The 126,226-nt window shown below is 40.5% G+C and overlaps 6 protein-coding genes and 1 long non-coding RNA gene across 17 annotated transcripts in view; 3 read left to right on the forward strand and 4 right to left on the reverse strand.

The window, feature by feature from the left end:
- LOC123762141 (band 7 protein AGAP004871) overlaps positions 1-7,144 on the forward strand; it is a 624,034-nt gene extending 616,890 nt beyond the window's left edge. For all 7 annotated transcript variants that reach the window (XM_045748512.2, XM_045748513.2, XM_069335954.1 and 4 more), the window contains one exon: positions 7,009-7,144. In XM_045748512.2, the coding sequence (XP_045604468.1) occupies positions 7,009-7,104 (96 nt within the window). In that variant the 3' untranslated portion in view covers positions 7,105-7,144. The remainder of the gene's footprint in view (positions 1-7,008) is intronic.
- On the reverse strand, positions 5,945-16,405 carry LOC138371125 (uncharacterized). The gene is made up of 2 exons (XR_011230330.1): positions 10,869-16,405; positions 5,945-7,146 (listed from the first exon to the last, which is right to left on the reverse strand). It is a non-coding gene; the product is annotated as an uncharacterized lncRNA (long non-coding RNA).
- A 9,536-nt stretch (positions 16,406-25,941) lies between these two features.
- Pstk (Phosphoseryl tRNA kinase) lies at positions 25,942-27,269 on the reverse strand. Its single transcript, XM_045748514.2, has one exon. The coding sequence runs from the start codon at positions 27,267-27,269 to the stop codon at positions 26,283-26,285; it is 987 nt and encodes a 328-aa protein (XP_045604470.2). The 3' UTR covers positions 25,942-26,282.
- Positions 25,942-39,706, reverse strand: Tim9b (Translocase of inner membrane 9b). The gene is made up of 3 exons (XM_069335961.1): positions 39,315-39,706; positions 33,244-33,339; positions 25,942-28,200 (listed from the first exon to the last, which is right to left on the reverse strand). The coding sequence occupies exons 1-3, from the start codon at positions 39,345-39,347 to the stop codon at positions 28,015-28,017; spliced, it is 315 nt and encodes a 104-aa protein (XP_069192062.1). The 5' UTR covers positions 39,348-39,706; the 3' UTR covers positions 25,942-28,014.
- On the reverse strand, positions 27,310-27,927 carry LOC123762144 (DNL-type zinc finger protein-like). Its single transcript, XM_045748515.2, has one exon. It carries the CDS (start codon positions 27,925-27,927, stop codon positions 27,310-27,312), a length of 618 nt encoding a protein of 205 aa, XP_045604471.2.
- A 7,161-nt stretch (positions 39,707-46,867) lies between the features above and the next one.
- Positions 46,868-58,562, forward strand: LOC123762193 (defense protein l(2)34Fc). Its single transcript, XM_045748574.2, is given in 6 exon segments — positions 46,868-51,091; positions 52,030-52,298; positions 54,270-54,340; positions 54,342-54,401; positions 55,771-55,862; positions 58,385-58,562. Coding segments are annotated over 5 exon segments (474 nt in total). The 5' UTR covers positions 46,868-51,091; positions 52,030-52,108; the 3' UTR covers positions 58,446-58,562.
- A 6,688-nt stretch (positions 58,563-65,250) lies between these two features.
- Positions 65,251-116,113, forward strand: LOC123762146 (transmembrane protein 45B). Of its 5 annotated transcripts, none has more exons than XM_045748519.2 (6): positions 65,251-65,778; positions 93,770-93,878; positions 96,324-96,557; positions 97,941-98,167; positions 111,407-111,523; positions 112,812-116,113. In XM_045748519.2, the coding sequence occupies exons 3-6, from the start codon at positions 96,326-96,328 to the stop codon at positions 113,121-113,123; spliced, it is 888 nt and encodes a 295-aa protein (XP_045604475.1). In that variant the 5' UTR covers positions 65,251-65,778; positions 93,770-93,878; positions 96,324-96,325; the 3' UTR covers positions 113,124-116,113. The 5 variants fall into 5 exon arrangements, with proteins under 5 accessions (XP_045604475.1, XP_045604477.1, XP_045604476.1 ...); XM_045748521.2 differs by having other exon boundaries at positions 65,251-65,615; XM_045748520.2 differs by lacking the exon at positions 65,251-65,778 and adding an exon at positions 86,567-87,061.
- Positions 116,114-126,226: the final 10,113 nt, after the last annotated feature.

Raw genomic sequence — 126,226 nt, forward strand, 5'->3', positions numbered from 1 at the left:
ACCTACCTACCTACTTACCTGTCCGGGTACCTACCTACTTACCCGTCCAGGTACCTACCTACTTACCCGTCCAGGTACCTACCTACTTACCCGTCCGGGCACCTACCTACTTACCCGTCCGGGAACTTACCTACCTACCTGTCAGGGTACCTACCTACCCATCCGGGTACCTACCTACCTACTTACCCGTCCGGGTACCTACCTACCCATCCGGGTACCTACCTACCTGGCCGGGTACCTACCTACCCATCCGGGTACCTACTTACCCGTCCGGGTACCTACTTACCCGTCCGGGTACCTACCTACCCGTTCGGGTACCTACCTACCTGTCCAGGTACCTACCTACCCATCCGGGTACCTACCTACCTACTTACCTGTCCCGGTACCTACCTACTTACCCGTCCGGGTACCTACCTACTTACCCGTCCGGGTATGTACCTACTTACCCGTCCGGGTACCTTCCTACCTACTTACTCGTCCGGGAACGTACCTACCTGTCCGGGTACCTACCTGCCTACTTACCCGTCCGGGTACCTACCTACCCATCCGGGTACCTACCTACCCATCCGGGTACCTACTTACCCGTCCGGGTACCTATCTACCCGTCCGGGTACCTACCTATCCGTCCGGGTACCTACCTACTTACCCGTCCGGGTACCTACCTACCTACTTACCCGTCCGGTTACCTACCTACCTACTTACCCGTCCGGGTACCTACCTACCTACTTACCCGTCCGGGTACCTACCTACCTGGCCGGGTACCTACCTACCCATCCGGGTACCTACCTACCCATCCGGGTACCTACTTACCCGTCCAGGTACCTACCTACCCGTCCGGGTACCTACCTACCTGTCCGGGTACCTACCTACCCATCCGGGTACCTACCTACCTACTTTCCCATCCGGGTACCTACCTACCTACTTGCCCGTCCGGGTACCTACCTACCCATCCGGGTACCTACCTACCTACTTACCAGTCCTGGTACCTACCTACCTACTTACCCGTCCGGGAACTTACCTACCTACCTGTCAGGGTACCTACCTACCCATCCGGGTACCTACCTACCTACTTACCCGTCCGGGTACCTACCTACCTGGCCGGGTACCTACCTACCCATCCGGGTACCTACTTACCCGTCCGGGTACCTACCTACCCGTCCGGGTACCTACCTACCTGTCCGGGTACCTACCTACCCATCCGGGTACCTACCTACCTACTTACCCATCCGGGTACCTACCTACCTACTTACCCGTCCGGGTACCTACCTACCTACTTACCCGTCCGGGTACCTACCTACTTACCCGTCCGGGTACCTACCTACTTACCCGTCCGGGTACCTACCTACCTACTTACACGTCCGGGTACCTACCTACCCACTTACCTGTCCGGGTACCTACCTACCTACTTACCTGTCCGGGTACCTACCTACTTACCCGTCCGGGTACCTACCTACTTACCCGTCCGGGCACCTACCTACTTACCCGTCCGGGTACCTACCTACCTACTTACCCATCCGGGAACTTACCTACCTACCTGTCAGGGTACCTACCTACCCATCCGGGTACCTACCTACCTACTTACCCGTCCGGGTACCTACCTACCCATCCGGGTACCTACCTACCCATCCGGGTACCAACCTACCTACCTACCTGGCCGGGTACCTACCTACCCATCCGGGTACCTACCTACCTACCCATCCGGGTACCTACTTACCTGTCCGGGTACCTACCTACTCGTCCGGGTACCTACCTACCCGTCTGGGTACCTACCTACCTGTCCGGGTACCTACCTACCTGTCCGGGTACCTACCTACCTATCCAGGTACCTACCTACCCATCCGGGTACCTACCTACCTACTTACCCGTCCGGGTACCTACCTACTTACCCATCCGGGTACCTACCTTCCCATCCGGGTACCTACCTACCTACTTACCCGTCCGGGTAGCTACCTACCCATCCGGGTACCTACCTACCCATCCGGGTACCTACCTACATACTTACCCATCTGGGTACCTACCTACCCATCTGGGTACCTACCTACCCGTCTGGGTACCTACCTACCTACTTACCCGTCCGGGTACCTACCTACTTACCCATCCGGGTACCTACCTTCCTATCCGGGTACCTACCTACCTACTTACCCGTCCAGGTACCTACCTACCCATCCGGGTACCTACCTACCTACTTACGAGTTCGGGTAGCTACCTACCCATCCGGGTACCTACCTACCTACTTATCCATCCGGGTACCTACCTACCCATCTGGGTACCTACCTACCTACTTACCCGTCGGGGTAACTACCTACTTACCCGTTCGGGTACCTACCTACCTACTTATCCATCCGGGTACCTACCTACCCATCCGGGTACCTACCTACCTACTTACCTGTCCGGGTACCTACCTACCTACTTACCTGTCCGGGTACCTACCTACTTACCCGTCCCGGTACCTACCTACTTACCCGTCCAGGTACCTACCTACTTACCCGTCCGGGCACCTACCTACTTACCCGTCCGGATACCTACCTACCTACTTACCTGTCCGGGAACTTACCTACCTATCTGTCATGGTACCTACCTACTTACCCGTTCGGGTACCTACCTACCTACTTACCCATCTGGGTACCTACCTACCCATCTGGGTACCAACCTACCTACTTACCTGTCCGGGTACCTACCTACCTACTTACCTGTCCGGGTACCTACCTACCTACTTACCTGTCCGGATACCTACCTACCTACTTACCTGTCCGGGTACCTACCTACCCATCCGGGTACCTACCTACCCGTCTGGGTACCTACCTACCTGTCCGGGTACCTACCTACCCATCCGGGTACCTACCTACCCATCCGGGTACCTACCTACCTACTTACCCATCTGGGTACCTACCTACCCATCCGGGTACCTACCTACCTACTTACCCGTCCGGGTACCTACCTTCCCATCCGGGTACCTACCTACCTACTTACCCGTCCGGGTACCTACCTACCCATCCGGGTACCTACCTACCTACTTACCAGTCCGGGTAGCTACCTACCCATCCGGGTACCTACCTACCTACTTATCCATCCGGGTACCTACCTACCCATCCAGGTACCTACCTACCTACTTACCCGTCGGGGTACCTACCTACTTACCCGTTCGGGTACCTACCTACTTACCCATCTGGGTACCTACCTACCCATCTGGGTACCTACCTACCTACTTACCTGTCCGGGTACCTACCTACCTACTTACCTGTCCGGGTACCTACCTACCTACTTACCTGTCCGGATACCTACCTACCTACTTACCTGTCCGGGTACCTACCTACTTACCCGTCCGAGAACTTGCCTACCTGTCCGGGTACCTACCTACCCATCCGGGTACCTACCTACCTGCTTACCCGTCCGGGTACCTACCTACCTACTTACCCGTCCGGGTACCTACCTACCTGGCCGGGTACCTACCTACCCATCCGAGTACCTACCTACCCATCCGGGTACCTACTTACCCGTCCGGGTACCTACTTACCCGTCCGGGTACCTACCTACCCGTCTGGGTACCTACCTACCTCTCCGGGTACCTACCTACCCATCCGGGTACCTACCTACCTACTTACCCATCCGGGTACCTACCTACCTACTTACCCGTCCGGGTACCTACCTACTTACCCGTCCGGGTACCTACCTACTTACCCGTCCGGGTACCTACCTACCTACTTACCCGTCCGGGTACCTACCTACCCATCCGGGTACCTACCTACCTACTTACCTGTCCGGGTACCTACCTACCTACTTACCTGTCCGGGTACCTACCTACTTACCCGTCCAGGTACCTACCTACTTACCCGTCCAGGTACCTACCTACTTACCCGTCCGGGCACCTACCTACTTACCCGTCCGGGAACTTACCTACCTACCTGTCAGGGTACCTACCTACCCATCCGGGTACCTACCTACCTACTTACCCGTCCGGGTACCTACCTACCCATCCGGGTACCTACCTACCTGGCCGGGTACCTACCTACCCATCCGGGTACCTACTTACCCGTCCGGGTACCTACTTACCCGTCCGGGTACCTACCTACCCGTTCGGGTACCTACCTACCTGTCCAGGTACCTACCTACCCATCCGGGTACCTACCTACCTACTTACCTGTCCCGGTACCTACCTACTTACCCGTCCGGGTACCTACCTACTTACCCGTCCGGGTATGTACCTACTTACCCGTCCGGGTACCTTCCTACCTACTTACTCGTCCGGGAACGTACCTACCTGTCCGGGTACCTACCTGCCTACTTACCCGTCCGGGTACCTACCTACCCATCCGGGTACCTACCTACCCATCCGGGTACCTACTTACCCGTCCGGGTACCTATCTACCCGTCCGGGTACCTACCTATCCGTCCGGGTACCTACCTACTTACCCGTCCGGGTACCTACCTACCTACTTACCCGTCCGGTTACCTACCTACCTACTTACCCGTCCGGGTACCTATTTACCTACCTACTTACCCATCCGGGTACCTACCTACTTACTCATGCGGGTACCTATTTACCTACCTACCCGTTCAGATGAAAATTAGTTAACCGTCTAGTGTACTTCTACTTGTTCAAATAGGTACATTTTAATCTACAATATTCAAATAGGTACTTTACTACCTGTCCTTATGAAAATTTCTGTCTTCCACTTTTATTGGACTTCGATTATTGTAAATTCGTGCAAACTACCTATCCAAATAGGTATTTTTTTACCTATTCAAATAGGTATTCTTTTTTACCTATTCAAATAGGTATTTTTTTTACTTATTCAAATAGGTTCTTTTTTGGTCCTGAAAATTACTTTTCCACTCCTGTTGGACTCGAATTATTTCAAATTCATACAACTACCTATTCAAATAGGTACTTTTTTGTCATGAAAATTACTCTTCCACATCCGTTGGATTTTCATTATTACAAATTCGTGGACCTATTCAAATAGGTATTTCCTACCTATTTAGATAGGTACTACCTATTCAAATAGGTATTTTCTACCTATTCAAATAGGTACTTTTTTGGGTCCTGAAATTTACTATTCCTCATCTGTTGGACTAATTATTTCAAATTCGTACAACTACCTATTCAAATAGGTATTACCTATTCAAATAGGTTTTACCTATTCAAATAGGTACTACCTATTCAAATAGGTACTACCTATTCAAATAGGTACTACCTATTCAAATAGGTACTACCTATTCAAATAGGTACTTTCTACCTATTCAAATAGGTATTTCTACCTTTTCAAATAGGTACTTTTTTTTTATCCTGAAAATTACCATTTCACATCTGTTGGACTCTTAATTATTTCAAATTCGTACAATTACCTATTCAAATAGGTATTACCTATTCAAATAGGTACTACCTATTCAAATAGGTATTTTCTACCTATTCAAATAGGTACTTTTTTTTTTATCCTGAAAATTACCATTTCACATCTGTTGGACTCTTAATTATTTCAAATTCGTACAATTACCTATTCAAATAGGTACTACCTATTCAAATAGGTAATACCTATTCAAATAGGTATTTTCTACCTATTCAAATAGGTACTTTTTTTTTTTATCCTGAAAATTACTATTTCACATCTGTTGGACTTAATTATTTCAAATTTGTACAATTACCTATTCAAATAGGTACTACCTATTCAAATAGGTACTACCTATTCAAATAGGTATTTTCTACCTATTCAAATAGGTACTTTTTTCGGATCCTGAAAATTACTATTTCACATCTGTTGGACTCTTAATTATTTCAAATTCGTACAACTACCTATTCAAATAGGTACTACCTATTCAAATAGGTACTACCTATTCAAATAGGTACTACCTATTAAAATAGGTACTACCTATTCAAATAGGTACTGTTCTACCCAGCCTTATGAAATCTAGTTACCATCTTTTACATGTGGGAATTTAAAACAAATTTGTTAATGTAGTTATATTTATTATCACCAGGAAAATTTCCATGGGTAACACGGTGAGGGTCAAGGAAAGAGGAAAAATCACACACACACACACCTGAAACTTTACTCAAGTTTACTGTAGTACAAGCCAAGCATTACTTGCTGGTGCCAAATGCTTGTAGTATTTGAGTGTCTTATACTCGTCCTGTGGGGGGAAGTGTACAAATTCAGCACAATATTACGAAAAGCCACATTCTGGAGAGTCCATGGGACCCACCCTTCTACATTCAGCAACTTCGGTTTCATCATTTTGGGCCTGACAGGTTCAAGGCTAGAGGATTGGAGGAGGATGGCGAAACTAATGAGTGAACCGTGTCACAACCGAGCTGTTAGTCTGTTTTGGGGCACCGTGGCCCCATTTTCTATGCTTAGAATCTGCAATGTAAACATGTTTTGGTACTCCCACCTTTCTGTTGGTCTTTTCTTTGTTAGAGTAATGAAGGATCCCTAATCCTTACAACTCTTTAGAGGGGAGACTGGATTTTGACCTCTGGTCTCCAGTAGGATTACATTAACTCTCAAGTGTCTAGTGTCGATTGAAATTGAAAGCTTTCCAAGTAGCAGCACCAAGGCGCCATCATAGCCCCCTCCTAGAAAGATTACTTAGAAGCCCCATAATTTAATTATAATTGCTGGTTACATAACCATTGTTTACACTTCAACTACTATATATAACATTACACATTGTAATCAAGTAACTTTAGTAACACTGCAGAAATTTCAACATTGAACATTACACCGTAAAGTGATTACCAAAATGGTTACCAATCCAGTTAACTATTATTACAGGTTAAAAGAAATACAGGTACAGTACTTTTAATTACATGTACATAAAGTGAAATGGTTGGCTCTGATCTTAAACAATGCATCTTTTAATTTCATTACATGTACCAAGAATTCCCTTTACTAGTAGAGCAAGATGTGGATCCTCATACAAGCTGAACTGCCAGTGATACTTTTAGCCTAAATGTTTATGTATAAATATCATTAAGATTTGGTATCTAACACGCATCATTTCTTTCAGACACTGAACACAATTTCTGCCGAGAAAAATTCGACTATCATCTTCCCCTTGCCGATTGACTTCTTACGTCACTTCATGGGCAACGACAAGGAGTGACCGACTATCAACACTCACCAGCCGTTTCCTCAATGCCTCTTTCTGAAACAAAAAAGTTTTTATACACTTAAAATAAAGCTCATAGACTGTTGCCTATTAGTAGTGAGGTAGGGGATAGTTCATTATATGGAGAATAACTACAACTTTGTTTTTTGTGGGATATTCTGGTGGTTTTATCTATATGGCTAATGTTATGAGGAAATTGACTAGTTTATGCACTGGGATGTTGGCCAAAATTTCTACTGAGCCCCATAGATTGTTTTACTTTTATTCCACATACAAACTTGAATTTCAGACTATTGACTTTCCAGTACTTTCAATAGTGCATATATTAATATTAAAGTTTTGCCATTTCATGTAAATCATCATTTAAGTTCCTATGAACACTTTCTATAAAATTAGAATCCTATGGGATGTTTAGCACACCTAGTTACAAAATGTTGATAGTGAACAAAAAAATTTTGAACCTTGGGAGAAACTTCATTTGAGAGTGAACAGTAATTGTTTTTGTTTACTTCAATATAATTTATGTAACATTTATACAGTATTTCATTCCTTTTAACAATTCTAACATAATAAAACTATGCTGCTTTTAACTCTGACAGGATGTATGTCATCAGTCTAGACCTGTCAATATATATATATTATATTATATATATTATATATTATATATATTATATTATACTATATATATATATATATATATATATATATATATATATATATATATATATATATATGCCAAAGAAACAAGACCTGCACCTTCCTTGCATCTTTATATTCAAATAAGAACAGATTTAAATTACACATTTTCAAAGATAAGTAAAATAAGAAAACCTCATCCAGTCAGTCAAATATACATATCACAACCTTCCTGAACAAATAAATATCCCTATTGTTCTGGGATATAATAGTACAAACAAAATTTCTATATATTTTCTCTCTCAAAAAACAGCCGCTTTATTTGGTAAAAAGTCAATTCAAAGTTTTTGTGCAACTTTCCACTTTGTTATTCATTCAAAGATAATGCATTAAAAACAGTTTAAATAGTAAATTACTTTTTAAATGGCAAAATAACACCTTTGGTCTTTTAAAATTGAAATATGAATATATTCTTTATCTGGGAACCATTATATGCTATATGTTATCCTTCTCAATTTCTCACAAGATAATAGTAAAGATCTAGTCTCTTGAAAAATCAATAAAAATTAATGTGCAACTTTTCCATGTTTCACATTAATCCACAATCTAGCTGCCATACAAATTGTCAATGAAAACCGTTAAGTGTTGAGGTCTGATGTCTGCTGAATGTTCCAATGACATTAAACTGCGACATCCGATTTATAAATTTACAGTTATAACCCAACACATAACTTGGAAAACATAAAATGATTGTAAATACTTTTAGAATTGCTGTGCGGTGTACAAGAAGCCAGGGAGCTCAGAACGTTTATGGTTAGATGCTCACAGGGAGGCTAAACTGCCAATGAGTAAAGACTGATTTAAATACATCTTCAGTGTGAAACACACTTAAAAAAAACTGTGGCAAAAAAATTAACTAGTTACAAAAAATTAACATCGTATCAGCTTTCAACCAACAGAATTACCCGCTGTAAGATAATTCTTATTAAAATGTTTGCCAATTATGGTCTAAATATTATTTCTGCAAACAATGCAGTTTACTACACAACAGTGTGCTGTTGTGGTATTCTTTAGTCATTTCTGGATAAAATAACAGTACAGTATTGTATATGCTTACCATGACTTACAGCCCCTACTCTGGATAACCTATGCTGGGGAACCAATGGCACACATGCCAAAGGTAATACACAACTATTTTGTCATGCATATACGGTTATTGGTCGACTAAACAAAGTTCTTAAAGAATGCTTTCAAGCATATTGTTCGCCATTGGCACTCGAGAACTCTTTAGACAATTATTGCCAATTTACTCTTACGCTCTCAGAGGTTCCTTACTCGTGACCTATGCTAAGCTTAATCAAATCTTTCCATAACATTATCAGCAACAACCACAGTCCCTATTCCTTTAATTGATCATATTTTCACTGAGAAACATGTTACATTTTACGTTACTATGTTATCAAACAAGTCACAGTACTCTTTATGCTCATATATTATCTTACATTTCCTTGAATACAGACATCAAAAGGTAGTTCTATCTTTCGTTTATTATATTCCTCTTTTACACTTGGTTTAACAAATTTCTATTTATTTCATAGTTTACAGGATATTCGTGGTTGAGCAAAAATTTTTGAACCCGTCACACATTATCAGTGTAAATTTTTGAATTATTACCATTTCATTTGTCTTCACAGTTCCACAGTCTACCTTCATATTCACTTATCTGACAGAGGAATACCATGTCTGGTATTGTAATCATAGCCGGATATCCTGAACCATTACCTTTTTTTAAACAACTCCAGATCGTAAGGCTAACAATTTTAAATAAAATATATATACACACCACAATGATTTAAATTTAGATTTTTTGAGCAAATAAAACTGCAAGAAAATGCTGTTCCAATCTGTTCAAACTCTCTTGTGAAGTTCCTCCTTAGGTTCTCCTTTTCTCTCCATAGAATTCTGTCCAATTGTTTCCATCTAAACCAACTTTTGTAAATGTGTACATCAATAAGACTAGACGAATGCCTCATTTATATACAGTAATAAAATTAATGTATAATCCAGGTCTCCAAGTTACAGGGCTCAGCCATGGCACTGCCTAATATGGTCTTTATTCCCAAATGAAACCGGAGTTAAATATACAGAGTATATATTTTGTCGATCCTTATATAGAATAAAATCCGTTAATTTTTAACAATGAGATCACTATGTGAATCTCCTCTCTTATATAGAATAGTAATTTCATTGTACATTTTAGATTATATTAACTTGAGTAAGAATTCAAAGTTGAAGTAGTTTTGTTGTTAAAGATAACGGTGATGACAAGGAAACAGATGACAATGCCAACATGGCCACAAATGTCTTGACAGTTGCAGCTCTGCCACAAATAACTGACAATCGCATCTCAGCCACAAATGACAGACAACTGAATCTCTGCTACAAATGACAATGGCAATTCGGCCACAAATGACAATGACGACCTGGCAACAAATGACGGTGACATATTGGCCACAGAATGCTACAGCAACGTGGGTCACACAATATCTAGTTAGAGGAAAAGTCAAGTAAAGAGCCACAAATGTTTGTAATTTAAAGCAGAGGTCAAAACTATTGCTGGTTTATGCATGAGTGGCCAATCATTGTGAAATACTTTTTTTTGCAAGTGAAACAAGTAATTAAGTCACTTTTGAGAGATGTGATCAATGGTTTCCACAACATTTTCTCCTCACAACTGTAGTTGTATTTCTCATGAATTCATTAAGGAATTAGCTTTTGAGAAAGCTAATAGAGTTAAAGAGTAAAAGCTGCTCTTAACTTGAATTTCAGTGAGTATATTAATTATAAAATCATATTTCAATTTCTTTTTCTTTCAGTTCATGAACAAAAAGATGTTTTTTGCATCTTTTTGGATCTTATGTACTGAAGACATTATATGTACAGGATAGATATATATTAAAAAAAACTGTAAACCCATATATTTTTGTAATATATTCTGGGTAACAGTCGAGGAATTCTATATATACAAAATATAACATTTATTTAATTTTAGGGGGGGTACAAAATAATTTTTAGCACAATATTGTTTTGCAGAAACTTTATAGAAAGAACTTGGCACGTACCTTGGCCCTTGCAGAGTGCTTTCCAATGTCGGCATACAAGCCATGCACGTTGCATACCCAGTTTTCCATTTTCTTTCTTAAATGGGGATTATTGTCTTGTGCCATCAGCAGAAACATAGATAAGTGTACATAGATTTGCTTTGTTTCTTTTATGATGAAACACAGAAATCAGTGGTTGACATAATGATGGACACTTCTATCATTCTCTTCTGGGGACAAAGTAATCATCAAAGCTTTCTATGGTGGTATACAATGAGTTAGAAGCATGCAAAACAAAAATCAATAAAAATAATTTTCAGACACATACTGTATAATGAATATATACCCAAAAAATCCTATTTTCATAACAAAAAATATTGATAAACAGGTATTATATAATCACGGCACTTCATCAATAAACAGTTTAAAGGGCATGTACTTTAAATTATGGACAAGATAACCACTGCACCAAATCAAAATTAAGTACTGTATGTCACTATGTCACGGCAGTTTCCCCAAGATAACGGGTGTTTGTGTGTGTGTGTCTCTCGAGTAGGTCTCGACCACAAAGAACTTACACTGAAACATAGCTCATTAGTTTGTAAACATATTGCTAGCCAATTAGCTTAATTTTAAACTAATTTTTATAGCATCTTCAGAATATGTAATGTTCATTTATATACAAACAGATGAAGTACTGTATATTTGTATGTATGATATCTACACACTGTATGCAGGAATGTATATGTGCATAAGAAATGTATTATACAAGTATATAGATATAATACACACACACAAACTTGAATACGAACGCTTTTAGATTACTGTATACCGCCTATGTGAGGCCATTCTTAGAGTACACTGCGCCATTGTGGAGTCCCCATCGAAAAAAACACACAAGGAAACTATGAAAGGTGCAGAAGTTTGCAACGAGACTCGTCCCAGAGCTGCGAGGGGTAAGGTACGAAGAGAGACCGAAGGAACTACACCTCACAATGTTAGAAAGGAGGGAGAAGGAAGACATGATACAGTAATATAAAATATTCTGAAGGATTGACAGGGTGGAAACAGTAAATGTTTACAATGAATATCAATAGAAAAAGGGGGCATGGATGGATGCTTGAGACTCGGGTGTGTCATAGAGATTTTAGAAAGTTTTCTTTTAGCATAAGGGCAGTGAGTAAATTAAATGATCTAAAGGAGCAGCTTGTAGAGGCAAACTCCATTCATAACTTTAAAAACAGGTATGATAGAGAAACAGGTCAGGAGTCATTGCATTAGACAACCAATGACTAGAAAAGTAGCAGTCCAAGAGCTAGAGCTCAATTGTGCAGGCACAAATGAGTGAGTACATACACACACATACACAGAAGAAAATAGAACACTATTACATTATATGGAAAGTACTTAAAGAACTAACAAAGAGATTTATGGGAGGTTCTGGATAGTAGACTGTCACCAGAGGAACACATGAAGGACATTATGCAAGGAGCATATGCTGTGCTTTCAACTTCAGTCACTTGTAATTGTACATGGATGGTGAAATACTAAACAAACTGTTCATGACATTTGTGAGACCAAAATTTGAATATGCAGCAGTTGTATGGTGTCCAAATCTCAAAAAGCATATAATAAACTGGGAAAAGGTGCAAAGGCATGCTACAAAATGGCTTACACAACTGAAAAACAAGAGTTATGAAGAGAGATTAGAAGCAATAAGTAAGCCAAGACTAGAAGATAGAAGAAAAAAAGGTAATATGTTTACCACTTACAAAATACTAACAGGAATCGACAAAATTGATCAAAGAATTCCTGAAACCGGCAACCTCATGAACAAGAGGTCATAGATTCAAGCTAAGGAAACAAAGGTGCCAAAAAAAATATTAGAAAGTTTTCTTTTGCAAACAGTGGTAGACCATTCGAACAAGTCATGTGAGAAAGTGGTGGAGGCCAAAATTGTCAGTAGCTTCAAAGCAGTATATGACAAGAAAATAAAAATAAAAAAAAGTCCTGGGAAGACGACACCACGAGCATAGCTCTCATCATGTAACTACACTTAGGTAATCACACACACACACATATATGCACTCAAACAAGAGTATGTTTGAATTGATTGTCTTTTTGCCAACTCCCCCTACCCCCTCGCAATGCAGTGCTTCAACTAACACTTCCCACTTGCAACATCCTCCAGAATAATTCCCCTCTCCACTTTGTATCCAAATACGCAAGTAGTCTGTGTTCAGACAGTTCATAATTCAGAAACAAAATATTATACTATCAAAAGAAAAAAATTTCAACTAGGAAATTACACTGGAAGCAGAAACATGAGTAAAACATTTTGTAAATAAAGTGAAAAGTGATTAGAAAGGAAAGGAGAGGGAAATGGGGGAACCAAACAAATACTGGAACCAATACAATGGTGAACAAAACTACTGTATAGTGTAAGGAAGGGAGTCATTGAGCTTGGGAAACCATTGACCAATAGGTTACCTGGTTGATGGGGGTTCTGGGAGTTCTTCTACTCCCCAAGCCCGGCCCGAGGCCAGACTTGACTTGTGAGAGTTTGGTCCACCAGGCTGTTGCTTGGAGTGGCCTGCAGGCCCACACACCCAGCACAGCCCGGTTGGTCCGGCACTCCTTGAAGGAAACAATCTAGTTTCCTCTTGAAGATGGGTGGATAAATGTATCGACATATGGGGATGGGGAAAATTATGTAATTATGTTGAAAGAATGAAAGGGACATACAAGGGTAATTACTGTATAGGAATCTCAAAGGAGAACTGAATTCCAATTTGAAGAGAATCTGAATAGGAGAGAACAAAAGGTAAAAGTAAGTACCTGAAGAAATAAAGAACTTAAAAGTGATGGAGTAAGAGCAGGGTGAGAGAAACTGCTAAGGAGTAAGATGCTGAGAATTGACAGAATTAGTCCATTGGAAAAGAAAGCTTCATTAAAATTTGAATAGCCTCTTCCAATAATGTTAGAAGTTGTACCAACAAGTTAAAAAAGATCAGTCTTGAAAGACTTATGGGGAAAAAGTATTGAAATAATGAAGTGTCTCGATAAAAAAATTAAAAATCCAGCGTTCAATGTAATAATAAACCTTTTTGGTGGGCCTCTTGATAGCTCCCAGGATACCTCTACATGCATCATGTACTACCAGGCCCTTGTGAGTCATAAAAGCCTACTGTAAACCAAAGAAAGATAATCAAGTCCACTCAACAGAAGCACAAGGAGTCTGGAGAACACTAGATCTACCCAGGCAAAGAGGAAATTCCATCAGAAGTAGTCTTTTCTATAAAACTCAACTGCAAGCAAATATTAGCAACCCTCTCGACCAGGACCACAGTAATTAGCTTGTTACGTCTCCCTTGTTACTTGGGCTGGACAGTAGAGCAACTGGTCTCACTTAACGCATGGTCGGCATTTAATCCCCAATCGTCCAAGTGGTTGGGCACCATTCCTAACCTCCATCTCATCCCAAATCCTTATCCTGACCCATTCCAAGTGCTATTGTTGTATGACTTGGCACTTTCTCCTGATAGTTCTCTCCCTGCCCACCACCAGACAGCAGCCCTGATAGCTCAGGTTCAGCTAATAATACCAGTCAGACATGTGCTGCTCAAGAACAAAAACTTAAGCCCCTGAATGGGAAAAGGTTGGGAACAGAGCTGCCGAAGGGACAACAAGAAAATGGTACAGTACTTCATTATAATCAGTGCTGGATTTCTGGGACTCCTTGGTGGCTCCCTAGAATATCAGCACTGAGAAACAACCCCCCCAGTGCCATGCAAGCCCAGTCTTGTTCAGAAACATTCAACAAATTGAGTTCTGTCAGAAACCTGTTTGAATGCCAAAACCCATATGCCCAAATTTCAGACCAAGACGTGTTAGAAAAGAAAATGGATAGGGCTGCCAACTTATGAACACCATGGGTAGATTGCAAGCTGGCTTGATACTGCATATATGACCCGAGACAAACAGAATCCTGGAACATGGACACTGGATCAACAACTGTCATTCAGAATATCCAGAGTGGCATTCAACAGTGAACCACCACAATCAGACAGAGCAAGTCACATAACTCTCGACTGAACCAATAACCAATTCAAAACTCAGAATCAGAACCAAGAATCAATAACCAATTCAGAACTCAGCTGTCTCATCTTTGGCCAGAAAAGAGGGCTGCTGTAGGTGAAGAAACTACCCATCTGGGACACAAAAGGACAACCCTTGCTTCTGAAGAATATTTAGCACCCTAACTATACACCCAGAAGCAAGTAGCAACCCTAATAAAGCCTTAAGAAAAAAAGGGAAGAAATAGATCACAACCCTAAGTGGAACAATGAAGCAACAAGACGAGAGAAAAAAACAGGATACAATCCAGAGACCAGGAAGGCTCACTTTTTTTTTTGCAGACTAGAGGTGAGAGAACGCATGAAAGCTTGCAAAACGAGACCAATCAATTTTTGACACCTCGTCATGCCCAAACAAGAGCTTCATCATCCTATAAGAAGCATCACTATTAGGCGTAAGATGCTGATCAACAATAAGCCAAGACAAAACACAACAATGTTGAAGCAGACTCAAAAGACAAGAGAGGAAATGACAGAAAAGAATGAAATGAATGGCAAGAAGCCTCATATGGCCACCAAGAAGAAAGTTGCAAATGTGATGCCAAAAGACCTGCCAAAAAAGTAGTACATTAAAATAGTAATGTAAGTAAAACTCACTTTACTAATGCAGCCAAAAGGCAACCACCGTGAGACCTCTTGATCCAGGAAATAATTTTTTTTTTTTTTTTTTGGTTGAGTGTGTGTACTCGCCTAGTTGTGCTTGCAGGGGTAGAGCTCTGGCTCTTTGGTCCCGCCTCTCAACTGTCAATCAACTGGTGTACAGATTCCCGAGCCTATGGGCTCTAGCGTACAGTATCTACATTTGTAACTGTGTATAGAGTCTGCCTCCACCACATCACTGCCTAATGCATTCCATCTGTTAACTACTCTGACACTGAAAAAGTTCTTTCTAGTGTCCCTGTGGCTCATTTGGGTACTCAGTTTCTACTTGTGTCCCCTTGTACCCTCCACACATCCCCATATTTACCTAGTTGTTCTTGCGGGGTTGAGCTCTGCTCTTTCAGCCCGCCTATCAATTGTCAATCAATAAACTGTTACTATTTTATTTATATTTTTTTCCCCCACACATACCCCCCCAGGAAGCAGCCCATAGCAGCTGTCTTACTCCCAGGAACCTATTTACTGCTAGGTAACAGGAGCATCAGGGTGAAGGAAACTGCCCATTTGTTTTTCTGGCGGTGCTGAGGGATCGAACCCCGGTTCCTAGGTCCACGAGTCTAGAGCACTGTCTACTTGTGAGTTTTTTTTTTTTTGTGTGTGTGTGTTTGTTTTGGAGGGGTAGGGGGGGAGGGTATTCTACACACATAAATATTAGTATATTTTGATATTTTGGTAGCAGTCTTTCCTGTAGACATATATTATTAAATATGACCGAAAAAGTAAGATTAATAATTCTAACACGAATTTTCTCAATCTTTCGTACATTTCTTTTCACTGTTGGAGGTAATTCAAAAATCAATTCTCCAAAATTCATTTTTATTTCTAGTCTGACGCGACACTTGAGCGCGTTTCGTAAAACTTATTACATTTTCAAAGACTTTACACATACACAACTGAATAGAACTTACATATCTCCGATTTGTTTATATCTACAGTTGAGTGAGGTGGATGGGGTGAGGTGGTATTTAATAGGGTATTAATTTCATCAACACAAGACAGAACACGAAACAATGGGTATTGAAATGGAAGTGATTGTAGAAAGCCTATTGGTCCATATTTCTTGATGCTTCTATATTGGAGCGGAGTCTTGAGGTGGGTAGAATATTGTTGTGCATTAATTGGCTGTTGATTGCTGGTGTTGACTTCTTAATGTGCAGTGCCTCGCAAACGTCAAGCCGTCTGCTATCGCTGTATCTATCGATGATTTCTGTGTTGTTTACTAGGATTTCTCTGGCGATGGTTTGGTTGTGGGAAGAGATTATATGTTCCTTAATGGAGCCCTGTTGCTTATGCATCGTTAAACGCCTAGAAAGAGATGTTGTTGTCTTGCCTATATACTGGGTTTTTTGGAGCTTACAGTCCCCAAGTGGGCATTTGAAGGCATAGACGACGTTGGTCTCTTTTAAAGCGTTCTGCTTTGTGTCTGGAGAGTTTCTCATGAGTAGGCTGGCCGTTTTTCTGGTTTTATAGTAAATCGTCAGTTGTATCCTCTGATTCTTGTCTGTAGGGATAACGTTTCTATTAACAATATCTTTCAGGACCCTTTCCTCCGTTTTATGAGCTGTGGAAAAGAAGTTCCTGTAAAATAGTCTAATAGGGGGTACAGGTGTTGTGTTAGTTGTCTCTTCAGAGGTTGCATCAGAGGTTGCATGGTGTTTCACTTTCCTTCTTATGATGTCTTTGACGAAACCATTGGAGAAGCCGTTGTTGACTAGGACCTGCCTTACCCTACAGAGTTCTTCGTCGACTTGCTTCCATTCTGAGCTGTGGCTGAGAGCACGGTCGACATATGCGTTAACAACACTCCTCTTGTACCTGTCTGGGCAGTCGCTGTTGGCATTTAGGCACATTTCTATGTTCGTTTCCTTAGTGTAGACTGCAGTGTGGAAACCTCCGCTCTTTTCCATGACTGTTACATCTAGAAAGGGCAGCTTCCCATCCTTTTCCATCTCGTAAGTGAAACGCAGCACGGAACTCTGCTCAAATGCCTCCTTCAGCTCCTGCAGATGTCTGACATCAGGTACCTGTGTAAAAATGTCGTCAACATACCTGCAGTATATGGCCGGTTTCAAGTTCATGTCGACTAAGACTTTTTGCTCAATGGTACCCATGTAGAAGTTTGCAAACAGGACACCTAGGGGAGAACCCATGGCGACCCCATCTACTTGCTTATACATGTGCCCATCCGGGCTCAAGAGGTCACTACCAAAGATACCTTACAAGCAGAACTTATTGCAGGAGGAAAGAATCGAGGCAATTACAGAAGCACCATACTGTCCCCCGAGCTCAAAGCGGCAGCTAAAAGCCTTCGTGAGAACAAGGAGATAGTTGTCAGGAGAGGTGACAAGTCACCAATATATGTCATTCTTAAAAAAGACGAATATCTGGCGAAAATGAACCTCATACTCTCTCACCAAACTAAGTTCCAAAGGGTAACGAAGGACACTACAGCCGAATTAAAAGCAAAGGTCAACAAACTGATCGAAACTGTGAACGCCAAGAAATCCGGACTCCACCTGCCAAAGATCATTGGGGAATATAAACCTGGATATGCGTATGGAAATGTCAAGACACACAAGCCTGGAAACCCACTTCGGCCAATCATTAGCCAGATACCCACACCCACGTACAGACTGGCGAAGCGACTCAACGGCCTGCTGACTCCTTATGTTCCTTGCGCCTTCAGCCTGAAGTCTCCAAAGGAATTTGTTGACTTACTGCGAGGCACACGGGCCACAGTTATAAGAGCCTCGTTGGACGTAGAATCGCTGTTTACCAACGTACCTGTGGACGAGACAATCGGGATGATAGCCGACAGAGTGTATTGTGATCCAGCCTGTACTCCTCTTGACATACCAGAAAATATTCTGAGGAAACTACTCCAAGCTTGTACTAAAGAGGCACCCTTCTTGAGCCCGGATGGGCACATGTATAAGCAAGTAGATGGGGTCGCCATGGGTTCTCCCCTAGGTGTCCTGTTTGCAAACTTCTACATGGGTACCATTGAGCAAAAAGTCTTAGTCGACATGAACTTGAAACCGGCCATGTACTGCAGGTATGTTGACGACATTTTTACACAGGTACCTGATGTCAGACATCTGCAGGAGCTGAAGGAGGCATTTGAGCAGAGTTCCGTGCTGCGTTTCACTTACGAGATGGAAAAGGATGGGAAGCTGCCCTTTCTAGATGTAACAGTCATGGAAAAGAGCGGAGGTTTCCACACTGCAGTCTACACTAAGGAAACGAACATAGGCATGTGCCTAAATGCCAACAGCGACTGCCCAGACAGGTACAAGAGGAGTGTTGTTAACGCATATGTCGACCGTGCTCTCAGCCACAGCTCAGAATGGAAGCAAGTCGACGAAGAACTCTGTAGTGTAAGGCAGGTCCTAGTCAACAACGGCTTCTCCAATGGTTTCGTCGAAGACATCATAAGAAGGAAAGTGAAATGCCATGCAACCTCTGAAGAGACAACTAACACAACACCTATACCCCCTATTAGACTATTTTACAGGAACTTCTTTTCCACAGCTCATAAAACGGAGGAAAGGGTCCAGAAAGATATTGTTAATAGAAACGTTATCCCTACAGACAAAAATCAGAGGATACAACTGACGATTTACTATAAAACCAGAAAAACGGCCAGCCTACTCATGAGAAACTCTCCAGACACAAAGCAGAACGCTTTAAAAGAGACCAACGTCGTCTATGCCTTCAAATGCCCACTTGGGGACTGTAAGCTCCAAAAAACCCAGTATATAGGCAAGACAACAACATCTCTTTCTAGGCATTTAACGATGCATAAGCAACAGGGCTCCATTAAGGAACATATAATCTCTTCCCACAACCAAACCATCGCCAGAGAAATCCTAGTAAACAACACAGAAATCATCGATAGATACAGCGATAGCAGACGGCTTGACGTTTGCGAGGCACTGCACATTAAGAAGTCAACACCAGCAATCAACAGCCAATTAATGCACAACTATATTCTACCCACCTCAAGACTCCGCTCCAATATAGAAGCATAGTCAACACCAGCAATCAACAGCCAATTAATGCACAACTATATTCTACCCACCTCAAGACTCCGCTCCAATATAGAAGCATCAAGAAATATGGACCAATAGGCTTTCTACAATCACTTCCATTTCAATACCCATTGTTTTGTGTTCTGTCTTGTGTTGATGAAATTAATACCCTATTAAATACCACCTCACCCCATCCACCTCACTCAAATGTAGATATAAACAAATCGGAGATATGTAAGTTCTATTCAGTTGTGTATGTGTAAAGTCTTTGAAAATGTAATAAGTTTTACGAAACGCGTTCAAGTGTCGCGTCAGACTAGAAATAAAAATGAATTTTGGAGAATTGATTTTTGAATTACCTCCAACAGTGAAAAGAAATGTACGAAAGATTGAGAAAATTCGTGTTAGAATTATTAATCTTACTTTTTCGGTCATATTTAATAATATATGTCTACATTCATGAATGCAAATAAATACTAGATACAAATATAAAACGCACTTTTCACAAACTCAAATACAGTACAATAGATTCATATAGTTGATGCAATTGAAATTTGTTTTTAAATTATTGACTAATTATCTCTCGTCAGCCATTTTACACTGTTCCATATGCTTTTTTTTTTTTTTAACTATTTTGCAACAAAATTTTTATGTATAGATTCACCGTCCTCTTTTTTTTCATAGTTTACTTAAGTGTGTATTTATTGTGAATAAGAACCAATATCAGTAAAATCTTATTTCTTATGCTTTAACTTGGATAGGCAGTTTATTGAGACAAGACAATTATCTTTACATCTATATACACTCTTGTATGGCATCTCGAGGGTTAAGCTTTCTCATTGAATACATCAGGGTTTTTTCTTTCAACTATATTCTTTGGTAGCTTTCATTCACACAACTTTTCCTAGTGTGTGTGTGCATTAACGTCTTTTAAACACAAGTTTTACATCGCCTTTCAAGCGAAAAGCACCAATTATGTTTTTATCTTTTTTTCGTATTTACATTTTCCATTTTTTGACACAGCAACAGCTTTGTTCCTTAGATCCTACTTAATCCTTTTCTTTATCAGTTTAATCCAATTCAACTTTTTTTTTATTTAGTGATCCAGTATATACGTTTGTTTGAACTCATCAATCTATTTATCGGCCATTTCTACAACACACATCAGGCCATGTCCACTTTTCACTCCTCGACCTAATAATGCACATTATTTAATACTGAAACTTTTAACTTTCCCTTTTACTATCTAGTCAAACAACATTCTTATTAACCGGCCCACACTTTTATAAATACATACAGGTATGGCAATAAACCAATGGGTAAATTTAATTCCCAAAAATTTTGTATTTAAGTCAGCAATATAAGCTGATAACATCTTGTGAACTGTCTCACTAATTTAGCATTTGTAATAGTTTATCATGTAAATTTTGTAACATTTTTAAAGTCAGTTTCATCAGATATTTGTTTACAGTCACATTGTATACAATTGTGTTATAGAAAATTTAGCTATACAGGTACGTATATTATTCATCAAAAGGTATTGTCTATGTATACAGTATCAAGAATACATTCAACAAAAAAATATCCCGTAATTCTGTAACTAATAACAGAATAAAAATGATCTGTTCAATTTTTGTACCAAGTCTGATACCCATTATTGAACTAAATACTTTAACATCAAACTGTCAATCGCTACACTACCAGCTGTGCTCCAAACACATTTGAACTTCCATTACCCCATTTCAAAAATGTCAAATTTTGTCTTGTTTATTTAGTTAACAAACTTACAGTCATACCGATATCATTGAAGTTTCAGTTTTTCATTCGTTAGTCAGCTATGTGCTATATTTCTTTGAATTGTAATGTTATTGACATTACCTTTTTTGACTGATGTTGTGTGTAATCTGATGATAACGTGGAGGGTATCAGCTTGGTCTAACATTGGCAGACAGGTGAAATTTATTTTTACCATTTTTCTTTTCAAAACAAAAACATCTGCACACACTTTCTAGTGCTCATATATTACATATCCCTTCTCTTTCCAACTCTTGTGGTAGTTCTTCCCATTTTATATCCTATTATAATGAATCATGCACTTGTCATCCTTTCAACTTCACTTTTTTAATTCTAAAACCAAATTGTGAGAAGATATTATTGGTTGATAATGTTTTGCACCGAGGACACCTGTCTCAAATTTACTTCGAGGAGACCCGTCTCAAATTTACTCGGCGGAGACCCCATCTTAAAATTGCAGCGAGGAAACCCACCTTAAAACTGCACCAAAATCAGCCTTTAAACTGCAGAGAAAATCCCTGTCAAAATTGAGATAGTTCCCTCCTCAGAAAGAAAAATTACGGAACAACAATATTATCTGCTGATCTCGTGTTTAAACAACATCCGTTGCCAGCACTGGGCATTCCCTCTATAATTAGCCCATATACACACTTTCATAATCCACTCTGCCTTGGTTTATCTCTGTTTTCTATCTCTCTCTCCACATCTTTCATCAGGCATACCTATTAATTTTTTCTTAACACAATCTTCCTACCTCTTTTTTGCTCTAAACTCGTTTACCCAATCATCCAACGTACAATACATAACCTATATCTTCCATTATCTAAAACCTGTTTGTTGACAACTGTCTCACTTCTACAAAATGCACAACTTTAGGTACAATATATATTTACTGATAAAAAAAAAATCACAAGTGTCCAGGCTCACAAACACTGCGTATTAACATTACAAACAGAGTCCTGAACTATCTGATTTTACATAATATGAAGTCAACTGGATCAATTCCAAGCTGTGTACACATGTAATGATTATCATATTTACAAACAAATAAGTAATGTTTGTACATTTGAATATACAGTACTATGATGCTTATTCGATCACACAACCTGTGGCGAGACAAATCACGAGTGTATTGTTATGGAAATATAAAGACAGCATGTACATAACTGTGTTATTTCTTTTTCCCGAATTTATACTGCATTTGTATTGAATGCAATCAGTTATAGGTATCAAGGAGACACTGTTATAGTAGGTATCAACGACACATGTGTCTCTTAGAAACATTCTAAGGGAAAATAACATTTAGGATAATGACGAACCTACCAGTATAAAAAAAAAAAGTACCATACACTATTAAGGAAATCAGATTTTTGTGAATTGCTATTTATATAGCAATACTATATATTGCATTGATTCTATCAACACTACTCCTTATATGTGGTCTTGCTGTATATTAATAGGCATGTATAGGGTTTGTGTAGTTACCTAAGTATATTTCCAGGAGTTGAGCTTCAGTTCTTTAGTCCTGCCTTCTCAGCTATGATCAAGGTTTTCTAATAACTGTCCCATAGTAATGAAGCTTCTCCACCATTGTCTGGTGTACCCATACTACTCTTTCCACACGTCATGGATTCAACTCTCAAATAAATGATACATCAAAAGAAAAGCTAGAGAAAATGTACACTTACATACAAACACGTTTGCCATGCTAAGCTTCACAATACCATATATCTGAATACCTTGGAAATAAATTGTCAAACTCATTTGTGCCAGTATATCTTATCTTGAGATGATTTTGGGGCTTAGCGTCCCCGCGGCCCAGTCCTCGACCAGGCCTCCTTTTTGTTACACATCCCCAGGAAGCAGCCCGTAGCAGCTGTCTAACTACCAGGTACCTATTTACTGCTAGGTGAACAGAGGGGCATCAAGGTGAAAGAAACTCCGCCTATTTGTTTCCGCCTCCGCCGGGAATCGAACCGGGAACCTTTGGACTACGAATCCTGAGCGCTGTCCACTCAGCCGTCTGGCCCGTTAGCACCAGTAAACCATTTCTAAAATATAAATGCATTATACTGAATTATTATTATAGTACTGTATTAATATATAAAAAACAAGATTAGCAAAAATAATTAAAAGCATACAACAGAAATTACTATCATAATTAACTGATGATGCAGATTTCAATGCATTCCCCTAACAGATTATTTTTTTTATACATAAGAAATCTGAATTTCAAGAGTGGAAATCCTGTGAATGGATTTGCTCCATTTTTAGAGGGATCCATTATAGATGGATCTATATAGACGAAATTGTCATCAATTTCTGTCAACAAACAAAGTCCTCTCAAATCCTGTGAATGGATTTGCTCCATTTTTAGAGGGATCCATTATAGATGTGTCCAAATTTGGAAAGGTGCACTGCACACAGTGATGTCTTCTATTCTTTCACATTTATAATTGTCATCAATTTCTGTCAACATACATAGCCCTCTCAAACCATCCCACCGGTTTGATTTTCAACTCTACTCCCTGCTACTAATTTGCATCTCACCACCAAAACATCTCACTATAAAATTAACTTCTCAATTCTTCTCTCCTGCCATGCTAACTTGTTTACTGTCACTCGGATACAAAGTTCTCTTTAGTTTGCATTGAATAATTTTGCATTTCTAAATCCATGCTGGTGTGGCATTATAAAAGGCTCTATGATATGAGAATAGATTAAAGAAAATTTAACCTAATCACACTGGAAGAAAGAGAAATACATAAAGTGGATATAAAGTCTTTTTCCGGGTGAGGGAAGTTGGGATGAGAGACCACATGTGATGTAAAGAAATACAGTACCCCACACTGTCTCTCTCGAAACATAGTGCAGTTCACAGACACTATGCCATGTGGAAAGTGGGGGTCACAACTTGTATTGCACACCATAAGGCCTTTATCGGCAAGCGCATGAGCCAGAACACAAGGCATAAAAAATTGGCTGCGAGTGCTGAACAGGGGTAAACAAATATTTAGCAAACTTAGAATCTACTGGATTTGGCAGTATACCTCCACAATACATTATTAACTATGATGAAACAAATTCTCTGAAGATCCAAGAAGCACCCAGATATTATTTAGTAGCATCCTAGAGAAGCCATAAGCACTTCAAAGACTTCTTTCTGTCATGTTTGCTGGCAGTGCCTCTGGAATTTTACTGCACCATATATTGTGTACAGAGGAAGAATATCTTTATGAACTGTTGGGATGGACCAACTAATGACTGCTACCACCAACCAAAATATGGACGGTTTGAAATATTTTGCATTAAAGACTGGTTCAAGACCTTAATACCGTATTTCAGAACCCTAGATAATGATTTTTCCAGTGCAGTGATTGGTGACAACCTAGTATCACACGTATCTGCCACAATTATTGAACCATGTGAGCAATAAAACATTCATTTAATTTTACTTCAACTGAACAGCCTCTAGATCAGTGTTTTCCATTCACTGTGCCAAGGTACATTAGTGTGCCGCAAATGGTCCACAGATGTGCCACGGCAGTTTAAGGGAAAGTAAAAAAATAACACGAGTAATAAGAATTATGAACATTAATTTTAAAACCAATCTTCTGAAATCCATGCTCAACATTACTTAAATACCACAAACACTTAACAACACTGTTCAGTGTGCTGAGAGTTGACAAAGGTTGAATATATCTGCTCTAAATGCATATTTCAATGGACGTGGTCAGGGGATACATTATATCTTGTTACCAAAGCAATGGTTCCCATATCTGCTTGTGGACCAGCTCAAGGCCATGACAAATGTTGACTCTTTACTGTGTAAGCCATTTCCAACCACGTGCATTTGTCTCCTCGATAAAGATCGAATCCTCGACAAACTGCACCATTCCCATACCCAGGCGATTTTCCCCAGCAGTAAACCTGATTAGTCCCAAGGTAATTAATCGTATTAAGAAACAGAGAGGTAGCAAAATACAAAGCCAGCTAGAAGAGTTCAAGCAAAGAGACATTGTATCATCTGGCAAAAGTTTCAGTTATCAAGATTTCAAACAAGCAGGGCCATAGGAATTATCACTAAGGATGAATCTAGGTACCAGTAATAAAAAAATATAAAAGCCAACCATCATCTGAATCAAGCTCCAAGGGTTCTCAGTTTTAGTGACAGAATCTATCGGCATTGATGACTCACAAGTACAGTAGAAGTACCAGAAGTTGGTTGAAACTAGAGAATTCGAGGTAGGCGACTGTCCTCATCAAATTTGCTAGCAAGAAGCACATTTTTCATTACATTGGAAACCTGCAGCAACAGTGATGATGATGGATGATGCTAGGACATGGATGATAGACTATCTGCACAAAAATTATGCAAATGATTCCCAGAATTTTACATTTGTAAAGTCTCGGAATTCTGTCAAGTACAACACTTGGATGATATTGTGGCAAAGGGTGTGGTCAAAGATAAGATTTTTCCAGAGTATTTATTTACTGGTGTGACTGTATGCTAGGTCATGTATCATATTACTTGCCTTAAAAATCTGCATTTAACTATTTAAATCATTTGGGCCCACTTGCCTCAAATTGTGGGGTAAATGGGCCCAGCATTTGGAATGCTGTTCCTTGTTATACATGATTAACTAAAAACTTCTATTGCTATCATAGCCACCTGAAGGATAGATTTACATGATCAAACAATAAGATCAATAAATATCCAACTTGTGTTTAATTACCATGAAAAATTAAAACAATAAATGCAGGCCCACTTACCCCAATCTATGGTACATTACAGTATTATCAACAAAGCAACCTCATTCTCTCAGCCTCTTTCTCAGTTCATATTCAAGAATGCACTGGAATTCTTCCCTGTTGCTATCATTTACAACTTTTGCTAAATTAGGAGGAAAGAGCAAAGTCCCACTCCGTACATCAGCCAAGAGAGACTGACGTCCAGCATTTACAGTACGAGATAAAACTGACAACTCGTCTGATCCCATGTTACCTTTTGAAAGCGATTCCCTTATTACTTGCCCAACAAGTGAACGCAGATATATATCCGCTTGATGAGCAACACTACGTGAACATTCTAATCGCGATTCTGCCACTTCCAGTTCACGGTCCTCTAACTGAAGCACTGGTGATGTAAAGCACTTGTATATCATATTCCATGTACTATACAATTCCTCTAAATTGTCAACTTGGAGAATATATGTGGCAGACTCCCAGCTGTGTTCACTTGGCAGAGGTGGTTGTAATTTGCCTGCCATTGCTTCAATTACTGCAGTTGGTACACGTGTTTCTCGCTGCAAATTTTGTTGAACAGCAATTTCAGTGGTGCATTCAATATACAACTGACAAAATCCAACCGTGTGCTTCCTAGCCAACTGAAAATATTCATATCTCATACTTCTATAATAAAAATTATCATCCAATAAGACTACATATAAAGCCTCTTCCTGTATAATCTTATTTGATAAATTAAAGAAATTAAGAACAAAATCATTCAGATTCTTACTTTTTAGGCACTCAACGAGCTGATCAACTTTAGAATGTACATTACGTCTTGCAGTTTTCCAGTTCTCATTCGCACTGTGACGCATCTCCTCACCACACTGCTTAAGTTGAGCAAACCGCTCTTGGGCTGATAATGGAATCAGTTCGTCATAGCACACATGAATGTAGTGGACCTTCTGCCCTTCGCACTTACCATTTACATAAGATGACAGGTTTTTGCACACTGTTGACTTTCCAACACCTGGCAAACCTACCAGCACAACAAGTGCTACGTGTGTTTCCATCACACTACAATGCTCTCCTGTGCAGAAAAACTTATCAAAATTATGTCTTTTTCACTTCACAATCATTTGGTTCAAGTTCATCATTAGCCATCATTTTCAGCGTACCTTGGGCAGTATTCCATGCACCTTGTGCTCTGGCTTCCTCCTCATTTGTCCAGTTTTTCTCGTTACCAGGAGTGTTATTCTTACCCGAATCATCGGGACTTGTCACCGAGGTCACAAAACCTCTTTTGATCACTTCCCCTCTAGCCGCTAAGATATCCTCAATATTCTTCTTGCCATCCAGGTCAGAAAACCAGCCAAGATTATCTGCCACAAGATGGTGCTTTGAACAGCCCTCGCAGGTAACTATGACGACACCCTTCTTATAAGCTAGCTGGGAAATAGTCTTAGACTGTCTTGTGCTACACACTTTACAAGTATATGTTAACTGAAACTTGGGTTCAATTTTTCCTAGTGACTGACAACTTCCATCATCCTTAATAGAACTTTGGCTACAGAAATTAGCTGCACTAAAGTAAACATTTTGATGTATGTTATTTCTAAATGTTGGCTGAAATTTTTTTACAAACCATGATGGACTTTGCCTAACTGATAAAACTGTCTTGCCTAGGTTAAGTCCAAAAAATCTTGTCGTCAATTTTGCAATATGTGCCATAATTAATAAGCACACAGCAATTTACATAGCATTAGTTAATACACTACACTTTGCTCACTGACAACAATGAAACTTCTCACTTTCAACTTAAACTTGGTTATCAACTTGCTGCTGTTCTTGACTTTCAACAAGGCTTTGTTGTTGAGCTTCAATCTGCTTATTCATCTCATCAATGCGTCGTTGCATGTAGATGGGCTGGACTTCTGCATAAACTGACATAATCTTGTGGTTCACGTTCACGTGCTTCCCAACACAGCGATCCACACACGCAGTCTGAAAATGGTAAACAAGGATTAAAACATATAACTTTCTGTACTTGCCTAATTATACATGATACCTGCTTAATGGGGATCTGGGAGTTGTTCTATTCCCCAAGCCTGGCCCGAGGTCTAGCTTGACTTGTGAGAGCTTAAGCCACCAGGCTGTTGCTTGGAGCAGCCCACAGGACAACATATCCACCACAGCCCGGTTGGTCCGACACTTCTTGAAGAAAACTAGTTTTCTCTTGAAGATGTCCACGGTTGTTCGCGCAATATTTCTTATACTCGCTCGGAGGGTGTCGAGTTTTAATTCTCTGGTCCTACTTCCCACAACCTTCAATCAATAGGTTCTCAATCTCAAGCCTATTGGACTATCATAACTACATTGGAAATTGTGTATGGAATCCATCTTCATCACTTCAAATAAAATATGCTGAAGATTGTTCACTTCTGACACTGAAAAATTCCTCAATGTCAGTGGTTCATTTGGGTCCTTGTCTTTCACCCCTTTTTCACTTGTTCATGTACCACCCATTTAAAACAATCCATCCTTGTCTGCTCTGTCAATTTCCCCTAGAAATTTGAATTTGTTAATCATATTTAGCCTTAACTTGTATCTTTCAGAGACATGTGGTCTAATTATCTTCGTCTTTCTTTGTAACTTACACCTCCCAGAACATGTGAGGACATCCCACCAAACTTGGCTTCAATCAGCTATGAGTTACCAGAGAAGCCAATTGGTTCAATAATCATAGAAAGCTTACAAGAATTTTTTTTTTTTTTAGTACTGTACAAGACACCACAAATTTTGGAACTAAACGGAAAATAAAAATAAACAAATATATTTAGAGAAAGCCATTGCGCATCCCTAAATGGGGACGATTCCTAATTACTGTACAATACAGTACTGTAAATTAAATGGTCACCAGAATCCTTAAAAATACTGTGCAGGAGGATGACAGGGTAACGTCTCTTAAACAGTGTATCGCCTGCTATACCTGTTACAGGCAAAAATTACACCTCTATTGAATGCTAATGAAATACAGTACCTCTTTCTGATGTGTCCTTGGTGCCTTCTTGTTACCAGCTACTGGGATTGCTAGCTCAACCCAATTCAATCCATGACAAGCCCTTGCAAGTCATTGTAAGCCAACTGTGGGCCATGGATCAAAATGTCTTCCCCCTCCCCCCCTTTTTCCTTCCTCCAGAGGTGCAAGAAGCAGAGTATACTATATCACTAAACAAGAAAAAGCCACTAGAAGAGTGAGTGAGGCAGACAATCAGCAAGGCAAACAAAGCATAGAAAACAAGTAATAAGACCCCAAACCAAACAAACCATCTAGTCATGAAGCAGTTCATTTGTTTGTTTCACCACCACGTGATTGAATACTTAGCTTCTCGATCCTCTAGCCTTAACTTTACACTTAGCAGGAAGATGAAAAAATTGAAGCCCCCTTAACGTGGAAGCCCAAGGAGCCACCAGGGATCCGTTAGAAAGAGGTGAAAACCATTCATTGATGATTTTCTGGAATGGCTCCTTTGGTGACACCTTATTAATAGCTATGGTACCATGAAGAACAGAATAAAAGGGGAACTCACCTGGGGCAGAGGAGAGCTGCCGAGAGAAAACCCATTGTGAGGAAATAATTAACAGCAAGTTAACAGCTCCAAAGCCACACAAGCTAAGTGCAAACCAGGCATGTTTACTAAGTACTGAGCTGTTGGACATTCAAAACCCACGAGCCAAAATATCTGCCCATAACATTCTAAAATACCATAGACAGAGCAGACAGAACTGCAAAATTATGAACATTATAATTTGAGGTAGACCACAAGCTAGCTAACCTTGAAGACACTGGAAATAACCTGATATACGAGCTCTGGAACGAAGGACCCACAGTGTCCTCCCCCATCCCCCACACCACTAGTAGCAAAGAGGTAATGGCAGACTGGTCACAACAAATGAAGCACCCTCAGCTGAAGCAACCTAGCATCAATCGCCAAAGGACCCCTCTGGAAACCAGCCATCTCATTGTTAGTTGGAAAGGAAGGAGAGGACTACAGCTCAAGAAAATCCTGCTACCAGAGTGGGAGTGTGAGGCTCCCAAACTCAACAAGAAGTAAGAGCCAATACAAGCTTTAAAGATGTAATCCTGGACCAAAGGGTCAACAGAAAACCAAGGCGAGTTGAGGAAAACACAATCTTGTCAAATCTAAATGCAATGAAGCAACAGTATTCGGCATGAGAAGCAAAAAAAATCACCCACTAACCAAAAATCGAGCTGAGTAAAGAATAGAGACAGACATTAGAAAAAGTAATCAAATCAATATCAAACAAATGAAGACAGCTCGCCCACAAGCCAAGCAAGCCTCAAAGAATCAGGACACAGTTGCTAGCCTCCTAACTGTAGAAATGAAAGGCAAAAACCCCCCGTCATAGTACCTGGCACCAAAAAGAGCAAAAGGCAAGAGCTGAGTAACCCAAGGGAATCAAGAGGCACCAATGATCACCAGAGTAAACAAGGGGGCACCCAAGAACAGTCAGGGAACTGAAGCAGCATGTCAAACTCCCCAAAAAACACAGTGCAGTCTCTAAAGCTGAGTTAGGCACAAGACTCAAAACCCAACAGGGATCTGAACCCCAGAGTTAAAAACCTCAGAAAGGGAATGAATCCATGAAACTTGACAGCACTTAGAAACACACATGGGTAGTAGCAACCGAAGGCAGGAGCCAATTCATAAACGAGACAGATGCCACGACGACAAAAAATTGCAGGTTTCAGGGTGAAAGGAATAATCTACCCATAGGCAATATAGCAGAGATGATAATGGGTGGCCATCAGAATGCAAAAAAGAGACTCATGGCCATCTTACAAACTCGCACTACAGTGGTGTGGATCAGATGGCCAAACTAAGCAGGACCCCTCAGTAAGGGGCTTTCAGGAACCCGAAGGTTGACCAAGCAGGAAGCACATGGGCTGCTCGCCAAATATAAGACATAGAACACAGCCTAGAGGCATATGCAGTAGTAGTTGTGTAAGCAGCTTGCCTTAAAAAAAAAAAAAAAAAAAAAAAACTCGAGCACCCTGTGCCATTCAAAAGAAAATCCCAAATGCTCCCATCCTTAAAGCCTCATAGAGGGTTTAAAGACCCTTGCACTGCTAAGGGTGATGATTCCTTCCTCAAGAAGACAACTAGTTTAGGTGACTGTCTCTTCCTCAGGAAGAGACAGTCAAGAGAAAGAGTCTTTTGTCAATTTGTCAAGAGAAAGCACCAAACCAGTATGACTGTACAGAGCAAAGGAGATCAAGAAGCTAGGTGCACCTAGCAGAGCGCAGGTAGAATTGATGAGTGAACTACAGTACTTCACAACCAATTGGATCATCTGGTTCATTTCTCACCTTCTACAGTGTATTTTCTTTACTTTGTTGATTATCTGCTTTGCTTTACTCTCGGGACCTTACTTTCACCTTTCTAGTGGCTTTTGTTTGGTTAGTGCGCTCCTTGCGTCTTTAGTCACTGGTGGACTTTAAAGTGATTTCCAAGGACATGCCATATATTGAATTGGGTGGAGCTGTCCAACTAGCTACCAACAAAGAGCCACCATCGAAGCCTTCCCAGAAAATTAAAACAGAAATCAATTAAAACCTGTGCAATGTATTTTACAACTAGCACAGTTCCAATACATTAGAAGTGGGAAAAATACATTTCTGAACATGTTAAGCAATTCAAACCCCAACTTGCGATACTGTACTTTGTAATACAGTATACCATATAGTACCTCACAGTACAAACGATAACAAATGAATTATTAAGAATATTACCGTAATTTAAAGTCATGATCAAGTTGCAAATACCAAGATAACAAATGTTAATGGCGGCATTCAAGGTTATGTAGCGCAGAAATCTACCTTTGTCAGCTCACAACCGTGCTGGAACAACCGTGGACATCTTCAAGAGGAAACTAGATTGTTTCCTCCAAGGAGTGATGGACCAACCGGGCTGTGGTGGGTATGTGGGCCTGCGGGCCACTCCAAGCAACAGCCTAGTGGACCAAACACTCACAAGTCAAGCCTGGCCTCGGGCCGGGCTTGGGGAGAAGAAGAACTCCCAGAACCCCATCAACCAGGTATCAACCAGGTATCGCAACCAATTTTGATTTGGGTTCAATCCACAGGCAAGACAAAGATGGCTGGGTACCTTTCCATTCACCCAATGCCTCTGTTCATCTAGCAATAATTAGTAGTTCCCGAGAGTTAGGCAATGGTTGTTCAATACAAAAAAAAAAGTACAGGATCTCAAGTACTGTTATCTATTTATTTTTGTAAAATTGCTTAATAAAGTCATATGTCACCTTGATTCAGTGTTTACCCCCATTAAACCTTTAAATTTTTACTCTAGTAAGTTTTCTAAAATACACCTTTGGATTTCCTTGCTATTATTATTGTTTAAAAAAAGCTACAGAACTTCTGTACTGTTGCTAGAACTACCAATTCCATATTGTAATAGTCTATGCCTGTCATCATTATCACCTTTATTTGTTACATGTCTTGAACATTCTCACAAATGCTAGCTTGCTTCTCTTTTAGTATAGTGTTGATCCCATTAGAACCGGTGGCTGAACGGACAGAACACTGGAAGCGTGATCCTGTTGTACCGGGTTCAATCTTGGGCACCGGCGAGAAACGATGGGCAGTTTCTTTCACCCTGATACCCCTGTTACCTAACAGTAAATAAGTACAGTACCTGGGAGTTCGTTAGCTGTCACGGGCTGCTTCCTGGGGGTAGAGGCCTGGTCGAGGACCAGAGCGCGGGGACACTAAAGCCCCGAAATCATCTCAAGATAACCTCAAGATACCTATAAATAATTGTTCATCTAAATTATTCTAAGTTACAACTCGGAGCATTCGCCGAATTGCTCCGAGTTGTAAAGGCTGCAATTTTTTGTGTGTAACCCCTGTATCTAAAAATTATCCCTTCATCTTATGTTCTTTATACACACACATTCTAATAAAATTATTATTATTATTATTATTATTATTATTACAGTACTCACTTCAGCTTCCGATATGTTACGATCATTAAATCCAGTAACGCACAAGTTGAAACAGCGCTCTGATATCTGATTGTAGAGGACCAGGAAATCCTTAAACTGAAAAAGCAAAAGAGGTACATTAATAAAAGGCACAAACCAAAGGAAATGCATCCTATGACAAGGCAGTAGTACTGTGCTGTAATAATTGTACAAGTTCTTTGTGGCCAACATCAACAACAGTTCATTAAATAGTGCTTTGATGGTACTCATTAGAAGTCTAATTTTAATCATCAATTTGACTTGGTCATTCTATCATATACAGTAAGACTATACAGAACTTCAATAGTATTATTTTTGAAACCTCACGCAGTATTGTTGAAAAGTTTATAGCAATACTGTATAGTTAAAAACTTTCCTGGGGAAGTTTTTTCTCCAATTTGATATGCATAAGGTACAATGTACTGGTAGGCATCATGTCTGGAACCCATGATGTGATGCATTTACAATATGGACTACTCAACTTGTGATTTGACAAAGTGCTTAGCTAAGCAACAAAATTGAACATTCTCGTACTGTATTGCAGGACCTTCCGGACATCCTGCAAGTTCTCCTGTACCTCAACATATAACAATTTATAGATACAGTACCCCTAATGTTGAATTTTAAAACTAACCTTGTTGTCTGTTGCCTACTGTGACCATTATAACAAATACTGAACAGTACCATTATCTCTGAGGTTCAGCTAAGTTCACTAAATGCAATGGTACTGTCAAACACCTGGCCCAAATGAGTCACTGCAACCCACACCCAATACCACATCTATGCCTAACAAAAAATATTTTCTATCTTAGATTAATATACTGTACTGTATGGCACTCCTGAATGAACAAATGAGCTAAGACCGGGCCACAACCAACATTCTGTTGCCGCTATTATTTAGTAAATTTTGCCCATTTTCATCAACAATCAGCGCCAATCTGAACCCCCCCCCCTCCATTTTCTTACTGGAAACGCCACATATACATGTATTTATTAATGCCGTCTTCCTTCCACTGTAAACCAATACATCCTGGAATTGACACATCATTTTAAGGCTTAGAGTCAGGAACTTGGCAGCCCTGAGCTTGCGTGGGCTGGGCAGATAACTGGGAACAAGTCTTTGTTAATCAACTGCAATTACTTCAAAGAAGAGAGAGACCATATGTCTGTTCCAGAGGACTACCTTGCTCACTATCTCGGTGTTGAGAACCAGAGCCCATCGACTGATCCAGCCTATACAGCGACAACTAACTGAATAGCAACACACATGCAACACAACCAAAACATGTGTTCAAACCTCCTTAAATCCAATATCTCTCAACAAAAACGAACTATTGGAACCATAACAAATTCTGTCTTCATACGTATAACAAAAGCCCTTGTGTTCAAATTCCTAACCCATGCTAATATTGACATACTATCCTCTAATGCTAACCCTCCCTGACTGTAAACGTTTCCTAGGGAAATGTTACAGAATTCATGATCACACAAGGACTAGTTATCAGCTAAGCCATTCCTAGAGTTCATCTAAATCAATGCAATGCAATACGTTTCTAATGAAGCAAATTAATGCAAACCATTCACTGTATTTCATTCATGAGTAAAGTATTAGTTTATCACCACATTCTCCTAGTACTACAGTAGGCAAATACTGCATTAAACTACCTGAATTCAAATTGCAGTACTACTACTACTGCCTTCTTGTTAACGAGAATACATCCACTACACTAGTTTTAAGTATTTTGTACAGGATTCACTGTACTTCAGTTAACACCTTAAATAACTGCAAATTCGAATTAGACCGATGTGTATTGATCATTATGTTAGCTTTAAGATGGCGAAAAACTAAGCATATTAGTGACTTTACGAGAATGTACAGTGTACCAATATACTGTACAGTACCAAACAATTTTATTTATATGGCTGAACTGTATATTGTACTAATATGAAAGACCTATTTACACATCAAAACTTTTACAAAATCCATTGTTACATCATGTAAATAAACAATATACTATATATAAAATGTTCATCATATTTGTTCTCATCACTTTCTCCTCCTACCTTCATATTTACCTAAATACACTAACAAGTCTATTCTCGTCTATTTACTCTGTATGATCATGCCATCTATACCTTTTGTACATTATTAAATTTCACATCTCTGCATTTTAGTTTCTTTCAGTTTGAGTTTCCCATTGTTGGGGATTGGAAGCCCATTAGGCTTAAAGAAGTCCTCTTAGGCTAATGACTGATCTTTATTTAACAGGATGCAACCGACAATAGTTGCCCGACTTTCAGGTACTGTACCTATTTACTACTTGCTTGATACCTGCTTGATAGGGTTCTGGGAGTTGTTCTACTACCCAAGCCTGGCCCGAGGCCAGGCTTGACTTGTGAGTGCTTGGTCCAACAGGTTGTTGCTCGGAGCAGCCCGCAGGTACACATATCCACCACAGCCCTGTTGGTCCGGCACTTCTTAGAGAAAACTACTGTATCTCGTTTTCTTTTGAAGATGTTCACGGTTGTTCCCGCAATATTTGTTATACTCGCTGGGAGGATGTTGAACAACCATGGGCCTCTGATATTTACGCAGTGTTCTCCGATTCATTAAGGGTTAACAGACATCAGGTGAAAGGAAACTGCCCAAAGCATCTCTGTCAAAACTTTTTGTGGACATTTTGGCTGTGAAACGACCGAGTTGACAAACATTATAATGCTTGGTTCATGTCCATGCCACACCAGCATCTTTGCATTCGTACAATTATTGCAGCCCGCTAGCCACCTCTCTTTCCCTCCCCCCCCATCTTATTCTTCCTTAACAGGAATTTCATTGCAACACACTTTCCTTCTTGGATTTGCTCCACTTTTAACATTTACTGTATAAAATCCTTTTTTTTTAGGGGGGGGGGGGGGGGTTAATTACAGAGCCTCAGGTTTTAAACACAATGATGACCACACAATTTCACGCAGGCATATCAGGTATCCTTCTCAATCCCGACTATTACCTTCCTTTTCTCCACATTAATTTTAAGCAAACTTCTTGTACATAATCATCATTGTAAGCATCTAATTTTATGAGACCCATTTATGACTTTCCTAATAACTAGGACACCTAACCTTAACTGGTATTTATTTTTATTTTTTCATAGAAGACAATACTGTATAAATTTACAGATTTAAGACATTCATATGCCCAGTTTAGTATACTGTACATACATGTCCCCTCCCATTTTGGAATTTAGGCAATTTTGCAAAATATGCAGGACTTTCCAAGGACTAATTTGAGAATCATCCTTGATTTATGAACTCTAACTTAAGTTGGAAACTGGCCAATGGATCACTGATATTATGATACAGACTATGGAGAAATGCACTATTTGGGTACAGCATAATTAGGATGACATAACCAGAAAAAGAATGTCATTTAATTATGTGTTCAATGAATGTAGCACTCCATGGGAGAGTATCTGAATAGAGCACTGTAACTGAATTGGCAGCACTTAAATATGGCGTACTGGAGTGAACAATATGGAAGAAAATGCAGAAAAGAACCAGTGAAGAGCAGGGGTGCCATAGACCCAGAGAACACCGTATAAACATCAGAGGCTCATTGTAGCTTGTTGAGCTTGAAGTATCATTGCCCCTTGTACTGCAGGTGTTACATTTGCCCTTTTAAAGAAGTGGTCTAGAACAATATCCTCCAAATTGTTCCGTATTTTAAAAGTGTCAATGAAATCACCCCTGACATATCTAATTTGCTGCGTTATTTGTCCTGTAGCCCTCAACCGTTCATGGCACAAGAGTTGAACTTATTCTGGGATGATTTATGTTGCCTGGTGTTGAACTTACTTTAAAGGAAAGATGTCCTTCTGAAGATGATCCTTAAGTCAAAGATTCATTTAACTATTCCTAAGGTTCAGTTGGGTTTTCCCCCTTCACTGCAGCTCCCACCTGTTGTGCAACTTTCAATGATTAATGATTCTGTCTCCAAGGTCCTTTTCATCATCATTCTGCTACAAGATGATAATGTTGATTTCGCCGTTATAATGTGCACTATCATGTCTCACATGCAAGGTCTTGCCTTTTTTATATATAATAAAGCATTTGCAAGTCTTCCAACCATCTGTGAAGTTCATGTAGCTTTTTTTTTTTAAGGCCTCAATATCAACTACTCTACCATAAATCTTGAAGTGTCAATTACAGAGCAAGTTTAATGATGACCCGAGTGTGTACACAAGGTACATATGTGTAAAACTACACAAGACAACAGATTCCACTGTCATAAGAAATGGTTTGTTCACAGTCACCTTTCTTTTCTGGGCTATTGACACGTAATTAATTCAGTCGGGATATGTTTGGTTGTGCCAGTTGTTGCCCATCAACTCGAAATGAACTTTCTGGTAAAACTCACATATTATACTCTTAAAAATATAAATAGGTCTAACAGTATACCATGATTTGGGACAGCAAGCCTGATAAGCCTATTGGGGGTTCATGTAGCCACTGGCAGGATTTTCTGTGCAATAATCCGTCTAGTGATGACCAGATGCAATGTTGCTGCCGCATCTACTGCATTAAGCCAATGCCAAAAAGTATACAAAAAGATATACTGAATATATGAATTTTACAACTAACCTAACCTAATCAATCCAATTATTGCAATTTGTTTTGTCAAGGACAGGAAGCCTATGTATATATAACCTTAGGCTTGTATTAAGGTTCCCATTCCTCCAGGTCAAACTACTGACCCCTCCCAGCATGCCACTGAACAACTGTTGCCCAATTCCCAGGTGAACAGAGGCATTAGGCAAAAAGAAATGTGCCCATCCAATTGTGTCCTGCCCAGAAATTCATCCCACCCAAACCTTTGATGCATGTCACGACTTTGTGATGTTACCCCTGCGATGATGTGCGTGGTACTTTCCTAAACTTCGACCAATATTGCCTGCGAAGCACAAGGGTGCCATCTGCTATACCACAAATGTGTTTATTGCCTATGTTGCTTATTTTGACTACTTTATATTTTTCATACTGTTAATATGTTGTAGTCTGTTAAGACTTTCAGCGACTTCGTTTCTCAACTGAGGTTCTGCAGAACCTCAAGGTAACTCGGCATTCCGTAAGAGATAATGATAAGGTAATTATAATGCAATGCACATGTATTTTTCAGTCATACAACCAGTATCAAGAGCAATGACAGAAATCGTCTCCTTTCGGCTGCCAATGAAATCATGAAATCAGTGTGTTTAAGTATTTTCAAATTACTGTATTAGGATGACACAGCGTTAGGTTACGAAGGTTTGGGTTACACTGGATTAGAAAGGTTTTTAAATACAATGGCAAGCAGTCATGTGTATGCAGTTATCTATAACCATACATACAATACAATCACAAAAGTACAAGGTTACAACTTAATCTATATGGAAACAATATTTTAAAGGGAAGGGAAAGGAACTATCTGCAAAAAGTGCCAAGCCATTACAACTATATAGCACTTATAAGGGGTCAGGATAAGGATTAGGGATGGGACAGGAGGGAAAGGAATGGTGCCCAACCACTTAGATGGTCGGAGATTGAACGCCAACCTGCATGAAGCGAGACCGTTGCTCTACCGTCCACCCCCAAAGTGGTTGGCCAGACAATATTTTAAAACTACTGTATTGTTAATTACACTTTTTTTTTAAACTTGCCTTAGCAGGCTACATAATATGTGATGTCAACGAATTTAGGGTCGCAGTAGTACAGTCGGGTTTGTTCTCGACGCACAAGCGAGAATTTCGGGTTTGAATCCCGGGCGGGACGGAAATGGCTGGGCACATTTCTTTTCACCTAATACCTTCTATTTATCTAGCAGTTAAGAGGTACAATACTCAGGAGTCAGTCAGCTTTTTGTGGGGTGGGGGGGGAGGGGGGGGGTGGCTGCATCCCGGGGAAGGGGGTGGGAACTTGATATAAGCCAAGCCTGCACGAATACACTCTGGCTTCCTGTCCCCTGCCCTCTTAACCCCCACAATGAATTATTATAATGAGAAATCAGCAATCAATCTCACCTGTCTCACATTAGCAGCAACGTCAATGTCCATTATAGTTGAGCGGTGAGGAGTACGAGGCCAGGCAGGCCACCACACGCGCCAGCTACCGCCTTATGTTGGACCACACACCTCCCTTCATGGACCAGACCACGCACTGTGGACCAGGCAGACCAGACCACACACTGTGGACCAGGCAGACCAGACCACACACACTGTGGACCAGCAAAACCAAACCACGCAGTGGACCAGACTATGCACTATGGACCAGACAAACCAGACCACACACTGTGGACCAGGCAAACCAGACCACACACTATGGACCGGACCACGCACTATGGACCCGACAGACCAGACCACGCACTATGGACCAGCTGACCGGCGACTGCGGGTTATGATCGTTTCGTAGCATAACACTGGTTCGCCCACAACATCGTATATTAATTCTTGTTATTTCGCTCACAGTGCATTTCGTACAAACCAAATCAGAAACTTTATTCATATGTGGTTGTACATTTATTTATTTATTTATTTACTTATTTATTTATTTATTTACTTATATACAAGAAAGAACATTGGGGGGGGGGGTTAAGAGAGAACAGAGTTTAACTTGAAATTACAATCTTGTAAAGTACATTTATCGTGTATCATTTATCTCAATCTTGTACATTTACAATTGGGAAAGTTTACATACAAATTACCGTACATTAATTGCACGAGAGAGTCACAATAACAGTATAGGATGTATCACTGCCATTATCAGAATTTTAATCATTCCCATCTCACAGGATAGTTTATTATACATGGAATCAGGAAAGAATATGAGATGCGAGTTTAGTCTACTAGTCTGCACTAGCAAACTCTGGGTAGACCACAAAAATATCTTTCCATAGCCATGAGTGTATGAAGTACTTACAGTGCTCAACATATAACACTTGGTCTGAAGTCAATGGTAACAGGGCACGCTTTTTTTATTTATTTTTTTTACTCACATATATAGTGTTGGAGAGTGTGTCCCCAGGTCTTTTTCACATGGTTAACAAATGGAATGCTTACCTTTGATTCATAGCCTACTGACATCTGCCAAAGTCTCAATATACCTGCCTAATTCTGGAATTTACAATGTCACACTGGCTATAGTGAATATTTAATGCTGTCCCGCACATATAGTTCCCGGTTCTAAACATATCATAACTCTTTATACCAGTGTTTTCTGTCCTTTGAGTGTCAGTGATTTTTCTTGTCTATATAATCATGCTGGACAACATGTATGCGAGTCGATATCCATACAAATGAGCTTTTTGTTTAGTTAATTTATTATGCAGATTCTGGAACTCTTAATCTGCGTATACAAAATATTGCTTACAATGGATGTTTCAACATTATTTCGCATGGTGGGTTTTCAAGTGCTTGAAGAGTTGACTTTGAATTCCATTCTATCTAATACTTGCTCAACAGTTCCACTTCATCATCACCTGAATTTACCTTTACCTGAGGGCCAGCATCTCTAGTGGCCTCGACGGGGACATGAAGCCAGTGGCTTGCCAAAGGTTATCCCCCCTTCCTCATTATTCAAGATGATTTTTAGAGTTGAATTTTAAACTTGGCCCTTATGGCTTCAGTATGTAGGCAATTCCATCGGTTTATTACCCAGTGGGTGAAAAAAATACCTCATGTTTTCTGCCCTAGATTGTGGCTTGTTGAGCTTGAAGCTGTTCCTCCTTGTATGCTGCTGCTGTTGCTTTTAAGATCCAGCTACTCGGAACAAAAGTTCCAAGTAGCACGGGCTATGGCGAGCCCATTGTGGACTTATCCTTGTATGCGTTGCACTGGACCTTTTAAAGAAGCGGTCTGGATTAATATCTCACTCAATTTGTTCAGTATTTTAAAGGTCTTGATGAGATCAGCCTTGTCATGTCTGGTTTGTAGAGTTGTTAGTCCTGTGGTCTTGAACCGTTCCTGATAAGAGAGAGTTGGCTTAGTTGTTGTTATAGATTCAGCTACTCGGAACAAGTTCCAAGTAGCACTGGCTATGGTGAGCCCGTAACTTACCTGGCACAGGAGCGGGGCAAATAGCACAGGCTAGTGCCCGTAGTAGACTTACCTGGCACAGGAGCGGGGCAAGTAGGCTAGTGTGCTATGTTGTTTAAGATTCCGTACTTACCTGGAACAGAAAGGGTCCAAGTAGCACGGGCTATGGTGAGCCCGTAGTAGACTTACCTGGCACAGGAGCGGGGCTGTAACTTGTCACCCGAACGAATAGCCCGTTGGAGTTGGCTTAGTTCTGGGATGATTTAGTCGCTCTACGTTGAACTTTCTCCAAAGTAAATATATTTCCACCTCACTATCTCCACCTCATCCTCGCTTGCCACCTCATCACCTCACAATCGTCACATTCTTTTCTCCTCCTGGCTCCTCTTCCCTTTACCACACACACACAGGCCAGTAACATTATGCAGTAATAGTAATAATTAAGAACACTAAGAAATTTGTATAACATCAGGCATAATAATACTACTATTAATTATAAACATTTATATATAAAATACAAGGAGGGGGGAGGAACACAACGTTTAGGAGGCCTGGTCGACGACCGGGCCGCGAGGACGCTAAGCCCCGGAAGCACCTCAAGGTAACCTCAAGGTAACCAAGGGGGTACCCGGGAGAGAGAGTCTTTTACCCCATTCCACCCCTCTTCCTTTTCCTTTCTCACCACTCTTCCTTTCCCTTCACCGATTCCTTTCGTCCTTCCTCTGGTTCTCCTAGTCTCTTCTCACCCTTTCACTCTCTTCCCCACTCATCACCCAATCTCCCTCTTGACCTCGTCCTCATCCCTTTGGTCCCTCCCTCTCCCCCCTTGTCTCAGAAAAAAATGTGTTATTAAGAAGCACTAAAACCACTGTATGCGTCTCTTGAGAAAATATAGTCTTACCACTAAAACTCTAGGGGAATCACTCCATATTTTTCACATATTACGCCTTTATATTGCATAGGGGGCGTTTATAAATGCTAATATTTCTTAAAGCATTTAACTTTGGCTTACACCGATCAGCCTATTTCCGTTCCCTACCCCAGACCAGTCCCCTCTCTCCCCACCGTACAAGCCTGGATGAGGCTAGCCCACACATCTGGCCTCCAACTCTGGACACTCTCTGTCCTATAGTATATACATATGTTGACAGACATACATATATATCTACAGACATAACAGCAACAGTAATAAACCACAACCCAACCTATCCTTAAAGAAACTTAACCTAACGAAAATAAAATATATATTGTGCATGAGACGTCACTAAGGCGCCATGATGTCCACACACCTACAGGCTTCGGGTCCACGTGGAGTAAACCACAGCAGAAACCTAAAATTACACGAGAAGCACAGTAAAAGGCCGTCAGAGTTGTGGGTCACCGTGTACCGCCTCCTCAGATGTGACGCGTCATGGTTGTTGTCATATAAGGCGCGCAATGTTGTGTCCATCATACACTCTCTAAAAACCAAGGCAGGGAACACCAGTGAAATTCCGTCCATTGTGTACAAGAGAGCCTCCCATGCCCTTGCCCCACCCATAGCACTACTGTTCAACAAATCTATAGAGTATCACACCTTCCCTGGTATCCTCAAAAAAGCAAGAGTAACGCCAGTCCATAAAGGAGGCAATCCGGCGGACATAAACAATTATAGACCAATATCAAATCTACCCATTCTATCAAAAATATTTGAAAAAATTATTTACAAACAGCTCTATTCCTACCTCGTAAAATTCGACATACTCAGCCCCTGCCAGTTTGGCTTCCGGTCCCAAAAGAGTACCAATGATGCAATCATTAGTCTCCTTGACATTATCTACTCAGCCCTTGACAAAAATGAGTTTCCGATTGGACTCTTCATTGACCTAAGAAAAGCCTTTGATACTGTTAATCACAACTACCTCTTATTTAAACTCCAGCATTATGGAATCCGAGGCCTTGCCCTTGACTACATCCGATCCTATCTTAGTGACAGACACCAATATGTAACCATCAATGATACAACTTCTTCCACTCTACCAATTACCGTTGGAGTGCCACAGGGCAGCATCTTAGGACCTCTTCTATTTCTTATATATATAAACGATCTGCCTAATGTCTCTAATATTCTCAAACCTATATTGTTTGCTGACGATACTACCCTTATCTACTCAAACCTCAACCCACATACACTAAATAATGTTGTGAATAATGAATTAAAAAAAGTCCACTTATGGATGTCAACGAACAAACTAACATTAAACATCGAAAAGACTTACTACATCTTATTTGGAAGCAAATCATCAAATGCAATTCAGCTACAGATAGACAACATTAACATCAGTAATAAAAATTATGGCAAGTTTCTTGGCCTATTCCTAGACAAGAGACTCAATTTCAGCACCCACATTCAACACATAACTAAGAAAGTCTCTAAGACAGTTGGTATACTCTCCAAAATCAGATATTATGTTCCTAACTCTGCTCTCCTCTCACTATATTATGCACTAATCTACCCCTATCTTAATTATGGTATCTGTGCATGGGGGTCTACCACTGCAAACCACCTTAAGCCCATCATCACACAGCAAAAATCTGCTATCAGAATAATAACTAACTCTGCTTTCAGACAACACTCAGCTCCCTTGTTTAAATCTCTAAACTTGCTAAATATTAACTCCCTCCACACATTCTCTTGTGTCAACTACATTTACAAAACCCTGTTCTTAAATGCAAACCATGCTCTGAAACTCTCCCTGGACAGATGTAATAGGACCCATTATCACCACACCAGAAATAAATATCTCTTTGATATCCCCAGGGTCAAACTTAATCTGTGTAAACACTCTATGCAAATTAAGGGACCTAGTCTATGGAACTCACTCCCTAGTGAATTGAAAAACTGTAAAACTTTTGCCTTATTTAAAAGCAAAACCAAAAAGTACCTAACTTCATCTATTTAGTTTCCTACACTGAGCTTTAAATTTGCTCTGTACCTAGTGGTACCCAATCTCCTAATTTTTATGTAATATCAAACAACCTTATCATTGTGTTCATTGCTGTCTTCTTTTATGTGCTAGCCATATGCTGTATTGTGACTACCAATTTTTGTCAACTACCATTCAAGCTGTCATTGCAATCAATCTTATATTGTTTCTGCTGTATTGTGCCTACCAATTTGTTGTCAACTACCATTTTAAGCTGTCATTGCAATCAATCATAGCTACCTATGTGCTTTAATATACTGTACCTATAATTTTCTCTCATCTTTTTTTTTTTTTTTTCATTCCATGTAATCTGTTATCATTTTTTTGTCTATAAATTTTGCAAGTATTTACCTCCTTAAAATTTTCTTAGATTAAGGACCTGCCCGAAACGCTGCGCGTGCTAGTGGCTTTACAAGACTGTAATTACCATAATTGTATCCTCACATTCCTTATGTACATTCTTGTATATGCATAAATAAATAAATAAATAAATAAATAAATAAATAAATACCATGGAAGCTCGCTTGGACCACCCTAGCGTTCGTATTTATTTATTTATTTATTTATTTATTTATTTATTTATTTATTTATTTATTTATTTATTTATATACAAGAAGGTACATTGGGTTGTGAGAGTACGTAATATCAGTGTTCTTGTAAAGCTACTTCCTCATATTCATATTCCTTTCGTCTACAGGTGGGGCAATACATCTTTGTTTGCCAAAATGCTTACATTTATTTATAGTAAAAATTGATCCCAAATATACGTGCAGAGAGAGATAGAGAGAGAGAGGTCGATTGTCCGTCAAATGAGTAAATACAATTATTGTATGCATTATTCAAATATATTTAGAGTAAATTTTGAATTCATTGCGAATTTACCCGCATACAAGGGTCGGTTAATATTCCAGATTGGAAAATACATTATCTGGCTTCAGGATATGATATATACTGTAAACAAAATACGAAACCATAGCAATAAAAGGTGTTGTCTGACTGTTTAATTATCTCAACTGGACCATCGGGCATCGAACGCCGACCCTGCAAGAACCTAAACTGGAGGAGGATGATACTAGGGGCGATATGTATTGTATGAACTTACCATAGGGCCACTAACACTACTGGCTTCGACGAGGACAGGAAGCAGGCGGCTTGTCAAGGGGTCCCCTTCCCCCCATTTGCCCAGAGGTATATACATACGGATCAGCAATATCTCCTCTGGAAATACAGTACCGATTCGAATATATTAAATTTGCTTCCCATTAAAATGTATTCATTTTTTTGCTACTTGATTAATTTAGAGAGTTAGTTTAGTTTAGTTAATTTATTATACACCCCATACCCATCTTGTGGGCGGTAGTGGAAGGGGTTACAGAGGCACATAATGGGCTCAGGGACTGAACCCCACAATTCATTAGCTAAGCAAGTTACAATCTTGATGAGCTAGTTACAAAATTCAGTATAAGTCGTTACATCAACAATGGGTTCGAGATCGACCACAAGTACAGTTTCTAAATTAAGCAACTGACATATGTGGAGAGCTAGTGTCACAATTGATATGTTTGTCCTGCACACCGCCCCCCCCCCCCATCCAGTGGGCAGCGGTGGATAGGTTACAATCACTCAAGTTACTACCTACAGTTAGCAAACTGGGGATATTTGGCTAAAAATTCTGGTAGCAGATTATTTTGAATGAAATATTTACACATCGTTGGAACATTGGTTATAGAATTGTCTCTAAATTCACGTATCTTTTCGCACTCCATCACATAGTGACGGAGGGTGTGCGAATAATTTTGTTGACACAGTTTACACTTGGTCAGATCTACATCGGTAGATAATGAGAATTCCCAGAGATACTTGAAACCGAGTCTATGTCGAGCAGCAGTAACATCTAGAAGTCTGCTGATTTTATTGAATGATCCATAGATGTGTGGCTCCTCTTGCATGATAATATGATGATAGATGGAATTACTGGTGTCAATTTCACTTTGCCTCAGATCTACAAGATCTTGTTGAAGTTCTCGGTGTACTGCTGCTCTCAGATTGCTCATTGACAATCCAAGGTTACACTCAACGGCTCCTTTAAAGGCAGAGTCTTTGGCTAACTTATCAGCTCTATCATGCATTCGGAGGCCAACATGAACATAAGAACATAAGAACAAAGGTAACTGCAGAAGGCCAATTGGCCCATACTAGGCAGCTCCTATTTATAACCACCCAATCCCACTCATATACATGTCCAACCCGCGCTTGAAACAATGGAGGGACCCCACCTCCACCACGTTATGCGGCAATTGGTTCCACAAATCAACAACCCTGTTACTGAACCAGTATTTACCCAAGTCTTTCCTAAATCTAAACTTATCCAATTTATACCCATTGTTTCGTGTTCCGTCTTGTGTTGATACTTTTAATGGGATGGAGACCACATGAAATGGACTCTGTTACCATCCTTAATAATTTTGTTGTATTTGTGTCTAGCTTCGGACACGAGCATGTTACAGTTCCTTACTTTCTAAGAAGTAAAGATGAAGAAACAAAACTCATCGCCACAACAAAACATACAAAACAAGAGAAAAAAAAGAAAGTTAGTATCTCCCCGGACAAACCATCAGGTAGGAGGGACACGACCCCATCCCCCAGGAGAGGTTCCCCAACTCGTAGGAAGACAAAAAGCAGAAGCAAAACACCTACAGACAGAGACACATCACACACCCATAAACCCTCCCTCCCCAAAGTGCGATCTCGCCCCCGCAGCACTGGACGCCCTCGAGCCTCAACCCCGGCCAGGCGCGGTTCGGGAAACGGCAGGTCCAGGACGCCGCCCCCCCCCCCCCCGATCAAACAGAGGGGACAAGAAAGAGGGACAGAACCCCCAGAAAGCGTCCTCAAGGGGGAAGAGGAAGAGGGAACGGGTCGAGAAATGGCGACAGGAGCTGGTACACGAGGCGGAGGGAGAAGAAAAGAAAGAAGGAACTGGTGAGACAAACAGTGGTCTCCGAGGTCCGAATTACGGACGAGGAGAGAGAGCTCCTGGGGAAAGGGCTTACCTTTGTCCCGGGACCCCCCCTCCTCCACGGCACAAGAGAATTGAGTATGTCAATGATGCCATGAGATCCTTGGAGGACAAGGTCAACGAGACGTGGTCGAGACTAAGAGTTACAGAACAGAGGTTAGACACTTCCCCCCCTCCCCGAACACACAGGGGTCCCCGTTCACTCTCAGCAGAGTATATGAGCCTCCCTCTCCAGAAATCCCAAACCCCCTTCAAACTCAATGGCCTAAGTGACTGTATGAACCGCTTGACTTCCTCTCTTATAGCACAGGTAGAAGAACGCCGGCCGTATAACCTCCAACCGGAACTCCGTTCAGCCCTGCGACGATTAGAAGCAAGAAGGGACATTGTCATTAAACCAGCGGACAAAGGAGGGGCAGTGGTAATCTTGAAAAAAGAAAATTACTGCAGGGAAATGGATAGACACCCTGATGGACGGGACGACATACCAACAGGTGACAAACGGGGAGACAGCCCTGAGGAACGCCCAGACTAGGAGTAAGTCTCTGGTACTGTCTCTTTCCAGGAATAATGGCAGGGGAGGCATCCTGAAACCAGCAACCAGGGATTTCTTTTTAGCCTTCCGCTCGAAGTTGCCGAACATCTACCTCCTCCCGAAAATTCATAAAGGCATAGATCCAATTACAGGCACATGGCCCGGCCGCCCAGTCCCAAGCGGCTGCAGTGCCCCGACCCGCCCAATCGACAGACTCTGTACAGCACTACTGAACCTTCTACTCAGACTCCTGGACGAACGGTTAGTAGATACAACGGATTTCTTAGTTAAAATAGACGAAGTGAATAAGAAATGGGGCCCTGTCCCAGATGGTGCAACTCTCTTCTCCCTAGATATAGTATCCCTGTATCCAAGTATTCCCCACAGAGAAGCAGCAACGGTGGTTACAGACTACTTCGAAAGGAACGTACACCGGATCCGCAGGGACCTGAAAGAAGCAGGAATCTACACCCCTCCATCGAAGAACCTCCGCATAGAAGCCATTCTACATGTGATGCGGGATACGATCCTGACCTTTGAAGGTAAGACCTACAGACAAATCAAAGGAACAGCGATAGGAGCCTCGAGTAGCGTAGTCATCGCGGAGATCTTTGTTCACGTGGGTTTCGAATCTAGGAGAGAAGACTTACCAACAGGACCAAGGATATATTACAGATATATCGACGACATATTCGGTATAATGCTGGGACCACCAGGGAACCTGGACGTGTTCTATTCATAGGCAAATTCAGTACACCAGAACCTGAGTTTTACGATAGACAGGAGTGAAACAGAGCTAAACTTTCTGGACACGACCGTCTACATAAACCCAGCAACACGACAATTGGAGACGAAGGCTTTCTACAAGCCGACAAATCTCCATACATACTTGCAGTACCACTCCAGCCATCCACAACCACTTAAGAATTCGCTCCCCTACTCCTTGGGCCTGAGACTGAAGAGAATCAACACATGCCCCCACTCCCTGGGGGAACAACTTGAGGACCTGTGGACCTTTTTCAGGAACAGGGATTATCCTGAGGAAGTGCTCAACAAAGCAGCGAGGAAGCTGGAACAAAAGATACGGGAGGAACTATTCCAACACACCGGAAAGAGACACCAAGACAGAGACATCTTGGTGACAACCTACTTTGATGGCTTCGAGAAACCCATGAAGCAAGTGATGAAACGACTCTGGACCTGGCTGGAACAGAAGTTTGGAGATCACCCTTCATGGAGGAAGTTTCCTAAGAGCCCACCCATGCTAGCCTGGAAGCGAAATAAGTCCCTGAAGGATAAATTGGTCTCGGCGGCATTAACAAATACAAGGGAGATCCAAGACACGAGACGGAGCAGCGCGCATTAGAAATCCATTAAAAATCAATTAGGGATGAGTGACAGTATCCATGGACATTAAGAAAACTGCTCTTGGGGATGAAGTGAACTAGGGGGAACACATTGGCCACATGACACAAAGTTGAGTTGAGGCCCATCAATTAAAAACCTATGCTCTCAACTCTTAAAGAGTTGAGAGCATTTAAGGAATGATAAGGAGTCACTTACAATTAATGTATCAAGTTTGGAGACTTGTACAAGTAGCAACAGACTTGCCATTATCCATATTGTTAGTGCAACGACGCTGAGCTGGCCTCAATATAAAGTTAACAAATGTGACTTTCACTCTCGAGGAAGCGAGCTGCGGTGTTGCTGGGCTGTGTTGATGGGTTGTGAGGCTAGGCTGTGTTGATGGGTTGTGAGGCTAGGCTGTGTTGATGGGTTGTGAGGCTAGGCTGTGTTGATGGGTTATGAGGCTAGGCTGTGTTGATGGGTTGTGATGCTAGGCTGTGTTGATGGGTTGTGAGGCTAGGCTGTGTTGATGGGTTGTGAGGCTAGGCTGTGTTGATGGGTTGTGAGGCTAGGCTGTGTTGATGGGTTGTGAGGCTAGGCTGTGTTGATGGGTTGTGAGGATAGGCGCTGTGTTGATGGGTTATGAGGCTAGGCTGTGTTGATGGGTTGTGAGGATAGGCGCTGTGTTGATGGGTTATGAGGCTAGGCTGTGTTGATGGGTTGTGATGCTAGGCTGTGTTGATGGGTTATGAGGCTAGGCTGTGTTGATGGGTTGTGATGCTAGGCTGTGTTGATGGGTTGTGAGGCTAGGCGCTGTGTTGATGGGTTGTGATGCTAGGCTGTGTTGATGGATTGTGAGGCTAGGCGCTGTGTTGATGGGTTGTGATGCTAGGCTGAATTGATGGGTTGTGATGCTAGGCTGTGTTGATGGGTTGTGATGCTAGGCTGTGTTGATGGGTTGTGATGCTAGGCTGAATTGATGGGTTGTGATGCTAGGCTGAATTGATGGGTTGTGATGCTAGGCTGTGTTGATGGGTTGTGAGGCTAGGCGCTGTGTTGATGGGTTATGTGGCTAGGCGCTGTGTTGATGGGTTATGAGGCTAGGCGCTGTGTTGATGGGTTGTGATGCTAGACTGTGTTGATGGGTTGTGATGCTAGGCTTGTTGATGGGTTGTGATGCTAGGCTGTGTTGATAGGTTGTGATGCTAGGCTGTGTTGATAGGTTGTGAGGCTAGGCGCTGTGTTGATGGGTTATGAGGCTAGGTTGTGTTGATGGGTTGTGATGCTAGGCTGTGTTGATAGGTTGTGATGCTAGGCGGTGTTGATAGGTTGTGATGCTAGGCTGTGTTGATGGGTTGTGATGCTAGGCTGTGTTGATGGGTTGTGATGCTAGGCTGTGTTGATAGGTTGTGATGCTAGGCTGTGTTGATAGGTTGTGATGCTAGGCTGTGTTGATGAGCCGTCCTGCTCAGCAGGACAAACAGTACGAGAATAAACAGCAAAGAACAAACAAGACGACAAACCGCAAGAATAAACAAACAAGACTAACAAACAGTAAGAGAGCAAACAGGCAAACAAACATCACACAAACAAACAGTAAGAGGACCAACGGTATAGCCACGATGGCCGGTCCCATCTCTGTTATGTAGTCAACAGATAGACAGGTGAGAAACCTTTCTTCTAAATGCAATTGTAACCCATTCTCGGTGACTCGTGGGAGTCTCGTCTCGGCCTTTCACCACTAGCGCGTCTCCTCGGCCCACCGACCAATCAGAAACGAGCCTCAAGGTAAGCCGAGTAGGGCATTGGGTCGCGTATATAAACATGGAGGACTGTGCGGGAGCGTTTCATTGTAATTTCAACAACAGCGGTGCACTGACGTTTGCCAAAATCTATACAGGTGCTGTATATTAACGGACATACACGCGTTTATTTAAAAGACAAATTTTTGTATTTGTTGAAAAATAAGGTCAAAGTAACGCAAAATCATATCTATATTGTTTATATAATTTTTAATTATATATCGACCATACTGCGTTATTAGGGCTTCAGTAGCTTGTAACTTATAAAATATCCATTAAGCCTTATAAAGTACGTGCCTATAAGGCCTACGAAAAATAAAACGAAGCACTTTCTTCCCTCCCCATTCCTACAGAATATATATTTTTTAAAGGGATACCGAGTTATTGGTTTACAACTTTCTCCCCATTAATATTTTACCTTCCTCAGCTCTTAGTCTGTCTTGTATCCCTTTATATGATCATAGTGGCTTAGCCCTCTCTCCGTATACTTCCCTTTGCTTTTCAAGATCAAAATCTGTCGAATTTTCAGACCAAACCTAATTGCTCGTCTACAGATTTCTGACCATAGTTTCCAGTCATGTGGTGGCTGATGTTAAAACCTTTATGGGGGATGTGGGGGGGGGGACCCTCGACAAGCCGCCGGCTTCCTGTCCTCGTCGAGGCCACTGTAGAGTTAGTAGCTCTCAGGTAAACTCGGGTAAACCTGATGTTTAAAAGCTTCGTGTTCGTGTTGTTGGGTAAAGTATAAGGCCTTACCCAAATCCTCTCCTAAGAGTTAACCACTAACCTTACCCCAAGGATGCTACGCCACAACAGTTACCTAACTCCCTGGTAACTATTTGCTGCTAGATGAAGAGAAGCATTAGATGAAAGGAAACAATGCCCAAACGCTTCCGTACCGCCGTTGGCCTGTGGCGCCGACTGTGCTGACAGCGTAAGGGAACGTTAAGGAACACAATCCAACCTTACGTCATGTTATATTTGCCTTGTTGGTGCTCTTTTGATGAAATTTCTATTCCAGCATTTTATATTCCAGCATTTTTGTTTTCAAGGCAAACTAAACCAAATTGAAAAAGTGTTGAGTTTGGCGGGCGTGTGTGTGTGTTAGAGAGGTCATGATGGTGGTGATGATGGTGATGATGGCGTGTATGGTGACCACTGCGGCAGGGATGAGTGACCACGTGCCCCTGGAGGCCTGCAAGAGCATGATACCAGAAGGGCATGGGGCAGGTGCCCAGACGTCGCGGCCCCCATATACCCTCAGCGCACAAAGCAATGCCCTGGCGACTGGCCCTCAAGTCACCGGTAGGTATATCTCTTATTTTAAGTCAAAGGTGTGTGTTATTTCTAGGCCAATGACCAGGTAGATTTTAATTATTAATTTCACCTACTGGGTGAACAGGTGCAAACAGTTAATTGGTGCGTGTCCATCTGTTTTTCGCTTGCCAGGGTTTCGAACCCGGGTTGATATGTAAGTTTTCAGACCTGGAGTCTCTGCATGGTCTTGCCCACTTGGTCTGCTGTCTTCAGACCACCTCAACATTACGAAAGCGTTGCTAGAAATCCCCGTTAACAAACACTTGGGCTTAATCACCAGAAACACTTGGGTTTAATTACTAGTTTACATTACAGAATTCAAGTAAAATATTTCTTAAATTTCTATCCCTCTCAGATCGAGGCGGAGGTGGTAATCTAGTGAATCCATACTCATCCTTAAAGAATGAGTCTATGTAATTTATTCTCATCCTTAAAGAATGAGTCAAGGGAATCATCTTATTTTCTTGAGATGTCCCGGTCAGCTTTTACCTGCATTTACTGGCGATTACAGCGTTAATAAAGGACTCCCAAACCAGTACAATCATTCCTGAATAGCAGTTGTTCCTCATAGTGAACAAACTCACTATATACTCAATTTTAAGAGTGGTTACCTCGTAATTATGCATTCAAACAACCATCTAAACTACCACCGTTTAGCCTGCCACGATTGTCTGAACACAAGTCCCTGTAACTGTATTGGTTATGCGATAACGAACCTAAACATTACTCCTGTGTCGTTCAGGGTGTTAAATATACTATTTGGTATTTATAGAACCAGTCAGACTGGTTCTATAAATACGAATCTTGTTTTTCTGCGTCCGCGATATCTTGCTTCCAGTGACCAAGTTGTGAAACTCCGACCATTATGGTGTAACTCGGGAGTGAAGGCCACTAGTCCACTTAAACCCTGACCACGCTTGGCTTTCACCATTACCGTCCAAACGCGCTGTGTACCGTCTATCCCGTACTGTTCCACTTGTTTGTGACTCTCGCTCTCTCTCTCTCTCTCTCCTCCACACAATTTGTTTTTCTTCTCCATTCTCCCGTTTTCAGTTTCTAGTAGGGTCTAAGACCTGAGAAAAGTATGTATCCTTTTACGTCATCGATAAAAAAAAAAAACTTACCTAACCCTACCTAGCCTAATCTTACCTAAGTTAACCCAACCTAACCTGACCGAACTTCACCTAACAGAAATAAGAGACAAAATGTCGTGTTTTTTTTTTTTTTTTTGTGTGTGTGTGTGTGTGTGTGTGTGTGTGTGTGTGTGTGTGTGTGTGTGTGTGTGTGTGTGTGTGTGTGTGTGTGTGTGTGTGTGTGTGTGTGTGTGTGTGTGACGTCACTATGACGTTACAATGTTCACATTAGTACAGGTTTTAGATCCCTACCATTTCGTGCTTCTGTCTTCCTTAATTTCACCATGATTTTAGCTTGAGTGTACATCTCTCAATTGTAAACTCACTAAAAAGTATACCTCTCGGCATATACTCACTAAAACAGGTCGACGGTGTATATTATATGTATCATTATACTTCTCGGTGTATATACTCATTAAAAAGCTCACCTTTCATGCATACTCACCAAAAATATACTTCTCGTTATAGACGCCGAGACACTTTCTAGGTATATGTATCTCCTTATACATATACCAAGAAATTCCTCTCCTTATACATACCAAGAAATACACATTATAGAGGCTATATTATTAATATATTAAGATTACAGAGGCCCAAAACGCATTTGGCTAGGCTAGTTAACTGCCTTGATAGGCTATTACACTATTATTATAACTCTCTCTTAGGTAAACAATTCACTTTAAATTTGTGTCATCCTAACTATAAACAAACCAGACATCTATGAATATAAACCATTTCAATTTCTATTACAACAAAAAAGCATCAAGTTGAATAGCGTTTCGCCTTCATCGTGATGTTCGGGATACTGATGATGCTGTTATTACAGTCCAGCTTGAAGGGTTGGGCTCCGGCGCCAAGTTTAAGGGGTTCTTCGTTAGAGCCTTCGACAGCTCCTCTAGGCAGTTCCCTCGGCTCTTTCACTAGAGCTCCCAAGACTATTGACTGTGACGGTCAGGCGGTGAGTACTGTGGTGGTGTGGTGATTGTGGTGATTGATTGATTGATGAAGATTAAGCCACCCAGAAGGTGGCACGGGCATGAATAGCCCGTAAGTGGTGGCCGTTTGGAGCCATTACCAGTATCAAGAGCTGATACTGGAGATCTGTGGAGGTGGAGGTGCGACTACACCCTGCGTGACGGGAGATGTCTCTCGTGGATTGTGGTGGGTGCTGATTGTGATATTGTGATGGCTACTGACTGTGGTGGTTCAAAATATCTTCAAGTAACATTAAATGAATGTTAATTCAATGTTAACACATCCTCGCTTCTCTAGGCTTGCCTTCTAGGGATTACAATCCTTTCAATTGTATGTTTTTTTTTCCTTGGATAAATGCAGCATATCCTATCATGGTGTCATGGTCTTGAATAGCTTATAACTCAACCAACCCTATATTTAGCCAGTTGGTTGTCAACTGGCTAAGTCATTCTTGAATGTCATTAGTCATTAAGAATGTCATTCTAAGTCATTAAGAATGTCACTGACTACAATTTAAGTTGTAGTCAATGACATTCTTATATCTTTAGTTTCAAGGTATGTTGCAAAATATCCAGATGATATTATCACTTATGTCACAAATTGTCTTAACAACGGGCAATGTTATCAAAAACATTGACTTTAGGCTACTATATCAAGGATCATTATGTTGGAACAAAACTTTATTCGCGTAGTTTCCTAAAGTTATTGAAGTTAAGAATACTCTACATGCACATATGTTATTTTGAACTTTAAGATACTTCAACTTTCCAAAGCATTAAGGTTTCCTTTTTCATTGCGGGGAACTAGAAGGGCTTATCGAGGTCATCTTAGGACCTGGGGCAACGACTAACCTTTCACAGGAAGCAATCCACAACAGTTGCCTAATTCCCGGGTACCTATATACTGCTCCGTGCACAGAGGTACAAAGGAAAAGTAGCCAAACGACTACTCGTAACCAACCTGGGAATCGAATCCGGTACAGTTCGGTTTGTGAACCGATTGTGCATATCTTTCAATTCCGAATTATATTAGCTCACAATATAAATACCTGCTTTATGGGGTTCTGGGAGTTTTTCTACTCCACAAGCCCGGCCCGAGGCCAGGCTTGACTTGTAAGAGCTTGGTTCAATAGGCTGTTGCTTGGAGCGGCCCACAGCCTGGTTGGTCCGGCACTTCTTGAAGAAAACTATCTAGTTTTCGCATGAAGATGTCCATGATTGTTTCAGCAATATTTCTTATATATTGTTCCTTTTGTTGAAATGCTCCTTTGTTCATACAAAGGACTCATACAAAATATAAATGTTCCTTTGTTCATACATGAACTTTCTGATTTTGATGAGTTCATTTTTCAGTCGGGAGCTCACCACGCAAATCCGGACCCTAAGCGATCAGTGACACTGACATGGGTTCCTCCTCCAGGATACACCGGCTCTGTTATCTTCTTGTGAGTATCTTATCTACAAATATCCACAGTTTACTAACACAATGGACAGTGTAGAACTTTCTTCATCAAAGAACTTTTCAGAGAGGGGGCGGGAACTCGACAGTTTCTCAAACTTGCTCACACGCTTTCCAATTTTGTGTACATACTTTACTAGGCAAATGCTCCAACTTTGTCTAAATGATCACCAACGTAACTTTAAAATCAAGAAAATAAAAAATAATGATAAAATTGCATATTAAAAATTTCAGATTTTCAAATCAGCTTCAAAAATATAAAATATCACCAATTGTTCATTTGGTGTTATTATTCTCTCAGAATAGAATATGATCTTCATTTTCATTGATTTAGAATATAGGTTTTCAGTATAGTTTACTGTAAAATAAATCGTGAATATGCCATTTGAGTATGCGCCAAATTTATATAAAAAAGTATAACTCCAAACTTTTAGGGTTTATGAGAAATTCAATCTGTAGGATTGTAGAACAGACAGCTGTGCACACTATATGTAAAAATTGTGAGAATCGGTCAGAAACTGGATTTTTGAAGCTGGGTCGAAGTTTAAATTCTAGTTATGGATATAATTGAAGTTGAAGTTATCGACAATGAATAAGGTAGTTTTAACTCATTAATTTACTTGTATGTTTTTATAAACATTGTTTGGCATTTGTACTCGAATATGTGAAAGTTGTAGGTCAATATGTGTTTAAATGAGGTCAAGAAAAAATACCCCCCCCAAACAAACGAAATATAGGATTAAATATAAAGATTTATGGGGGATCTATATGTAGATTTTATATAAGTGATAAAGCCCTAATCTGGTCCGTAATCATCAAAACAACCTAAAGAGACAAAGCAAATAGAGTTTGAAATCTTTGAACAAATCCGGCCAAAAAAAAATTACCCCCCAAAAAATATTTTTAGGACATTGATAAAAGTAACATATATCAACATTGGGCAATGTATTTATATGATATATAACAAAATAGAGCATAATAACATACTCGTTATTAGTTGTGTTATGTATTACTCAGCAATGCCATAAAAGCAGCTACATGTCCACTTTGTGGACACTTCTTACTACTATTCTTCTTTCTGCGTCGGACAGGTGCTTGCATCTTTTTATTACTGCATTATCCCTCAGTTCCAGTTATTAGGAGCTGTTCTCCTTATCAACAAAACGTTCTTTAAAAACAACAACAAAATCGTCTGAAATCCATTTCTGAAAATATTGGAATGAAACTTTCACGACGCTGAAGCCAATAAGTTGGAGATTTGTTTAACATTTATAAGTAATTTTCACATAATTCTAATATTTTTTCGTTTCCCGGCCCCCCTTTTTAATGAAGAAAAAGAGATATAGGATCACAGGCTAAACATCTGGAGGATGTTGTTCTTTTGTTTCAAATTTAAAATTCATCTCAAACTTAAAGGTGTTTAAAAGAGCTTATAATGATGTGCGTTATACATATTTTAGTATTTAACTGCATTCAATATCAGTTTATAATTTGACTTTTTGGTAGGGATAAAACACGTGTTTGCTATTTTAAATTGGCTCACTGATTTTAGCTCCTTAGCTTCTTATGGCTAACAATATCATAGGAAAGTCTATATATAAATATATTTATTTATAAAAATATATTTATTTTTGTCCAACAAAACAAAAACTAGCTTCAATAATGAAAATGACAAATAATGCTCTCTGGTGGGTATTTTCCTAACCCATTTTCTTTCTTTATTTATTTTTGAACAATGAATGAGGGTTTGCCTACACTCAAACTACTAGATATAATCTAGTATCATGCAATATGCTTGATAATGCTAGTTAAAAATAAAAGGCCTTGAATTATTTTCGAGAGCCTAATGGCTGTCGTGAGGCTTCTCTCTATTTTGACGCCCATCTTCTCAAAATGAAAATACTTGTAGTGAACAATGTGGCCGATCGTACAGGTATGAACGTAATGGACCAAAATACTTTTTTGTATTATTGAATTTGGACACGCCGGAAAAGGTTTTCTATTTATGTTGCTAATGAAACCTACCCATTCTAGGTTGGGTAGGTTTCAGGATTTTTTTTTCAAGTAGGTTTTTAATAAGAACATAAATTATTGACTTAGTTATGCTAGTTTAAGTTAGGTTAAGATAGGTTAGGTAGGGTAGGTTAGGTTCGGTCATATGTCTAGAGAAGACAGGTTGACCCTTAGTACTATTATGGCAAGACTGTAGACATACTGTATTCAATTAGGTAACTAGCTTATCAAGACTGTAACTTGCTTAGCCAAATGAATTCTGGGGATTCAGTTCCATGATGTCTCCCTCTTTGTATAAGAAAACTTTTAAATATGTTCATATTTGTAAACTAAACATTCATATAACGTGTATATAAGTTGAACTCTAAGTTTAGATTATGGACATTTGAATATAAATGCATCTATGGTTATAAGAGAGAATAGCTGCCTGTCAGCAGGACAGATGCAAGGGGCTAGCCTCACTAAAATATGTAATTGATCCATGTTTTGTTCCAGGGCAACTGTGGTACAGTACTCAGAAGGTGTTTTGGATTCAACATTAAATCCAATACCGTGACTCTAAGCTGATCATCTATTTTGTTTTTCCTATGCTATATATTGTATGATTATCACTCCTTTGACGGCGATCAATATATATATAATTTGTCATTAAATAAAGTGTTGTTAATCTATATATATACCATTTGTTTATTCAGTGTAGAATTTGTCTGAAAAATATAGGCAATTGAAATGTAATTTTAAATCTCAAAAATTGTGGCATTGATATATATATATATATATATATATATATATATATATATATATATATATATATATATATATATATATATATATATATATATATATATATATTCACTGTATAGAGGACACTCAATTGACACCACAACCAACTGCTATGAGAATTCCAAAATATAGTTTTTATTGTTAAAGAAAACAGAGTTTAATTTCCGCTGTCGGGGACAGGACGCCTGTACATATATTGAAATTTTACTCTAGTCGTGGAATATTTTCTGAATAAAACTAAACTTGCTGGTTGGTCACTATAAGTTAGTGTGCTGGCCTTAATAACCCTCCAGCGTTTGATAAGCCTTAAGCCCAACAGTAAACCAATATTTTCATGTATTCAAGGTGGACACAGAATTATTAAAGCCTATTAACACAGACTTTACACAGAAGTCTATTAAACACAGAATTTGCAACTTTAATACAAGCTCTTTAATTATCAGTACAATTTGCTGATATATTGACCAACCAGCAAGTATACTTTAGACCTGAACATAGGGCAGGACTAATGTAAACTCTGGTTTATCTCCCAGTTTACATGTTGAAGAATTTTGGTCGGTGTTGGGCCTAAGGCCTATCACCCTCTGGAGGATTATAAAGGCCACCACAGTAAACTACTGATCAACCAGCAAATATACTTTAGTCCTGGAGGTAGTCCAGGATTAATTTAAAGTATACTCGCAGTGTATATATACACCGAGGAACGAGTCAACCTCTCGGTGTATATATATATATATCCCTGTTGATAAATTATTTGAATTGCACGTTTTAAGATATTTTAACATTGGATAACACGTCAGATCGAATTATTTATATAATAGAAATTATAAGGAGAGGTATAACTAACATATTCACATAGATCTCCATTTCTTAGCATTGTACATCGCTTATTAATAAAATGGTGTACTAACGATTCCGTTATCACTGTTTACCGCTGAGAATGATAATGAGGTGTGCGAGGAGCTCAACAAGAGATTCCGGGTCTTCACAATAGGTCTGAATTTGAATTTGAATTGAGCAAGGAAATTCTTAACCTAAGAGAACGGCGGCGGAGTGGGGGGTCATTACACCAGGGCCAACTAAAGGATTCTGAGAGCAGCAGTGGGGAGGTAAGGAAGCATCTGCTGGAACTAGATGTGATAAAGACTGTTGTTGGTTCAGATGGAATCTCACTCTGGGTGCTAAAAGGAGAGGCAGAGGCACTATGCTTGCCACTCTCCATCGTGTATGATAGGGCACTGGTAACAGGCGAATTACCAATGGCAGTTGGAAGATATAAAGCTGTGTAGTCTGCCTGTGCCACTTCACTTTATTACCAAGATAAAGGTTTCAAGCTTGTACTACATATTACAGAATTGGTATAACATATGTGGAATAAAAGCTCTTGAATGTAAATCAGTTCTCCTATTGCCCATCCTTGCATATGCAGCCGGTATTCTTCTCCACGTCTCTGCAGGAGCCGGTCGGCCGAGCGGACAGCACACTGGACTTGTGATACTGTGGTCCTGGTTTCGATCCCAGGCGCCGGCGAGAAACAATGGGCAAAGTTTCTTTCACCCTATGCCCCTGTTACCTAGCAGTAAAATAGGTACCTGGTGTTAGTCAGCTGTCACGGGCTGCTTCCTGGGGGTGGAGGCCTGGTCGAGGACCGGGCCGCGGGGACACTGAAAAGCCCCGAAATCATCTCAAGATAACCTCAAGATAACTCAAGATAACCTCTGTCCGGTTCCAAAAGAATTTTCTCTCCCATGTGGTATCCTGTGTCCGGCTCTCCTGTCCTCTGCACCGAGTTTCGTGACATTGCACTTGTTTGAGATAAACCCTAGTAGCCACTTGATGGAACATTCTTATATTTTATCCCGGTCATAGTGTAGCTCCTTGCAGTTTTCAATCTATTTTATCCTCATACGTTTTTGGGATCCCATCAGCCAGTACTGAGTCCAGAATCCAGAAAACTCGCAATTGTTGGAGGTCAACCTCCAGAAACATCACAATCGTCGGGGTCAACCCCCAAAAATAATACAATAGTCGGGGGGTCAATCCCCCCTTAAACATCACAGTTATAGGAGGTCAACCTCCAGAAATATCACAATCGTCGGGGTCAACCCCCAGAAAAATTACAGTTGTGGGAGGTCTACGGCCTCCAGAAACATTCCTGACTTGTTTAATGCAGTTAACCGCACTCTCCTTGAGTTTTTATGCAAATTAAGTTACGTTAAGTTAGGATTAGTTAGGATAGGCTATGTTAGGTTGGAAGGTTAGGTTAGGTTTTAACCTAGATTTGGTAAGGTTTAGTTAGGTCAGATTGGGTTAGTTACTGCAAATAAAGTACTTGTAGACATACCGTCAAATGTAACAAACCAAAAATTAACGATTCTTCGCGGCAGGGGATCGTATTCCAGGGACCTGCCAGAAACGCTACGCGTACTAGTGGCTGTACAAGAATGTAACAACTCTTGTATATATCTAAAAAAAAAAAAGGCAAAAATAGTAATAGTCAAAATAGGCATCACTTGACGTAGGAGAGCAAGAGAGGCGGAAGCAACAAATGGTTCAATCAGCTGGTGTTGTTTGCCACCCCTTCCCCTTCTCTGTTTGTTGACGCGTCGCCACGGCAACCAGGAATGTCTGCTATATAACAAATGACGATCGTCGACCGTTTGCCATAAACCAACATCATACGCAAGAGTCTCCCCTCTCGTTCCACATTTCTAATGTCCGTCGGTATGGTATAATTTTTAAAATTCGGGCTTGAAATAAAATTTGAAACGCGGTAATCCTAGGCTACATGGACGAGCGTTCGAGTCAGGTGATAAATATAACCCAACTAATTAGTTAATTTGTATCGCCTAATTATAAGTAATGTGGCAACGAATCGTTAAATACATTATTTAAACGTGCGAGAAAATCGATGATCAGACGCACTTTAGGAAATTAATAAATTGGCACTAACAACGCACTGCAATTAGCCAATTGCATTTTACGCATTATCCATCCTGTATTTACGAGGAAATGTTGACTTTGTGACCCGTTAAAGGGGTTTAACGCCTGAAGAAGCCACAGCCCGTCCTCACAGTAAATCCATTACCATGAGAAAATACCCCACCCCTCCCTCTTCAAACCACCTACATATTTATCTAGAAATGTGTGATGGTCTGAAAGCATATTACGGTTCCAGTAATGGTCTACATGAAAGTAGGAAATGAACCTTTGTCGTAAACAGAGATTATTCTCAAGTTATAACTTTAATGTAGCAGAAATTGTTGGTTTAAAAAGTAAAAAGTGTATGCAGAAAACGTTTTCTTGGAGGAATTTGGTTTTATGTAAACGGAATTCAAGGGCATGCTGAAATAGTTTTCGATTTCTATATTTCACATTATCGCCAATAATACATCATATTACCTTAACCAAATGTAATGAAACATGACCTAATCTAACCAAATCTCTAACCTAAAGTATCCTTAACCTAACCCAACCATGGATAGAAAGTAGACAAGAGCATAAATTATAGTTCTCCCCAATCCATTCCCTTGAGCAGATCTCCCTAAGGGCAGGTTGGATAATGCAGCCAGCACCTAACTTCATGATGTTGCATATGCCTGAGTTAAACTCCAGTAGCCACTTGTTGAACCATTCTCTCAGTTTGTATAGGTCATCCACAGGGACCTGACAGCTGAGTGGACAGCGCTTCTGATTCGTAGTCCTAAGATTCCGGGTTCGATCCCCGGTGGAGGCGGAAACAAATGGGCAGTTTCATTAACCCTGATGCCCCTGTTACCTAATAGTAAATAGGTACCTGGGAGTTAGACAGCTGCTACGGGCTGCTTCCTGGGGGGGGGGGGTGTTGTAACAAAAAGGAGGCCTGGTCGAGAACCGGGCCGCGGGGACGCTAAGCCCCGAAATCATCTCAAGATAACTCCAAGAAGATATCCTGTACTTTCTTGCAGTCTTCCCCCCACACACATCCTCCTCATAATTTTTGCATAAGAAATCGTAGAAAGAGAGGTGTATATCCCACCGGGAAGATCATTTACATAGATCAGAAGGTCGTCCTGCCACCAACTCTATTATAACCCAGGTGGAAACATTCAGAGACACTAAAGTCTCCCCTCTCATTGTGACTCAGTTTTTTATGTTGCTTAGGCACTGTGTTATTGGTTGAAATACCTTTGCTTGGGGGGGGGGGGTAGAAATAGCCTAAGCTACTCTATCCCTTTGAGATGTATTTCTTTCTTGTCTCAGTAAACATACTTGAACTTGATTACCTTTGCTTTCACTGGTGCATGTTTCTACAATTTATGCGCCAGGTAACCTCCAGTGGAGGTACAATGCCAGAGGCTTTCGAACAATTCACAAACCATGCAATCTGATCTGTCGATCGGTCACAAAATTCTATTATGTGAAACAGGATATACTGTGAAAGTTCATGTATAAAACATTCGTGAATTCATTCAAATGCTTACACCATTAGTGTAAAAAAAAACCTGTAGCCAAGGAATTCGCTATTATAAAACTCTTCACATAACACGAAGCTTTTCAAATTTTCATTATTCTCGTTTCCGGGTATTGCCATCAACTATCCTAGGTTTATTTATGTTAGAACTTAGCCTGTTTTCTTAAGAAAAAAATCCATTTGGTGAGTGTATAAACTACTTGTAATAAAAGAAATATCCGAATGTCAACGTACGAGAAATGTATGTAAAACAGTCCTGTCTATCATGAATAACGAAGGAAAATCGATTATTCATTTACCTCACATTATAACCGATGTTCTTTATTGTTTTTTAAATCTATATCTATAAATTAAAATGTCTGCAAGCCTGTCTGTCTGTCTCTCAGATGTTGGAGTCCAGATGTTATTGGTTAAAGGCATTGGGTCTGGGTTGGCATATGTGAAACGAGTGCCATTTGACACGGTGCCTCTGGGACCCCCGCGGCGAATTTTGGAATAACATATTAACTGGCTTTGAATTATTTTTGCATAATTTGTTTTTGTTACTATAATGTAAAGCGTTATGCACTGATCTTTGTAACTATAATGCTTTGCCGGTAATAACCTGTGACATGAACAAATCCACAAGGGCCGTGACGAGGATTCGAACCTGCGTCCGGGAGCATTATGTGACATGTTACCCCTCTCCCCCCTTAGTGGGGGCAGGGTTCCAATCACCCATACCTCTCGGTTTCCTTTCTCATCCTAATATGCTCCATATTAAATATATACATTAATATATGAACAAAGTTATATATGATTAAAAATGAACACAAGAAAACGAAGCATCGACAGCCACAGGCAAAGGGGCACTGGGGGTTGAGGTAGTGAGATTGATTGATTGATTGATGGAAATGTAGGCACCCAAGAGGTGGCACGGGCCTGAATAGCCCGTAATATGGCAGTGAGGATGGAAAGTCCGTTGATGAAGTACCAGCCCTGAAAGTCCCGTCTCGGACTTGGTAAACAAATTCACTGTGAGGCAAGGCTTGGTAATGCTGCCTATTCAATGTGAAGAACAGATTGATTGATTGATAAAGATTAAGCCACCCAAAAGGTGGCACGGGCATGAATAGCCCGTAAGTGGTGGCCCTTTTCAGCCATCACCAGAATCAATAGATGATACTGGAGATCTGTGGAGGTGCGACTGCACCCTGTGTGACGGGAGATGTTTCCCGTGGAAGAACAGAGAATATGAAAAGCCACATGCTCTGTACATTCCTCACTTTTGTGCCTAAAATTGCCCCCGGCTAACATTATTTTCTAAGATGCTCAGAGCCGCTTCTAGCCAATATAGCAAGCTCCCGCTGTCAAAATTAAGAAAGGAACCGAATTTTGACAGAAGTCAATGAGACAGCGCATTGCTGACTGTCAGAATTTAGAGGAGATTTGCATAAACACAGCAACGGAAGTAGTGTTTTTTTAAAGAATATTGTAAAACATTATACACTGATATCATTAAAATTGGAAAACAATTATACTCATCCTAGTTTCTCTTAACAGAACAAAAACATTTTAACGACGATTCTTTTACTGAGACGTAGAGGTTCTCATCTTCCATACACAAACAACTGGACAGACAGATGAGTCCTGAACGCGTCCAAGGTCTCACTGAGAGACAGAGAGACACAGAGACAGAGATAGAGGCTCTGCAAAGAGCCCCAAACATGCCCAGGCCCTCACTAAGAGACACAGACACAGAGACAGAGATAGAGACTCTGCAAAGAGCCCCAAACATGCCCAGGGCTTCACTAAGAAACAGAGACAGAGAAAGAGGCAGAGAGACAGAGTCAGTCAGACAGGCAGAGACAAAGACAGAAAGGCGGAGACATAGAGACTTTGTCGCCCGCTGGGTATCCCAGCTAGTGTGTGTATATATATACCCACAATATATGTGTGTAGGGAGGGGGGGGGGGGTCACTGCCCCGTATAAGGAAATGAAGAGCATTCAGAGAAAATTTTTGTAAACGCCTCTAAGATGTAAAGAATGACCTGATGAGGCAAGGTGAGTGGCGCAGTCGACAGGAGGAGTGAGAGAGGGGGAGAGGGGAGGAGGAGGAGGGGTAGAGGCACCAGAGTGCCTGGCCTCCTCTAGTGCCACACTCCATTAGCTAGGGGACGGGTCGCGCGGACTCTACCCTCCCTTTCCCAACGCAAGTTGGGGAAACCCCTTCCACGTCCATACGACCCATACCTACGCCCTCCTTCCCTTGTTCCTTGCGACCCCTCGCCCTACGAGGGGTCGCGCGTGCCTACGCGCACGCTCACAGCGCCTACGAGCCTATTCCTACACCCACACGACCCGATCCCATCCACTCTAGCCATCACGCTTATCCATTCACTTATTAAATATTACAAATAGTGTTCCCTGGAGATAAGAACAGCTTAGAAAGTAGCTTTCTACGCCTCAAGTCAGTGCCAGAAGATCACTGTCAGTGCCAGGATCAACAGGTGTGTGTGTGTGTGTGTGGGGTGCCACTCTGACACTCCCCCCTCCCCACCCACCCCCACACAAACGACCTTTCCAGGGCAAGGCACTTCAAAGACAGCCTCGAGTGTCTAGCTTGGAGTGTGTCGAGTCTGGCTCCCTAGCCCAACCTCTTGCCACACACAGGTAAGCCAGGTGTGAGCTGTCACAGCTGTCCAGGTGTTTGTGACACACTTGACACTGCAGGTATGACTTGTGACACATGCTTGACACTGCAGCTATGACTTGTGACACACGCTTGACACTGTAGCTATGACTTGTGACACAAGCTTGACACTGCAGCTATGACTTGTGACACACGCTTGACACTGCAGCTATGACTTGTGACACACGCTTGACACTGCAGCTATGACTTGTGACACAAGCTTGACACTGCAGCTATGACTTGTGACACAAGCTTGACACTGCAGCTATGACTTGTGACACGCTTGACACTCCAGCTATGACTTGTGACACATGCTTGACACTGCAGCTATGACTTGTGACACACTTGACACTCCAGCTATGACTTGTGACACAAGCTTGACACTGCAGCTATGACTTGTGACACAGCTTGACACTGCAGCTATGACTTGTGACACACTTGACACTCCAGCCATGACTTGTGACACATGCTTGACACTGCAGCTATGACTTGTGACACGCTTGACACTCCAGCTATGACTTGTGACACACGCTTGACACTGTAGCTATGACTTGTGACACATGCTTGACACTGCAGCTATGACTTGTGACACATGCTTGACACTGCAGCTATGACTTGTGACACAAGCTTGACACTGCAGCTATGACTTGTGACACGCTTGACACTGCAGCTATGACTTGTGACACAAGCTTGACACTGCAGCTATGACTTGTGACACGCTTGACACTCCAGCTATGACTTGTGACACACTTGACACTCCAGCTATGACTTGTGACACATGCTTGACACTGCAGCTATGACTTGTGACACGCTTGACACTCCAGTTATGACTTGTGACACGCTTGACACTGCAGCTATGACTTGTGACACACTTGACACTCCAGCTATGACTTGTGACAAGCTTGACACTGCAGCTATGACTCGTGACACGCTTGACACTGTAATCGTGACATATGACACACTTCGGGCCCTGATAACTGATAGCTATCAGGCCTTGGGGGCCTGATAGCAAATGGGGCCTGATAGCTGAGAGGGACAGAGCTCTGGACTCGTAATTCTAGGGTCCGGGTTCGATCCCCGGTGATGGCAGACACATAATGGGCAGAGTTTCTTTCACCCTGATGCCCCTGTTAATTAGCAGTAAACAGGTACCTGGGAGTTAGACAGCTGTTTCGGGCTGCTTCCTATGTGTGTGTGTGTGTGTGTGTGTGTGTGTGTGTGTGTGTGTGTGTGTGTGTGTGTGTGTGTGTGTGTGTGTGTGTGTGTGTGTGTGAGAAAAAAATTAGTTAGTAGTTAGTATCAGTTAAGTGATTGACAGTTGAGAGGCGGGCCGAAAGAGCAGAACTCAACCCCCGCAAACACAACTAGGTGACACACTTGACACTTTACTCTTGACACACTTGACACTATACTCGTGACACACTTGACACTATACTCGTGACACACTTGACACTAAACACTTGAACAGTGAGACATGTGATCACTGAGTTTGCACTTAACAATGCTTGCATTTATCGAGTCTCGGCTCCCGGGCCCCGCCTCTTAATCTATTATGAAGCCTCTTCGATCCACACTATTTTCACCCGTCTTGTGTCTCGCCTATTAAAAATAAATTGTGTTCGGACTTGTAAATTTATTTTCAAAGTATTTTATATGCTGTGGTCATGTCCCCCTGTGTATCGTCAACATCCCAGAATTGTGAAATTTAGTTCTAATAGCGTGTCCCCCATATCCCAAGCCCCATATCTTGGGGGATAACCTGAGATAATATTCATCAAGTACTTAAGTGCACGAAACCCGTGCATCCTTTCTCAGTCGTAACAGCACAGTCCGTGTTTATTAAACAGTTTACGAACTCTTAAGCACTACGAGGTCACCCATAACAATAACATAGGCAGTGCGACCTCGTAGAGTTTCAAAACACAGCAACTGTTTAGTAAATAAAGATTATACCCTGCCGTAACTGTGTACTGTGAAGATGTATGAGTCTAGTAAATGCTTCGTGAATCCCCACCCTTCATTCCAGCTGTTTTAGATTCAACAACTCGGAACAAAAAAGTTGCAAGTAGCACGGGCTATGGTGAGCCCGTAGTGGACTTAGCTGGCACAGGAGCGGGGCTGTAACTTGTGCTTGACTCCCATATCCGAGACTTTATGTGTTGGGGACTAGTCTAGTGTATCTATATCCCAGTCCTATAGCTTAGGTACTAACCTGGCGCTTCAAAATCCCAGGGGCCAGATTCACGAAGCAGTTACGCACTCACTTACGAACTTGTACATCTTTTCTCAATTTTTGGCGGCTTTGTTTACAATTATTAAACAGTTAATAAACTCCGAAGCACCAGGAGGCTGTTTATAACCATAACAACAGTTGATTGGCAAGTTTTCATGCTTGTAAACTGTTTAATAAAAGTAAATTAAGCCGTCAATAATTGAGGAAAGATGTACAGGTTCGTAAGTACTTGCGTAACTGCTTCGTGGATCTGGCCCCAGCCCTATAGCTTAGGTACCAACTTGGTGCTTCAAAATCCCAGCCCTACAGCTTGGGTACCAGCCTTGTGTTCCCATTTTTCCAGCCATGTATTTCGGGTACTAACCTTGTGTCAAATCTCAGAACCTTTCTTGAGTTGCTGCGTTGACTTGAGGTGGCGTGGGTCGACGCTGGTGACACACAAGGCTGTAATGGCCTTATTAAGAGGCAGCAAGTCCTCTGCATGACACAGAGGAAGGACTGCTGCCTCATGCCTCTTCTCAATGACGCACTCTCTCTCGTTACTATTCCCCGAGGCATCTTGCTCTTTAGTTTTGCTTCCTAAGACCCTTTTACTGAACCTTCGGAAAGGTTATTGGAGAGATGCGACAACATTTTCTGTTGCCTCGGATTACTTTAGTCTCCCTTTCTACCTCCTCTAGAATGTCCTTAATCCCAGAGTGTTTTTTTTTTACCTTTGAGCCGTTTTCTTCCATCCTAACACCTCTCCTATTTGTTCTAAGTATCGCTAAGCACTCTGACGCAGTTAGGGCTCGTTCCGTAAGAATGACGGTATTAATTTCCCTCGCTGTCTAATCAATTTTGAGTGAATAATGAGCCCAGTGTCTGTGGTTCATCATTTCCTCTTAGCCTTGTTAGTGGGAATTCACGTGTGGGCGGGTGTGGGCGGGGTTGGGACGGGTAAAAGAGGGCGGGTGTGGAGGGCAGAAGGGTAGGTGTGGGTGTAGGGGGAAAAAAAGAACACATGTGAAACACATATACATGCAAGAGAGGAGGAGGAGAGCAACACTGTGAGAACGATATAGCACGTAAGGCCAAGGATCAGCCTGAGTGACACATATGTCAGGAGGAACTTCTTCAGTTTAAGAGTCGTAAATAGATGGAGCGGACTTGATGAAGATGGTAAAACCTGATTGCTACACAAATTCAAACGTAAATATGATAAGAAAAAACATGAAAATAGTCATTACATTTAATTACGGGGGTGTAATTACACACACACACACACACACACACACACACACACTAAGGAATCCTTCAGAACCTTGTATATCACATATGTAAGGCCAATCCTGGAGTATGCGGCCCCAGCATGGAGCCCGTACCTTGTCAACCACAAGACGAAGCTGGAAAAAGTTCAGAGGTATGAAACTAGGCTAATCCTTGAACTAAGAGGCATGAGCTTTGAAGAAAGGCTGCGTGAACTGCACCTCACGTTGCCGGAAGACAGAAGAGCTCGGGGAGACATGATAACCACATACAAAATTTTCAGGGAATTGACAGGGAAGACGAAGATGGATTATTTAACTCGGGTGGAACACGCACAAGGGGACACAGGTGGAAGCTGAGTACCCAAATGAGCCACAGAGACATTAGAAAGAACTTTCTCAGCATCAGAGTAGTTAGTAAATGGTTATCACTAGGAAGTGATGTGGTGGAGGCTGACTCCATACACAGTTTCAAATGTAGATATGATAGAGCTCGAGAAGCTCAGGAATCAGTACACCAGTAGATTGACGGTTGAGAGGCGGGACCAAAGAGCCAGAGCTCAACCCCCGCAAGCACAACTAGGCGAGTACACACACACACACACACACACGCGGGAAAAAGCATCTAGAAATAGATGCCACCATCTAACCTATTTCCGTAGGTAAATATTTACCAGATAACATCAGCCGTGCGTGTTAAACTGGCAAACATTCATGCAGCTCTCAGGCACCTGACTAACGATGCTATCACCTCTAGAACACATCGCTCGCGATTGGAACACGTACTTGGAGGGGGACTAGACAATCCCCGTAACTTATAACATACAAAGGCTGAGTGAAATAGACCTCACTTCACTAGAATATAAATTATCAAAAGGCACCAAGCCATGAAGGCTATATAGCTACTACACCGTAAAAGTAGAAATGAAAGCGGAGAAATGATTACGACATATACGATTCTTAGAAACTTTGTTCAATTTAACCAGGAGCTGATGCAAGTACATATAGTTGACTATATGTATGTGAAAACACACATCCTGTGTGTGTATGCGTGTGTGTGCGTGGTCTCGCGGCTGAGTGGACAGCCTTTCGCACTGGTGCGCCTATTCACCTAGCAGTAAATAGATACCTGGGAGTTAAACAGCTGTTACGGGCTGCTTCCTGGGCATGTGTGTGTGTGTTAGAGAGAAATAAATGTAGTAGACATACTAGAGGAAAGTAGATTGGTTAGATAGGCGGAGTCCAACAGCTAAAAGTTCGATTTTGCAAACACACACACAGAGTAAATGCAAATAGTAAATACACACACACACACACACATATACCCAGTTACCAATTTTTATCACTCATTGATTTTATACCTTCACTTATAATTTTGAAACACTATAGTTTTGTAATATATTACGCACCTAATACCCTTCCAGTGGGGGGTCGGGGGAGGGGGATGGAAAGTGCTCCAGTAGCGCTGTAAATATATGTTCTTGAATTTACCTAATTTATGTTCTTAGATTACCGGTATAAATCGAACACGAGCATGAACGGAAGAAAGTGGAATAAGAACCCACCGAGAGAGAAAAACACCTAAGATATTTAAATATTTCTCGGTCATTCATACAAATAAATAACGTAATGGAATACGCTAGGCGTCCAAGAGTAAACATGACCGCGTGTGTTTGTTTACCAAAGCATTGCAGGTCAGTTTGTACATGAAATTATTCTGCATTTGTAAATTGTTTGACATATTTACGTTCTTTACATATATTAGGTAATATATATTAGTATACATATCAAATTTGTGTCATAGGGGCCGCTCGAGACCCAATTATATGTTCTGAGTGGGATTGAATTCTGATATCTGGATTTCTCATAAACACTCATTACCCCAATGTTTATTCAACCAGTCCTCCTACAAAGAACGTCGCTTTTCGATCGTTTGCGTACGATCCAGTATGTCCGAAAACCAGTACGAATACATATCACTTTGAAGCGCCGTGAGAACAGAGTGGGGAACAGTGGCCGACTAACTTGAACCATCGAGAATCGAACGCAAGAAGCGAGTTAGTCGCTCAACCGATACTCTAATCCATATCCGATAAAACTTCACATATAAAATGCAATTTTCGGAATTTAATCGAACTTCTTCACATGCTTGCCCGACTCCAGCGCGGCTGTATTGTCTCAGAAAGGTTTATGTTTACTCTGCTAGTATCGTTATATATGTTCTGAATGTCAGTTATAGCGTTCAGGTTTATTTCTGTATGTGTTGATATATTATATATATATATATATATATATATATATATATATATATATATATATATATATATATATATATATATATATATATATATATATATATATATAATCACTTTCCTCAGAGGGTAAGCTGCAATTCTATTAATTGTGAAGACACGTGGCATACACACACACACACAAAGTAGCGCCATATTAATATGTGCAAGCATCCCCTTTCTCTTCCTGCGAAGTGTCTGTTTTTGAATATTCAAATATTCAAACAGGGATAACGGTATTAACCGTAACTAACTTAAACTGCTACAACTGGTGTGTGTCCCAGTAGATCGACGTCAAAAAGTTTTTGCCTTCTTGCCAGCACTAAATTCGTTCGACGACCTTTTATTTGAATCAATATTTTATCGGCAGGGCGGTTGGACTGAAGGTCAGTCCGTTAAAATGTCAGGTATGATTACAGGAACATTTGCCTGGAAGAGGGGCTAATGAGGCGTCTCCCAGGAATATTAGACTAGGCTAGGATAGGTCTGGTTAGGGTAGAATAGGGTATGCTATGCCAGGGCCAGGCCAGGCCAGGCCAGGCCAGACCAAGCCAGGTTAGGCCTCATTGGCATCACGTAAACACACATAAACATTGGATTAATTTTATATGTATTAGTAAATGTTATAAGGGCATATTCGCTTTTATATTTTTAATATTATACAAAGGTTATATTTTTGCGAGGCGCGCATTATTATATTTATTTTGGCTAAGACCAACATTTTATTGTCATATAACAAAACAGTTGAATCAAATTTCATATTAACTTTAAAACAATAATTGGACTTGAAAAATGTTTAAATTCGTGATGTTTTAGTAGTAGTTTATATAAAAAACTGAAGTATTTCTTTAAATTGTAATATATGGTATATTTATAGAATTTTGTAGATATCGATTCAATAAAAAAATATTAGTTTACTTCCTCTTAGACCACTTTGATAGTTAGCTAGATATTTCAGATGGTCTGAGAGTATATTACGGTTTGAATAATAGTAAACTTGCAAACAGGTAAGTGAATCTATTTCTGAAACAGAGAATATGCTCAAGTTTTAATTGCATTGAATTATAAATTTTGGGTTTCAGTTATAAAAAGATTATGGTAAATTCGTTTTCTTTTATAAATTCTCATGTATGGGTTTTCTTTAATATAAAATTCTAGGGGATATTCAAATAGTTTTGAATTAAATATTTCACATGTTTGAGAATAATAACGAAACTGATATGGCCTCACAAATGCTATGAGGTTACACTCTCCCTAGCAACTTCTCTTGATTTACCTTAGTTTGCTCTACACTCTACATCATTAGGGTTTGTGATGGTTCCCAGCGTTGATGGGTTGCCATTGGTTCTTAGCATTGAGACTCTGATGACCATTTGGAACAGGTCTAACCACACGAGATTACATTAGGTTTCTGGCTTCATTCACGAACCTAATAACATCAAGAACTAACTGACCAACTTGCAAATATCCTTCAAAACTGAGAACAGGTCAGGATTGACGTCTGTTTGCAATGTACACACAAAGTTAACCAGCAAAGCCATATCTTTCAAGGACATTACTACACGGGTGAAGTTTGTTGCTACGGTAATACACCGTGAGGCTACTCCATGTGGTGGGGTTAGTTCCGTGAGCGTGGTAGTGGTGTAAAGTCCTTATACGAGGCTTTGTCTTCCATTGACATTATTGAATCCCCAGCTGGCGCCCCGAAGCCTCGGGAGCTCACCAGAATAGTCGTTACCGTAAGAGTCGAGTCCTGTTTCGTATTAATCAATACCTGTCACAGAGGGAGGATAGAAATAGCCTTAGCTAATCTATTTTTTTTTAGATATCCTTTATCATCTCAATAAACGTACTTGAATACCTGTCTCGCTTCCTCGTCTTTCCACTATTTCCATTTCTTCTGCATTTTATATAATCATTAAATTGAATGAAATCTAATAAAATTAATAATCAGATAAGTATAATATTGGGGGTCCAGTTCTCACGAATGAATAATATCTAGTGACGTAATCATTCTTGGCGAATCTTATTGGCTGTTGACAGTAGCTTATAGACCAATCAGCTGTTACAGGAGGCAATTGCTCTAGATATTTTTAGCCACCTCGTAAAAAAGTAATGCGCCTTGCTTCTTTTTGTTTAATGTTGTTGCTGGATATTTTTGAATTGTTTGTTGGGCGTTTTTGGGAATTTTATTGATGGCCGTTGTGCATTTTTTCTTGTTTTTGTTGAGAATGGGAAATTCCTTTGGAATGTGGGAAATTCCTTTGGAATGTGGGAAATTCCTTATAAAATGTGAGAAATTCCTTTGAGAATGTGGGAAATTCCTTAGAAAATGTGGGAAATTCCTTAGAAAATGTGGGAAATTCCTTAGAAAATGTGGGAAATACATCACTGAGGCATCTCTGATTGCAACGAATCCCTCTCTCTGCAACGAATAGGGTTGGCCCCCCCATATAGTCCGTTGAATCGAGATTGCACATATATATACCCATATATATATATATAAATTACTAAGAACCATATCACGTATAATAACATTTCATTCACCACAAACCACACAAGCAGCAGCTCTACCAACTGAGCCACCAACACCCACAATAGTGTGGGGTTCCATCCTCATATCCCAAGTGCTTTATATCCTAGCATTGCAAAACAGAATCTCTCTCACCAGGGTTTGACTTTACGTTTCTTGAAGATCAAGAAACAACTCGAAGATAATTCTCAAAGCAGCAAAGGTATACAATTGCAAGAGAAGATCTTCAAGGATGTAGTAATCTGTTCTAGATATGATTTTAAGCTTTACACACAGGAGGAGAATCGTCCTCTAGGATCTAATAAAGTGTTATAGAATAATACCAATAAAACAGAAGATTGGATTTTTAATTGATTTCGTTGTGCTTTTGTTACTCATTTCTAGTTTTTTTGTTCATGTGAAGACCGTATGTGTACTCACCTAATTGTACTCACCTTATTTTCTGTGTGTGTGTGTACTCACCTAGTTGTGCTTGCGGGGGTTGAGCTCTGCTCTTGTATAGTTGAATAACAACTTTCAACCATGAGGTTGAAAGTTCGTTTGACTACTGCTAGGATTTGGTTGGATTTTTGCCTGCACCTCCCACTTGTTGTGCCCAACCACTTGGGCTGGACGATAGAACGACGGTCTCACTTCATGCAGGTCGGCGCTCAATCCCCGACCGTCTACAAGTGGTTGGGCACCATTCCTTCCCCCACCCGTCCCACTCAAATCCTTATATCCTGACCCCTTCCCAGTGCTATATAGTGGTAATGGCTTCGTGCTTTCCCCCCTGATAATTCCCTCCCTCGCATCGCTCCTGTGCCAGGTAAGTCCACTACGGGCTCACCATAGCCCGTGCTACTTGCCTCGCTCCTGTGCCAGGTAAGTTACGGGCTCACCGTTGTTGTTGTTATAGATTCAGCTACTCGGAACAAGTTCCAAGTAGCACGGGCTATGGTGAGCCCGTAACTCATCCCTCCCTCCCACGTGTTGTGCAACTTTCAGTGATTGATGGATCAAGACTCCTAGATCTATTTCTTCATCAATCAGCTGCATGATGGTAATGGTGTTGTTGGTATGTTGTGATCCTCATCGTTATCCCCTAACATGTCAAGTCTTACATATTTTATAATTGAAAATCATTGACCAGTTGTCAGCCCAATTGTGGGGCTCAGGTAAGCTCTTTGTAAGAGCTCAATATTATTTTCGCTTCCTACTCGACTATAGATCTTACAACCCACCAAACACACACCGAAACTACGACGTTGGTACAACGTTCGAACAAGTTTTAGCACCACCTAACCAGTTATAACAATCAATATAGCAAGTTGTAACAACGTTCTAATACGTCATAAACACGTTAAGCCAAGATGTAACAACTTTATTACAAGTTGTAACAAGCGGAAAATTGTGACAGTTTCGGTTTGTGTTTCCAGGGAGGTGCCGTCTGTGAACATGAAAAGTGAGACCAATTCAATCGGTGTTCAACTATTGCAAGCACAATCAAGCGAGTTCATACAAACACCAAGAATTTGAAACATTAATGGCAAGCAATCGAAAAAAACCCACATAAACACGGCTGAAGGAGAATGAACACATAGTGAAGTATATATATATCTACAGCTTCCACCATCGGAATAAAATCAAACATCGACATTTTCTACCATAACAACACATACAAAAGCACCGAATCACCTTCTGTGGTTGAGTGTTCAATAAACCCTTGAACTATATGTTTAACACTTCCCTAACCCTGTCCATGGAGGACAGAAGAAAATGTATATATGCTGGTTAGCATTGTAAATGTGTGGCCACGTCTGTGGTAGAATAATAATAATAATAATAATAATAATAATAAAAACACTTAATTACCCATCAACTACAGTGGATACGTGTAATGGACTGCCCTCCTGTCAAGTAGAAAGGCAGTCCCGATACAGCAACTGACTGGTTACAGCCCTGTAGTTCCCCCCCACACGTGAATCACCACCACCACCAAACAACCCCCACACAGGTATAGATTCACGATCAATACTTCCAATTACCACGACAAGAGATATGGGACAACCGGACGGGCCATTACTGACTGCCGGCACCTGCTCTAGTATTGACCTTCATGAGTGGTGACCAGAGGGCACGGGAGGTCAATATGTACTTGAAATGTGAGGATAAGATGATGCTGGGGTATGAGTAAAGGAACGCTGTCCAACAAGGGGGGCCATCGGGGATCGAACTCAGACCCTGTGAAAAAAGCGAAGTCGTCGTCGGGGGTGACCGAAGATCATTATAACCACCGTGCGTTCAATAGGTTGATGATTGATGAAGCTTAAGTTACTCAGGTGGTGGCATGGGCATGAATAGCCCCTTAAGTTTTCAGGTGTGCACTACAATATTCTGTAGTGCACAACCCCATTACATGAAGATAATATTGTCAAACATTTTAAGACCAAAAAACAAAAAAAATCCGGTCAACTGCAAATTTCTGCGATAATAAAGATATGTGGGTATATATTTTAATGCTGTTGTGAATTAAAATAAAATAATGGAGATTCTTGCGTGGGTCTTGTGTCTTTGGCTGACTCGCTCATTTGACTTATTCATTTGATAAATGGGATTCACATGAATCAGATGAGTGTGATTCACATTTTGGCTTCAGTAAGATTACACCCCGATGTGTGTGTGTATATGTGTGTGTGTGTGTGTGTGTGTGTGTGTGTGTGTGTGTGTGTGTGTGTGTGTGTGTGTGTGTGTGTGTGTGTGTGTTACAATTCCTGTGCGTTGGTAAATCTTTCCGATAGTTCTGTTTTGATTTTAACACCACATGACACTGCCCGACTTAAAGAGCTGCAGGAGCTCTCCATGCCGGTGACTTTCTATTGGCAATCCTCCAATGGATAACAATTTGCATTGTTATGCAAATGTTCATGTGATCTGTCCTGTATTTCACCGCAATGTAAACATATCCGTTGTTCTTGTGAAATCTGTGAGCATCTTTCCGTTGTTCTTCTGAAACCTGTGAACCATCTTTCCGTTTTTTATGGGCGTCCAAACTTGAACAATGTCTAAAGAGGGTCAGAAGGATTTAAGAAGAAAGCTAGCATCTTAAGAGACATAAAGGATATAAAGATGCCAGAAAACACAAAGATGGAAGGAAAGAACACACACACACACACATGATATGTGTGTGTGTGTGTGTGTATGCACCAATATCGCGCACCAATATGATTGCATGCATCAACAAATACGGATTGCAACTCCTCTCTCGCAAAGCTTGCATGTTCCATCTCTGTGGCCACCTCGTATAGGCAAACTTTATCCTCGTGTTTACCTTTAATCAGTTACGAGCGAGAGTTCTTTTGCTCCCAAAGCCCGGGGGCTTGGAGGCCTCAGCCTGGCTTATGATAATTCAAAAAGGCTTTGCTTTGAGTCAGTTTTAGCTGACTTCTACATTTTACTACAATGTTTCTCAGCCAAACAGAAATTCTATTGTGTGTTTTTTTTTAAGTAATTTAACCTTAACTGCCGGATGTGAATTGCGAAAGAGGAGACCCACGCATACACGGAGGGTCAGGAAGAGCTGTCACGTCAAGAGGTGTCACGTCAAGAGATGTCACGTCAAGAGATGTCAGGAAGAAATGACAGTCACGTCAGGAGGAAGCTAGACAGTGTGACCAAGAGTGAGAGATATATATACACACACACACACACACACACACGCTGATTTAGTCACTAGTGTCCCAGCGATTCTCAGTCTCTTTCTGTCTCATTCCACCCATTTTCCAATCACGTTCTCACCTGTGGACCCCCCCTAAAGAGCATGTTCTCTCATTTGGAACCCTACGAACACCCTACGCTCCCTTCTCCTCTTCTCTTAAATGTTTGTCAACAAATGCACGTGTCAGAAACTCTATATTTGTATTCTCGGTTAAACCCGCCTGTAAATGAACGTTCATTCATGTCAACCCATTCATAAGAGGGTCTTATGAATGGGGGTTATGTCCATATTATTTTTTTTTAAAGAACTTTCCAACACGTTAGAACAAGGAAATTAATCTTGAGTTCTTTAATGATGTTGACCAGACCACACACTAGAAATTGAAGGGACGACGACGTTTCGGTCCGTCCTGGACCATTCTCAAGTCGATTCGATTCTTTAATGATATTTTTATTTGCTTCTCGTAGCTCGCCCTTCTTGGCCTTTCGGTATAGTTCTGTGTACTTATTATTTTTATTATTATTATTATTTTTATTATTAGTCATTTTGAATACTGATGTGGTTTTTATTTTTTTTGCTTCCATTTTTATTTTTTCATTAACATCTTGATTTTTTAACCTTGTTTTTATACTTATTTTGTATATGATATGATTATCATTATTGGCATTAGACACTTCACAAATATATATATTGATGACTAGTAATATTATTTGGAATTTATAAATTTGAAGTATTTTAACCTCAGTTGTTGTTTCATGAATTTTATACAGGTGAGACAAGGTCAACATGGCTACAGGTACACAGGTCAGACAAGGTCAACATGGCTACAGGTACACAGGTCAGACAAAGGTCAACATAGCTACAGGTACACAGGTCAGACAAAGGTCAACATAGCTACAGGAACACAGGTCAGACAAAGGTCAACATGGCTACAGGTACACAGGTCAGACAAAGGTCAACATAGCTACAGGTACACAGGTCAGACAAAGGTCAACATAGCTACAGGAACACAGGTCAGACAAAGGTCAACATGGCTACAGGTACACAGGTCAGACAAAGGTCAACATAGCTACAGGAACACAGGTCAGACAAAGGTCAACATGGCTACAGGTACACAGGTCAGACAAAGGTCAACATAGCTACAGGTACACAGGTCAGACAAAGGTCAACATAGCTACAGGTACACAGGTCAGACAAAGGTCAACATAGCTACAGGTACACAGGTCAGACAAAGGTCAACATGGCTACAGGTACACAGGTCAGACAAAGGTCAACATGGCTACAGGTAACGTGAACACAAAGGTACAGTACACGTTTGCAACAAGCAAGACGTGCCTAAATAACTGATGGGCTCACCAAAAATAGCAACACTGATATTTTATTCAGAGATAAAAGCCAAGATTTATTCCCAAGTTCCCTTCGTTGGGAACTTTGATCAGTCCTGTGAATACTTGTCCCATGCTTTGTCGAAGGTTTGTGGGTGGTTATCTTGAGATGAGGTTATCTTGAGATGATTTCGGGGCTTTTTAGTGTCCCCGCGGCCCGGTCCTCGACCAGGCCTCCACCCCCCAGGAAGCAGCCCGTGACAGCTGACTAACACCCAGGTACCTATTTTACTGCTAGGTAACAGGGGCATAGGGTGAAAGAAGCTCTGCCCATTGTTTCTCGCCGGCGCCTGAGATCGAACCCAGGACCACAGGATCACAAGTCCAGCGTGCTGTCCGCTCGGCTGACCGGCTCCCTCCGGGGGGGGGGGGGTCCAGCCTCTCCTGTTTACACCTGTTGTTGTTGTTGTTTAAGATTCGCTACTTGGAACAAAAAGTTCCAAAGTAGCACGGGCTATGGTGAGCCCGTAGTAGACTTACCTGGCACAGGAGCGGGGCAAGTAGCACGGGCTATGGTGAGCCCGTAGTAGACTTACCTGGCACAGGAGCGGGGCTGTAACTGGTTTACACCTATTGGCCGTGTTAAAAATATCAATATGAGTTACGAGGTGAGCCTGAGTGAACTGCACCTCGCGTCGCTGGGAGACATGATCACCACATACAAAATTCTAAAAATATCAGCAATGAAAGAGTTTACAAGTCACAGGATAAACATGACGGTTCACCAATGTATTTCAAACCTTTCCTGAACTTATTCCATCTAAATTACCTAACCCTGACCTAACCGAACCGAGACTAATGCTCTAACTTGACAATGTAGACGGTTTTAACAAACAGAAAACGGACGTTGTCGAATCGTCCGGTGTAAAATTCGACCACGATACGGACGGAATAAGGTGAGTTACGCATTTCACCTGATGCCTCTGTTCACTTAACAGTAAACAGGTACCTGGGAGTTTAGGCAACTGCTGTGAGTGAAGGTCAGTTGCCGTCGATAGGGCTAAACAGGCTTCGTGTTCACGAGGATGATTTACTACAGTGACCCCTAAACCCCCCCCCCCCCCCTTACGGATGGCTGGGGTCTGGAACACGTCGCCAAGTCACGTAATGGACGCGAGGTGTGTGCGTTGTTTCAAGCGCAGGGGAGACAACCATGCGATTAGTAATTCTGTCTGGAAATAACTGAAAGCTGGTTTTGCTTTTAGGCCTATATATGCCTTTTCGAAGTTTCCACGAAATTTCACTTCTACCGTCCATTATCTTACGCTAATCTAATTCAATTTCCCCATCTCATCCCATTAGCAAAACCTTGATTTAAAACAAAATTATTAGTACTCGTATGACACCTGTACATAGTTAAACTGTCCAAATGATCGTTAGGTCATCCATTATTGACCAGAAAATTATTGGACCAGTTTCACGAAGCTCTTGCGCAAGTACTTACGAACGTGTACATCTTTCCTCAATCTTTGACGGCTTTGGTTACATTTATTAAACAGTTTACAAGCATGAAAACTTGCCAATCAACTGTTGTTATTGTTATAAACAGCCTCCTGGTGCTTCGGAACTCATTAACTGTTTAATAAATGTAAACAAAGCCGTCAAAGATTGAGAAAAGATGTACAGGTTCGTAAGTGCTTGCGTAACTGCTTCGTGAATCTGGCCCCCAGGTTCGTAAGTGCTTTTGTAACTGCTTCGTGAATCTAGCCCCCAGGTTCGTAAGTTCTTGTATAACTGCTTCGTGAATCTGGTCCCAGGTTCGTAAGTGCTTGCGTAACTGCTTCGTGAATCTAGCCCCCAGGTTCGTAAGTTCTTGTATAACTGCTTCGTGAATCTGGTCCCAGGTTCGTAAGTGCTTGCGTAACTGCTTCGTGAATCTGCTCTCCCCCTGACTCTGGCCTTACTCTAATATCTTCCTCATCAATCTGCTTGCCATTAGAGCTGAGTGTAAGGGCAGAACCGGTCCGCTTAAATAGTACATCGTATTTTGACGTATAAATCCCCCCCCCCACTTCCCCTTGGCCCAACCACTTGAGCTGGACGGTAGAGCGACGGTCTCGCTTCATGCAGGTCGGCGTTCAATCCCCGACCGTCCACAAGTGGTTGGGCACCATTCCATCCCCCCCCCCCGTCCCATCCCAAATCCTTATCCTGACCCCTTCCCAGTGCTATATAGTCGTAATGGCTTGGCGCTTTCCCCTGATAGTTCCCTTCCCCCAATTAGGCCCCAAAAACTGGTGTAATGACAGCGGCTCGTCAAAATTGACGTCATGTCCCATTCGTGGGTCCAAGGTTACGTCAGGCAATTGTAGTACGTTAGTTTAGTGACGTTGTGGACTCAGTAGGTAGAGCTGCTAGCTATGTGGTCGACGGTTCGAGGCTCCAATTGTCCGAGCCAAGGAAGGAAGGAAACTATCAGGGGGGGGGAAAGCGCCAAGACATATAGCACTTGGAACGGGTCAGGATAAGGATTTGGGATGGGACGAGTAGGAGGCGTAGGGGGGGGGTAGGGGGGTAAGGGGGGGGGATTGAAATGTTATATATCCACGGTGTGGTTAGCAAAATATATATCTATATCTATATATATCTTAGAGTTAACGAATAGGCAGGACGCTCCTTGACCTGCTCAAGGCTTCTCTCCTCCTTCCCCCCCCCCCCCTCAGGTGAAGGGAAAGGGTGGGTAGGGGAGGGCGGTAGGTAAGTGCGCGTGACGATCTTACCCCCATTTACCCTCCCCTCTCCCCCCCCTATTCTTCCCCTACACCTCCCCTACCTCACCCCTCTCACCATGCAGACTAAATTGCATTGAGGAGTTTACCCTCTGAGGGCGCGCGGAGGTCGATACGGGAGCAATGTTTCTGTCTGTTCAAATACACCCGTCTCTCCGCCCCATCTGTCACTCTCCCGTCCATGGCACAGGCCGCCCACCCCCACCCGTTCGAATCCCTGGGTGTGTACTGGAGGATATAATCCATCATCCAAATTCATCTAAAGCCATGTAATATTTTTTTACGGGGGTTATTCATGCCCGTGTAATCTCTTGGGTGTCTTCATCAATCATTAATCGTCAAATATCCAGCTCATCCTGTCTATTACCCGAAATTCTACTAGTTTTTTTTTTAACCATTCATCTAGTCCACCGCTAATTCATCCGATGATTCAACGTATCCACCGACAACCCATCCAACAGGTCAACCAATCCACCGATCACTGATCCACCATATATTTCCAATCCGTCAACGGACACTTATTAATGAGCTGGATTAGTGGATTCCAAGCGAACTCATTTAGCACAATAAGAATGTTATAAGATTAATTTTTTTTTTTTGGGGGGGGGGGGGGTAGGGTGTCAAAATTAAGATTAAAAATAATAAGATACATCAAATCCGTAAAAGAATGATGTACTATGACGTATTATTACGTTAAAAAGACCACTGTTTTATAAGGTTTCCATAAAAGGTAGTTAAGTCATAAATATGTGGAGTTCACTATGCAATTCAAGCTGTTTTCCTCCTGCGAGGACACATACGTGCCCCGCTCCTGTGCCAGGTAAGTCCACTACGGGCTCACCATAGCCCGTGCTACTTGGAACTTGTTCCGAGTAGCTGAATCTATAACAACAACAATCCTGCGAGGAGGGTCTTAGACTCGAGGAAATATGTACTCTTCGATGTCATCACTATAGAAAGCCTAATCCAACCTAATCCAACTCATCCTAACCTAAGCCAGCCAATCCTAACCTAACGTAGTCTAACCTAACCTAATTTAACACAAGTACGAGAAACAATTTCGTGGTTTATATCTGTGGTGCGCGAGGCGTGACGTCACTATGACATCATAAAATTCAGGCTAGTACGGGTTTCGAACCTGTTCTGCCGCCTCCTGTCGCAATGGTAACACAAACGTCAACCACGTTCCCCTCCCCCCCCCCCTTCCTCTTCTCTTAAATGTTTGCCAAATTACAACAAAAAAGTCGCTGTTTTGGGGAATATATGAATCCACTAGCGACTTGTCACGACTCCAAAATATTTTAGTTTGCCAGAAAGACTTTATTGAGTCCAGACGTCACGTTTTGTGGTTTCAAATGTCATTTGTGTTGGATACATGATCACCTTCGTTTATTTCTGCCTCAACACTTGTCAGCGGTTGAGCTACAGCTCCTGGTACACCTGTTCGTTCTCTAGATTTGCCTCTCCGCAACAAATTAATCCAACCTAACTTTTAGCCTCACTTGAAACATTCAAGCAACCAACCTAAACTCTCGGGTCCAATACACAGAAAACGTGAATATTTGTGAGGTGTTACTGTTGTAAACTAATAGGTCGCGTTTTTGTTTTATTTTTTACGTTACAAATGTACATTATTAAGAGGACGGGTTGTACAGTAACTACGTCTGTTCATACGGTTAGCCACGATTTCACTCCAACAAGTGGCAGACTCTTTCACTATTTTCCCAAATTTGGGTGAACTAATTTTCCCCAAAATGTATAGGCCTTTTGAAACGCCTTAATCAGAACATTATTACATTTCCATGTGTCCAACCACTTGGGCTGGACGGTAGAGCGACGGTTTCGCTTCATGTAGGTCGGCGTTTAATTCCCCGACGGTCCAGGGGGATGGGCACCATTCCATCCCCCCCGTCCCATCCCAAATCCTTATCCTGACCGCTTCCCAGTGCTATATAGTCATAATGACTTGGCGCTTTCCCCCTGATAGTTCCCTTCCATAACATGTTTGTAATTTTCGTTAAGTAGCGACTAAAGCGTTTCGTACACTAATCGGGCATGAAGTGAACTATTTGGAACCAATTGGATCTATAGGATACCTCTTTTACATTCAAGCGCTCCTTTCTGATTGGCTTAAATCCCTTAAAGAAAAGTCCCTTTCTGAATGGCTTATTTATGTCTTATGAAGTGTTAATGACCCTTAAGCCCATTAACTTTATATATCACATCGACGTACGTGACATTAATGTTCCATTCAGCACCATCTTTTCACTCAGAAAATGTTGACAAATTATAAAAGACTATGTTGCAAGCTTTTCCAAAAATGAAATAGAAAATACCCATTTTCTGTTAGGTAGAAAGATCTCATGGGTAACCCTTACAGATACCAGCTGGGCGCCTTATTCAAACTCTCTACAATAACAGAGTGAAGGGCAAGAACTCCCGAACACGAAAATAACACAAATAAATAACAAATGAAAATAACAAAATAAAAACTATTGATCAAACACCGGCATTATTAACCGGCGAAATAACCTGCATTTTCCCGCCATGTAACCGGTCAACTAACGGTAAAATGTCGTTGAATACAATGTATCAACCGGAATTATAACGTATTACATCAAGCATAGCAGGAACATGAATTATAACGTATTGCATCAAGCATAGAAGGAACAGGAATTATAACGTATTGCATCAAGCATAGAAGGAACAGGAATTATAACGTATTACATGAAGCAGAGAAGGAACAGCACAATGGACCACGAAGTGAGTGATGTCTGTGATAAATGTTTTTGTGTGAGGGATAATGTAGATAATTTAAAAGTAAATGTCCTTCCTTTGTAGCAATTTTATCCTCTTGGTAAAAGTTTTCGCCAGCAGCTGTTCTTATGAGTACGGAAAATGGCATTTCGTTGCCTTGGTGATGGGTCATATTGGGGCCTTTGGTGCCTTGGGAAAGGTCACGGGACAGTTAAGCAAGAGACAAAACAGGACAATTATTCAAAATAAACAATCGAGTTCACAAAACAAAAAAGAAAGGGGGTCCTGCAGCCTACTATACAAGGAGCAAGGAGCCTCCCCCACTAAACAAAATAGGGAAGAGTCAAGAGTTTACTGAACAAAGAAAAGTGTAATTCAGAGCGTGACCTTTCTCACGGTATGTAATTGACTGTCGGAAGTATATGCTGACAGAGAGCATATATCCTGAGCTTCCTTCACAACATCTACCACTATTCAGACCCCCACTACCACCATTCAGACCACCATCACCCCCACTACCACCATTCAGACGACCATCACCCCCATTACCACCATTCAGACCACCATCACCCCCACTACCACCATTCAGACCACCATCACCCCCACTACTACCATGATCAAGCATCACCACGATCAAATAATTATTATTTTTATTATCATTATTATTATAGTGGAATAAAGGTCTTAAACCGAGTACTGGAACCGGTCGAGGTCTGCACAGTGGCAGCATGTTGTTGCCCCTGGAACACCATCTCGCAAACCGTTTTACACCCAGGTGCCCAGTAACTGTTGGGCAAACGGGGGCTAAAACAGATTGGTACCCCAACAGTCCCTCCCGCCGTAGGACTCGAACTCGGGTCGTCCTTACTGACGAGGGCCTAAATGAGAGAGCAATAAATGAACCACCCCACCACAAATTGCTTTAAAAAGGTATAATTATATATATATATATATATATATATATATATATATATATATATATATATATATATATATATATATATATATATATATATATATATGTGTGTGTGTGTGTGTGTGTGTGTGTGTGTGTGTGTGTGTGTGTGGCCAGCGAGGGGTGGCCACACTCGACACTCGACACGTGGCCAAAGAGTGTCGGCATATCGATCGATTCTCCCCTGCCAATCGACCTCAATTATTCATAAACAAACTTTCTTTACCATTCCCCTCTTCCGTCCGTACCCCATGACCACGCGAAAATATTACACACCTCCCGGAGGCCTACAAATCTGCCCACCTCATCTGTCCAGCTGGTCATAGCTGGTCTCAGTAGATAAGCTTCAAGACCATTTCAAGCTTCCCACAACACTTGATACTCAGATCGACCCCCCTGGCATGTTCTAGGACTGGGTCTGTGGCCAGTGTGCGCCACGAGGGTTGCCGGGGGATGGTTGGTAACCCGGGTGGAAGCGTACGAGTGGTTATAGTGCTGGACTGCCAGGTTTATGATTCTCCGGCGGACTAGGTTCGAATCCTGGACGAGTATATATATATATATATATATATATATATATATATATATATATATATATATATATATATATATATATATATGTTTGCTATAATTCATGTATATACTCCTAAACGACATATCGTAAAACGAATTACGATTATTTTGTTATAATTATAACCGCGGAAATAAACACTTTGACTGGCCAATGAGAGATCTAGGACTCCATGACGTCACGGAAATAATACGTGGGCTGTCCATTGAGAGACTTAGGATGTCATGACGTCACTACAGGCCATCCCTCTCTTCCCAAAACATCACAAATGGAGGCAAATGTCACGTGTTTAAATAATGGAGGGAGAGAGAGAGAGAGAGAGAGAGGGGTCTCTCTGGAGGCACTTGGCAGAATGCTCAGTGTTCCGTTCCTGTCCTGTGTACTGTGAACTCGCCGTAAGCGTTCTTTCACTTGTGAACGCGTGGTGTAATCCCTCTCTCTAAAGTGCATTCATGCTAGTGTATATCTCTCCAAAGTGTATTCATACCAGTGTACTCTCTCTCCAAAGTGTATTCATACCAGTGTACTCTCTCTCCAAAGTGTATTCTCTCTATAAAGTCAATTTACCAACTGAACTCATTATCAACCAGCATTAGGCTACGCTGTATATCGCCTCTCCACCAAGTGCATTCTCTCCAAAAATACACCATCCTCCCTAGTGTATAATCTCTTCCCCAGCACACACACACACACACACACAAACACAAAGTTATACTCGTGTGGACTTTACACACGGCAGCAGAGAGTGTTTGAGAGCTCGTAGCCTAGTCCTCTAGCGGGCCGCCGCGAACTCCATGTGGCGCACATGAAGCCAGCAAACAGCTTTCTGGCGCACGGGGCCAGGACGCACTTCTTCAATGGCCTGGGTGAGCGGGTGTAGGGTTAAAGACCTGAGGTCATTTGTTCACGTCTCCTTCTACGTAAATTCTTTTTGTTATTCTTATGAGTATATATTATTATAAGTATATTCCTACGTTATTCTTTGAGTAAACCCGACCAAACCCTATCCTAACCTAAGTTAGAGATGTAAACAAAGTTATATATATATATATATATATATATATATATATATATATATATATATATATATATATATATATATATATATATTTGCATATACATATTCATATACTGTATACATATTCTGTATATATGTACAAGGTGTGTGACGTCACTGACGTCACGTTTAAGAAATCGATTTCTCGATTTCGATTAATCGATTTCTCCTCTAAAAATGTGACGCATTAGTAAAGATTTTAAAACACCGTAATATCAACGTTTTCTGTGCAACGGGATCGATATGTTTGGCGGGTTGCTTGGGTTTGTACATTTCGGCTTTGGCTGAACAGTTGCATTTGTTACGTAGCGGCAAGTCCAAAGAACGGGCTATCTATGTCCTCTTGATGTACTTTTCTCACAGTTGAAAGTGGTTGTCTTTGTCCAACTTGTCTATTCCTCTAAGTATTTTGTATGCAGTGATCATATCTACTCTGCTGTTTCTCTCCCCCCTCTAAGGACTATGAAACTGAGTTAACTTAAACGTGTCCTCATAGCTCAGTACTTTTAATTCCGGTCGACACCTTAGGAACGATCTCAAGTTTATTTTCTATCCACAAGGTTTGGATTCCAGGCCTGTGCCTCGTATTCGAGCACCAGACTAACACAGGCTGTATGTAGAGTGTCTTGAGATAGTGTTTAAACATCTTAAAATTCCGTTCTTATGGTAGCTTTCTCACGCTGCTGATGTTATCAAGTTTGTGTGTGTTGGCGATGAGATTATATCCACGTGAGTCTTTTTTTGTTCTTCCTGTCTATCGGAGTGGTTTTCCAGGTATTGTGTGGCTTCCTGTTGGTCTCCTGTTGGTCTCCTGGTCTCCTGTTGGTCTCCTGGTCTCCTCTAGGTCTCCTGCCAGCCTTTCCCATCATTACTTAACACATATTTGGGGGTTGGGGGTTGGAAGTAACTGTAGGCCAGGCCTCCCTATTAGGGCCATACAGGAGGGGTAGGGGTGTGTGCTATGACCACACATATACCAGTATGTGTTAGCTTAGCATTTTAAAAGCACCGAATCACCTTCTGTGGTTGAGTGTTCAATAAACCCTTGAACTCTATGTTTAACATTTCTCTAACCCTGTCCATGGAGGACAGAAGAAAATGTATATATGCTGGTTAGCATTGTAAATGTGTGGCCACGTCTGTGGTAGAAAATAATAATAATAAAAAAAAAAAAACAGTATGATCATACTGTGGCTGGTGTATGCTGCGTTCATACTGGATAGTGATATCCAGGTCGATTAGCCTAGTATCACAAATATTATTGTATCTATATAATCTCTTGTTGACAATAGTATATATTACGTATTGCCGTTGTATGTTTAATATACATATACATATTATGTATTATCAAAAGTATATGCCATGTAGCTCGTAATGGGTTCCAGCATTCGTTGGGGTGAATTTCCAATTAGTTTTCGGACATCCATTCTGAGGCGCAATTCAGTTGCTGCGGGAGAGGATGATGGGAAACGTTTCTCTCCCTGATGGAAGTTGGCTGTTGAGTGAGATCCGGTCCAAGTTGAAGAAGTACCAAGACGTGGCGAGTGAGCATCTGAAGAAGTCGCAGTTTAAGATGAAACAACACCATGGCAAGAAGTTCAGGGTGAAGTTGAGATGTTTCCAGCCTGGTGATCTTGTTTTGAAAATCAGAGTGGAGGCTGCTTTAGATCATCATTTTGAAGGTCCTTTTGAAGTTATTTGCAGACGTTCTGAGTTTAATTATAAAGTCAAAAGTCTGCAGGACGCTTCCAAAGTTTTAGTAGTGCACATTAACAGGTTGAAAGCATTTCAGGGCTCCCAGGCCAGTGTCATGTGTGGTAAAGGACACAGTCACCCCTGAGAACCATATATGTAGACTTGTCTAGTCCTACCGTTTGTCGTTCAAGGTTTGAGGAGATGTTAGGACACTTGGATGAGGAGAGACAGGGAGAGTTGAGAACCTTACTTGCCAAGTATGAAAATCTGTTCGGAGAAGTGCCTACCCAGACCCACGTCATTAGCCATGATATTCAGCTCACAGACACCACCACTATTCGCATGCATCCGTATAGATTATCACCGGATAAAGAGGGATATTATCAGGAGGGGAAGTGGAGTTCCTCCTTGATCATAGTCTAGTTAAGCCCAGTCAAAGTTCCTGGTGTTCGCTTTGCTTACTAGTTCCTAAACCGGATGGGAAGTGGCGCCTGTGTACTGACTACAGGCGATTGAGTAAGGTAACTGCAGTAGATACATTCCCATTACCATTGCTTGAGGACTGTATTGACCAGATTGATCACTGTCAATTTATATCGTAACTCGATTTGTCAAAAGGTTATCATCAAGTGCTCTTGACAAGTCGAGCTAGTAAAGTTTCAACTTTTATAACACCTGATGGATATTTCCAGTATAACGTTATTCCTTTTGGTGTTAAGCCCCAGCAACTTTCCAGAGGTTGATGAATTTGCTGTTGCAGGATATTCCCAATTGCCGTGCTTATTTAGATGACATTGTTTTGTTTAGTGATTCCTGACAAAGCCATTTACAAGGTTTAAAATTGTGGTTTGCCAAGTTGCAGGAGGCCAATCTTACTGTCAACCCTCAGAAATGTAACTTTGCCAGAGGTACAATTGTCTATCTAGGGCACGAGGTTGGTCAAGGTAGGGTGATGCCTTTACAAGATAAAATTAATGCCATTGTTAATTATCCTATCTTGACTAACAAGAAACAGCTTCAGCGATTTTTAGGGATGAGTGCCTATTACCGTAGCTACTGTAAAACATTTCTCTGGTAGCTTCACCTCTGATATGTAGCAGCAGAGAGTTAGATTTAAGTGGACTACCCAGTGTCAAGAAGCCTTTGACGGTTTAAAAAGTATCTTATCTTCATCCCCAGTCCTCGCTAGTCCTGATTTTAATATATACCTATACCATCTATATACCTTTTGTAATGTATATAGATGCTTCTGATCTGGGTGCAGGTGCTGTCCTACTCCAAGGTGGATGTGATAATGTTGAGTATCCTGTATACTATTTTTCTAGAAAGTTCACTAGTGCACAGAAGAATTACTCTGTTGATAAGGAGGCTTATGCTCTTGTGTTGGCATGCAAGAAGTTTGATTTCAAGTTCAAGTATGTTTATTAAGACAAGAAAAACATACATCTCAAACGGATAGAGTAGCTTAGGCTATTTCTACCCCCCCCAGAAGTTTGAGGTATATCTCCAATGGAATAAGGTTGATGTGTATACTGATCATAACCCGTTAATATTCATTGGCAGAATGAAAATTCATAATCAGTAAATTTTGAGGTGGTCATTGTACTTAAAGGAATTTAATCTTCACATACATCATATTCCTGGCACATAAATTTTTCCTGAGAAAAACCTGAGTTTGAAGAACCACCCTAAAACTTCCTGATTAAAATAACTTATATACTTGTAATTTGCTTTAACTTGATGTTGTATTATATACTGTATTATTGATGCTGTAGTTTGTGCTTGCACTGAATGTTGTGCACCTCATGTTAAGTAGTTATTGTGAATGTAAATATGATTCATGATATTATTTTGCGGTCCAAGTCAGTAAGAATGTGTATACTGTGTCCCACATTGTACCCATTTCTTGCGATGAAGGGATGTTATGACCACACATACACCAGTATGATCATACTGTGGCTGGTGTATGCTGAGTTCGTACTGTATAGTGATATCCAGGTCGATTAGCCTAGTATCACAAATATTATTGTATCTATATTGTGACGATAATCTCCTTCAAGAGATTGAGCCTGCTCTTCCCTCCAAAATACGTCGCTACAAATCTATATACAACTACTATGGAAGAAATATCCAACAACGACAACAACATCTCCAAGGTTTGCCAGAGAGCAAAACGTATGCAGCCAGGAACACCTGCTCCACCTCGAACCGCCAAACTACCTGTCTTGTCGCCTGCTCATCGCTGATTGGCTGCGGGTCCAGCTGCAACTGCACTCCACCCACCATACTACTTGATGTCTGGGGCCGCCACGACCTCAGTCCTCAGAATATCCCGTGCTTTCGACAAGTTAACACGTCTCGTTGGTAGACTAAGCCCCAGGCTTACGTGTACTAAGAGAGGTGGCAGCTTGAAGCCAATATTCCTGCACCTATTTACTTTGTTTGTCATACACTGGTTATTTGCTCACTTGTCTTAACGTAACTTTTCATTTTGCCATTTGATTATTCTTATTACTTTGATTGATTGATTTTATTATACGAATTTGTATGTCCATTTTATTCATGTTTTGCTTTCTTTAACGTAATTAAAATTTCATTGTTAAAATTTACTTGTGTTTTGTGTGTCTTCTCCTTACCTTACCACAGACGAAGTTCCAGATTTTCTATTTTTTTTTCTATATGTGACGAGGCCATACCCCTAGCTTTTGAACATCCGAACACCAACGCGTTACCGTCACAATATAATCTCTTGTTGACAATACTCTATTATATATTATATATTGCCGCTGTATGTTTAATATACCTATACATATTTTGTATCATTACCAAAAGTATATGTCATGTAATTGTGGAGATATTGGAAGCAGAATAAATAGCAGAAGCCTAATATCCTGTAATCTTGCAAAAATACCATTATGTCCCTAAAGTATGAAATTCTATGTATTGTTGTACATGACATGCTATATGTATTACGATGCAGAATGTATACTTTTATGTACCTGATGTAAGACTAGCATGTATACTGTGATATACCAATTTCATTACTGTTCTTGCATTGCCCTTTTGTCATGTTGATAACTGATATTCTGGTACTGTGAGATGTATACCACAGTGGCAAGGTTTTGGTAATTATGTTGGTAATATGATGTTTTACTTTTATTCATGTATTATTATGTATTAACGGCTGACCGATAACGTCTTGAAATCCTCCCTAAAACCCCTCCTCCTTCTTGGCTTACAGTCTCCGCCAGTGTTACCATGTCTTGTAGATATGAATTCTCTTTTGATTATTTTTATATATCATGGTATATTCTCTTATGTTCTCTATATATACTATTCAGTGATTGTATTCTCATGTAAGGTTTTATATTATAATACTCAGTTATTGTATGATTTAGGAGTTACTTATTGGTAAATGGTTTGATATAAGCTTGTGATATGTGAAGGATAAGCGTCGGTTGACTTGCTGAGTTGGAAATGATGTGTCTGGCGGCCCGCCCGGCTCTGAGGCCTCACTAGTTCCTTGGTTTCTCAGCGGAGCGGACGTGTGACATCCGGCTCTTGATCGGAGTGGCATTTTGTATTTACTGACTACTAGTAGGCATACATCAGTCTCAGGAAACTATGGAGTTGCGCTCTGGTTGTCGGTCTGAAGTGGCCTCTCCAGGGCGCAAAGCCTGGGTAGGTTGATACGGAGGAGAAGCTGTTACCCATGCAGCTGATTCCTCCCCCTCTCTCTCCACGGCGCCGAAGGTCTCCAATAGAAAGGCAAACGCTAATACGATTGGTTCAAACGCCGTAGCAGGAACTGTGAGTTCCGGAGTTGATTTCGAAGTTGGCGAAAAAAGGCACAGGGACTTCAAACCCGGAGACCGCCGTGGTCGGGACGGAGAACCACCCTATCAAGGGAGTGGTTCTTCCATCATCCTATATATCATATACCACCATCCTATACTTATGTTTAAAGCCTGCTAGGGGCTGGTGTACCACTGTGCCAGGATAGAGCCCGGTGTCAGGTAGCCCCGAGGGTGTGAGGCTTAATGCCTGATGATGATCTCGAAGAGCTTAAGAAAAGTTGGATTATTGTGATAGAGTATGAGTTGTAGAAAACTTTATTTTGTTATTGCTTTACGGTGACCTATGTTATATGCCCCGGTAAAGTGGAGTATTTTTGCTAGGCTTTTACTTGCTCTGTTACCTAGCAGTAAAATAGGTACCTGGGTGTTAGTCAGCTGTCACGGGCTGCTTCCTGGGGGTGGAGGCCTAGTCGAGGACCGGGCCGCGGGGACACTAAAGCCCCGAAATCATCTCAAGATACCCTCAAGAATCTCAAGATAACCCTAGACGAGTATTGATTTTGGCCAGGCTATGGATTCTATTGATGGTGTGGAGCATAAGGTCATGACCGTGGGGTGGGGGGGGGAGGGTACAATCTTACAATCATTCTTAGTTGATGCTTCCTCCTCCTTAACAAGCCCGGAAGTTAAATAGTCCAACAACTGTCTTAGGGCCGTAAATTACATGAAAGTTACATGTAAGTTTCAGTATGGGTTTGAGGGGGGGTTTTGTAAGTTCTATTTTTTACTGGTTAGCTTAATGCCCGGCAATTGTTGACGCTAATTGCGTTAAAACTCCCGGCGTTTAAGTGACATTGAGAGCATCGAAATATTGTGGCATCCTCGGGTGAATGAATATCAGCCTTGATTGGTGCCTTGCCCACTTTTGTACGCTTCTGGTGGTGGAGAAACCACTTCAAACTTGACGCTTTGTCCGATCATCAGAACGATGCTGTTATAGACTCATCTTCTCCCTTCTCCCTCAGACTCCACCTTGATGCTCGAGTATGGTCGACCTCGAGTAGCAGTGAGCAGTGGCCTCCATCCCTCCTTGTCTCTCCCTCACTACCCTCACTCCTCCTTCCTCACAAGCAGGTAGGTCCAACTTGGCTTAAGGAACAAAGTATTCACAATTCTCCTTCGAAATGTTGTCAAAGGTATATTTTGGGGTGAAATATCTGTAAATTAGAATGTTCGAGGGTGGAGACCAGACGTTTGGGGGGCTAGTCTCGCCCAACTGCTCACAGTAATTGCTTTTGGGTATGTACAAAACATGAACGGGTTCAAGTTGGCATGAATGAAACGAGAACCACGTGACAGTACCAAAGTGACCCCCCACACAACGAATCTTGTTATTGCGTTCTGACTTGACTGATATTTCCCTCTGTAATATATGGTCAAAATTGCGTTGATCATTCCAAAATTAAAAAGAAAATCTATCAAGATATTCTCCTTCATCAAAATATTGACATCATCAAAGATTGTTCAGGCTAATAAAAGCAGGAATAATTTTTGATGATGTGATGGATAATCTTTGATGATGTGATGTTTCCTTAAACTTTAGCTTGTTATCATCTGTATATAATACTGTTTGCTCCCAGAGAACATGATACGAGGGCTGGTGAAGGAACAGTGCCCAACCACTTTCACCAGAGCGTCTCGATCTTGATGTTTGCAGTGATTGGGCACCGTTCCATAACTTCCCCTTCCAGCGTATCCCAGCTCCTTGTCCTAGTATTCCTTCCCTGGGCTAACTAGTCATTCTGGCTTGGCTCTTCCTCAAGATTAATTTCAACATACCTAAGACATCTTGAAGAAGCACACAAAACAGCGTAGTAGAAAGTATTCTACATTTATCCCCATCCACTTGGGCTGGACGGTAGAGCGACGGTCTAGCTTCATGCAGGTCGGGGTTCAATCCCCGACCGTCCAAGTGGTTGGGCACCATTCTTTTTACCCCCGTCCCATCCCACATCCTTATCCTGACCCTTTCCAAGTGCAATATAGTCGTAATGGCTTGGCACTTTCCCCTTGATAATTCCCTCCCTTCCCCTACAAATTTTCAGGGATAATTAAAATCTGAATCTTACTGTATTTAAAAAAAATGATATTTGCAATTATTTTGTATATATATATAATTTTATTTTATACAACTCTAATAATGTTATCATTGCCAAAATCAGTGGAGCAAGCCGGGGATTCGAACCTTCGTTTTGGGGGTCGTCCCAGTCGCAAGCCTTAACCCACTGGGGGTGACCCAGACTGTACGCTGGTTCGAATCCCCAGATTGCTCCACTGATTTTCGAATATATAACGTCATTTTGAATTCCTAGTATGATTCTTATCATTGTTAATTTTTCATTGATTATTAGTTACAAATGTACACACACACACACACACACACACACACACACACACACACACACGCGTGCGCGCGCTCGTTCATTAACATGATTTACTGTGATAAAACTTTAATTCAGCGTTTAAATTTGTAAGTCACTAATGGTCTCCAGCCACACCCTCGGACCAGCCACACCCCTGTGTGTGTGTGTGTGTGTGTGTGTGTGTGTGTGTGTGTGTGTGTGTGTGTGTGTGTGTACTCACCTAGTTGTGTTTGCGGGGGTTGAGCTCTGGCTCTTTGGTCCCGCCTCTCAACCGTCAATCAACAGGTGTACAGATTCCTGAGCCTATCGGGCTCTGTCATATCTACACTTGAAACTGTGTATGGAGTCAGCCTCCACCACATCATTTGTCATTTGTGTGTGTGTGTGTGTGTGTGTGTGTGTGCGCGTGTGCGCATGCGTGTGTACTCATCTTAATATGTTCACCAACATATACTTATCTAGGTGTGCTCACAGGGTCAAGCTCTATCTCTCCGGCCCCGTTTTTTATCTAATGGTCAGTTAAATCAATGACTTTGTTTCTCACGATTTCTTGTTTTTTCCCGTCTAATGCTGTTTATTATAGCCGCCTGCTGCTGGGCCTAAGGCCTAGTCAACCTCAGTAGGCCTATTAAGGCCACCACAATAGCTTACAGTCATGTAAGTTACAGACTTTCATATAGTTTTTTTTCTACCACAGACGTGGCCACACATTTACAATGCTAATAAGCATATATACATTTTCTTCTGTCCTCCATGGACAGGGTTACATTTAGTGACAGTGCCACTAGCAAAGTATATTTTAGTCCTAAACATACTCCAGGACTAACGTATATTCTCTGTGTATATATACAGAGATATACACAGAAATTCTACATCCTTTTGATGTTCCAATCCACCGTTGTTGATGTTTAAGATTCGCAACTTGGAACAAAAAGTTCCAAGTAGCACGGGCTATGGCGAGCCCGTAGTAGACTTACCTGGCACAGGAGCGGGGCTGTAACCGTGGATGCAATCCACCGATCCACTTGAGGTTAAAACCCATCCCAGTCCACCCCCCACCTCACACATCATCACAGGTAACTGTGAATCAGTTAGCACACCATTCACCTATTTACCCACATCATTCAACTCTCTCTCATCTCTCCTCCCGGAGCAGGAATGGGCACGCTGGTAGGGCACCTCGTGCCCGGCACCTTCTTCATGCTGTTCGGCGCCTGGTTCACCTACCGAGTATACCTTCGCTACTTCACCTGTCTGCGGGCGGAGGCGGTGCTGGGGGACAAGCACCGAGCTCGCTACCGCAACACCGCATCCTTCCGCTGTGGATGCTGCCCGCATCTTCCTCTCGAGGGCATACTCAAGATCGCCGCTGCCGCCGTAGGCATGACGGGTAAGTTCGAACGTGACGGTTAAATTTGAACTTTTAAGTTCGCGAACTTACCGATCAGTTGGGTGGCTTGTCAAACCCTTTATTTAATTTTGCTGGCTAAGAACTGGTGATAAATTAAGAGTGCTTAATCTTCCAGAAATGAGATTTGTGAACTTTTAAGGACACAATCGCTAATCCTCTCCGGTTTGAAGCTTCCAGTTGCAGAAAATTGAATCAATAATGTGTCATTGCTACATATACTAAAGGCCATTTCAGTGTTTTGCATAAGTTGACTCTCGCTAACAAAGAAACAACTGCGTCATTATCGAAGTGTATTTAAATATAGATTGCCTTTCCAATCCATACCTGTGCTCTCTTGACTTTGTAACATACACGCAAATGCAGTAGTCTCTACACGCCAAAGTGTGGGAACATTCCTTCCGAAGTGAGTTCGATTAATATTGAGTTCCTTCCGAAGTGAGTTCGATTAATATCGGGTTCCTTCCGAAGTGAGTTCGATTAATATTGAGTTCCTTCCGAAGTGAGTTCGATTAATATTGAGTTCCTTCCGAAGTGAGTTCGATTAATATTGAGTTCCTTCCGAAGTGAGTTCGATTAATATTGAGTTCCTTCCGAAGTTAGTTCGATTAATATTGAGTTCCTTCCGAAGTGAGTTCGACTAATATCGTGTTCCTTCCGAAGTGAGTTCGATTAATATCGAGTTCCTTCCGAAGTGAGTTCGATTAATATCGAGTTCCTTCCGAAGTGAGTTCGATTAATATCGTGTTCCTTCCGAAGTGAGTTCGATTAATATCGGGTTCCTTCCGAAGTGAGTTCGATTAATATTGAGTTCCTTCCGAAGTGAGTTCGATTAATATTGAGTTCCTTCCGAAGTGAGTTCGATTAATATTGAGTTCCTTCCGAAGTGAGTTCGATTAATATTGAGTTCCTTCCGAAGTGAGTTCGATTAATATTGAGTTCCTTCCGAAGTGAGTTCGATTAATATCGAGTTCCTTCCGAAGTGAGTTCGATTAATATCGGGTTCCTTCCGAAGTGAGTTCGATTAATATCGTGTTCCTTCCGAAGTGAGTTCGATTAATATTGTGTTCCTTCCGAAGTGAGTTCGATTAATATCGAGTTCCTTCCGAAGTGAGTTCGATTAATATCGAGTTCCTTCCGAAGTGAGTTCGATTAATATCGGGTTCCTTCCGAAGTGAGTTCGATTAATATCGTGTTCCTTCCGAAGTGAGTTCGATTAATATCGGGTTCCTTCCGAAGTGAGTTCGATTAATATCGGGTTCCTTCCGAAGTGAGTTCGATTAATATCGAGTTCCTTCTGAAATGAATTCAACTAATATCGTGTTCCTTCCGAAGTGAGTTCGATTAACATCGTTGCACACACAGGTGAGTTCGCGACGGCGTTCGAAGAGGGCCAGTTTAAAGCCATCGGGAACGCCCAGCACATGTCCATGTTCTTCTTCTTCGGGCTGAACGGTGTCCTGGATGTCCTCACCCACTACCGCATGCCTCTACCGCCAGATATGGACTTCGTCTCCGCCGCCCTCGCCCTCTCCATGGAGGCGCTTCTCTTCTACTACCACCTACACGGGCGCAGCCCCATGGATGTCCAGGTGAGGGGCTGTTGAGGTGAGGTGAAGGGGGAAGGAGTGAGGGGAGATTGCAGCTGTTCTACGTGGTGGTGGTGTCCACAGGTGCTAACCCCAACATGTATACACGTGTTACAGGTGCACATGCTGCAGTTCTACGTGGTGGTGGCGTCCACAGGTGCTAACCCCAACATGTATATACGTGTTACAGGTGCACATGCTGCAGTTCTACGTGGTGGTGGTGTCCACAGGTGCTAACCTCATGTATACACGTGTTACAGGTGCACATGCTGCTGTTCTACGTGGTGGTGGTGAGTAGTAGGGTTGACACGCCACAGGGGAATTTTTTTTTCTGGGAGAAAATTCCCCTGTAGCGTGTCAGGGTTTTCAGGTGAATTTAGAAATTCCCCTGTAGCGTGTCGGGGTTTTTCAGGTTCCAATATTCCCCTGTAGCGTGTCGGGGTTTTCAGGTAAATTTTTTTTTCAGTCACAGATTTTAGAAGTAAGGAATTCTTATAATGAAAAATAATGTCATACGAGTTTGTTAAAGTTCTTATAAGAAAAATAATTTCCGAGACATAGAAGTTTGTTAAGGCCTTATGGGAGAAATTCAAGTAACGTGTGTAGCACTTTAGGGCTTCCAGGAGAACTCTACGGACATATTTTACATATTTTCAACTTACAAATCGTCTATGTAAGCCTTAGTTATTCATATAAATTTAGAAAATCACCTGTGTAAGTCATGGTTTTCAAGTCTCGTACCTCACACCCCCCTCCCTCCCCCCTTACCTCGCAATCTGTCGCGTCACCTTTATTTACTTTGCGCCCAGCCAGCCAGCCAGTCGGCTCTTAATCTTATCTTATCTTCTCCATAATATCTCGACCGTCCCTCCTCTCTCTCTCTCTCTCCTTTCATTCAGTTCAACTATTTTCCAACATCGTATGTTTTCTCCTTTTCATTAAGCAAGTCAGTTTTACACAAATAAATCATGTTAGTAAGCAAGTTCTAGCTCACGTTCCCCCACCTTAGTCCCCTGTCATATAATGAATACTATCATTCCAATCCCTCTAAAATTTAAAAATAATCATATTTCAAACGTAGTTCAATACAGTAATTTAGTTACCAAGCTCCAGCGCTTGTCCTCCGCCTTAGCTCTCTCTCGTATCTTCGTTAGTATCAGTCCAATTTCCCTGAAATTTTCACCCTCTGTATTTCAGGCACCATAAATAAGATCAAAACAGTTACCAAGCTCCAGCGCTTGTCCTCCGCCTTAGCTCTCTCTCGTATCTTCGTTAGTATCAGTCCAATTTCCCTGAAATTTTCACCCTCTGTATTTCAGGCACCATAAATAAGATCAAAACAGTTACCAAGCTCCAGCTCTCGTCCCCGCCTTAGTTCTCCTTCATATCTTTGTAAATAACCCATCAATTTCCCTAAAATTAAAAGCAGACATACTTCAAAGTTAGTAAATAAGATCAAGTCAGTTACTGAGCTCCAGCTCTCGTCCCCCACCCTCTTCCACCCTCAAGTCTTTGTAAATAAACCATCAATTTCCCCGAAATTTTTTACCCTCTGTATTTCAGACATAGTAAATATGAAGTAAACAATTATAAAACTCTAGCTCTTGTCCTCTGTCCAAGCTCACTTTTGTAAATTCATTACTCTCAGTCCAAATCACCCAACTACATTTTCAGACATAGTAAATAAAAACCAGTTCAGTTATCAAGTTTCAACTCTTGTGCCCCAGCTTAGTTCATTTTGTACAAGTTCTTTATTTCCAACTATATCACATGAGATTTAAGATCACCTTATTTTCTAACGTAGTAAAATTAATCAGGGCATTAACCAAGCTCCATTCCCTCAGCCTTAGATCATCAGACATAAATATTTTCGATCAAGTCCGTCTCCAGCTTAACTCTTACCCTTTCCCTCCCTTACCTTCTCATCCCCAACTTATCCAAACCTTCAATAATCGTACTGTATTTGCATATTTTCTCTATATTCACTGTGTTCTTCGTATTCTCATCCGTGTTCACTCCATGTTCTTCAAATGTTCACAGTCCCATTCAGTTCATATTTTCACAAGTATCTCCATTTTTTATGTAATCTTTCTCTTAGTCTCATTATGTTCTCTACAAATTCTAGTCATATTTTCTATGTTTTCATATTCATCACATGTTCTCTTTACAACTTTTATACTCAATATTCATGCTAACTTCCATATTTTGTGTTCTTTGTCAATATTCATGTTCCTCTACAAGTTCATGTTCCTCACAAGATCACTTCGTTTTTTCACCTTCACTTACATGTTTTCTACATTCTTTGTCATATTCTCCATGTTCTTCACAAGTCCATTGTTCATTCTTCGTAATCCCTATTCTCCTTATCATGTTTTCATGTTCTCTGTAAGTTCATATTCCCAGCATGTTCACTATATTCATCAACTTTTCTTACATGTGTTCTTTGCCATGTTCCCCCATATGTTCTCTGGGTTTTCCCCTTACATGTTATTTAACGTTCCTTAACTAAAAAAATCTTTCGCCAATCAACTAAAACATAGTCACTTTCGTCATTTCTCAACTAAACCTATTATCCAGTCAACTAAAAATAGTCAGAAATAGCCTCGTTCAACACTATTCTTAACTAAAACAACCTTTCTCTTAGCTAAAAATTGTCAAAGGAAACTTTTTCAGCACTTTCTTAACAGGCGCTATGTTTCATCAAGAAAAATTGTCAAAGGAAACTTTCCAAAACTGTTCATAACTAGCTTTTATCCATCGTCAATCAACTAAAAATAATAACTTTCATCATTTCTTAACTAAACATATTCCCCATTCATCAGAAAATAACCGTGTTCATCATGTTTCATTGTCATTTCTTAACTAAAATTATCTGCCAATCATCAGAAAAAGTCATGTTCACCATGTTTAAGCTTTTGCTCAACTAAAAGTATTCATCGGTCAACTAAAAATAGTTACTTCATCATGTTTCCTTGTCATTTCTTAACTGAAATATCACTTCTCTCATCTGAAAATAGTCAGGATTAACCTCATTCAACACCGTTCTTAACTAAAACAGCCTTTCGCTTAGCTAAAAATTGTCAAAGGATTCTTTTCAACACAGTTCATAACTAACTTTATCCATCGTCAAGTAAGAAAATATAGTCAAAGATATCTATCATCGTCGTTCTTAACTGACATTTATACTTTGTGGAGCACTAAAATAGTCAAATGTAACTTTTTCAACACTTTCGTAACTAAAATTATATGTCGCTACGTAAGAAAAATAGTCAAAGGTGCTCTCCGTTACACCAAAGTTACTCTTCGAGAAATCAAAGACACTCTTCAATACATCAAGGACTTACTCAAAGACACCAAAGTTACACTCTAAGACATCCTTCGAGACATCAAAGACTTCCTTAAGACTTCAATGGGACTCTTCCATTCATCAAAGACATTCTCTAAGCCCTCAAAGTTATTCTCAGCACAATCAAAAGTTATTCCAAGACAACAAAAGTTATTCTCAGAACAATCAAAAGTTATTCCAAGACAACAAAAGTCATTCTCAGAGCTATCAAAATTATTCTCGGAGTCATCAAAAGGTATTCTCTAACTCACTTTTGGTCATTAAAGTTAATTTCTATGTTATAAAAGTTTGTCTCAGAGACATCTAAAGTTAATCTTAGAGTTATCAAATGTAATCTCTAACTCTCTTTTGTTCATCAAAGTTGATCTCAGAGTTAACAAAGGTAATCTCTAACTCACTCTCGTTCATCAAAGTTGTTTCAAAGACATCAAAGTTATTCAAAGAGCTAACAAAAGTTATTCTCAGAGTCACCTTCGTTCTTCAGAGAAACTTTCCAAAACATCTTTATTCATCAAAGTTATTCTCAGAGGCATAAAAGTCATTCTCAGAGCTATCAAACTTGTTCTCAAAGTCATCAAACTTATTCATCAAAGTTATTCTCAGAGGCATAAAAGTCATTCTCAGAGCTATCAAACTTGTTCTCAAAGTCATCAAACTTATTCACAGAGTCATCAAAGTTAATCTAAGACATCATTTTTCATCAAAGATATTCTCTCTAAACCATCAATGTTCTTCTCTAAGACATAAAAGTTATTCTCAGAGTCACCTTCGTTCGTCAGAGAAACTTTCAAAACATCTTTGTTCATCAAACTTGTTTTCAAAGTCATCAAAAGTTAATCTAAGACATCTTCTTTCATCAAAGTTATTTTCAGAGACATCTAAAGTTATTCTCAGAGCTATCAAACTTGTTCTCAGAGTCATCAAATGTTATTCTCGAAGTCATCAAAGTTATTTTCAGAGACATCTAAAGTTAATTTCTATGTTATAAAGTTATTCTCAGAGACATCTAAAGTTAATCTTGGTCATCAAAGTTGTTCTCTAAACATCAATGTTGTTCTCCAAGACATCAAAGATGTTCTCAAAATCATAAAAGTTATTCCCAGAGCTATCAAAGTTAATCTCAGAGTTATCCAAAGATATTCTCATGTCCACAAAAGTTATTCCAAGAGACGTCAAAGTTGTTTCAAAGACATCAAAGTTAATCTCAGAGTTATCCAAAGACATTCTCAGAGACATCTAAAGTTATTCTCTAAGACATCAAAGTTGTTCTAAGAGTTATCAAAAGTTATTCTCAGTCATGATATGTTATTCTCTAACTCACTTCCATTCATCAAAGACATTCTCTAAGTCCTGAAAGTTATTCTCTAAGACAACAAAGTCTTTCTCAGAGCTACCAAAGATGTTCTCTAAATCATAAAAGTTAATCTTAACTCACCTTCGTTCATTAGAGAAACTTTCCAATCCATATTCGTTGACCAGAGTTATTCTCAGAGTCATCAAAGCGATCTCTAATTCATCTTCGTTCTCCAAAGTTGTTCTCTAAGACATCTTCAGGCATAAAATTTCTCTCCAAATACAACTAGTTCAGCTTTTCATATCAAACTTACACTTCTGTTAAATATATTTTCTTAGACATTTTACCTTTTAAACTGTTCTCTGAACTACACTGTTCAAACCTACGTAACCTATCCTCTCTACCCAATGTTACTTAGTTAACTTAACCTTCATAACCTAACGTTACCTATCCTAACATAACTTACCTTACCTTCCCTAACTTAACCTAACTTTACCTATCTTACCTAACCTAACCTAACTTTACCTATGTTACCTTACCTATCTTACCTAACTTAACCTGCTTAACCTATCTTACCTATCTTACCTGACTTTACCTATGTTACCTTACCTTACCTACCTTTCCTAACTTAACCTGCTTAACCTACCTTACCTATCTTACCTAACCTAACCTAACCTAACTTTACCTATGTTACCTTACCTTACCTACCTTTCCTAACTTAACCTGCTTAACCTATCTTACCTAACTTTACCTATCCTAACTTAACTTACCTAACTTATTCTGCTTAACCTAACTTTACCTATCTTACCTAACTTACCTTACCTTCCCTAACTTAACCTAACTTTACCTATCCTAACTTAACTTACCTAACTTATTCTGCTTAACATAACTTACCTTACCTTCCCTATCTTACCTAACTTTACCTGTCTTACCTAACTTAACTTAACCTTCATAACCTAACTTTACCTATCCTAACATAACTTATCTTACCTATCCTAACGTAACCTAACTTGCTTTACCTAACTTAATCTTACATTCCCAAACTGATGTTTCCTAACTTATCTAGTCAAACCAGACATGATCTAACTTAAGTATTCCTTCTTGTCTTTGTGTTTCGTCAATCATTGTCTCATATTCATTTACTCATTTCATTAGTTAATTTCTCAAATGGTCACTTATGCATTTCAAGTGCTATTTGTTAGAGATTGGATATTTAAGCATTTCAAAGAATTATAATTTCTCAAATGGACGTTTTTGCATTTCAAGTGCTATTTGTTAGAGATTGAATATTTAAGCATTTCAAAGAATTTTTGTTATATATGGGCATTTACTCATTTCAAGGGATAATTTCTCAAATGGACGTTTTTGCATTTCAAGTGCTATTTGTTAGAGATTGGATATTTAAGCATTTCAAAGAATTTTTGTTATATATGGGAACTTACTCATTTCAAGGGATAATTTCTCAAATGGACGTTTTTGCATTTCAAGTGTTATTTGTTTAAGATTGGGTGTTTAACCATTTCAAAGGTTTTTTGTTATATATGGGAACTTACTCGTTTCAAGGGCCAATTTCTCAAATGGTCATTTTTGCAGATCAAGGGTTATTTGTTAAAGTTCATCAAGTTGCTCATAAGTTGTATTTAGTAGGTTCTATCTTATGTTCTTATTCCCCAACCCCTTAACCTAACCTCTTGTAATCTTAGTGTATTTAGTAGGTTTTATCATATGTTCTTATTCCCCAACCCTTTAACCTATCCTTTCAGATGTAGTTTGTTGAATATATTATCCTTTTCCTAACCTTTCAGATGTAGTTTTGTTTTTCCTTTTTTGTATATTTTTACCCAAACCATCTTTCCTTCTTTACTTTGATTCTCCTACTCCTTCTAACCCTCCTTTTCTATCTCTCTCCCTTATTCTCTCTCTTCCTCCCCCTCTCTCTCCCTCATTTGCTCAAATGCTCTCTTGTTTCTCAAATTCAAGTCTTATTGCTCCCATTCTCACACCCTTACTCTCATTCACTTAGTTTTCTTTTTTCTCAAATTCAAGTCTTAGTTCCCCCATGCCCACACTCTCTCTCTCATTCTCTCTTCTTTGGTCCCATTTTCTTCCGCCCCCTCTCTCTTACTCCTTGCTCTTCTTTCATGCTCTCACTCCCTTGAGCTCTTGTTTCTCAATTTCAAGTCTTAGTAGATCTGATTCTTTACTATTGTAATTTTTTATTATTACTATGATAAAGAATGAACTTATATGTGAAAACAAAGTAAAGAAGGAAAGAAGGTTAAGTGGGATGGTGGGTTTGGGTAAAAATATACAAAAAAGGAAAAACAAAACTACATCTGAAAGGTTAGGAAAAGGATAATATATTCAACAAACTACATCTGAAAGGATAGGTTAAAGGGTTGGGGAATAAGAACATATGATAGAACCTACTAAATACACTAAGATTACAAGAGGTTAGGTTAAGGGGTTGGGGAATAAGAACATAAGATAGAACCTACTAAATACAACTTATGAGCAACTTGATGAACTTTAACAAATAACCCTTGATCTGCAAAAATGACCATTTGAGAAATTGGCCCTTGAAACGAGTAAGTTCCCATATATAACAAAAAACCTTTGAAATGGTTAAACACCCAATCTTAAACAAATAACACTTGAAATGCAAAAACGTCCATTTGAGAAATTATCCCTTGAAATGAGTAAGTTCCCATATATAACAAAAATTCTTTGAAATGCTTAAATATCCAATCTCTAACAAATAGCACTTGAAATGCAAAAACGTCCATTTGAGAAATTATCCCTTGAAATGAGTAAATGCCCATATATAACAAAAATTCTTTGAAATGCTTAAATATTCAATCTCTAACAAATAGCACTTGAAATGCATAAGTGACCATTTGAGAAATTAACTAATGAAATGAGTAAATGAATATGAGACAATTATTGACGAAACACAAAGACAAGAAGGAATACTTAAGTTAGATCATGTCTGGTTTGACTAGATAAGTTAGGAAACATCAGTTTGGGAATGTAAGATTAAGTTAGGTAAAGCAAGTTAGGTTACGTTAGGATAGGTAAGATAAGTTATGTTAGGATAGGTAAAGTTAGGTTATGAAGGTTAAGTTAAGTTAGGTAAGACAGGTAAAGTTAGGTAAGATAGGGAAGGTAAGGTAAGTTATGTTAAGCAGAATAAGTTAGGTAAGTTAAGTTAGGATAGGTAAAGTTAGGTTAAGTTAGGGAAGGTAAGGTAAGTTAGGTAAGATAGGTAAAGTTAGGTTAAGCAGAATAAGTTAGGTAAGTTAAGTTAGGATAGGTAAAGTTAGGTAAGATAGGTTAAGCAGGTTAAGTTAGGAAAGGTAGGTAAGGTAAGGTAACATAGGTAAAGTTAGGTTAGGTTAGGTTAGGTAAGATAGGTAAGGTAGGTTAAGCAGGTTAAGTTAGGAAAGGTAGGTAAGGTAAGGTAACATAGGTAAAGTCAGGTAAGATAGGTAAGATAGGTAAGATAGGTTAAGCAGGTTAAGTTAGGTAAGATAGGTAAGGTAACATAGGTAAAGTTAGGTTAGGTTAGGTAAGATAGGTAAAGTTAGGTTAAGTTAGGGAAGGTAAGGTAAGTTATGTTAGGATAGGTAACGTTAGGTTATGAAGGTTAAGTTAACTAAGTAACATTGGGTAGAGAGGATAGGTTACGTAGGTTTGAACAGTGTAGTTCAGAGAACAGTTTAAAAGGTAAAATGTCTAAGAAAATATATTTAACAGAAGTGTAAGTTTGATATGAAAAGCTGAACTAGTTGTATTTGGAGAGAAATTTTATGCCTGAAGATGTCTTAGAGAACAACTTTGGAGAACGAAGATGAATTAGAGATCGCTTTGATGACTCTGAGAATAACTCTGGTCAACGAATATGGATTGGAAAGTTTCTCTAATGAACGAAGGTGAGTTAAGATTAACTTTTATGATTTAGAGAACATCTTTGGTAGCTCTGAGAAAGACTTTGTTGTCTTAGAGAATAACTTTCAGGACTTAGAGAATGTCTTTGATGAATGGAAGTGAGTTAGAGAATAACATATCATGACTGAGAATAACTTTTGATAACTCTTAGAACAACTTTGATGTCTTAGAGAATAACTTTAGATGTCTCTGAGAATGTCTTTGGATAACTCTGAGATTAACTTTGATGTCTTTGAAACAACTTTGACGTCTCTTGGAATAACTTTTGTGGACATGAGAATATCTTTGGATAACTCTGAGATTAACTTTGATAGCTCTGGGAATAACTTTTATGATTTTGAGAACATCTTTGATGTCTTGGAGAACAACATTGATGTTTAGAGAACAACTTTGATGACCAAGATTAACTTTAGATGTCTCTGAGAATAACTTTATAACATAGAAATTAACTTTAGATGTCTCTGAAAATAACTTTGATGACTTCGAGAATAACATTTGATGACTCTGAGAACAAGTTTGATAGCTCTGAGAATAACTTTAGATGTCTCTGAAAATAACTTTGATGAAAGAAGATGTCTTAGATTAACTTTTGATGACTTTGAAAACAAGTTTGATGAACAAAGATGTTTTGAAAGTTTCTCTGACGAACGAAGGTGACTCTGAGAATAACTTTTATGTCTTAGAGAAGAACATTGATGGTTTAGAGAGAATATCTTTGATGAAAAATGATGTCTTAGATTAACTTTGATGACTCTGTGAATAAGTTTGATGACTTTGAGAACAAGTTTGATAGCTCTGAGAATGACTTTTATGCCTCTGAGAATAACTTTGATGAATAAGTTTGATGACTTTGAGAACAAGTTTGATAGCTCTGAGAATGACTTTTATGCCTCTGAGAATAACTTTGATGAATAAAGATGTTTTGGAAAGTTTCTCTGAAGAACGAAGGTGACTCTGAGAATAACTTTTGTTAGCTCTTTGAATAACTTTGATGTCTTTGAAACAACTTTGATGAACGAGAGTGAGTTAGAGATTACCTTTGTTAACTCTGAGATCAACTTTGATGAACAAAAGAGAGTTAGAGATTACATTTGATAACTCTAAGATTAACTTTAGATGTCTCTGAGACAAACTTTTATAACATAGAAATTAACTTTAATGACCAAAAGTGAGTTAGAGAATACCTTTTGATGACTCCGAGAATAATTTTGATAGCTCTGAGAATGACTTTTGTTGTCTTGGAATAACTTTTGATTGTTCTGAGAATAACTTTTGTTGTCTTGGAATAACTTTTGATTGTGCTGAGAATAACTTTGAGGGCTTAGAGAATGTCTTTGATGAATGGAAGAGTCCCATTGAAGTCTTAAGGAAGTCTTTGATGTCTCGAAGGATGTCTTAGAGTGTAACTTTGGTGTCTTTGAGTAAGTCCTTGATGTATTGAAGAGTGTCTTTGATTTCTCGAAGAGTAACTTTGGTGTAACGGAGAGCACCTTTGACTATTTTTCTTACGTAGCGACATATAATTTTAGTTACGAAAGTGTTGAAAAAGTTACATTTGACTATTTTAGTGCTCCACAAAGTATAAATGTCAGTTAAGAACGACGATGATAGATATCTTTGACTATATTTTCTTACTTGACGATGGATAAAGTTAGTTATGAACTGTGTTGAAAAGAATCCTTTGACAATTTTTAGCTAAGCGAAAGGCTGTTTTAGTTAAGAACGGTGTTGAATGAGGTTAATCCTGACTATTTTCAGATGAGAGAAGTGATATTTCAGTTAAGAAATGACAAGGAAACATGATGAAGTAACTATTTTTAGTTGACCGATGAATACTTTTAGTTGAGCAAAAGCTTAAACATGGTGAACATGACTTTTTCTGATGATTGGCAGATAATTTTAGTTAAGAAATGACAATGAAACATGATGAACACGGTTATTTTCTGATGAATGGGGAATATGTTTAGTTAAGAAATGATGAAAGTTATTATTTTTAGTTGATTGACGATGGATAAAAGCTAGTTATGAACAGTTTTGGAAAGTTTCCTTTGACAATTTTTCTTGATGAAACATAGCGCCTGTTAAGAAAGTGCTGAAAAAGTTTCCTTTGACAATTTTTAGCTAAGAGAAAGGTTGTTTTAGTTAAGAATAGTGTTGAACGAGGCTATTTCTGACTATTTTTAGTTGACTGGATAATAGGTTTAGTTGAGAAATGACGAAAGTGACTATGTTTTAGTTGATTGGCGAAAGATTTTTTTAGTTAAGGAACGTTAAATAACATGTAAGAGGAAAACCCAGAGAACATATGGGGGAACATGGCAAAGAACACATGTAAGAAAAGTTGATGAATATAGTGAACATGCTGGGAATATGAACTTACAGAGAACATGAAAACATGATAAGGAGAATAGGGATTACGAAGAATGAACAATGGACTTGTGAAGAACATGGAGAATATGACAAAGAATGTAGAAAACATGTAAGTGAAGGTGAAAAAACGAAGTGATCTTGTGAGGAACATGAACTTGTAGAGGAACATGAATATTGACAAAGAACACAAAATATGGAAGTTAGCATGAATATTGAGTATAAAAGTTGTAAAGAGAACATGTGATGAATATGAAAACATAGAAAATATGACTAGAATTTGTAGAGAACATAATGAGACTAAGAGAAAGATTACATAAAAAATGGAGATACTTGTGAAAATATGAACTGAATGGGACTGTGAACATTTGAAGAACATGGAGTGAACACGGATGAGAATACGAAGAACACAGTGAATATAGAGAAAATATGCAAATACAGTACGATTATTGAAGGTTTGGATAAGTTGGGGATGAGAAGGTAAGGGAGGGAAAGGGTAAGAGTTAAGCTGGAGACGGACTTGATCGAAAATATTTATGTCTGATGATCTAAGGCTGAGGGAATGGAGCTTGGTTAATGCCCTGATTAATTTTACTACGTTAGAAAATAAGGTGATCTTAAATCTCATGTGATATAGTTGGAAATAAAGAACTTGTACAAAATGAACTAAGCTGGGGCACAAGAGTTGAAACTTGATAACTGAACTGGTTTTTATTTACTATGTCTGAAAATGTAGTTGGGTGATTTGGACTGAGAGTAATGAATTTACAAAAGTGAGCTTATACAGAGGACAAGAGCTAGAGTTTTATAATTGTTTACTTCATATTTACTATGTCTGAAATACAGAGGGTAAAAATTTCAGGGAAATTGATGGGTTAAAGACTTGAGGGTGGAAGAGGGCGGGGGGACAAGAGCTGGAGCTCAGTAACTGACTTGATCTTATTTACTAACTTTGAAGTACGACTGTTTAAAATTTCAGGGGGATTGGACTGCTAGTAGCGAAAATGTGGTCTCTGTCAAATTTGGGTCTTTAATTGGACTCTGATTAATTTCGATCATGAACTGGACTCTGAATATTTTGGCACAAAGTAGACTCTGGCGAATTTTGCTAGAAAACTGGACTCTGATGAATTTCGATCAAGAACTGAACTCTGTCAAATTTTCACAGATTACAGGACACTGATGAAAATTGCTAGAAAACTGGACTCTGATGAAATATGAGCTTAAAACTGTCTCTGACTAATTTTGCTCTCAAAGTAGACTCTGGCGAATTTGAGCATAAACTGGACTCTGCCGAAAATTGGGTATAAAATGGACTCTGTCAAGTTTTCACAGATTACAGGCGAAATAGCAGTAAATGGATATAAAACTAAATGTTATGGATAAGTGGTCTGTTTTCCTTAACAAAACATCTAAGACAATATTCTCTGAAAATGCTCTTTGAAAATGTGTGATTGAAAACGGGCAAAGGTTGTCCATAGAGTTTACCCGGAAATGCTGTGACACAAACACGATATTTTCTAAAGTTTTTTCTTTAAGATTTTCCTACTTATTTTCCTATTAAGAACGCTTAACAAACCTCTAAAATCTCAGAAATTATTTTCCTCATAAGAATTCCTTACTTCTAAATCTGTGACTCCCCAAATTCACCTGAAAAACCTGACATGCTACAGGGGATATTTTGAATTTCTCCCATAAGAACTTTAACAAACTCGTATGAACTTATCTTCATCATAAGAAACCTTAACAAACTTCTAAAGTCTCGGAAATTACTCGCTCATAAGAAATCCTTAATCCTAAATCTGTGACTCCCCAAATTCACCTGAAAACCCTGACATGCTACAGACGATTTTCTGCCCCCAAAAAAAAAATCGTCTGTGGCGTGTCAACCCTACAGGGGTCCTCTCCCCCAAAAAAAAAATCGTCTGTGGCGTGTCAACCCTACTACTGTGGTGTCCACAGGTGCTAACCCCAACATGTATATACGTGTTACAGGTGCACATGCTGCAGTTCTACGTGGTGGTGGTGTCCACAGGTGCTAACCCCAACATGTATACACGTGTTACAGGTGCACATGCTGCAGTTCTACGTGGTGGTGGCGTCCACAGGTGCTAACCCCAACATGTATATACGTGTTACAGGTGCACATGCTGCAGTTCTACGTGGTGGTGGTGTCCACAGGTGCTAACCCCAACATGTATATACGTGTTACAGGTGCACATGCTGCAGTTCTACGTGGTGGTGGCGTCCACAGGTGCTAACCCCAACATGTATACACGTGTTACAGGTGCACATGCTGCTGTTCTACGTGGTGGTGGCGGGCGCAGTGGCCGTAGTTTTGGAGATGTGTCAGAGAACCAATGTCCTCCCTGCTCTGGGCCGCGCCTACTTCACCCTCCTACAGGTGAGCTCTGCTGAAGGCCGCTGGGAAAGGAAGTTATGGGAAGGTAAAGGAATGGGGATAGTAGGTATGGGAAGTTAAGGCAAGGGGAGGGTAGGTAAGGGAAGATTAAGAAAGGGGGAGAGAAGGCATGGGAAGGTAATGGAATTGGGGGAGGAATAGGAAGGTAAGGAAAAGACAGGGACGGTATGGAAAGGTAAGGGATGGTTAAGGAAGGGAACAGAAGGGATCGGAAGACGCTGCACTAGACTACCATCAACTAGGGCCTGCTCACACGTCATCAGTATAGCGTATTTTCTTATAACGAGTTATTTTACCTTTCAAATAACAAATATTAAGTTACACATATTTTGAGTAGAATTACTTCACTATATCTTTAAGTATCGGGTTCGAGGTCGGCCGGTTGCTCCCATTAGGAGAAAAATCGGATCCTATGGCGACCCCCCCTTCCGCAGATCGCCTTAAGATGGCTGACAATGTCCCTAGAATTTCACCACTTTACGGCCACTTAGGAATATTTATATTCCAAAGTGACGTAGATTTAGGACCTTCACAGGCGAGTTGGGGTCGTCCCCCCCCCTTTCCTATGCCGCAACCTTTTTGGCAATTAGGTCGACTTTAGCTAATAGAAAATATGCGTCGTTTCCTCTTAGATTTTCCACTGGAAGAATGTTCCGCTTTGCAAACATTTATTTATTTATTTATTTATTTATTTATTTATTTATTTATTTATGCATATACAAGAATGTACATAAGGAATGTGAGGATACAAATATGGTAATTACAGTCTTGTAAGTAAATGGTAATTACAGTCTTGTAAATTGTAAACATTATGTTGTTATAGTCCAGAGTACAAAGAGGACTTTCTTCTGTTCAATTCTTGGACTTACTGTCCAAGTAGTGTAAGTCCAAAAGTTTGGACTTACACTAATAGTAAAAATTCATCAGCAGTTAAGCTATTTACTTGGACTAGATGGTAGAGCGTCGGCCACTGCTTCTTGCAGGGTCGGCGTTCAATCCCCCGATGGTCCAAGTTATTGAGCCGCCTTCCTTTACCTCCATCCTTTATCAAAGCTCCTTTATCTTATTCCTTCCTTTATCTTACATTCCTTCCAGGCACTATATAGCTATACTGAGAGCGATTTATCATTAAAATAACTTTACCTTAGGCGCACAACATAAATCGAGGAGTCCCCCCTGTTAACGTTTTCTTCTAGTTATGGGGTCCAAAAGGGCTAACTAATGTAATGCTTTATAGTGTATTCCTGATGCTGTACGAATTGGCCCGCAGGGGACATGGTTCTACCAGGTGGGGTTCGTGCTGTACCCACCGTGGGACAGGCCGTGGAACCAGCACGACCACTCCGAGATGATGATAATAACGCTCATCTTCACCTGGCACAACGCCATCATCTTCGTCTTCATGACCCTGGCTGGAACCGTCATCTACTTTCACGTCAAGGCGCTGCCCACCTCAGCCCTCTACCACAACCTCTACGACCCCTACCTCTACGACTCTCAGCGTACGGCCCTCTCAGACTTCGACTCCGATCACACCAAAAATATCTTGCAAGATTCGGAAGAAGAGGAGGAGGAGGTGTGAGACCTTCTTGCTGTATACTGAGATTCTTAGGGGGCGAAATATTATGGGGTTTCTGTTCTTGAGTATTTCAGCAATGGTTTCCATGTACGCTTCCTATTGAAGGCGGAAAGATATTATATTTTCTTAACCATCTGCTTGGGCTAATGGGCAACAGCGACGGCCTTGATGCTTGCAGGTCTGTGTTCGATTCCCCGATAGTCCAAGTGGTTGCGTATCATTCTTTCCCTCCGCCCTATCCCAGTTCCTTGTCCTATCCCTTCCACGTGCTATATACTCCTATTGGTTTAGCACTTTCTCCGAATAACTCTTTGTCTTTCAAGAATGTAAACATAGCATGTAAGGAAGTAGTTGTAATTAATAGTTGAGTGTATGGTAGGGAGTTCCAGTATAATGCAGAAAACTTTACACAATGTTCAATTGCATGTTGCAGACAGACATGTGTGACCTGTGCTTTCTCATATGTAGTCTTCTTGGCTTGTGAGACTGTGGTTTCTATGGCTCCTTGAGAGTAAATCTTGGGAGGAATTAATTTGGTAAATTGGCATTATATTAGAGAATATGATAAATTAAATTAAATCATGCCCCTTACTGATGGTTCTGCGTAAGTAAAAATAAGTATAACAGGTTGTGCAAATACAATAAATAGATATAATTGCATTCTAGACATTAAAGATAGAACGACAAAGCAAATACAACATAAATCTGAGATATTGCAGGGAGGGAATTATCAGGGGAAAGCGTTTATTGCAAGGTATTTCAGATATTGATATTGGAACTTGAGCTAGCTTGAAGTTGCAATAACTTAAGGCTAGGCAGCCTTTAAGTGCAAATAGGGGAATTAAGTGACATTTTATTAACCAATATTAATATCTGAAATACCTTGCAATAAACGAAATGAGACTGTTGCCAATGATACCAATAGACTGATCAATAAGGCTTGCAAGAAATAAAAATAGAAATTGACTTTGCACTATTGCAAATATTATCGACCTACAAATTAAAATGACAACCTCAGATTTTGAAGTATTCGGAAATGATCACAGTTCAAAAGCTACAGTATTAAAAGCTAGGACAACTTTTGGAATAATTTGGTATTGATGTGCTCATGCACGGTAATCGAACCAGACAATTACACTGTTCGAACCAGCAATCGAACCAATCATCTAACAAGTTTCTCAGGCTCAGCCATAACCAGAATGTTCAGATTGCAAACTCTGTGTGACAAACCATTAAAATCATTCACTCGAACATTATATTACTTAATGCCAAACAATACAAGATTGTTTTCCTCTTAATAATAGTTACAAATGAACATTGTAACTATTTCATTATATCTCGCATTGTAAAAGATGTCCATTCATATATTCTAACTTGATTTATAATGTTCGTTATTAAATGCGACTTTTATTGAACAATGTTTAGCTTGTGTGAGTGTGAACAAGTTAATGTTGCAATTAAAACCGAGTGTTGAAATATGTCGTTAATGAATGTTATTCACTGTCCTGTGTGGCAGTGAATATGACCACCATCCTCACTGTCCTGTGTGGCAGTGAATATGACCTCCATCCTCACTGTCCTGTGTGGCAGTGAATATGAGCACCATCCTCACTGTCCTGTGTGGCAGTGAATATGACCTCCATCCTCACTCTCCTCTGTGGCAGTGAATATGAGCACCATCCTCACTCTCCTCTGTGGCAGTGAATATGACCTCCATCCTCACTGTCCTGTGTGGCAGTGAATATGACCTCCATCCTCACTGTCCTGTGTGACAGTGAATATGAGCACCATCCTCACTCTCCTCTGTGGCAGTGAATATGACCTCCATCTTTTACAACAATAAAACTCACTTGAATTACTCCATTTATGCAAAATTATATATATAGCGCTGTGGGCTGCGCATCATATTTACAACCGATAGGTCCAGGTACTCGATTCCCCGCGGCTAAACGAAGACGTTTGGCAATGTTTCCTTTCACCTGATGCACCTAGCACCCCCAGGAGTTAGGCAACTGTTGTGGGGGGGGGGGGTTGTATCCTGGTGATAAGCAGAAGAGATTGTCTATCCCGTACACCTGGCAAGCAATAACAGACCTCTGGATCCGCTTTAGGAAACATACTGACGTTCCCTACCTACAAGCAGATTCCATTGACCCAAATATTTAGTTAATAAGGAGTTCTAATTCACGTGTATAACACACTCGTGCCTGATCAATCTAGTTGTTGGTGTTCACCAAAGTGCTTGTGTAGATTATGGACAAAATAAGTCATTTATTCAGAGTGATTCCGTCTGTCTGGAGGTTCCACGTGAAGCAAGACTCAAATTCTAGACACCAGGGGCCAGATTCACGAAGTAGTTACGCAAGTACTTACGAACCTGTACATCTTTTCTCGATCTTTGGCGGCTTTGTTTACAATTATTAAACAGTTAATGAGCTCCGAAGCACCAGGAGGCTGTTTATAACAATAACAACAGTTGATTGAGAAGTCTTCATGCTTGTAAACTGTTTAATAAATGTAACCAAAGGCGTCAAAGATTGAGAAAAAGATGTACACGTTCGTAAGTGCTTGTTTCGGGAATCTGGCCCCCGGGTCTCTAGGAGACTCGAACAGCGAATTCCACGCGTGTGAAGCTCTATCGACCGAGCTATGGAGGAGACTTAATAGGGAAAGGTTCCAGATGCAGCATCCTCAGCTGCCAAACTGCTGAGTCTTTTACGTGACTCAAATCTTCTCCTCTCAGTTCTGTCCAACTCTTTAGGCCATAATTATATTTGTGATTCCTGTTATTATCTCCAAGATAATTTTACTATTTTATTATAATTTTACTATTTTTTACTATTAAAATATCCCCAAGGTATTTTACTTTAAAAAAGAAATATGTATGTAGCCCTAATGTGTGTCATTTTGTAGAGAATTAATTTAATGTTTGATATGTTTTACTGGAAAATAAAAGTGTCTGCCAATAAATTAATAAAATTAAAAATATAATGTTTAACCAGTTTTCTTTACATAATTAGCCTATATTGAATGCTTTACATTGACTTAAGTTATCGACTCCAACGTAATATTCAGCGAAATGTATACCTCCCTTCTCGGTAATATATATATATATATATATATATATATATATATATATATATATATATATATATATATATATATATATATATATATATATATATATATATATATATGTCGTACCTAGTAGCCAGAATGCACTTCTCAGCCTACTATGCAAGGCCCGATTTGCCTAATAAGCCAAGTTTTTATGAATTAATGTTTTTTCGACTACCTAACCTACCTAACCTAACCTAACCTACCTTTTTCGGCTACCTAACCGAACCTAACCTACCTTTTTCGGCTACCTAACCGAACCTAACCTATAAAGATAGGTTAGGTAGGGATGGTTAGGTTTAGTCATATATCTACGTTAATTTTACCTCTAATAAAAAAAATTGACCTCACACATAATGAAATAGTTAGCTTTATCATTTCATAAGAAAAAAATTAGAGAACATTTATTAATTCAGGAAAACTTGGATTATTAGGCAAATCGGGCCTTGCATAGTAGGCTGACAAGTGTGTTCTGGCTATTAGGTACGACATATATATATATATATATATATATATATATATATATATATATATATATATATATATATATATATATATATATATATATATATATATTTTAGGAAGACGGGCTGGGAAATAGGGGTTTAAAATAATTTTCCAGATAATCTTACACCTCACTTGAAGGTATACACCAACAAGTGGTAGACTAAGTATACAGTGGACTACATTTGTTGTGATCTCATTAGTGTCATCATTGGTTATTAAAACACTTGTTTAAAACAAAAAACAAAAGAACAATCGTTCGTCCTCACGGACAGTGGCCCTTTGTGTAATTAAGGAACCTGATGAAATGCCTCAATTTGCCAACAATTATATTAAAAAAAAAACAGTTGCAATCAGGGAGAGTAGTGAACTATCAGGGGGGGGGAAACGCAAAGCCATTGCGGCTATATATAGCACTTGGAAGGGATCAGGATAAGGATTTGGGATGGGACGGGGGAAGGGGGGAGGAGGAGGAGGAATGGTGCCCAACCACTTGTGGACGGTCGGGGATTGAACGCCGACCTGCAAGAAGCGAGACCGTCGCTCTAACGTTCAGCTCAAGTGGTTAAGGCATCATTCCTGTTATATCGAAAGACCTACAACTTTCTAGGAAATGTGGAACAAAATTAAAACCATTACCAGGTCTTCAACCCCTATTTCCCAGCCCGTTCTCTTAGGTTTCCCAACGTCAAGAAAACATTAAATTTAAATTAGTCTCTCCTAACCTACCAGAGGACCCAAAACAGAAAACGGGACAGTACGTCACTTTCGCGAGCCGCTTCCATTTTCTAGTATGACAATTTTTGTCACACTAGAACATAGTTCTGCCTCATTATACTCCCGCAAAATATGCTAATATGCTTAGCTCAGTTGTCTAGTGTCTCACAGATCTCTTCTTCCTCATTCCCAGACATCCAACAGCATTTAAATAATACCAAAATTAGCAGTAACATTACTATTGAAAAAAACATGGTCCTCACCGGATCTAGTGAGAATGTTATAACTTATAATACATAAAGACAACTGAATGTCGTCTCTAAGTCACTCTTGACCTGACCTCTTCATCCCAGGAGCCTCACACTTGGGCTGGACGGTATAGAGCGACGGTTTCGCTTTTAGCAGGTCGGCGTTCAATCCCCCAACTGTCCACAAGTGGTTAGGCACCATTCCCTTCCCCCCGTCCCATCCCAAATCCTTATCCCGATCCCTTCCCAGTGCTATATAGTCGTAATGGCTTGGCGCTTTCTCCCGATAATTCCCTCCCTCCCTGGCAGCCTATATTTACTGATAGGTGATCAGGAGGGGACGAAAGGTGCCCAAACGTTTCCACCCTGCCAGGAAATCGAATCCGAGACACTTTGGTTGTGAACCACCGCCGCTCATCACGGCGAATAATAATATTTACAATTGTTTATTTTGTTGTAGTGTTGAGCCTAAGTCACAGCCTGTTTTGTCCGGTCTGTATTGAATTGGTTTATGTACCCATGTTACGAGTAATATTTCGTAGTGCCGTTGGTTTTCGACCCCACAATCGGGGAACCTGGGTTCGATTCTCGGGCGAGACAGAAATGGTTGGGTCCGTTTCCTATCACCTAATGGCTCTGTTCACTTAGCAGTGAATAGTACCTGGGAGTTAGTCAAATGTTGTGGAGCTGCTTCTTGGGAAGGTCAGTAATTCGACCTTGGGGTGACCTCGATATAAGCCTAACGTATATATATATATATAGTCACAAGATTTCTGTCCCCGACAGAGTGAATTATTAATTATTATTATATTAGCAAATGTCGCCGCCGGTTAAAAAAATAAATAAGTTAACCCATTAAAGTTCAAGGATTGTTCGTTTTCTTTTAAGCTCGAATAAAAGAAAATATATTTGAAGGAGTAACTAAATGTTTTTCATCGAGAAAAGAAGTTAGAGAGATAAATGAGCCATAATGATGTACGAAAACACTAATTTAGCCTAAGATCAGTAGGAAGATGTAGGGAAATGAACGAGGACGTAGACGCCAAGTGCAAACAAAGCTTTAGAAGATAATCTTGGAGACGCACCCAAGCTATGAAATACGCACAGCATCTCACAAGATAAAGGGACAACGACAAGGAGGAGAGCGAACGTAGCACCGATATTCAAGAGTGCAGGAATCTTCGAATCAAAAGGTCCCCATCACTAGCATTTCTTCCTGGCAAAGTACCACATTTGGAGACCACATTTAAGGTCTCTATCAGTCCCCATAAAGGTTTTTTATGGCCGCCTCAATGACTTACTAACTAACCAGCAAAGAATATTTTAACTCTGGACATACTTCAAGTAAATTCTCAGTGTATATACTCCGAGAAGCTGGATATACCTGTTGGTGAATATATCCCTGTTGAAGTACTAGAGAGAGGAAAATTGAACACTCAAATGTGAACCGAGTCTTAACACACTGGCCTTATATTTAGATTCAGGAAAGACCTGGGGAAGTACCTGGTTTGGGAATAGGAATGTTGATTTATATCCACGCAATGGAGACCTTACTTTCAGAAGAACATAGTTGCTCTGGAGAAAGTGCAACACCGGGCAACAAAAGTCATTCCAGAGCTAAGTTATCTCTCGAATCAGGAACGGTTGAGTGCCACAGGACTAACAACACTGCAAACCACTAGGGCCACTAGTGTTAATGGCCCTCAGGTATATATATATATATATATATATATATATATATATATATATATATATATATATATATATATATATATATATATATATATATTTCATTGTCATTGAAAAATTGATTGTCACATTCTTAATCACGTGTTTATTTTCGTGATACACACACACACACACACACACACACACACACACACACACACACACACACACACACATATATATATATATATATATATATATATATATATATATATATATATATATATATATATATATATATTATATACACACACACACTCAATTATGTGTCAGACCACGAAGGAAGCATTAAGACAGGAATTTCCTTAAGTACGTTCATAAATCCCTATCTCTTCAGAATAGATTTACAGTTCAGTGAGATGGATATATATGCAGGAAAGAGGTGGGGTGAGTTACAATGTATTTCATAAGAAAAGGGAATATCAGTAAGGTATTAATGTATCAATGATCCTAGTCAAATCGCCCTTTAAATGATCAATACAAAATGTATCTAAATTATTCAAGTCACTGCTAATGTTCAAATTACATGATTTCTAATTTGTATTAAAGCAGATTCAATTATGTTCCTATTGAAAATGGTTTTACAATTCATTTTTGACGAAGACAACTCCCAATCAGTTTGGTGAGAACTTTCTGACAAATGAACTAACAAAGCATTAAATAATTGGCCATGTCTTACAGAGTATTTATGTTGCAAAATTCTAAATGTCAAATCTTTGGAAGTTTGCCCTACATAGAAAACTTATTACAGTCTTTTCAAGGTATTTTGTAAATGACACAATTACCACTATGAGGACTGTTTCTAGCTAATAGTTTTCCAACAGTATTTACGTAATTAAACAATACATGTATATCAACAAGTTTGAAGGCCTTGACAATATTTTCGAACCCAGAAAACTATAGTAAACACATTTTTTGGGCGAATTTTCTCACTTTTTTCTCTTTTTCACGCATATATTATTATATGTACGACATGCTTTAATGCAGCAAACCTCCAAAAAACTCAGTGAATAACAAAGCTTGAGACCAATAGATCAATATTCTTAAACTCTTCATCTAAGAATTCTGGACTAAGAACCCGAAGAGCTCTTAGATACATAGAGGGAAAAAATGGATTGTTTCAAATTATATCTATGCCCTGAGGAAATAATAAGATAAATTATTCTGTGAACAGAATAGAACATAAGATAAATTATTCGTAGGCTTTCTGTGAACACTAAACTTTAGCGAAAAATCTTCCCTATGAATAAGTATATCTAAGAATGGCAAACATTTATCAATTTCAGTCTCATAGTGAATTTGATAGAGATGGCTTGATCATTAAGTTTAGCTACAAATTCGTCTAAATTTACATCTGTAGGCAATATATACAAAATATTATCAACATATCTAAACCATGGAATGATTCCAGGGATAATTTTTGAAACAAATTTCTTTTCGAAGAATTCCGCACACCCTGCACACCTATACTGGCGAATTCACACACACACACACACACACACACACACACACACACACACACACACACACACACACACACACACACACACATAAGAACACAAACAACTAAACTCTAAACAACCTCATTAACTTCAAGAGATGAAAGCCGCGGAGTTGCCTTGCGGAAAGCTTGGGAGAGATGTGTGTGTGTGTGAGAGAGAGAGAGAGAGAGAGAGAGAGAGAGAGAGAGAGAGAGAGAGAGAGAGAGAGAGAGAGAGAGAGAGAGAGAGAGAGAGAGAGAGAGAGAGAGACCAAAACCCTTCCATTTTTTCCTTGGGGAAACTTTTCGAGTGAGTGTGGTGGTGGTGGTGCAGCATCCCAAGGAGATGTGGCTTGAGATGAGAGTCATCACAATAAACACAGCTGATCATAAACTTAATGGGAGGGGGGTGTATGAGAGGGGAAGGCCGCGGGGTGTAGTGAGGTATATGAGGTTATGTAAGGCTCGTATGTGGGTGTAGCGACACACTGCGGCAAATATGTGGTGTAGCAGTGCTCTGTGAGGAAATTATGAGGTGTAATATTGCTCTGTGAGGTAATCAAGAGAGTTAGAATTGCTCTATGAGGTAGTTATATGGCGTAGCAGTTCTATGTGAGGTAATTATGAGGTGTAGTAGGACTCTACGATATAATTATGAGGTTATGAGGCTGTGGGAAGTACATATGACGTTTACTTGTGCTCTGAAGTAAATGTGAGTTGTAATAGTGGTCTGTGAGGTAAAGATGAAGTAGTGAGGCTATATGAGTTAAAAGTTAGGTTAAGTTTTGCAATAACATTAATTTCTCTGTGAAACTGAACGCACCAGAGGTACACCTACAATAGGTTCTAATTGGCCTTCGTATTTTCCGGACGAAACTCGTCCAGACGCCGGGAATCACAGTCAATGACTGTGGGTCCAAGACTTCAACACTCACAGATTAACTGTCAATATACTACAGTATTAAATGGTAATTCAGAATCAACTACATATGCTCCGCAAGTACGTATTATGCAGGAATTGAACAACATTGAGAGAATACATACATCACCACATGGAGCAAGTTAAATCCATACTTGTTGCAAGCAATGTCAGTAGGTGTGTGTGTGTGTGTGTGTGTGTGTGTGTGTGTGTGTGTGTGTGTGTGTGTGTGTTTGTGTTGTTTATACTTGAGATCGTGCCACTTTGGTCAAAGTCACGAGGTTGGCACTCTCACGATTTGCTGCTGGGATCATCATGGCACTCTCTCCCACCTCGCCTGTGTGTGTGTAAACATGTCCCTTTCTGACCCTCTGCTCCCGAGTGCACGTCTAACTAGTGTTCGTGGCAGCCATTGGTACTTGAATACAATCACAGCTTTGGTGTATTTTTTTTAAGCTTTTTGCGCGTGAAGAACCTGTGGGTTCCACAGCTTGAACGTCTTAATTTGTGGCACGACTGCAACATAGGTTCTTAAGATGAGAGAGGTGTACTTTTTTTTATCGATTTGAACTCTCGACTTTTAACTTTTAACTCTCGATTTTCTGTTAACTCTCGGCGGGAAAGCAGTGGTGAAAGTTGACTCTTTCGACATTTTACCAAATTTAACATTGGGAGTTACTATGAATAACCATATACCTGTCAGAAGCAAGATTCCTGAGCATCTCCCATTATATATATATATATATATATATATATATATATATATATATATATATATATATATATATATATATATATATATATATATAGTAGTAGGCATCCTTCAGTCTCGGGAGACTATTGAGTTGCGCCCTAGTTGTCAGTCCTGGTACAGCGTCTGGTGTGACTGATGAGGCCAATCCGAGAGTGGCAGTCCACCCCACACCGAGCACAAACGAAGTCCGATTCTGGTCTGTCTTCCTGGCTACCGGCTTTCCTTCTCTGTCTCTTTGCCTCCGATTCCTTGGCAAGTGACTCCTCTGATATACTCCTTTGATATATATATATATATATATATATATATATATATATATATATATATATATATATATATATATATATAATGCAATCAGCAATTACATCACTCAATTTCAGCATGCAGCTTCGTTTTATGATTTGATCTAAGTGTTTAAATCTGCCAGCCAGACGCAGGAGGCGCTTGTGTTATCATCTTGAAAGAAGATACAGAAAAAAATGTAAAATACCTATATTGCCACGCTATAGTGCACCACTATAGTGCACCACTATAGTGCACCACTATAGTGCACCACTATAGTGCACCACTATAGTGCACCACTATAGTGCAACACAATAGTGCACCACTATAGTGCACCACTATAGTGCACCACTATAGTGCACCACTATAGTGCACCACTATAGTGCACCACTATAGTGCAACACAATATTGCAATACTATAATGCAACACTATTGGATCTATTTGTTAATATATATATGATTAGAAATAGCGATAGTTGCATTACATTTATGCTATAAATAGAAACGATGGTATACACTCAGTTTAATATATCCTAGTTTGGTACTCACGTAATTGTACTCACCTAATTATGCTTGCGGGGGTTGAGCTTTGGCTCTTTGGTCCCGCCTCTCAACTGTCAATCAACTGATGTACAGATTAGTCCATTTTGATTTGCCAGTCCTTAAAAAAATACCCAATCCTGAAACATACGAACCCAAACAACCCACCTAACGTGTCAAGTCCCATGTATATAAATCATATGTATTTGTAAGCTGGGACTTTCTTTTTATAATAGGTTGCATTTGTGACGTTGGTTACGACAACCTAAAAGCCGTGACATATTAGTTCAGCAGACCGGTTGTTCATGGTCCAGCTCGTCCTTTCCAGTTGTCACGTCGGACAGAAAACGATGGACTAAATTGCCTGAACCGCACCTGTCCACTATGAACCCACACATGGGGGGGGGGGGAAAGATGATTGTGAGCCGCTATGATTTATGGTACGTCATATTTGGTCCGTTGGGGGCGATTTTGACGTCACAATTGGTGAAGTTTTATCAAGGGATGGGAAGAGTCCTTCCTCTTCCCCCCCCCTGTGTCTCTTGTCTCACTCTAACCATCTCATCACCACTGAGAGAGAGCCATCAAACTGGTACCTCTCTCTCTCTCACCTCTCTCATCTCTTGATGTGGCACTCTCTCCCCCCCCTCCTCCCCCCTCATGGCACCAACACCGCCCCTGTTACGGGTCGTGTAGAGGCTAGAGTAAGCTCACCTGCCTCATCTACTAAACTCATTCTCAGCTCATCATTCTCCTCTATATACTGAGTGCATATTGGAGCTTTTTGATGCATTCATCACGTGCCCTCGTACCACCAAAGGAAGTCTTCGCTTGAAGTAGCTGTGTGGAAATCACTTAAGCTTTCAGCTCTTGGGTTCCGTCTCGCCTCAAAGCTCTCCCATCTCGATGCACCAGCAGACGCGACGATTAATTCCTTGTTCAGTCAATCCTCGAGTCTCTGTCCAGTTACAGTCCTTCCTGGAGAGCTTCGGAGGAGGACCTCGAGCACATCACCGCACCAGTCGAGGACAACCTGCCAATGCTACAAGAGTGGAAGACCAACAGACGTTGAAGCTTAAAGCTTAGCCGCCAGGGGGCCAGATTCACGAAGTAGTTACGGAAGTACTTACGAACCTGTACATCTTTTCTCAATCTTTGGCGGCTTTGTTTACAATTATTAAACTGTTAATGAGTTCCGAAGCACCAGGAGGCTGTTTATAACAATAACAACAGTTGAATGGGAAGTTTTCATGCTTGTAAACTGTTTAATAAATGTAACCAAAGCCGTCAAAGATTGAGGAAAGATGTACACGTTCGTAAGTGCTTTGCGTAAGTGCTTTCGTGAATCTGGCCCCAGAATGATGTCATGAGGGCTCGCCTCACCTAGGCAGGCTTCCATGGGGAACGTTGAATCATTCCTCTTCTCTCAATGCACTACTTTCATTCCACATCTCTTACGCTGCTCTTTTCACGCTCCTTCTCCTCCACAGTTCTTGTTACTCATTGTGTGCACTGATCTTCTCGCTCTGACTCCTCAGCACCTGTCTCAACCCCTCCTAAATCCGCGATCTTTTTCCAAACGTTTCTTCGATATTTCTTCATTCTGCTGATGTTATTTGGTTTTTGCTCTTCTTCCCCCAGCATCCGTCATAAGATTGTGTCGTCTCAAGTCTCTCTTGAGACGACACTCTCACTCTCTCTCTCTCTCTCTCTCTCTCTCTCTCTCTCTCTCTCTCTGTCTGTCGCCATTTTATGGATCTTCACTATCAATTTTACCGTCGTCTCCTTACTGCCTTCGATCTCGGGAAACTTTCCCCTATTTTCCGCTTCCTTGCTTTCGCCCGAGACCTCTCGCTAGACACACACACACACACACGCACACACACACACACACACACACACACACACACACACACACGCACACGCACACGCACACACACACACACACACACACACACACACACACACACACACACGCACACACACACACACACGCACACACACACACACACACACACGCACACACACACACACACACACACACACACACACACACACACACACACACACACACGCACACACACACACACACGCACACACACACACACACACACACACACACACACACACACGCACACACACACACACACGCACACACACACACACACACACACGCACACACACACACACACACACACACACACACACACGCACACACACACACACTCACGCACACACACACACACACACACTCACGCACACACACACACACACACACACACACACACACACACACACACACACACACACACACACACGCACAACTGAAGATTATATATTTAATTCATGACCTCCAGATACCGTCCGGCAAGTATCACGCATTCTCCATTTCATTTTTCTTTTGTTTATTCCCGTTTATGTCGCGTTCTTTTATTGCGTTCCTACTGTACCAGTCCGCTTATCCGGCGTCTTTTGTGTATTTGTTTCTGTTACCTAGTCATACAGGGTTATGGCTTCAGTTTAGGGCTTCAGCTTAGGGCTTCAGCTTAGGGCTTCAGTTTAGGGCTTCAGCTTAGGGCTTCAGCTTAGGGCTTCAGTTTAGGGCTTCAGCTTAGGGCTTCAGCTTAGGGCTTCAGTTTAGGGCTTCAGCTTAGGGCTTCAGTTTAGACTTCAGCTTAGGGCTTCAGTTTAGGGCTTCAGTTTAGGGCTTCAGTTTAGGGCTTCAGTTTAGGGCTTCAGCTTAGGGCTTCAGCTTAGGGCTTCAGTTTAGGGCTTCAGCTTAGGGCTTCAGTTTAGGGCTTCAGCTTAGGGCTTCAG

Source organism: Procambarus clarkii, chromosome 34 (assembly GCF_040958095.1).
Source record: "Procambarus clarkii isolate CNS0578487 chromosome 34, FALCON_Pclarkii_2.0, whole genome shotgun sequence".
In the NCBI taxonomy this organism is placed as follows: Eukaryota; Metazoa; Arthropoda; class Malacostraca; order Decapoda; family Cambaridae; genus Procambarus; species Procambarus clarkii.

What these genes read in the sequence shown, in the direction of transcription:
- LOC123762146 (XM_045748519.2), top strand. Translation starts at nt 96,326, where the DNA reads ATGGGCACGCTGGTAGGGCACCTCGTGCCCGGCACCTTCTTCATGCTG. An exon ending in TGCCGCCGTAGGCATGACGG is followed by an intron (nt 96,558 to 97,940) that starts GTAAGTTCGAAC and finishes TTGCACACACAG; the next exon opens with GTGAGTTCGCGACGGCGTTC. An exon ending in CCTACTTCACCCTCCTACAG is followed by an intron (nt 111,524 to 112,811) that starts GTGAGCTCTGCT and finishes ATTGGCCCGCAG; the next exon opens with GGGACATGGTTCTACCAGGT.
- LOC123762144 (XM_045748515.2), bottom strand. Translation starts at nt 27,927, where the DNA reads ATGGCACATATTGCAAAATTGACGACAAGATTTTTTGGACTTAACCTA.
- Tim9b (XM_069335961.1), bottom strand. Translation starts at nt 39,347, where the DNA reads ATGGACATTGACGTTGCTGCTAATGTGAGACAG. An exon ending in TTGCTGCTAATGTGAGACAG is followed by an intron (nt 33,340 to 39,314) that starts GTGAGATTGATT and finishes TTGCTTTTTCAG; the next exon opens with TTTAAGGATTTCCTGGTCCT. An exon ending in GTAACATATCGGAAGCTGAA is followed by an intron (nt 28,201 to 33,243) that starts GTGAGTACTGTA and finishes TACCATTTTCAG; the next exon opens with ACTGCGTGTGTGGATCGCTG.
- Pstk (XM_045748514.2), bottom strand. Translation starts at nt 27,269, where the DNA reads ATGGAAACACACGTAGCACTTGTTGTGCTGGTAGGTTTGCCAGGTGTT.